Raw genomic sequence first — 142,490 nt, 5'->3', positions numbered from 1 at the left:
TTTCCAAGGTAAAAATACAATGCATAAGCTTATTTTTATGAGGTTGTTTCAATCTTAATCCTGGATAGATGTGTACTTTATCCATCTAATGATAAGATGTGTAGGGATGTATTTGATTGTTGATATGAAGATTCTATTAATTAGTCACCTTGTTTAAATTTTAGATCTCCTTAAAATTTGTCTACTTGGCTGTGGGGATTGGTTTTGCAGCATTCCTCGGTAAGTACATTCTATATTGTGGAAACCATTACAGATTTTTAATGCATAGAGAATATCATTTGCTCATACACCAGTGAAGATTAAAAATCCGGTCTTTTGTTTGTCAGAGGTGACATGTTGGATGGTCACAGGGGTGAGACAGGCAGCAAGAATAAGGGGTTTGTATTTGAAAACCATGTTGAGACAAGATGTTGCTTTCTTTGATAAGGAAACAAACACAGGAGAGGTTGTTGGTAGAATGTCTGGTGACACAATTCTCATAGAAGATGCCATGGGTGAGAAGGTACTACACAGCTTCAACCATTTCACTAAAACCATGAAAAGTCACACCAAATTTTGTTAATCTTGTGAATGTAAACATAATTGAAGAGTTAACTAAGTCTGCTTAGTTGTGCAGGTTGGGAATTTTCTACAGCTTATATCAACCTTCTTCGGGGGCTTTATAATAGCATTTGTCAGAGGATGGCTTCTTACTCTTGCCATGTGTAGTGCTATTCCTTTTATTGGGATAGCTGGTACTATTATGTCTCTGGTCATATCCAAGATGTCATCCCGTGGACAAGGTGCTTATGCGAAGGCAGCAAATGTAGTTGAACAAACAATTGGCGCAATGAAAACCGTATGACACTTTGTCAAAACCAAATACATTCCAGGAAAAAAAAAAAAAAAAAATCTCTCTCTTAGTAAACTATGTTTAATTTTGTTGTTCATTTTTTAGCAAAAGTATGATATCATCATCTGTCCCAATCCAGGTTGCATCATTTGCAGGGGAGAAGCAAGCTATAACAAATTACTGCAAATTTCTTGAATATGCTTACAAATCAGCTGTTTATGAAGGCTTAGCTGCTTGAGTAGGTATCGGTGTGGTTGTGTTAGTTGCGTTTGGTTCTTATGGTATGGCTGTCTATATTGGGGCAAAATTCATTCTGACAAAAGGATATACTGGGGGTAAAGTGATGAACATTCTTCTCGCAGTGTTAACATCCTCCAAGTAAGCTACATATTTCCCCAAAAAATGGAAAATCCATCTGCTTATGTGCCTGATTTTGCATATGCACACACACACTAACATGAATTTATATCTAGACTTTGTATATCTTGTTTGGCTTATTTATTTCCTTTTCTGCTTGTAAGGTTGAATTTAATCAACCATTTTATTGGCTTTATTTCGTGCCAAATTTGTTTGTATTTCAGCATTTGGTAACCTTGTATTTAGGTGGGTTTGTTGTAAGGGTAGTGAGTGAGATAGAGTGTTGATTGCTCAAGAGTGTACAAGAAAACAGAGACTCGCAACTTGTTCTCGCGGGTGGCTCGCGGCTTCAAGCCGCCAAACGCAGCACACGTGCCAAGCGTGCCAGAAGGTGAACAGTCATGCTAGCTGGAGCACTACAGGACAAAACAGGACAACTGGCCATACGGTTATCTCGCGACTGGATCTTGCAACTCAGTCAAGTCGCGAGTTCAAGCCGCGAGCCACCCCTGTTTTGTAAATCCTAACGTTTCACATTCCTCTCTCACTCCAGTATAAATACCCCTTTTACCCACAAATGAAAGAGAGCTTCCAGAGAGAATTTTGAGAGAGAAACCCTAAAGAAAAACAAGATTGATTCACCAACAATCTATACATTAGAGTCTCTTCAAATTTCTCAACTCTCTTCCTCTCCATTGTCAAATCCTTGAGAGGCATTTTACCAAAACCTTGTTCTCACCATATTCATCTCTGTGAGAGGGTTGTTTGGTTTGCTGGGAAGCAGTTAGGAAGGAACCAATCTACATTGGTTGATACTATGGTCTAGTAGCGGAATCCTGGAAGCTAGAAAAGAAAAAGATTCAGTGCAACCTCGTTAGAGTAAGAAGCTTGGAGGGCTTAGGTGCACTGGGTAGATTAGGCTTGGAGGGTCTATTGCTGTCCTTGTATCCCAACTACATTTTCTAGTAGATTGTTTACCGCTTGGAGGGCAGCGGAGAGGTTTTACGCCGAGGGCTTCGGTTTCCTCTTCAATAATACATCACATGTTATCTTTGTGTTTGCATCTTCCTTCCCTTTTATCTTTGGCTTTTATTATCTGTTGTGGGTTGTGATTTTAATTTGGCTTAGATAGTTTATCCAATTCCATATTATAGCTTATGTTCATTTTCCGCACACTAGTTGTTTGACATAAAGCTTGATAGTTTATCTGCTGTGGGTTGTGATTTTAATTTGGATTAGATAGTTTATCCAATTCCATATTATAGCTTATGTTCATTTTCCGCACACTAGTTGTTTGACATAAAGCTTGAATTGGTTAATTTGTAAATTGGGAGTCTAAACGTTCAAGGGTGTTTATACACATATTTGAACTTTTAATTGGTGTCAGAGCGGGTACATCTCTAGTGTTTTCATTACCATTGTGTGATCCTTGACCCCTTTTGAGATGGATCGGTCTCAATCCCTAAATGCACCTCCATATTTTGATGGTAGTAATTATGCTTTTTGGAAGGTTCGCATGAGAGCTTTTCTGTGTTCTATTGATGAATCTGTTTGGGATGCTGTTGAGATAGGTTGGACCAGGCCTGAGGAAGCCAAATCCACATGGGATAAGGCAGCACTTGCTGCATCTAATGCTAACAATAAAACACTCAATGTTATTTTCTGTGGTGTGTCCCCAGATGAATTTCACAGGATCTCTCACATTACCGTAGCTAAAGAAGCATGGGAGATATTGGAGACCACTTACGAAGGCACGAAGAAGGTAAAAGACACCAAGCTGCAGATGCTAACCACTTGGTTTGAGGAGTTAAAAATGAGTGAGGATTTAAAAATGAGTGAGGATGAGTCCTTTGACTCTTTCTATAGCAAGCTGAATGAGGTGATTATAAGCAAGTTCAATTTGGGAGAGAAAACGGAGAACTCTAAAATTGTAAGGAAGATCCTTCGATCATTGCCGGAAAGTTTTCGTGCTAAAGTGACAGCGATTGAAGAGAGCAAGGACCTTGATTACATCAAAGTTTAGGAGCTGGTTGGTTCTCTTCAGACCTATGAGATGTCACTGCCCAATCAACGGAAGAGTAAATCTCTTGCTCTTAAGACCATTAGTGAGAAGGTGGAGGATCATGACTCATCGGGAGAAGATGTGGTTGACAAAGATGTTGCTTACCTTATGAAAAATTTCAGAAAATTCTTAAAATTCAAAAATAATGGCAAATTTGGTGATAAAGGAAAATTCCAAAGTTCAGGAAGGGAGAAAAAGAAATTCAAAAGGAAAGATGGAAAAGAATCCCAACCTACACAAGGTGTCACTTGTTTCGAACGTAACGGGCATGGACACTTTAAGAAGGAATGTCCGAATTATTTGAAATCGAAAGGCAAAGTGTATGCCACGACATTGAGTGACTCGGATTCATCCGACTCAGAATCTGAAGAAAGCTGTGATGGAAAGGGGAACTACTCAACTTTTATGACTATTGCTCATGTTGAGTCTTCAGACGAGTTGAATCTGCTTGTACGAGACCTTGGAGAACATAGTGATGAAGAATCAATGGGAATTGTTGAAGAATCAGATGCTGAAGAAGATGAAAGCACAGCTAACCTTCAAGAGAATTATAACTCACTCCTGGAGAAGTCGGGTGAGTACACAAGGGTGACCAAGGCAGCTGTGAGAAAAATGAAGAAGACAAAGGAGAATTATAAAAGTCTCCTAATCCGATATAGGGAAGCCAAATGTGAGATAGAAACACTGAATGGTAAGCTGTCAAAAGCTTACACAAAAGTGAGATTTCTTGAGCAAGAGGTTGTGCAAGCAAATGCCAAAATTGAGAGGGTCACCACCAAGAAACTAGATGATGTTATTTCATCGCAAAAGTGCTTTTCAGACAAATCCGGATTGGGATATACCGGAGGAAGTAGCTCATCTAGAAATGTCACTAAAGAAGTGAAGTTTATAAAGGCCAAAGAATCAGCTGATGTTGGTCCTACTGCTGAGAAGCCCAAGATAGAGGAGAAGAGAAATGTGGGGAACGAACGGTTGTTGAATTCCCATAATCAATCTGTGGGCAGGTCTGAATCTCGTGCCAAGTCTCGCCCACGACCACAAAGAGGTCCTAGATCACCTTATGTGTGTCATCATTGCGGACTTCAAGGGCATACTCGACCAAATTGCCAAAAGCTGAGAGTAAAGAATAGTGCAACTCCTCAAAGGTCACGAGGACCTAGAAATGATAGAAGAAATTGGGCAGGTGAACAATCGAGAGATCAAAATGGTGATCCCGGAATGATGAACGTGATGAAGATGATTGGTGCATTCACCAACTGCTTGGAAAGCTTCTCACGAAGGTTTGAAAGCCCTAACTCCCATACCCAATCCTATAAAGAAATCAACCCAAACGCAAGTGACGTGTGGGTGAAAAAGGGTACACATGTATAAGCATTACAACATGTCCATGGATTAATACTTCCTATACTCTGTGACAATATTTGTTTGATTGATTGTTGTTTATGTTGATGGTTGTGTGTTTGTTTATTTGTGCATACTCTTGGTTTTCTTTTGTTTTTTATCAATCTTTTTCTTCTTGTGTCAAAAATCCAAAAATCATATAAAAATTAGAAAATCAAAAAGTTTGATTGACATTGTTGAGTTTTTGTCTTAAAACTTGTTTTGCCTTGTACCTTTGTGCTAATGGCTTTGTGCATTTTCGAGCATAGCTTGGTTCATTGCACTCATATCACTGTGGGAGAAATCTTGAAATCTATGTGATTATTGTAAATAGATCTTCAAACTTGTCATGAATGATTAGTGAATGGTTATGATAATCTTGAGACATGCATAGACTTGTGTCTATATATCTTCCCACTCTTTATTTTTTTTTGCTAAAAAGAGTTCACCAAATGTAAATCTTCAAATGAAAAGAGATATTGAGCTGCAAAAGCCTGTCGTACATTCTAGTATTTGACTAGGAAAAAGGGTAAGCGACCTAAAATTCAAGTGAATGTTTATTCAAAAAGCCAAAGGCTAGTTCATTAAAGTGAAATATCAAATATCACTCTCACAATGAAAGGTAATTGTCTCAAAGAATCAAGAAGATCAAATGTTATGATTGATAGTGGAGTCAAATGTAAAGCTCCAAGATACGTTATCAAGTTTTGTGAGAGGTCATATATACATATTTCTATAATTGAGATAGTTTACATGATCTAGTGCTAATTGTGTATGCCTTGGTTGAATTGATCATTGAAGTTTCACACTAGACTAAGGACTATCTCATTGTTGATATCCACACACAACACACAAGTTTATGTTTGATAAATGACATAATCATTTGTGTGATTGTACTTGATGAAATGTGTTTTCACATGCTCAATCTTTGTTAATTCAAGAACAAAAAGATTTTTCAGAGTTTTAGGTGTTTTTGGAAAGTATTTTGTTCTCAAACTTTGAAAATTTCAAAAATTCAGTTTTGCCCTATTTTGGCGACTTAGTCGCGGGTTGTTCAAGTCGCGATCCTCAGTCGCGTGCTCGCGGGTCATTTTTGGCGACATGTTCGCGAGTGGAAGGTCCAGTCGTGAGGGTTACTCAGAGATTTTCGCGGCTCAGCTCGCGACTCTCTCGCAGATAGACCTTCCAGTCGCGAAAAACACTTAGAAAAATTTTTCAAATTTTTATCTTTGAGTGTTTTGGCGACTTGAACTGGCGACTTTGTGGCGACTCTCTTCAGTCGCGAAAAATGCGTGTTTGGCAAAAATAGGGGCAGTTTTTAAATCTTTTTCAGTTTTCCCTCGAACTTTTGTGACTGTTCATCTTCTTTCTCAACTGTCTCCTTCCCAAACACTCCGTGTACCCATTTTCAAACTTCATTGGTGCTTCATTTCTTATCCAAATCATCAAGAAAAGGTATGGGTCTTGTTTTCCTCATCTCATTTTCCCTATTTCATGGATGTTTTTCTTACCATTTGGATTGATACTGTGTTCAAAGCATTCCTCTCTTTGAGTGATGGGTATGGCTTGTTATGTTTGTTGTTGATTTCATCCGTTTTCATGTTGAGTGGTCACAATGTGCTTTTTCATTGTTCTGATATTTGCCTATTGTTGATTCTGAAAATCTTTTGTTAAATGGGTTTGGTATTTATGTGACTTGCTCCTTTCACTTGTTTATGTGTTGATGTTGGCTTGCAGTTTTGGTTTACTGTGTTTTATGCTAACATATCGTGTGTGATGGCATCTTCAAAATATTCCTTTAAAACAACTTTGTTTTCTAAATGTTGTGTCTCACTGCGATGTGTTCTATTTTGAATGTTCTGATTCTTCATTTTGAAATTTTATCCATGTTCATATCTTATGTGGTATGTTTTATGATATCCGTTCTTAATGTTCGAATACTGTCTTTGTATGCATATCATGGTCATGGTAAATTGTCTCATTGACAGTTCTGTTTGAATTTGTGTCTCTCTATGCTCTTTTGCACTATCACCATTTTGCTGCACCTGTCATATTATGCACCTTAGTATTGATGGAAGTTTGTTTGGGTCTGAACTGTCTTAAGTTTGTATTTATGTATTAAAATCTCTGGTTTTCACTTCTATTTGCATCGAATCATGTTGATATTTATCTTGTATGGTACTGTTATTGGTTCTTTGCTGTGGGTCTATTCTCTTGCAAATGTCTCGTCGATCTTCTAAGGGTAAAGACATTGTTGCTGACGATCCAGCAACACCAGTTGCTAAAAGGACTCGACTCTCATCACAGGCATCTCAAGACTCCAATGAGGAGAGGTTTAGAACTCCGCTTACCTCACACATCTACTCAAACATCTTTGACAAGTCAACTCCTATAGTGGAACGGGTGGTGGAGTTTAACACCTTAGGGACCACTTTTATCCCTCGAATCTTTGAGCCACGAGATTGGGCAAACTTGTTTGGGAACTTTGTCGATCCAATGGATGAACTGGTTAAGGAATGCTTCTCCAATGCAAGTGATCTTGGAGTTGAACTTATTTTCTGGGTCAGAGGAAAGGAATTTGGCGTTTCCCCAAACTCCATCGCCGAGGTTCTTGGCATCACTAGACCTCAGAATGTGGATCTAACTCCGTATGATGATCGAACTCCAGAGATTCAAGACATTCTACAAATCCTAGGATCTGATCATGAAGTGTCCACAGTAGGCACATCCATCAGCACCATAAAGTTTGCACCAGAGCTGACCACACTGAAGTTGATCATGTTCTCTAATCTCTATCCACTGTCCAACACTACATTCATAAATCTTGGGAGAGCTCAATTCCTTTGTGATCTTATTACAGGAGCCCCCATTGATATCTGTGCTCACATCTTTTACACCATGAGAAAGACCACGGTTCGTACTGCAGCTCGAGGAATTATTCCATTTTGCAGTCTCATCATGAAGCTCATTCTTCGTGAAGGCATTGTTCCTCCTACAGATGGAAAAATGTTGACCCGTCAGCGTCCTATTTCCATGTACTCTCTTCAAGCTAGCAGAAGTCACTCCTCTAAAACTCCGAAGAGTGCACACATCTCTCCGGTTACTCCATCTGCCCCTGAGTCAGAGACACCTGCACATACCACATCTACTTCGCATGCTATTCCTGAAGTTCCACAAGCTAGTATTCCGCAAGCACAGACTGATCCTCATACTGATAGAGTGGGCAGTTTACTTGAACATATTCAGAAACGCATTGATGAGATTGTGACACTTCTCTACTCCACAAACAACCATGTTCAAATGCGTCTCAAAACTATGGAGAATCAGCTAGACGCTATTCAACGAAAGTTGGACGACAGCCTTTAAATATTCGTGTCAAAAAGGGGGAGAGCATTCAGTAAAGGGAAGAAAGTTCAAAGGGAAGTGTGCATAGTGATAGGGGGAGTACACACATACTTTTGACATACTTTTGTTTTAAGTCTTATCCTCTAAACTTATAGGTTTATGTTTTTGGACTTTTAGCGTTTATATGGGTTTGATACACTGTGGTTTTGGTGTGTTCTTGTTTCTAACTCATAACTTATAATCTTGGTTTAATCTTTTATATACATTGTTGATGTTATTCAGAATATATTGTGGTTTGTACCCATGTGCTTATGTAAGCTTTTAGGGTTAATGTTTTTATGCATATTCTGTAGGCTTTATGGTTTGTACCTTGCTTAATGCAGCATTTTATGCTATGTTGAAATCAGTACTTCTATCTAAATGTCTTGCATTTTGATTTATGTACTGTCACTCTTGTGCCCTTGTAGGATTATTCCTAGATGCATATACTTTGTGTATTATGCATTGGTTGAGTGTTGAGCATACAAGTATCTTGCCTTGTTCTTGTTAACTTGTATGTTCAAGTGTTCATTCCAAGTGTGAATGAGCACTGTGATCACTACCTTGTGGTGATTACTTGGTTGATCAAGCCTTGATTTGAATCTTCACTTCATCTTTGCTTGATCACCTTAAGCTTGTTTCATATGCATTTCATGTTTTTCTGCATACAATGATCATGGTGTATTGTTGTGTTTCAGGAGTTTCATGTTCTTATGATTCAAGTGCTTCACAGCTTCTAGAGTTAGGTGTGAGTGAGTTTTGTTCAGCTGTTCCCAACTCACATGTTAAGTCTAGAGTCTGTTTTAGGGTTTTGTCACGGAATAGCCAAAGGGGGAGATTGTAAGGTTGAATTTAATCAACCATTTTATTGGCTTTATTCCGTACCAAATTTGCTTGTATTTTAGCATTTAGCAACCCTGTATTTAGGTGGGTTTGTTGTAAGGGTAGTGAGTGAGATAGAGTGTTGATTGCTCAAGAGTGTGCAAGAAAACAGAGACTCGTGGCTTATTCTCGCGGGTGGCTCGCGGCTTCAAGCCGCTAGATGCAGCACACATGCCAAGCGTGCCAGAAGGTGAACAGTCATGCTAGCTAGAGCACTACAGGACAAAACAGGATAACTGACCATACAGTTATCTCGCGACTCAGTCAAGTCGCGAGGTCAAGCCGCGAGCCAACCCTATTTTGTAAATCCTGACGTTTCACATTCCTCTCTCACTCTAGTATAAATACCCCTTTTACCCACAAATGAAAGAGAGCTTCCGGAGAGAATTTTGAGAGAGAAACCCTAAAGAAAAACAAGATTGATTCACCAACAATCTATACATTAGAGTCTTTTCAAATTTCTCAACTCGCTTCCTCTCCATTGTCAAATCCTTGAGAGGCATTTTACCAAAACCTTGTTCTCACCATATTCATCTCTGTGAGAGGGTTGTTTGGTTTGCTGGGAAGCAGTTAGGAAGGAACCAATCTACATTAGTTAATGCTATGGTCTAGTAGCGAAATCCGGGAAGCTAGAAAAGAAAAAGATTCGGCGCAACCTCATTAGAGCAAGAAGCTTGGAGGGCTTAGGTGCACCGGGTAGATTAGGCTTGAAGGGTCTATTGCTATCCTTGTATCCCAACTACATTTTCTAGTGGATTGTTTACCGCTTGGAGGGCGGCGGAGAGGTTTTACGCCGAGAGCTTTGGTTTCCTCTTCGATAACACATCGCGTGTTATCTTTGTTTGCATCTTCTTTCCCTTTTATCTTTGCCTTTTATTATCTGCTGTGGGTTGTGATTTTAATTTGGCTTAAATAGTTTATCCAATTCCATATTATAGCTTATGTTCATTTTCCGCACACTAGTTGTTTGACATAAAACTTGAATTGGTTAATTTGTAAATTGGGGGTCTAAACGTTCAAGGGTGTTTATACACATATTTGAACTTTCACTGCTATTGTACCAATGCTTCAGATCTCTAGGCCTGGCATCTCCCTGCATGAGTGCATTTGCTGCTGGCCAAGCAGCAGCCTTTAAGATGTTTGAGACCATCAAGAGGAAGCCAGAGATGGATCCTTCCACAAACGGGAAAAAGTTAGATGACATTCACGGAGATATTGAGGGATGTTTATTTTAGCTATCCAGCCAGACCAGATGAGCAAATATTCAATGGATTTTCGCTTTATATCCCTGGTGGCACAACTGCAGCTTTAGTTGGACAGAGCGGAAGTGGGAAGTCAACAGTGATCAGTCTCATAGAGAGATTCTATGACCCACAAGTTGGCGAAGTTCTTATAGATGGCATTAACCTCAAAGAGTTTCAGCTTAAATGGATTAGGTGGAAAATCGTCCTTGTCAGCCAAGAACCTCTGTTGTTTGGCTCCAGCATTAAGGATAATATTGCATATGGAAAAGATGGTGCAGCTATTGAAGAGATAAGAGCAGCTGCTGAACTTGCAAATGCTGCTAAGTTCATTGATAAATTGCCACAGGTTCTAATTTTCAAACAACTTAATTAGTCTTTGAAAGTTAAGAAAGTAAATAAATAATAAAATAAATAAATAAAAATGTAAACTTTGAGATTTTGAATCTCACTTCCAGGGACTAGATACCATGGTTGGTGAACGTGGAACACAGCTGTCTGGTGGACAGAAGCAGAGGATTGCCATAGCTAGAGCAATTCTGAAAGACCCACGGATATTACTTCTGGATGAAGCTACAAGTGCACTTGACACAGAATCTGAGAGGGTAGTGCAAGAGGCATTGGACAGGATTATAGTCAACCGAACAACTGTTATTGTTGCCCATCGTTTATGCACGGTGAGGAATGCTGATATGATTGCAGTCATTCACAAAGGAAAATTGGTTGAAAAAGGTATCTTACAGCCATACCATACTCTTTTTACTTGTTAGCATGTAGAGCAGATATCATGTATGCATGGTGCATCCAACCTGGTAGTTAGATCTTTGGTAGCCTAGGTTGCTGTCTTGTTGAGTGCATTGTGTACAAATGATGTAACATGAACGTTTGGTTTGCATCCATTGTTTTGTGATCAAAGTTCAATTTTTCAAAATTCCTACTTTTTAGTTTTTTCCAAATAATCCGATAGTTCGAAAATTTATCTTTTGGTACAACAGAGCACTTTTTTTAATCAAGTTTGTTTTTCTGATCTCCCGTTTTAGTAGTGACCTTTCCAGATTAACTCTAGAACCTTGAATCAATCTTGCTCTTAAATAATTTGTGTTATTTTTTTACCAAACAATAGAATGACTTTAAACGTCACAAATCCCACACCCACAATAATTTGAAACGTAAACCGTCGCCTTCAAAAGGAGGAAAAATACCTCTAGAGGACAAGATCATTGGTTGCAGCTAATAAATATTACAATCCTGTTTTCTCTCTGTGGTATGATAGATATGGAGATGAACATTTCATAATGTATTTTGCAATTGATCAGGCTGGCACTCAGAACTACTCAAGGATCCTGATGGAGCATATTCTCAACTTATACGCTTGCAAGAAGCAAATAAGGTGTCAAAACAAGATGTAAATGACCAAAACAAATCTGAAATTACTGTGGAATCTTTTAGACAGTCAAGTAAAAGAAAGGCAATCCTAAAATCCATTAGTAGGGGATCATCTGAATTGGGAAATAGCAGCAGCCGCTCACTCTCTCTTGCATTTGGCTTACCCACAGGACTTAACATCACTGATGCTGCAACAGAAGAACCAGATAGCCCTTCAGTTGCACAGCAACAAGCTCCGGAAGTCTCACTACGTCGCCTTGCCTACCTCAACAAGCCAGAGATTCCAGTGGTTCTAATTGGAACAGTAGCATCAAGCATAAGTGGTGTGGTATTTCCAATTTATAGTATACTAGCCTCTAGTGTAATCAAAACGTTCTATGAAAAACCTCATGAACTAAGAAAGGATTCAAAATTTTGGGCTCTAATGTTCCTAGTCCTTGGGCTGGTATCACTTCTGACAAATCCAATGCAATCATACTTTTTTGCTCTGGCTGGGAGTAAGTTAATTGAACGCATCAGATCAATGTGTTTTGAAAAGGTGGTTCACATGGAGGTTGGTTGGTTCGATGAGCCTGAGAACTCAAGTGGCATTATTGGTGCAAAGCTCTCATCAGATGCAGCTAAAGTGCGTGCCCTAGTTGGCGATGCACTAGCTAAAATGGTTCAAGATATTGTGACCGTGATTACAGCTTTGGTCATCGCTTTTTTTGCTAGTTGGGAGTTGGCTTTTATTATCCTTTCACTGGTTCCTCTCCTTGGGGTCAATGATTATGTTCAACAAAGGTTCATGAAAGGATTTAGTGCAAATTCAGTGGTATGCTCTAAAACTATTAACCTGGTTTTTGTGACTGCTGCATAACACTCGCACTGAATTTGAAGGGAGAAAAATGAAGACATCTTTTTCAAGTTTCAGAAAATAAAATTTTCTAATTGATTTCCTAAATTTATTTATAGTTTTTGAGCTATTTATCAAGATATAAACTTAAATGGTTGCAGAAAATGTATGAGGAAGCAAGCCAAATAGCTAATGATGCTGTTGGGGGAATAAGAATTGTTGCTTCTTTCTGTGCTGAAGAGAAGGTGATGCAATTATATGAGGAGAAATGTCAAGGCCCTATGAAGGCAGGCATAATGCAAGCCTTGATTAGTGGATTTGGATTTGGGATATCTTTCTTCTTACTGTATAATGTCAATGCCATTAGTTTCTATGCTGGAGGTTGTCTCGTTCAGGATGGCAAAACAACATTCACATCTGTTTTCAAAGTAAATAATCATTCCATATCCATCATTCTTTTCCAGATTTTGCAACTTTCAGCAAAAATCTAACAAAATTATCTACCAAATTATTATTTAATTATACTTTTTTGACAAGTATATCTGGTTTGCAGGTTTTCTTTGCTTTGACCACAGCAGCTTCAGCTCTTAGTAAATCAAGTTCCTTTTTTAAAGATTTTCATAGAGCCAAGACTGCTGCTGCTTCCATATTTGCAATAATAGACCGCAAATCAAAGATAGACCCAAGTGATGAGTCTGGGATGACATTGGATAATATCAAGGGAGAGATTAAGCTTTGTCATGTAAGCTTTAGGTACCCATCTAGGCCAGATATTCAAATTTTCAAGGACCTCCACTTGACTATTCGTGCAGGCAAGGTAAACAGAGTTCTCAAAATTATGTATTAAAATCCATTGTTTTCTGCAACTGGTCCTTTGATCAAGTTTATAATATAATTGTATGAATCTCTTCTTTCAGACAATTGCCTTGATAGGAGAAAGTGGGAGTGGAAAATCCACAGTGATATCATTATTGGAAAGATTTTATGATCCTGATTCAGGTCATATTATACTTGATGGAATTGATATTCAAAAGTTACAATTAAAGTGGCTGAGGCAGCAAATGGGCCTTGTGAGCCAAGAACCAGCTTTATTCAATGAAACTATCCGTGCCAACATTGCATATGGAAAGGGAGAAAATGTAAATGAGGCAGAGATTTTAGCAGCATCAGAATTGGCCAATGCCCACAGGTTCATTAGTGGCTTACAACAGGTTGGAACCATGCAAAGCTTTTCTAAATTCATCTTATAAGCATTTTGTGTCGATATTTAGACGCTAAACCATGACATGTAATTGAGTAACTATACAATAAAATTGAACCACTCTTATGTGGAAATTTATGTTGGATAAAAAAAGTTTAAAATGTTTCTACATTGAAATATATTTATTCTTAACTTCCAAAATGTAGGGTTATGATACTACAGTTGGAGAATGAGGAGTCCAATTGTCAGGTGGGCAAAAGCAACGTATAGCCATTGCACGGGCTATAATTAAAAGCCCAAAGATATTACTACTAGATGAAGCCACCAGTGCACTAGATGCTGAGTCTGAGAGAGTGGTTCAAGATGCCTTGGACCGAGTCATGGTGAACCGAACTACAGTTATGGTAGCCCATCGACTATCCACAATCAAGAATGCAGATTTAATTGTAGTGGTTAGAAATGGAATCATTGTAGAGAAAGGAAAACATGAGGCTTTGATTAAAATCAAGGATGGCTTCTATTCCTCCTTGGTTGCACTTCACATGAGTGCTTCAACTGCTTAGGCTTCAGTAATCCATTAGATCAAGAAAGAACTTACCATGTACTAAAGAACATCAGTGTTCTAAATAAGGATGCAGCTTGATTGGCTTGTGGATAAACTATCATGCTCTATGAAGCATAGAAGTATGGCTGTATGGGGCTCAAAAGATGATTTTTTTTTTTTTTTTTCTAATCAAAAAGATGAATATTAGTATGAGACAAAGTCCAACTATCATCATAATTTTTTTTTAAAACAAGATCATGGAAATGTAAGAGCTTCATTTTGGCTGGTCCAAAGGAAAACCATAAAGCTCATTCTTGCAAAATTTTCTCATTCATCTTCTTGACGAGGAAAATCTTTTATCCATTTATGAATTTATTGCCCTGAAGAAAAGAAAAAAAAATGAAAAAATAAAATAAAATTTCCAAAAGCTTGAAGGGATATATATGCATAGGTGGAGCCAGTTACCAAACTCTGCCCTCTCCTGACGATTTTATATATATATATATATGTTCGTATTTTATTAATGTCTTATATAGGGCTAACATTAAGCAGATTTAAATTCTTATATATCTTATATCATTCATGTTGGTACTTCTACATATGAAAGGAATAAATAATTCAATCAAATTCTGTGATGGTTAGGTCCACTTACTCTTTCTTTCTTTTTTTCTTTCTTTTTTTTTTTTCTTGATTGAGAGAGCATTTGTAGTGATACTGAGGGGGTCAAAAATCAAGAGAAGCGAGTTATTTATAAGCCAAAAATTCGCTAGATCCAATCTCTTCGGTTAGAACATTTGAAATCCATTATTTTGAGATTTCCAAATCCTTCCAATCAATCTAGCACTGATTTTTGTATCAAAAGGTAGAAATTCACATATTTCTACAAATGAACTATAATGGTCTAACTAGAAGTCATTAAGCAGTGCCCCAGCTCATGATTGAGCTCAATTGATGAGACTTTAGTAGTATTTACTAGTTAGATAATTTCATCTTTGGGAAAATGAATGAGTTAAACCAAAAGAAATTGGATGAAATTTTTTTTGTCACAAAGTCAACAATTGAGTTGGTGACAAAGTGGCAAACCAATGTGAAGATTCCTTCTTGTTGGTTGATTATTCGGCTGAGACCAATTGGCTAAAAATACAAACTATGGTGTTAAAGTGTTAACGACAATCATTCCAGCCCAGTTGACTTGGTGACAAAGTGGCAAACCAATGTGAAGATTCCTTGTTGTTGGTTGATTATTCGGCTGAGACCAATTGGCTAAAAATACAAACTATGGTGTTAAAAGTGTCAACGACAATCATTCCAGCCCAGTTGACTTGGTGACAAAGTGGCAAATCAATGTGAAGATTCCTTGTTGTTGGTTGATTATTCGGCCGAGACCAATTGGCTAAAAATACAGACAAACAATAGTGTTAAAGTGTTAAAGACATCATTCCAGCCCAGCAGTAATCCATAAATCAACTCAATTGCATTCACGTCTGCCATTACGGCTGCAGCCAACAATAAAAAGCAAAAATCTTTCAAGAGATATAGTTCCAGATTTTACTACCATTATTCAAAGATTTTACTCTCTTTCACCGATTACTTTATTTTTTACTTAACTTTCAAATTGTTTTCTAAAATTTGGTGATTTATTAGGATTCAAAATTCTTTGTAAGTCTTTGTAAAAATTATATAAGGAATTTATCTACACATCAAATAAATATAGCACAGAATATCAAAGCCAAATCTTTAAGAAGGGAACCTCCTCCATCGCAATTTTCTATTGGCTTTGGATAATCCAACGGTTAAATACAAAACAACAATTGAGTATTAGCATTGGGTGTGCTAACAAAAAAAAAAAAAAAGCTATTTTAGCACACGGAAGAGCAAAAAAAAAAAAAAAAATGCACCCTCCATCTGATGTGTTACACGATAAAAATTATCTAAATTTTTGTAGCATTGCTATAGTGATCTACTAATGCTACTTAATTTTTCTCTCTTCTCTCTCTCTCCAACCCGAACCACTTTCCTCTCTCACTTTTTCACTGTCTCTCTCTTCTCTAAAATGGTTGCAATAGTTATTCCTTAATAGGTATAAAAATTTCTAAAATTAATATATTTCCAAATAAACAAACTTTCATTATGTACATAACAATTATGAAAATAAAATATATAAATATATATATATCAAAAAATAACAAATATCTCTCTCAAATTATTAAAAAAAAAATATTATTTTTTAGGAAATATAATTGTGTGAGTAAGATATTTCCTAAATTATATCTTAAGTTTGATTCTAATGTTACAACTCACAACCAAACTTATGAATAAATTTAGTTATTCCATTATAACACATTTTATTCTTAGTAATAAAGATTAAAATCTCTGTCGTGAACTCCATTCAATGTTTTTTTTTTTAGAGAGTTTCAACCTATGGCATCCGCTCCTGATGATAGCTCTTTATTATTAGACCAAGACACCAATCAATTTTTAGTGTAGGCGGGGATTGAATCTCAGATCTCTTATACAACCATCAAATACTTTATCAGTTGAGCGAACTGGAACCCACACATTCAATGTATTAAACATGCCGTTATGTATGAATCATTTTTAAAATATATATATATATATATATATATTTAGTTAAGAAAGTTAGGCATGTATTTATTTGTCGCATTTATGCAAATATCAAGGAAAGATTGACATTTATATAGGGATAATATTATTCTGTTAAATACTTAAATCTGAAGAGAGGTTGATGTAATTTATCCTAAAATTTTTGATTGAATGACTTTTATATTTTAATCCTAAAATGAAAATGCACAAACTCTATAGATAATGTTTTGCATTAGTTTTATTTTATTGTATTCAATTGTTTGAGACAAACATCTCTCAACATGTGAAAAGCATATTTATAAGATCTCTCCAAAAATAAAAATTTTAAAAATAGTTTTAGATTTCATACAACTTATATCATATTATATTATATACTATATAATAAAATTTGGTCTTAGAGGCTATGGTTGCACCAAGTAACTTTATCAAATTGCAAAAATGTCTTTAGATTTTAAAAAAAAATAGATATAATTTTGTTTGTTCTTATCTTTTTCTCCTATAATTTAATTTCTAAGTTGATAAAAATCTTAATTTGATTACAATCCAAATTTTTCATCTAATCCTTTTATTATCAATTTATCTATAATTTCTAAGTTGCTAAAAATCTTAATTTTATTATAATTCAAATTCTTCATCTAATCCTTTTTGGCTTAACCAAATTTATCAACTACTTTTAGGTGGCATTTGGTATGGAGGAATCCACACTACTCCTAACATCCAAATTCCTGGAAATGTGATATATTGCAATCTGGATGCCTAAGAATCTAACTATTTTTATGTTTAGTTTAATTAGGAATCTAATAAGATTCCTAGGAATGTGAGATTATAATGTTTGGTTTATTCCTAGGAATTTTAACTGAATTATTTATTTTTCTTATTCTATTTTTAGATTTGTAAATCCAATATAAGTCTTTTTTTTTCAAATAATAATCTTCCTCTAAATAAATAATGAAAAACAAAATATAAACTATAAATTATGAAAAATTCATTAAAACTATAGTCTAAAAGAAGAAAAGATGAATATATCAACAGAGTTGTCTATCCTGTTTATGTTGTTTTGACAGGAAGAGATAAAGACAAAGAAAAAGATATTGATGATTTGTTTTATAGTTTATCTCAATTGCTTAAATGATAAGGAAAAAACGTTAAAATTGTCAATTTATAAAAAATACAATTTTCTTTAAGCTTAAGAATCTGGATACCCACCTATTTTAAAGGGAATTCACATTCCTACTGAAAGGCAATTAAAGGGGTAATCCAAATTCTCCTGGCATCTGATTCCCTAGTGTGATTTGCAACCAAACACGGGAAACTTTAAACATTCCTAGGAATCCTAAAACATTACCTTGTATCAAACGCCACATTAGTATTTTAGTAAAACATGCATTACTATCACCTTTTTTTTTCCTTTGGATTTCCTCTCACACACTGTCAATTTTATTTTTTTTCTTTAGATTTCCTCTTCACATGCCACTTATTTTGTAGATCTAGATTTCAACTTACACCTCCACAAATACAACCTTACAGATACATATTTATTTACTCTAAAAAATTTTCCATCAAATTGAATAGGTTTTGTGTATTTTTGTCATTTATTTAACCTAACTTCCTTAAATTTTATCCAATTTATATGGTTATAGTTTGAGAATAAATCATTAAATATGGCTAGACATGATTTTACATATGTGTGTGTGTGTGTGTGTGTGTGTGTGTGTGTAGGTATGTAGGTATGCATAAAAATAAGTAATAATTTATTAAAAGAGTGCCACAATTATGTTTGTTTTTAGATGCATAAGATGATTTGGCTTTTTTTCTGTATATTATTGTAAAATTGAATTTTATTCCATGCCAAATTTGCTTGTAATTCAACATTTAGAAACCCTGTATTTAGGTGGGAATAATGTAAGGGTTGTGTTTGTGAGAGTGTGAAGATTTGTTCAAAAGTGTGCAACAAGAAGGTGTCTCGCAACTAGAATTCATGACTAACTCGCAAGTGGTGATTTGCCAAAAATGAAGCACACATGTGAAGCATGCAGGAAGTTGAAGAGTCAGGACAGTTGGATCACTACAGGACAAAAAGTACAGTCTGGCCTGGTCTGGTAACTAACGACTGAAACTCGCAACTCATCCCAGTCGCGAAGTGACTCGCCAATGCACCCTATTTTGCTAAAAAAATGACTTTTCACATTCCATCTCATACCCTACTATAAATACCCTTATACACACAAAATGTATGCAAGAGAGAGAGATCTTCTAAAGAGAATTTTGAGAGAGAAACCCTAAAGAAAAACAAGATTAATTCATCCACAATCTTATACACTTGATTCTCGAAAATCCTCTACTCTCACCTTTCCATTGTCATACCCATGAGAAGATTATAAACCAAATCCTTATCTCACCAAATCCAAAGTAGTGAGAAGGTTCTTGATGTTGGGAAGCAGTTCAAGAGAGAACCAATTCATATTGGTTGATGCAATGGGCTAATTGCGGGATCCGGAAAGCTAGAAAAGACATGGTTCGGCGTAACCTTGTTGGAGCAAGAAGTTTGGAAGGCTTAGGTGCATTGGGTAGATTAGGTTTGGAGGGTCTATTACTAGTCATGTATCCCAACTGATTTTCTAGTGGATCATTTACCACTTGGAGGGATGTGGAGAGATTCTTCGCTGAGTTCTTCGGTTTCCTCTTCATTAACACGTGCCGGTGTTATCTTGTGTTTTGCATCTCTCTTTCCCTTACTCTTAGCTTTTAATTTCTACTGGTTGTGATTAATTAATGGCTTAGAGTAGTTTGCTAATTTGGGGGGTATTGCTTATATTTCATGTTCTGCACATATATTGTTTGAATATAAGCTTGTATAGGAAAATTTGTATTTGAGAGTCTAAACATTCACAAGTGTTTTACACACTAAGTGAGTTTTCAATTATCTTTTGCCAATATTATGAAACAAATTTTGTAAGCTATGCTTCAAACTTACATGGATTTAAATTTGTCATTAATTGTTTTGCAAATTTAGTATATGTTAACTGTGAGGACACGATTTGTAACGACCCGTAACAGTGTTGGGTTCGTACGTAAAAAGATCCAAACAATATCATTTGTAGAGCGTGGGTTTGAAAGGCTAGGCCTTGATCACCAGACGGTGGTTTTTCGTGGTATTCATACATAGTTAAATCATGTTCGCTCTAAGAGTCTTTCTCCAAGAGGCGGGCTGGGAGGCTCTGGTTTTTGGCCATTTTTCCCAGCCCCTTCTCTAGATTGCTTACTTTTCCTTTTATACTAGCATGTGTTCCTTATCTTTCATCCACGTGTAGGGTCAACTTTTCCAAGACTGATATTTGTCCTATCAGCCCATATCCAGAGTGGTTGGGGGTGGTTGTAAAAGCTGGAAAGTATGGCTCTGTCAGGTGCAGAGTATTGAATGGCAGTAAGGGCAGCTTTCCCTGGTCGTTATTTTTTTTCCAACGTATCCTTCTTTATTGACCTAGATATTTTAGATTTTTTTCCCAGCTGCTCCTATATCGTTTTTGTCCTTCCCTCCAGTGAGACCTCGAACATGCCGAGGACTGAATCATCCTCGGCTGTATCCCAAAACTACTCTGTACTCGTATTACCGATCCTAGGCTATAACCTTCCTCAGCTCGGGCCTTTGGGCTCTAATGAACAAATGGGTTAGGGCCATAAATTATGGGGCCCCACATTAACCATGGTAACTATTTATTGATATTGTGGTCATGGATGCCTAAATGTGTTGTTTGTAACTTTACATTTTATTCTATATTTAAAATATTTTTTTATTAATTTACAATATATATTCAATACTTAATTAAGTTATATATGATTCTTGATTAAATCATGCATCGTACGGGCATAACACTAGTAAAAGACTAAAGTGATGAAATAAAATGAGTGAAGGACAAAATTTTCTAAATTTAGGTTTGAAAATAATTATCTACTAAAATTATAAGGTTTAGCTTACTTCCAATACTTTTTTAACTAGACATTTCCTATTATTTTAAATATACAATGGTAAGTAGTAGTGATTTTTAATCTCGATATTTTATTTGGTTAGTAGTTGATGTGGCAGTTTCTCATTAAAACAAAAGGAAATTCTAGTTTAAAAAAAACACTAAAAGTAAGTCAAACCCAAAATGATGTATTACACATCTCTTTATTTATGATAACTCACTGATTCTGCTTTTCAAAAAAATTCCAAAAACAATGTTCTAACCTTTGTCATATTTTCTCCCAATAAAAATAAATAAATAAGCCTCTATGTCATATCTCTATTTTCATACTATTGCCGAGGAAAATAAGAATAAAACTATTTGAGTCTTAGGGTCCGTTTGTTTTCACTGAAAAGGGTTTCAGAAAATCATTTTACACTCCTATATGTGTTTGGTAAGCACAGGAAAATAGGGTCAATGGAAATTAATTTCAGTTTTGACTGTAAAATACCCCTCTCAAGCCGAAAATCAATTTCAGTTTCTATTTTACCTTCAAATGGTTTCTAGCCCTCACAAACAAAGAGAGAGAGAGAGAGAGAGAGAGAGAGAGAGAGAGAGAGAGAGAGAGAGAGAGAGAGAGAGAGAGAGAGAGAGAGACAGAGAGAGGGAGAGAGCAAGAAGAGAGAGCACACCCCTCCGGCCAGCCAAGCTCTGGCCAGCCCAAATCGTGCCGCCCCCACCGCCTAGATCACGCGCCGGCCAAGTTTTTTTTTTTCTCTCTCTCTTCTTCCTCAACACTTCTTCTCCCGATCTGGCCGTCACTACTCAACGTCACCGATCTAGCCGTCACTGACCACTAGCCCACGTTTGAGATCGACGGCACCGCCGTCTGGGCCGGGCTTCTCCCTCATCACCGATTCACCCCTCCCTCATCACCGATCGCCAGCCATCACCAATCCTCCCCTCCCTCATCACCGATCATCCACCGGCGAGTCGCACCCACGAACCAATTTCTCTCTGTCCCTCTCTCATGATTGGTCTTGTGATTTCGATTTTTTTTTTTTTTTTTTTTTGGTTTCTTGTGTTGTTTATATATTTTGAATCTCTGTAATAATATTTGTTTAGATTCTAAGAAAATGTGAGAAACATGATAAAAATGGGTTTTCTAGAGCATTTTCAGCAACACAACCAAACACTAGAAAATATTTTCCAAAGTATTTTTTGGAATGCAACCAAACACTTGAAAATATTTTCCTTTTCCGAAAATATTTTACACTCGAAAAATATTTTACACTCAACCAAACATAGCCTTAAAGTCAATTAAATTACTAAAAGAGGGGGAGAGAGAGATAGAGATGAATTGCGTGATCGCTAGATTCCCTACTCTCTGGAGTCTGGAGCAAATAATAATACATATATTAATTTCGCCACTGACGTCATTGATTACGATTTCTAAACATGTTTCTGCCTCTATGGGATTTAATCTTTCTGAAACAGGGTTTTGTTGAAGAAGAATTGTTTGTGGCAGGCACAATCTATTAACTTGTGTTTCTTTGATGTGGCGTGTTAGTTTTTGGAAGGCATAAGCAGAAGGGTTTACACTATATCCTTATCGAATTTTAATTTTATATATATATATATATATAATGGTAGTAATTGATGAGAATAATATAACGGTAGTATAAACAGACACAGTAAATTGTCAATTAAGAAATTATTTTATGTCAAATTATTTTATTTTATACTCCTATCAAATTTTTTTACCGGAACTAATGCAGCTAACTTTTTGAATTCTACAAAAAGTAGAATTATTTTTTTTTCCCCACAATAAATTATCCAAACATTAATTTCCCATGGTATAAAATAGTCCCCACTTACCAGTTACTTTGGCAAGCAATCCCTGCCGTTGCCTATTGTCGATTCTGCATCAATAATAATAAATAAAGAGAGAACGAGTAGTTGGACCCCCAACCCACTACTAATAATAAATTAGTATATTACAATTTGTATGACTAATTTTTTTATTTTTTATTAGAATTCAATTTTCTTCTCAAAATAAAATTAGAATTCAATTTAGTACTAAAAAGCTGAGTTTGAATTGCACTGAAAACAACCCACATTTACATTTGGTATTATTTTTTGAATTTCATGTACTGTTTATACGACTAGTAAGTACTGAAAAATACAAATTTATACGTTTATAAAATTATTTTGTTATAATACTTTTAGTAATAAATTTTTAATTTTTAATAAACAGTATCTAAATCTAAATAAACAAACCTGAAGTCAGCCGCTGTAACACACGTGATATCAGGTTAGCAAAAAAAAAAAAAAACACACGAGATTTCCGTTTTTAGATGAAAACGCAGCATAAAATGTGACTGGACTTTTCAGTTTTGACCAGTCAATAGGCATACATATAAGACTTGACTACTACCCAATCAATTTTGCATGATAAAAAAATGTCAAATTATCTTTTTCTTTTTTTGGTAAAGAAAATGTCAAATTATCAAATATTTTAGAAGCACGCGACAGTGACAAACAATAAGCTCGGGAAATTGCTATTCAAATAGGTAGCCGGCAATTTTATACATTCTTGCACCACAAGAAAACAATAACTAAATTTTCTTTTAACTTTTTTTTTTGGGGGGGGGGGGGGGTCTTTTTCATTGTTTTTACGTGATGCACAGGACATCTAGAAGGAGACGAGACGAGCTCAAACATGGGGGACCCATATTCTTTTCTCTCTTTTTTTCTTGGTTATTCATATATGTATTTTTTGTTTTATTAAAAATCAAAGATTCAATCTTACTTAAAAGTCTTTAATAAATATTTTAAGCCTTTGCGTGATGTGTTGCCTGCATGGTACGTGGGCTCCAAACAAGCACGAAATCCATGACAAACGACTGAAAAGTAAAACAAATCCAAAATGATTTGATGCTTTATTGAACAACTCTATTACGTTGTTTCAACTAATTATATATTGAACTAGCCAACTAGGTTGTTTCATAGGGCTTTCCCAAAAAAAAAAAAAAAAAAAAAAGATTGTTTCAATGGGCCTCTTTTTTTTTTTTTTTTTTTTTTTTTTTAGAGTTTCAATTTATAGCATTCATTTTTAATGATACTTTTATAATATCAGATTAAGATATCAATTAGTTTTCAGTATAGATAAAAATTGAATTTCAGATCTCTTATTCAACCATTAGAAACTTTATCAATTGAAAATAGATCATATTTAATTTCACTTATTCTTGATCTTGAGCCCAACCAAAATATCCTCCTCCACTTCCATAAATAAAAATGTAAACATCTTAATTTTTCCTAATCAAAAATTACATCATATCATATCATATATTATACAATAAAAGTTGGATTTAGAAGTCGTGGTTGCGCCTATTGGCTTCATCAAATTATAGAAATTTTTTTTGATTTTTTTTTAAAAAAATAGATATAATTTTTTTGGTCTTATCTTCTTCTCCTATAATTTCCAAGTTGATAAAAAACTTAATTTGATTACAATCCAAATTCTTCATCTAATCCTTTTTTTTTTTTTACATAAATTATATTACTACACGTCCAAAACACAGCAACATTATTAGTGTTTTTTAGATTTTCAAAAAAAAAATAAAACATAAATTATATCGTGATCTAAAAAAAACATAAATTATATATGTTAAAATCAACTTAAGATTTTAGCATTATTAGTTCATATTTTTTAGATATTCAAAAAAAGTAGATATAATATTTTGTTCTTATCTTTTTTTCCTATAATTCATAATTAGATTGGCATTAGACTTTTTGTTCATATCAACTTCTTCAATTTGGAGTGTATATATATCAAATAATTCATAATAAATACCTATTATATGATTTTTTTTTTTTTTTTTTTTTTATTCTCTTCTTCTACCTACAACCTTACAGGTATGTATTTGCTTACTCTAATTTTTTTCATCAAATTGAATAGATTTTGTGTATTTTTCTGTCTTTTGTTTAACCTAATTTTATTATTTAATTTTAATTAAATTTCAAAATATTTTATTATTTTATTTAGTTTATACATAATTTTTTATTAAGCTGTACATTGCATGGGTATAATACTAGTATATGGTAATAACAACATACACCACATCCTGTGTGTCAACAATTGTATTTGCAATTTGCAAGTCCTTAGAATCTTAATGCAATTACATTCCATTACAAGAGGCTTAAAAAAAAATCATTATATAGAATGTCAGCATGTTCTAGAAGCCGAGTTTTGTGGGATATTTTATGTTTTTTATTTCTTGAGCAACAAGTTTGCTCTACTCTAGAGTAGAGCCCAAGTAATAGCCATTCAAAACAGGTTCAAAGTTGTTTCTCCAAAAAAAAAAAAAAAAAAAGTTCAAATTAACCAATTCATAACTCGTAGTTCAAGTTTAGTTTTTATACAAATGTGTTTTTTTATTATGTGACTAATTATGTATTGAACTAGGTTATTCTTGAGCCAAACAAAAATACAGTCCTCCACATAAAAATATAAACATATCCTTCTTAAACTATAACGAATACCTTAAAGGGTATTAAGTTAGGAACTATTTTTAAAAATATTTTATGAGAGAAGAAATAAGTAATTAACCTTTATTTACCACTTTTTATAGTTCTCATTAATGTATTATTAAAACATTCCTAAAATAACTCATAAACAAATGCCTTAAACACACAATAAGCCATATAGTGATAACAATAAACACAGCATATACAGCGCCATACATGTGTAAATTGTATATTTGTATTGCACGTTGTTAATGATTATACAAGAGGCTAAAAAATCATTATTATATGGAATGTCAATGTATTCTAGATGCCAAGTTTAGTGGGACATTTAATCTTTTGTTTAATCAGTGTTTATCTTTCTCTTTCTTCAACAATAAGTATGCTCTTATATTATATGTGATCACCATTGTAACTGTTTTAAACCTATTCTTTGGTTATCAAAAAACCAATACTTTCGTACAAGTTTAATTAGTTTCATTTTTTTTTAACGGTTGAGACCGTTAATTAAGTCATCCAAGGCTTCGTAGCTTAAACTTTTTTTCTTCTCTTATCTGGGGCTAGGATAACACTCAATTTTTAGTTACAGAAAGCCTTTTGACTTTTGGTATACTTACCAAATTTTCGTTGCTCTCTCTTTTTCTCCGTGATCATTTGGTAAAGGGTTCTGTTTTCATTGGTTATTGTGACTTCAGTTGGCAGAGGGTGTATCTCAGGTTTCTTGATTGTGATGGAAGCCACAGGGCTTCAGAGATTTTGTTTCTGACAAAGAACAGAACAGAAGTTGGAAAACATTCAGTTTCCTCGTTCTCTGTAGACAGGTAAAACTAACGTAGATAAAGTACATCTTTTACTGTTAACCTCATGCCTTAACCAGAATTTTTTTCATGAGGAATGAACAACCTGCTGTACTTGGTTACAACAAGCATGCAGCAAGAAACACATACTACTGCTGTCTAATCTTTACAGTCTCATTGACAAGGCTTGTCTTCCTCCACGGAGATTGCTCAAGATAGTTTAGTACTGATTTATAATGTTTTGAGTAAATAGAAACAGTAAAATATATTGTATCAACTTCTCTCTTACAAATCTCTCAATCCAAATACACAGCACAGGGCTCATGGTGTCACACAGATTTCAGTTCACATTCAGTGGCAGAAACACAAATAAATTCCACAAAGGCATCCCTGACTACATGAACCTTTAGATGTATACCTTAGAAATTTCTTGGTTGAATTCTTTAATTGCAAAGCTACCTAATTAGATGACGTGTTTGATCTTCTCTTTTTTTTTAAATGGACATCTAAGCCTTCGGTTGATTTACTTTTGTCATTATCAACTTCTCTCTTACAAATCTCTATATCCAAATACACAGCACAGGGCTCATGGTGCCACACAGATTTCAGTTCACATTCAGTGGCAGAGACACAAATAAATTTCACAAAGGCATCCCTGACTACATGAACCTTTAGATGTATACCTTAGAAATTTCTTGGTTGAATTCTTTAATTGTAAAGCTACCTAATTAGATGACGTGTTTGACCTTCTCTTTTTTTTAAATGGACATCTTAGCCTTCGGTTGATTAACTTTTGTCATCTAAGTCTGCTTATTGAGGCCTTCCTCGGAAAATTATCTATATAACATCCTAGTAGTTTCGCTTACATTAGTGTTTGCCATCTGCTTGAAGGTTTTAAATTAAGATATGATGAATGTTGATCTGTATAATTCCAACAAGGTCTTAACTTTCCGAGTGATTTAAATTAGTTTTACTGTTTCTTTCTTTCTTATTGCTAAGCTAATTGACCAATACAATCATTTCAAGGGGGAGATACTAGCTCATTCCAATATTGTTACTTGCTTACTGCTTGTAGCTTTAGAATTCCTCATTCCTGCTACACTTCGTGAATCACCATTTTAACAATTGGCCACTGGTCCAATTTATCTGGCTTTGACTTATAAGTTGCTAATTCCAGCAATTGATTGTGTTCAGCTGGTGCAATTTAAGTTCTATGTGTTCGGTTTGAAGTAGCTGTAAATTGGATTGAGATCTTGGACTTGGTAAAATGGCCACCACATCAAATGGAGACGCAGAAGCAGAGAAGAGCTCCAACATTGATGGGGAGGAGAAAACCCAGACAGTTCCACTTCTCAAGCTTTTCTCATTTGCAGATTCCACTGATGTTGCATTGATGATTGTTGGCACCGTTGGAGCAATTGCAAGTGGGTTAGGAATGCCCCTTATGACAATATTGTTTGGCCAATTGATCAATAGCTTTGGCAACAACCAGAGTAGCAACACAGATATTGTTAGTATAATTTCCAAGGTAAATAGACAATACACGGGCAAAGAAAATGAGGTTTACTTCAATCATTATGAATGGAAAGATGTGACTTAAACTTCTGATTTTATTTTTCATTACTTTCCTAAGAGTTTAAACTTCAATTTTCCCATTTTATAGCATGCATAGGAATGCATTTGAATCCTTGATCCTTCTTTTATATTTTTATTTGTTGAAATGGTGATGCTAGTAATTAACCACCTGTGAAATTTTAGGTCTCTCTAAAATTTGTCTACTTGGCAGTGGGGATTGGCTGTGCAGCATTACTCCGTAAGTGTATTCCATGCTCAAAATCTTTGCAGATTTTTTATGCATAGAGAAAATCTTTTATATACAACCCATTGAAGATTAAGAAAATCACGTATGTTGTTTGACAGAGGTGACATGCTGGATGGTCACGGGAGCAAGACAGGCTGCACGAATAAGGGGTTTGTATTTGAAGACTATATTGAGACAAGATGTTTCTTTCTTTGATAAGGAAACTAACACTGGTGAGGTTATTGGGAGAATGTCTGGTGACACTGTTCTCATACAAGATGCCATGGGTGAGAAGGTATAGTATATCTGCAAGAATTACATCAGAACGAAGTTTTGTTCATCTTGTGCACCTAAATATAATATAATCCTAGAGTCAACTAAAGTCTTCTTGTGCAGGTTGGGAAATTTATACAGCTGATATCAACCTTCTTCGGGGGCTTTATAATAGCATTTGTCAGAGGCTGGCTTCTTACCATTGTCTTGTGTTCTGCTATTCCTCTTCTTGTTATGGCTGGTGCTTTTGTGGCCATGATAATATCCAAAATGGCATCCCGTGGACAAAGTGCTTATGGAAAAGCAGCAAATGTAGTTGAACAAACAATTGGTTCAATCAAAACAGTAAGTCACTTTTTCAAAACCAAATACATTTGACAAAAAAATTTGGATAAATTTATTGATAAAGTTAATCCAATTTTGCTCCTTTTTCTATAGCAAAATTATGACATCTATCATTGCTTCCAATCTAGGTTGCATCCTTTACAGGAGAGAAGCAAGCTATAACAAATTACAAAAAGTTTCTTGTAGATGCTTATAAATCTGGTGTTCATGAAGGCTTAGCTGCTGGAATAGGTTTTGGCACGGTTATGTTAGTTGTGTTTTGCACCTATTCTTTGGCTGTGTATTTCGGTACAAAGTTGACACTAGAGGAAAAACACACATACTCTGGAGGTCAAGTGATGAACGTGATTATTGCTGTCTTAACTGCTTCCATGTGAGCTACATTTTGTTTTTTAATTATGTTGCTGAAATTATTGCTAGTAATTATAATTCCTATTTCCCCAATAAATAAAAAATTTATTCTAATTTTTTTGCTGAAATTACACAAGCGCACATGCACGAAAATATATGAATCTGTGTATGGATGTATGTATATCTTTTTTGCCTTATATGTTTATTTACTTCTTGCCTTCTACAATAATATGGATGCTTCAGGTCCCTAGGGCAGGCATCTCCCTGCCTCAGTGCATTTGCTGCTGGACGAGCTGCAGCCTTTAAGATGTTTGAGACTATTGAGAGGAAGCCAAAGATAGATGCTTTTGACAAAAGTGGAAAAGTATTGGATGACATTCATGGAGATATAGAATTGAGGGATGTTTATTTCAGCTATCCAACCAGACCGGATGAGCAAATATTTAATGGTTTTTCACTTAATATCGCTAGTGGCACAACTGCAGCATTAGTGGGAGAAAGTGGGAGTGGGAAATCAACAGTAATCAGTCTTATAGAGAGATTCTATGATCCACAAGTTGGGGAAGTTCTTATAGATAACATTAACATTAAAGAGTTTCAGCTTAAGTGGATAAGGGGAAAGATTGGTCTTGTCAGTCAGGAACCTGTGTTGTTTGCCTCTAGCATTAAGGCTAACATTGCATATGGAAAGGATGGTGCAACTATTGAAGAGATAAGAGCAGCAACTGAACTTGCAAATGCTGCCAAATTCATAGATAAATTGCCACAGGTTACAATTTTCACTCTCTAAGACCCTTCGTTCACCTTCAAGATTAGAAAATTGTTATTTTACTTTGAGATTTTGATTTTTACTTACAGGGACTAGATACCATGGTTGGTGAGCATGGAACGCAGATGTCTGGTGGACAAAAGCAGAGGATTGCAATAGCAAGAGCAATTCTGAAAGACCCACGAATTTTACTTCTGGACGAAGCTACAAGTGCACTTGATGCAGAATCAGAGAAAATAGTGCAAGAGGCATTGGACAGGATTATGGTTAACAGAACAACTGTCATTGTTGCCCATCGTTTGAGCACAGTGAGGAATGCTGATATGATTGCAGTTATTCACAGAGGAAAGATGGTTGAAAAAGGTACCATCTTATTAGTATAGTCTTACCATATTATTCATTCACATGTACAGCCAATATCATGTATACATAGAACATGGTAGTTAGATTTCTTGCAGCCTAGGTTTACTGTCTTGTTGAACAGACTGTGTTATACTCATCAGATTACTGAATTCTAAAATCTTTCGTGTACAGAAACCTAAGTTATTTTGTAAATGCTCAGTAATTTTCTGAACCTTCATGCTTATCTTTTATATTCTGGTCAAATTCCAATTTTTTTAAAATTGCTCAGTTGTTCACTTGTTCCATGTAGTTTGACAGTTGTTGAAAGAAAGAAGAAAAATTTCCTTGTGCTATTATTTGTGTTTCATTTCATCACACAAACTTGTTTTTTGAATTTCCAGTAGTACTTATGGATTCTCCTTCCCTCCCCCTCCCCCTTCCCCCCCCCCCCCCCCCCCCAACAAAAAGCGAAACTAAAGCTTAAGACCATTGGCTGGCTGTAAATATATCATAGAATTCAATTCTCTCGTGTGGTGTGAGAGAGGCAGTGAGATACTCATTTCATAGTGTATTTGGTTATTGATCAGGCTCACACTCAGAATTACTCAAGGATCCTGAGGGAGCATACTCTCAGCTTATACGCTTGCAAGATGTAAAAAAGGAGTCGAAGCAAACTACAGATGATCAAAACAAGTCTGAAATAACTATGGAATCTTTTAGACAGTCAAGTCTTAGGCAGTCAAGTCGAAAATCATCAATCCTTCGATCAATAAGCCGAGGATCATCTGGAAGGGGAAACAGTAGCCACCACTCATTCTCAGTTGCTTTTGGTATTCCCGCAAGACTTGATGTGACTGACACTGCATTGGAAGATCTAGATAACCCTCCAGAAGCCAAAAAAAAATCTCCAGAGGTCTCGATTCGCCGCCTTGCCTATCTCAATAAGCCAGAGATTCCAGTGCTTCTAGGTGGAACAATAGCTGCAATCATCAGTGGAGTAATACTTCCAATTTTCGGTTTGCTAGTTTCCAGTGTAATCAAAACGTTCTTTGAACCACCTCATGAACGAAAAAAGGATGCAAATTTTTGGTCACTAATGTTTTTAGTCCTTGGTGCAGTATCATTTTTGTCAGCTCCAGCACGATCATACCTATTTTCTGTGGCTGGATGTAAGTTAATAGAACGTATCAGATTAATGTGTTTTGAAAATGTGGTTCATAAGGAGATTGGTTGGTTTGATGAGCCTGAGAACTCAAGTGGTGCAATTGGTGCAAGGCTCTCAGCAGATGCAGCAACAGTGCGCGCCCTAGTTGGCGATGCACTAGGTCAAATTGTCCAAAGTATTGCATCAGTAGTTGCAGGTTTAGTCATTGCTTTTGATGCAAGTTGGCAGCTTGCATTTATTGTCCTTGCATTGGTTCCTCTGATTGGAGTCAATGGATATGTTCAACGACAGTCTATGAGAGGATTCAGTGCAGATGCAAAGGTATGCTATATAACTAATTACACAGTTTTTATGGCTGCAGCATGCCTAATATTATGAATTTCAAGTAAGAAAAAGTAAGAAAAAGTAAGAAAAGAAATCCACTTCAAGTTTCAATCAAATGAACATTTCAAATTAACTTTCTAAGTTAATTATAATTCATGAATTATTCATCAAGACTAAATTTACTTGCAGGCAATGTATGAGGATGCAAGCCAAATAGCTAATGATGCAGTTGGGAGTATAAGAACTGTTGCTTCTTTCTGTGCTGAAGAGAAGGTAATGCAACTATATGAAGAGAAATGTGAAGGGCCTAGGAAGGCAGGCATAAAGGAGGGCTTGATCAGTGGAATAGGATTTGGGGCATCTTCCTTCCTATTGTTTAGCGTCTATGCAACCAGCTTCTATGCAGGAGCTCAACTCATTAAACATGGCCAAACATCATTCTCAGCTGTTTTTCGAGTATATAAGCCTTTGATAACCATTTTCTTTTTCCAAATCTACTTTAGAACTTTTAGGGAAAAAAACCTAAATGAGATTCATTTCTCCAAATTATCTTCTAATTTATTTAACATGCATGTGTGGTTTGCAGGTTTTCTTTGCTTTGACCATGGCAGCTACTGCGGTTACTCAATCAAGCTCCTTTTCCACCGATACTCAAAAGGCCAAAACTGCTTCTGCTTCCATATTTGCAATATTAGACAGTAAGTCAAAGATAGACCCAAGTGATGAGTCTGGGACAACATTAGATAATGTCAAGGGAGAAATTGAGCTTCATCATGTGAGCTTTAAATATCCATCTAGGCCAGATATTCAGATTTTCAGAGACCTCAACTTGGTTATTCCTGCAGGCAAGGTAAAGTAATATTCTCTAATAGATCATGTTTTAAATTCCATTTTGGCTGTAACGGGAAAAGACAAAACATTTTCTGCATTTTATTTAGATCCTAGTCCAAAACTCAAAATTGTGTTTGTTTGAATCTATTTTTTCAGACTGTTGCCCTGGTTGGAGAAAGTGGGAGTGGTAAATCCACAGTGATAGCATTATTGGAAAGATTTTATGATCCTGATTCAGGTCATATTACACTTGATAAAACTGAAATTAATAAGCTCCAATTGAAGTGGCTGAGGCAGCAAATGGGGCTTGTGAGCCAAGAACCAGTTCTATTTAATGACACAATCCGTGCTAACATTGCATATGGAAAGGGAGGAGATGGAGGAGATGCAACTGAGGCAGAGATTATAGCTGCAGCAGAATTGGCCAATGCCCACAGGTTCATTAGTGGATTAAACCAGGTAAGAACAATGTGAACAACGATAATAATAAGCTAATGCTTAATTAAGTAACTAGTTAATTTTTTTTCTTTCTTTTTGATGCAAAATGCAGGGTTATGATACTGTAGTTGGGGAACGAGGAATCCAATTATCTGGCGGACAGAAGCAGCGCATAGCCATTGCACGTGCTATAATTAAAAATCCAAAAATATTGCTATTAGATGAGGCTACCAGTGCACTCGATGCTGAGTCTGAAAGAGTAGTGCAAGATGCATTAGACCGAGTCATAATAAGCAGGACTACAGTTGTGGTGGCTCATAGATTGTCCACAATAAAAAATGCAGATCTGATTGCAGTGGTTAAGAATGGAGTCATCGTGGAGAAAGGAAAGCATGGGACTTTGATTAATATACAGGATGGATTTTATGCCTCCTTAGTTGCGCTTCACACAAGTGCATCAACTGCTTGAGTTTCTTAAACCCTTTTCCATGTTCAAAATCTAGTTAAGGGTTTATTGTAATCTATTTTCTTGTGTATGCATAAGAAGAAAAAGTTCCCTTGTGAGAGACAACATAACCACTGTGTTGACTCTGTAGTTTTCATTATATCCCACCATCCTTGCAAGCATAAGTATAGCCCTCATCCATATGCGCAGTTGCGCAGACTCACCTACCTTAAGCTACATTATAGAATTATTGCATATAGTAAGAAAGTTGAATCCAACACTAAGTGTGACCGTGTGAGCAATCTGCATAAACCATCCAGCAGGGTTCAAATCACCTCACCCCAACTATTGATGTATCAAACAAAATATTTCAACAATTTTCCTCATAAAAAATTGTAATCTCTAGTATTCTATTTTATAATCAAAGATTCAAAATAGAAAGACAAAGTGGTGTATTGATTTTTTCATATTATATGCGTTTACAAACTTGAAATTGTATGATATAATGACTAATAAAGATACACATGTTCAAGGCAGCACTACAAGTACTTTAGGGGGTTCAAATGAACCCCAACTTAATATATATATATATATATATACACATATATCCTTTTACCGGTTTAATTTACCCTCAAAAATATTTTGCACACTCTGATCACAAATTAGTTCACCCCAAAACCAAGCAACATCACAAATTAGTCTTATCCCAAAACCACACAAATCACTCTCCCCTCGTAATCCCATCTCATCTCTTTTCTCTATTTAACTATCTTGGTATCACCAACTCTAAGAGTAAAGATTGAGTGTTTGTGAATTGTGAATGTCTTTCTCTTTATTATAAATTTTTATAATATATATGTATGTGTGAGTGCGTGGCTAATACTGATTGTGTACTTTATTACATCTTGTTATAATGTTATTTGTGTGAACTGTGATGTGTGAATGTGTGCGTGTATAATATAATATAACTTTATATAATTTAATGAAATACAAAGATTTTTTTTTTTTTTTTTTTTTTGAGAAACAAACACACATACACACACAAGGGAGAGAGAGAGGGAAAAGAAAAGGAGTTCTAACACAAAGTTATCTTTTCATATTCTTAAGTAAGTACATCAAAGTGGACTAAAATTGACCGAAATAGACTGAAATGAACAGAATGGGACTAAATTGGACCAAAGTGGTCCAAAATGGACCAAATGTCAAACCGTAATTAGTAAACATATCTCAAAAAATTAATAATAATTATAATAATAAAGTGCTGTAAAACCATAATCTTTTATAAGTAATGTATTCCAATTTGATGGAATTGATTTGTTATTAAAGTAACATCAATCATATTTATTATCACCACGTTAATATTTTTAACTAAATTATTATGCATGTGTATGTGATTTTATGTGTCTGTTAAAGGTTTTATTCAAGTTAAATTTGGTACCATGTAGAGAAAGTTGGTACACCACAAAAAAACATATCAAGAAAACTACTTGCATGTAATAGTTTATATGAAAAGAAAATTAAAGGGAAAAAAAACCATTTTTTAAGAGCTTTATTATCTCTATCTCTTGAAGCTTATAAAAATGACATATGGTTCTCTAAGTAGGAGTAAAACTGAACCCTTTAACCTAGCCTTGAATACTATATTAGCATACAAATATGAATTCAATGGTGGAATGAGATTTTTTTCAAGCAAGTATATACTAAGAATAAATAAATGGTGTCTCCGCTCAAAGTATTTGTATTACATATATTTTCTATTATAAGTTACATTTAGTACAAAGTATTATATTTTCTAAAAAATTCTTCTCAATAATAAAAGTTCAAAAATGTGTAAATTCATTTTAGTAAAAAGTAACAGTCATATCATAATTGATAAGTTATAACTAGTTTTGAAAAAAAATAAAGGCATAATGCATTATTTCATACATTAATATTTATATACATGTTTTTTAAAAACAAAGAACGAAAAGAAATTAATGACATGTCAGCTAATGTAGCTCAACAAAAACGTAAGAACAATAAATGTTACATTTTTAGCGTATAGATATTGATTGATTGGTTGGTTAGGACTTAAGATGCACTACTTCTCTCGATGCTTCTTTTTTTTCTTTTTTTCTTTTTCTTTTTTTCTTTTTTTTTTTGAATGGAAGATATAGAACTGTTCAACAAGTTACAAAGTTGTTAGCTCCAACCAGTTGATGCAGCACAGACATTATGTGCTTCTTTCTAAAAAATTTAATGTCATAATTTTACGCTTAATCATAGCCCTAGTTCTGTATCTATTAGAGCAACTGCATCAGTTGATGCAAAGTTGTGCAAAATAGAAAAATGTGCTCATTTTACACCTTTTGAGCCAAAAAAACCCACTTTAGTGAGTGTAAAATTGTGCATTTATGCACAATTGTTATAGTAATTGTGCATATATGCACAGTTACTGTAGCACTTGCATTTATTATTTTATTAGTTTTTTCTCTCTCTTATCTTTGGCGCTCTCCTTTTTCTCCCCAGACCAGCAATCATCTCCAATTCCTCCCCTCCTCCTCAACCACAGCCATCCGATCAACATCAAACTCACACCTCACTCCTCAACAACTTCCTCTCTTCAATCGAGGCCGACGACTATTTCTGCGCCCTATCCTCCGACGCCACCAAACTCGTCCCTCAACAACTCGCTGATGACAAGTCCTTCTCCGCCGACCGAGTCTACTCCAAGTTGCTCCACCGCGTCAAGTCCTTCCTTGTTTCAGAATCCGAAGACGACAAGGACAAGGCTTATAGAGCATTGCTCATGATCAATATCGCTGTCACTGCATTCCTCACCTTCACTCAGTGCAACATGACTGGGTGAGTCACTGAAAAAATTGCAACTTTTTGAAATTTGAATGACAAAAGATCGAACTTTGAGTCTAATTGTCTCATTATCAGTGAGAGAGAGGCGGTGAGGGAGAGATGGGTTTCGGATTGGGTCTGTGAGAAAGAGGCGGTGAGGGAGACAATAATAAAAAAATTGTAAAAGAATGAATATTTTATTGAATAAATGTGTAGAATAGATAAACTAATGTAGATGTTTTGTAAAAATAGGTGTGTAAATTAGAAAAAGTAGTTTTTTGTGCAAAATCGAAGGAAAATTTGCATCAACTGATGCAGTTGCTCTTAGTGTAGCTATCCTGATGGATGAATCTTTCTACTGACACGGGATCCTAGAAATACCACACAAATATCGCTCACCAAACTTGTCAACCCAAAATACCACCTTCCTGAAATAATGCGTTTATGCATCATTACTGTGTCTAGACAGGAAATTGAACAACATAACAAAAGAAAATAAATTGGATAAATATAAGTTTCTCCTCTAAAATACTAAAGTAATACCGCTAGTCATCTTCTTCACTTTCATCACTATATGCAACTAGACCACTTATACCAACATCTTGGGACTTATTAGTATTACTATTAGATTTTTTCAACGTCTCCAAAGATTTTTCTGCATCAACAGCATGGATTTTCACTACCTCTGAAGGCTGCTCGGAAGTTCCTGTTTCTAACTTTGGTTTCTTTGCTTGTGGCTTGACTTTAATAATCATACCTAATGGACGAGCAGGCAGATTTTTCCTCCCAATTGATTTCTGTTCCTGCAAACAGTGACAGGTTGTGTGCTTAGAAACCAATGCATACTAACAATTTCAACAGTTTTATTTCACTAGCAAAATGGTAAACTCTCATAAAAAGTTGTATTAGGTCAGTGGCAATCAGACCAAGTTGACTTGACTGGATCATAGGCACACCATATCACTATATCAGTAGTCATAGATAAGCCCAAAACAGACTAGTAAGAAAGATTTCAGCTTTAGGTTAAGCTGAAATCTGCAATGGCTCAAATTACTCCACACAATTATTGCCAAATCAAAATTGTCTACCATTGAAGCGCCTACCATCAACTTATGCATTATACCTTACCCATCAAATTTTACTAGATACTCAGAAGCATTAATTCACGCAGCGGACAGGATTCAAAGTCAAAAGGTTCCAACTAGCTTTATTGATAAAAGTCTATCGAGATCATGTCAGAGACCTGGAATTAAAACGCAATGCTCATATGAGAGAGAGAGAGAGAGAGGGGGTGGAAGAGGGCTGAATTTTTACTTTCAACAAAAAAAAAAAAAAAAAAATACAGAGACTCATTTCAAGAAAATTCCATCAGGTTAATAAGCTTTGATTGTGTGATTGCCTTCTCATTCCCAAGTTTGATTACTTAGGAAACCTAGGTCTAATTGCCTAGGGTTTATATTTCTTTAATTTCTTGCTCAGTTCACTTTTCAACAACAAAAAGCCATCAAATTCCATCAAGATTCATTCAAAATCCGATCTTTTTCTTGCCTAAACCTGTAAGTATCAAGCGCCATTTGAGAATCCATTGAGAATCCTACTTTAGTTTTAAATTTCTAAAGATCCTACATCAAAATTGGTATCAGAGCCAACTAAAGCTTTTGTCCTAAGTCAACATCCTTAAGTATCCATTTAGACCAACACCAAACAAATTGATTAAAATGTTGAAGAATCACTAGATTATAAATTAGACCAGTTCAAGACATTTTTTTTTTTGATGATGTAGAACCTCACCAAGGTAGGGCCCTTTGGACCACCCTTGGGGAGTAAACCACAGACACAACCCCACCCACCAAAACTGTGTATCAAGTAATTAAGGGGAACTCCTTGTGGGGATTTAAACCCAAGATGTCTGGTTACAGCTCATCCCAAGCCTCCCACCACTATGCTACACCCTGACAGGTAGTTTAAATTATGAATGTCCTAACATAAAATGCAGACCAACTTCTGCATCTTAGACACAATCTAGAACAATTAGCCTCAGAGAATCCTTTAGCTACTGCATCAAACAAGATGTCCCAGGAAAGAGATGGTTTCACAAAATCTTCAACAATAGTTTCATATGCAGAAGGAAAAGTTTAAAATCTTATAAGTTAGATCCAAAATGCAGGAGGTATTAACTTTGGAAATCTAAACAAAATATATTTATTATGAGCTTACTAAGACCTGGCAGAACCCAGAAATTCCATCAGCTCACTCAATGTACAGACAAGGACCCATTCAATAGCCCCCCAACCCCCCCCCCCCCCCCCCCCCCACAAAAAAAAAAAACCAACAAACAAAAAAGGCTAAATTATATATTACACTCTCTGACTTTGACGTGTTTCCATTTCATCCTATACTTTCAAATTTTTTTTTTTCTCATTTTAGACCTTTAATTTCCCTCCAAATCATACTGTTAAACCCGAAAAGATAATGTAGTTTTGCTATTAGAAACATATGGGTTTAAAGAAATCCATTTCAATCCTTTAACTTACATTTGTTTCCATCGTAGCCTTTCCATCCAAATCACATCATTAAACCCCCCACAAACGAAGTCGTTTTGCAATTAGAAACATATGGGGTTTAATGATGTAGATTGGATGGAGGTGGACATAAGGACTACATTGGAAATAGACATAACTTAAAGGACAAATTAAAGAATTAAAACTACAACAATAGAACAGGTCAAAGTTAGAGGGTGTAATTTGTAATTTAGCCAAGAAAAATAGTACAAAAGCAAAAGCAAAAGAAAAAGAGAAAATTGTAAGAGACGGAAACATGCTTATGTCATCAAAACTAACCTGGATTATAGGAGCAGGGGTTTTTTCCTTAAGCTCGTGTACAATATTAGACTGTGCTGCCACTGCTGCCTGGAGAAGAATTGAAGAAACCACAGCAATAAAAGACGAAAGATGAAGTTCAGGATCAAGTACTTCCTTGATTCTCAGCATAACCATGCAACTCATATGCCTAACAAATACCACTACTGAAAGAATTGTGTCGCTTAGTAACATTTTTATTTCAGAAAAACAATCTGTGCAATGTGCCAGTGCAAAACCAGTTTAAAATGTTCAGCAAAAGTTATATCATCCATAAAATCACTTTGCTTCAATTCCTTTTTTTTTTTAATAATTAAATCACTTCACTTCAATTCCTTACTGTTTGAACACTTAAACATCCCTTCCATGGACACATATGGTTAAACTGCATACCTAGACTTCTTAGTCATGGTCATATAATAGAACAATTCTCAACAAAAAGATAACATTCTCTATCAACAATTTTTGGGGGACACATACAACATTGAACTAACCTTAAGCATTCTAATTGCCAGGATTTATGTTGAGATGTACAATCTTTACCCTATTAAATCAGCCTAACTACATATATAAAGGGAAGCACAAATAAATTTAGGAAATGCCTAGTCTGACCATAAATTTTGATGCGCAGGAAAATTGGATCCTAACTAATAATTATAAACTTTGCCACATCCTTACATTAGAAAGTTATAGTAATGACCTCACGACAAACCCATGATTTTCAAGCCAACTAATTTTGTGTTTCCACATGGAAAAAAAAAAAAAAAAAAAAAAAAAAAAAAAAAAAAAAAAAAAAATCTTGATATAGAACAATAAGAAATTTACCTGGAAACTCTGCAGCTGCTGAGCTTCCTCATCTGCAATTTGTTGTTCATATTCCCTCCTTGACTGAGTGAAAAAATAAACTAAATTAAAACCATACAGCAGAAATGTTTTAATTAAATAAATTAATGAACTCTAATGAAAATAGAAAGGAAACCAGTGGTAATAGGGGTCTGTTTAGGATCAGCTTGTTTTGCTGAAACTAAAAACTTTTTGTTAAAAATACTATAGATAAAAGTAAAAGTTAGCTGAAATAGTACAGTGAAACCCATAAATAGTACCAAAAAGTATAATGAGGTCCATGAATAGTAACAAAAATAAGCTGAATAGTAAAATAAGCTAGCTCTTTAATTTTGTAGCCAAATGCACACTAGATCTGCAAACTGAGATTGCAAATCACTTATAGTTTTATAAAACAGTTCTATTCTTTCTAGTGATTATTCATATTCTGACAATTTCCAAGTATCTCAGCTTAGTAACTCCAAAGGTACATCCAATAGTACTTATCAGAAAATGATGTACTTCATGTAGCACTGAATAGATAAATTTCTTAGACCATAATCTCACCATTTCCACCTTTTCAAGAAACTCAGTCTCATCATCATCCAAAGCTTTGGGTGGTCCTGTTAAAAAAAAAAATTTTGGTTAGTCTCATTATTTAAAGTGCTAACTCGGAGATAGCAAAAAAATGCATAGATCATTTTTGCCCTGTCGTGATGCAGTCCTTTAGAGCTGCAGAAAAAGGAAAAACAAACAATTGGGTCTACAATTAGAGCTGATCACTCACTGTGCTTGAAACGTTCATTAAACTCTGCATCTTTCTTGTCTTTGTTCTCCTTTAGAATCTGCATTCAGAAAACATAAATTTCAAAATGCTTGAATAACTGAAAGCTTATATGAATATAAACATATGGGGTGCATATAAGTTATAACCAAAGGATTTATAACAGCCAGAAAATCTGGTTTCAATTTACTTACACACTAGACAAGGATCAAATGGGCAAAGGACCCATTTTTTAGCAAATTGACCCCTATAAAAAGCCCTAGGTAGGAACAAGAATTCCCAGTATCTAAAATGGGTTTTCAATAAACTGCTAGAGATGCAGGAAGCTATCACACTTTGCTTGTTGTGGAGTATTTAGTGAGAGCATAACACCGGGACATTTGAGCGAATTGAATTTACAACTGTTCATCTGAAAATTTAATTCCTGAGATCCTTTTGGAGTCGACTAGAACTTTTGGAAAATTCAATTCTTCATCCTTTTTTTGGATCTTTTTAAAATCTTAGTAACTTTACATCTTAGTTTCAGTTTTCAAGCACTTCTCTTGTATACTTCCCATGTACTTAGCTTCACCCTTTCGCTTTGTTATTCATGAAAAAGAAAAAACCTGAATTGCCCATTTACTCAATTTTTACACCATCTCTTTTGACCGAGTTTTCGGTCTAATTAATTGTGTATCATATATGATTAGCTACTGAACTCTCCTCATATTATTTAAAATACATATAATTCACTAAAAGCTTTTTTAAGTACCAGAAAAAAAAAATATATATATATATATATTCTCAATAGCAAAGCAATGTCAAATTATACAAAATCGTAAACTTTAAACATTGAAACAAAAAACAAAAATAAAGGGTGTTATAGTTTTACCTCAAAGAGAGCTCTATCTCTCTGGGCAGTGCCATCCTCAACACGCTCGCCTCTTGCCTTTTTAGCTTCATCCAACTGCCTCCACCAAAAAACAAAAGCTTAGTATTTTTGTTACAGAGAAGAAAGAGTAATGAGCTTCTGAATTCGGTAAAAATAGAAGAAGAAAGGGTATTGAGAAGTCGAAATAAACCTGTTCCTCCGAGACGAAACTCATGAGCCGAATCGGACGGCTTGGTTCTTCAGCCATTGTTACTACGAATCAGTACAACGCTAAACCCTAAAATCTATCTCTCTTTGCGCTTCCAAAACCCCTATTCTTCGGCGATTATGATTTAGATTATGAATCTCAGCGAACCGTACGATTTCGAGCTTTCCCTTACAGAGTGCAGAGTTTTTGTACTTAGGTAGTACCTTGCTCTCCTGACTTTTGAAGTATTTTAATAGAGAACTAGTATTAACATTAATCAATAAAGTTTCTATGTTAATAATTTAAAATAATAATAATAATTTTAAAAGAAAATCACATTTTAAACCATATATAATTTTAAAATCAACAAATTTAACATTGCAGTTGTGAAAAATAATAAATTAACAAATTAAATCTTCAACCTATATTAAACATGATACAATATGGTTCCATTTAAATGGGTTAAAGTTTAATATGGTTCATTTAAATGGGTTAAAGTTTAATTCATTATTTTCTAAAATCCTACAGTTTAATTTGTTACAGGTCATTCTATGGTTATTAAATAAAGTAAAATCATTTTGTGGGTGCCCAAGGACCAAGGATGGATCTGAAGAGTTGTAGTATGACTGTGAGAATGTCATAATCCATAGGCCCAAGGAGGAAAGACGTCCGAGGAAAGGAGGAGATGAGTTAAAGTACTCTAACGGATTCCAAGTGAGAGCGAAAGTCTGAAGAGAGAGAGAGAGTCAGTGGTTGTAGGGGAAGTTTATGGCTTAGAGTAGTCTGTCGCCTTCGCATTAAATGGTGGGTAGCAGCATTGATGAGAAAGTAACCTGAACAATGCAAGTCACAGTTAAGCAAGCTCCTTCCACCATCTTCTTTAGATGTGGAAACAGACAAGTGTCATGAAGGGAAACTAGTTAGATAGGGATGGTTGGTTGAAATATAAAGAAATGAGAAGTATAGAAGGAAAAGGGGGTTGACAAGAAAAAGGATCTAAAAATACAAGTATCTAAAAAAGAGAGAAGTACTAAACATAGACAAGAAGAACATAGAGAGAGGAGAGTGAATAGTGTAGCTTTTTGTATAATCTCAACCTCCTCGGCCAAGCTTGTGGAGGAATATATACTCCTCTATTCTATAAAATTAACATTTTCTTTTCTATCTTCGTCCTCAAGTAGAGCCCTCTCTTGTTATTAATTTCCCTCTCTTACAAATTTTATTGATTTGGGCCAATGTTGAACTGTACAACTCATTGTTCTAAGTGAGCTTGGACCGCAAGATCTTTTGGTCTTTACACCTTTATTAACCATTAAAATTAGGTAGATATGATACATGCAAAGAAATGTATGTATTATAAAATTCCCTATTTGTTACTTTTAAAATCATAGAGTTAATTTGTTAATTTTAAAAATATAAGGGATTAATTTATGGATCCAATTAACAGAGACCTTAAGTCATTTGTTAATAAGATATTTTTAAAAAGTTTTAATAACATTTTTATGAGAAATATAAATAAATAAATGTTTAAAAAAAAGTATGTCAAAAAAATAAATTGTTATTTCCTTTTATCATAAAAGTTTCTAAAAATATTTTCATAAAAAATTCCCTTAACAAAATCCTAAAATTATAGGGTCAAAATGTAATTTTGACTCATTTTAATTTACTGAGTGTCAAATTGTGAAAAGCATATCCCATTTTGACTCATTTTAATTTACTTATAGAGTGTCAAATTGTGAAAAGCATATCCTACCATATGTACCATTTACCTTGAGCCACTCTATAACTATAAATTGTGAAAAGCAATCCTCAAAAAAAAAAAAAAAAAAAAAAGTGAAAAGCGTATCATATAATATGTACCATTTACCTTGAACCACATAGTATAAATAGAACGGGAAAGACCCAACTTTTATAATTAAACCAAAATATTTATAGTAAATTATCAAAATAATTAAAAATAAAAAGTGAATCTTCATCAAAATTTCTAGAGACTTTTAGTTAACCGAAATAGTTTTGTATAACACTTGCATTGAGCAATTTAACATAATCATAATGTGTAGTTAGCTACAATTCATTTCTTATCTAGAAGTATGTTATTAGAGGTATAACATATCCAATAATCATCGATAAATTAAACAAGAGTTCAATTTTATAATTAAAATTGAATAATTAAATATATAGGGAAAAAAATCATTTTAAGTAATATTACAAAAACAAAACTTGTAAAACCAAGTTTTCATAACAAATCTAGATTTTTCACATCAATTGTAAATAAAATATAATGTATAAAAATAAAATAAATGCCAAAATGCATTGTTTTTCCTAAAGTTTAACTACCAAGCGTTTTAGCCTTTGAAGTTTCAAATGAGCGCAAAATAATATTAGTTTGTAGAGTTTAAAAAATGAGTGTTATTTATCCATTCGGCAATACTCATTAGTTCCCTTGCCTATTTGTCTAATGGAGCAATTTGGTAAGTGTTTTTTTTAGGTTTTTATTTTTTTATTTTTATTTATGATGAAACAACTCATTTTATATTAAAAAATCACACATAAGCTAACAAATCCGAACCCGTTTTATTTGGTATGCCCATCCAATTCAAACCCAAAGTTGAAGTTGATTCATTCCCAGATCCTTGAGAGAGAGAGAGAGAGAGAGTAATTATGGGGGAATTTTTTTATTTAAGAACCTCAAGCAACATTTTTACAACATGATTTTTACAACATCCAATTAACCACCTATGATTTGTTGTAAAAATGTTGTAGACGTAGCATCTCTCTAAATGATAATGAAACACAAAAAAGTAAAGAACTATCACCAACCATATTTGTTAAGAGTCTTATAGGTCAACTAACACTTCCTAGTATTTCTGATAAAAATATTTTCAAATTTCAAATCGCCTATCCCGCAACTATCAAATCATAAAACAACAAATAAAAAAGAAAAACAGAGCTCCCATGTCATTTGCAATTTGGAGATTTAAGTGTTTCATATTCATCTCCTTTTGCACAAGGAGGGCCTCTAGCTCTTCCACTAAACGCACAATCCCAAGCTCAAGGACGGCCTACAGCTCAAACTAGAGTGCTTTTTCTTATTTGTTTATCTATAGTTTTTTTCCATATCGCTTCTTTTTTTTTTTTTTTTTTTTTTTCTTTTCTAAATACAACTATACTGTAACTAACTTTCAGCAGTTGGCTTTCAACCGAAAAACTGCCTCCACCCGCACAGACAAGGTAGGCTTGTGGCGTGCATTTAACAGCTCTTATTTATTGTTTACAGCAACTTATTTGCTTAAAATAACTTTTTATCTCATCTTTAAGCAATAAGCTGCCTACAAAGCAAATTAACAACAGTAAATCCATTTGAAGCCGAAAAGAAGCTGACATTCATACACTTTTATTTTCACGATTACAACAAGGATAGCTATAAAAGGGCTCACAAACTAGAAAGTCAGCTTAAATTTTACTTAGATTCTTAAGAAAAACTCTTAAGAAACCTTTTTTCAGTTCCATTAAGCATTTGTCACAATCTCTACCTAGCTGTTGGTGTCTTCCAAAATTCTGTTGTTTTTAAACTTTGTCAATCTGCAGGTATCAGCAACAGGTGAAACACAGACATCACTCCATGGAAGGCTGCTCCGGTAACTGCCAACAACAAAAATATGAAAAGAGATTCAGGGGCAAGTACCTCTGTACTTTGAATCAAGGTTTTCTGGGCACGATGGTGGAAAAGTTAGACAGATAAGTCACCCTTACTACCACTCTGTTACCATATTTTCTGCAGATTATAAAAGCTAATTTAAGAATTTAAAGGCATCATTGCTAATGACCCTCCTCCCTTAGTAAAAACAGTGTTCAAGGATGAGTTTGTGGATCCAAAACTCATAGGGTGCATAACTTACCAATCAACCAAAACAATCTCCCTCCCAGATAAGCTAAGATGTAATTGCATGCAGAGAAAAAACACATGTAACATCTTGAAAGCACAGGGGAATCCAAAGACACATACAAATTAAAAAACAGCTCACTAAGGGGTTCAAAAACTTAAAAGACACGTTCTGGCTAAAAGCTGAAAGTGACTTATCCATCATGTCAGCATATGTCTTTGCTCTAGGAAGAGTAGTAATTGCATTTTTTTTTTCTTAACCATTTAGATTGCTTGATCTGAAGGCAAAAATCAAAATAACTCTGGCTTGTTCTTAACCATCCAAAGCTTGTTCTTCATCCCAACAGAGGCCTCATCCACTATATAATATCATGCTCAATTGAGCATTTGCTCTGCATATGGTATTTTTTGAGTGAAGTAACTCTTATCTACACTCCTGCCTAAGGTCGGTTTCACTTTGTTGCCAGGTATTTGCTTGATCACTACACATAACAACTCTTTCTTGTCTGATATCCCCCAGTCAGAGCTCATCTTCCACAGATGAGCATATAATGTCACAGACTAAGTAATTAAATTATTTTGAGACTTAACTTCTCACTATACCTCAACTTTCTATCTTTCAGATGGCTCACTGTCCCTCACCCCTCCCCCCCCCCCCCCCCCCCCCCAACACCCCCCCAAACAAAAAAAAAAAAAGAAAAAGAAAAAAAGAAAGAGTTTCTAATCCCTCTGATGCTTCTTTTTTTTCCTGTCTTTACATTAAAAAGATGTGAATCTAGGGTCCTAAAAGTAAATCAATGCATGAGCATAAAAAAGAAACTCTAAAGAGATTTTCTTGCTTCCAAATTCTTTGGTAACCTAACATGCACACTACTAAACCACCAAAATATCTACAGCTCTTCTGAGAGACTGAGAACCTATCATACTTCTGTAACTTTTTGGAATACTTCTGGGATACTTGCTGTACAATTGAGGTAGATCCTCTTCATCAACATAACTACCTACTTATCAATAAATAAATAAAGAGCAAAGAGCAATCTTTTTCTTCTCCTTTGATTGGTATGTTTACATCCACACCTTGTGGGTCATAAACCCACAACCACATCCTCCACCCCATTCTTACAGGAAACCCAAAAATCATTTTAGAGGTCTAGTTTAGAGTTTTCTGTCAAATTCAACCCTCAAGATGCATTAATATTATAGAAATGATAAGTCTGAAGGAGTTGTTTAGGGTTAGAGAAAGAAACCAACATAGTGACCTCAACTGATAAGGGCGGCCATGACGCCATGTAATACTAAGGATGATCATTAAGAGAAATGAGGACTTCAATCTCAAATTAGAACCACTAGAACGCATGCATGACCGCATTCCCATAAAAAAAACCATGATCCGTGAGATTGGACAATAAAGTACTGCAAACATGAAAAATGGCTATGCAAACCACATTTCAATTTTCAAACACAACAACCTGAACAAAGTGACAATTACAACTTCACCTATTACCAGTTTGATACATAATGTCCCATTCAATCATGCAAAAATTCCAGGAAAAGAATAAAATAGTCTTCTAATTCTAATTCATATTTTCATCTCAGGTATGTCAATATAATATCCAAAAAAAGAATTAACTGCACATTCAACTCAAATTAAAGCCATTAAAAGCTACTATCATAAGTTCTCAACAAAACAATGATCATAACAAAATCATTTTGAAATACAGTTCCACGAGTAGGCGAAAAGCAAACCAACCTTTCTCATTTAGTCGAAAGCATCTTGCAAACTTGTTGATTCTCCACAATCTGATTAATTGCATCTCTAAACTTATAATAGTCCTCAACTTTATTATAAATCTGATGCGAAATTCGAGTATATCCTGTGATCAATCCATCCTTATCCCTCGGCTCATTCTCGCCGTCATCCTCATTCGGAGGCCGGTAATATATCGGTACTTCAACCTTATACTTCTCCCTCAAATGTGACCGCAACGAAAATGCATCGTCATCGCTCGTAACGCAGAGTTTCGAGGGCAATGCCACCATGATCATGCTTGCACACATCTCCGGCGGCGAGCCTAAGCTCGTCCCCCAAGATTCCGCGAGCATTTTCCCCATCTTCACCACTTGTTCGTGGTTTCTAGCCATGATTCCCTCAATGCCGCCTTCGAATCGGTTCACAAATTCGATTATCGTCGGGATAACGAGCTGTGGGCTATAGTCTCGGGTTCCGATCCACGAGCTCTCGATCGGGAGTCCGTTACCGTACTCGTGAGAAACCACGGGGTGGTGCATTGTGGAGGAGGACGAGTTCGATTTCCGGCAATAGAGAAACGCCACCGAAGGCGGAGCGAAGAACCATTTGTAGAGGTTGCTGACGTAGAAATCGGCGCCGATTTCTTGAACATCGATGGGAACACTTCCGATTGCGTGGGCGGCGTCGACGAATACTTGATCCACGCCTTGCGCTCTGCAGATTTCGACGAGTTCGCGTACCGGAACAAGAACCGATGGCATTGACGTGATGTGATCGATGATCGCCAATCGAACTTTCCCGCCGTTGGATTTCGCTTTGGACAATCCTTTTCGGAACTCGGCGATGATTTCGGAGTCGGAGTTGACAGGAAACGGAAGGCGGACCTCGATGACGGAAGCGCCGGCGCGCGTGACGTAAGCTTGGATTGATTTCTTGATAGCCGGAAAAGCGCAGTGAAACATGACAACGGTGTCGTTTACTTGAGAAAACCGGCGCCCGACTTGCTGAAGAACGATGGCGGCGGCGGTGGTGGCGTTATCGACGAGGGAGATCTCGTCGAGGTCGGAGGCGTTGATTAGGGTTTTGACAACGGCGCGTGACTTAGACAAATTGGGGCGGAGCGTGGAGAAGTAGAAGTGGTCGGGTTGTTTGAGGAAACGGAGCTGCCAGGTGCGTTGAGCGGCGATAATGGATTCGGGGCAGCACCCGAAACTGCCGTTGTTGATTCGGGCCGTGCCCGGTTCGTGGTGAGAGAATTCAGAAGCGAGGAGGTATTCCGGGTCGGAAATGGACAATTTGAGGAGTTTGGGCTTTTTGGCGACGTGGTCGCCATTTCGAAGGTCTTCTTTTTCGCCCATGGATTCCGAATGAAATGAAATGAATTCCTATGGATTATGAGAAATTTTTACACGAAAACTTTCATACACTACACACACCCTCTCTCACTAGTCCTTGCCTTGGTGTTGGTGATAAGCATCGTAGGAGAGAGAGAGAGAGAGAGAGAGAGAGATGAGTGCAAGTGTGACCGTGTTTGCGTGTGGGCGCGCACGTGCGGTACTACGACGTCGTCTGCCCGGCCCGCCGCGTCTCCTGGGTCCTGTCACCTGTGGACCAATATATATATATTCTTATTTTCGATTAGAGAAATGCTATGTTTACAATATTTCTACAACATTTCTACAACAAATCCTAAGTGGCAAGTTGTTACTAGTTGTTATTGTTGGGGTAAAAAAGTAATCTTAGTGTTAGTTTTAAATTTGAACCAATAACAACTAACCACCCATGATTTGTTGTAAAAATGTTGTAAAAATGTTGTAGACGTAGCATATCTCTTTGGATTAAGATATAATTATAAGATGCACAACTTACATTACTTAATTTAACAATTGATTAATTGAATGACCAAAAATGTGATTATTCCTTTAAATATGGAACGATAGTTAATGATTCATCCAAAAAAGATAGCTAATGTAATGAACATTTATTTAGGTCATAATTTGTGAAATGGAATATTCTTTTATAAGAAATATGGAAATTTCTATTATTAAAATAGCTTCTTTTGTGTGTGTGTGGATCAAAGGACCTTATGAGAAAAAGGAAAGTTTTTGTCTCTTAAGAAATGCAAGGGGTGCATATATTTATATTAATTAATAATCTGATTTTGCTCAATTTGTTTTTTATACAAGATAGAATTTCTACTTTTACCTAATTTAATCTAAGTGTATATATGTGTGAAGCTCCCTCTTAGAAACTTGAACCCCGGCTCTTACTCCCCACACCCCATAAGCATTTATACTTGTAGAGTGACCATCGCACCAAAAGTTTGCTCAATTTGTTGACTCTTCTTGTAAAGGTTGATATTATATATAAACTGAAATGACATTAATAGAATGGACATAGATTTGAATCACTCCCTCTGGCTGAAATGGAGGGAACAAAAGAACCTATTCTTATAGTATAATTTAATACTGTGTTGAATACTTGAATGGTTTAAGAAAAGGAATAAAAAAAAAGATAGTGTGTTGAGTATTTCACTTTCTTTTGTACCACTACTGGTGGCTCTTTGCCATTTCGTGCTTCACATTATTATTATTTTTTTAGAGGGTTCAAATGATAGTTTAGTATTAGTGGTATTATTTGTAGTATTCTATATATGTGCTTAAGATGCTTGTTAAGAATTTTGAACATCCTGCCAAAAACAAAAAGAGAGAGAAAAAAAAAAACATTTTTAACGCAAAATCTTAAGAATTTCATGAAACATTAAGAATTGCTAAACTAAAAGCTAGCCTAAGGTTTGTACTTCATATTCATATGCTTCATTTTTTATTTTTTTATTTTTTTGTGTATATTTGATTAACAAAAGGTAAAAAAGTTTTTATCTAAAATTAAGATTGAACTTCAATCGAGTAGTGTGCAATGAACTGAGAATGTTAGGTGAAGATGATAAAATATAGAGCCTGATGGGCCTACCTTAATGGGCCTGATGGACTGGAACTGTTGGGCCTGTGTAAAGATGATCCCATGCGCTGTGAAGGCCCATCGCTGACAGACATAGTAAGGGCCCATGATCCGAAATCTCTATCGCCTAGAAAAGCCCTAAGATCTGAAAATGGAAATCCTTGCTCACCACGCTCAGGAGAATTTGTATTAGAGTCCCACATGGAAAAGATTTGGAGATCAAGAACAAAAGCCAACTCTCTACCACTATAAAAGGACTAACACCTTCGCAAATCAAGGTACGTTTTTAATTGACCCTCTCTAGCGCTCTAGAGTAAAGAGAAGAATTCTAACTTGACCTTCGGAGAGTGTTTGGCCGGCACCACACCGGTGCTCTCTAAAGGTTTTCTTTCGATCGCTCTTGTTGTGCAGGTTCGCTTTGAGTCGCGAGTACAGTGTGACCTATTGGTGATAATTTTCAACGTCATCAGTTGGCGCCGTCTGTGGGAATCGCGTAGCACTTCATCGCTTCCTAGACAAAAGAGTCACATGGTAGCTCAATGGCAACCACGAATGACGTTCAAGAAGAAGAAGCCCCTACGACTGCCCTTGAGAAACAGGTCAGGACGCTCGCCACAGCCGTGGAGCGCCTCACCAAACAAAACCGCGACCTAGAAGAGCAGCTGAACCAAAAGAATGCGGCGGTCAATGACCAAGGCGCGGATCAAGAAGGGACCAGCGCTGAAAGGAGAAATCAGGACGGACCACAGGAGAGTAACGCCCCGAGCAGACCAGTGCGACGGGACACTAGCATCCCTTCCCTGACGGATACGGCTCCACAACCCATCATCGTGGAGATGCAGGCGATGAAGGAACAGATGGAAGTAATGATGAACGCTCTTAAGGGGCGAGTGTCAAGTGATCTTGATGACCTTGTCAACCGGACTGACTCGCCATTCACGACAACCGTCAACTTCTTCCCCCTGCCGAGTAAGTTCCGCATGCCAAATATGGATAGTTATGACGGAGTCAAGGACCCTCTAGATCACCTAGAGACCTTCAAGACCCTGATGCACCTTCAGGGGGTGGCAGACGCGATTATGTGCAGGGCCTTTCCTACAACCCTAAAAGGCGCAGCAAGGATTTGGTTCAGCCGGCTAGCACCCAACTCCATCAGCATCTTCAAGGAACTGAGTGCTCAATTTACTACGCACTTCATCGGAGGACATCGGTATAGAAAATCCACGAGTTGTTTAATGAATATCAAGCAGCGAGAGGAGGAGACGTTACGGGCCTACATATCACGCTTCAATAAAGAAGCGCTCTCGATCGACGAAACCGACGACAAGATACTGGTAGCAGTATTCACGAATGGGCTGAAAGGGGGTAAGTTTTTGTTCTCCCTATACAAAAACGACCCAAAGACCATGTCGGAGGTGCTTTACAGGGCCACCAAATATATGAACGCTGAAGACGCGCTATTAGCCCGAGAAGATAGACCCAAGAAAAGAGACAGACAAGAGGATCCCTGACAGGACCAGGGGCGGAAGAGAGGAAGGATGGGAGACCGAAGGGAGGACAAACGTCCAAAACCCACGGGCGGAAGGTTCACAAATTTCACCCCGTTAACCGCTCCGATAGACCAAGTTCTAATGTAGATTAAGGACGAAGGGTCCTTGACGTTTCCAGGAAAGTTGAAGAGTGATCCCAACAAAAGGTCCAGAGACAAATATTGCCGCTTCCACCATGACCATGGTCACGACACGGTCGATTGCTTCGACTTGAAGCAACAAATCGAAGCCCTTATCCGACAAGGGAAGCTGAAGAAGTTCGTTAGTAAGGAGAGAACGGATCAACCCCCGCAAGAACAACACCCCTGCCGAGAAAACGAGCGACCAAGACCCCCATTAGGGGACATAAGGATGATAATCGGAGGAACGGCTGTGGCCGGATCGTCAAAAAAGGCTCGCAAAATATACCTTCGAATGGTACAAAATGTCCAGTTGGCGGGTACAGTGCCAAAGATAGCAAGAAGGGAAGGACCCATTATCGAGTTCTCGGAAGAGGATGCACGGCGCCTACACCATCCACACAACGATGCCCTCGTCGTCAGCATGCGGGCAGGCGACTACAACATGCACCGAGTGTTGGTCGACAACGGCAGCTGAGCCGATATCTTGTACTATCCGGCGTTCCAGCAAATGAGGATTGACAGGGAACAGCTAATACCGACAAACGCCCCGCTCGTTGGTTTCGGAGGGAGTAGGGTATTCTCTTTGGGCGCGGTCACGTTATCGGTGACAGTAGGAGATTACCCCCAACAAATCACCAGGGACGTGACATTCTTGGTGGTCGACTGCTCGTCCGCCTACAATGCTATTCTTGGACGATCTACGCTCAACTCGTGGAAGGCGGTAACATCAACTTACCACCTAATGATCAAGTTCCCAACGGAGTATGGGGTAGGAGAGCTACGCGGAAGTCAAGTTGCCGCACGAGAATGCTATGTAGCTATGATGGAAATGGAAGACCAAATCCAGGCCTTGAACATAGAAGAGCACCGAACGATGGCAGAACCCACAGAGAAGCTAGAGGAGATAACTCTCGACAGTTCCAATCCAGACAGAACAACCAAGATCGGAACGCTCGCCAAACCCGCAATCCGTCAAGAGCTCGTAGCTTTCTTGAGGAGCAATAAGGATGTGTTCGCCTGGAGCCATGACGATATGCCAGGAATCGATCCCTTGGTCATGGTACATAAATTGAATGTATAGCCCTCATTTCCACCCTTCCGACAAAAGAAGAGAGTGTTCGCACCGGAACGAGACCAAGCAATAGCGGAAGAGGTCCACAAACTCCAAGAGGCAAGCTTCATCAGGGAAGTCTACTATCCCGATTGGCTGGCGAATGTGGTAATGGTGAAGAAAGCGAGCGGCAAGTGGCGGATGTGCGTGGATTTCACCGATCTTAACAAAGCGTGCCCCAAAGATAGCTATCCCCTTCCATGGGTCGACGTCCTAGTAGACTCGACGGCTCAACACCAATTACTAAGCTTCATGGATGCTTTCTCGGGTTATAACCAGATCCGCATGCACGAGGCCGATCAGGAAAAGACTTCGTTCGTAACCAGTCAAGGACTCTTCTGTTACAAAGTAATGCCATTCGGCCTGAAGAATGCGGGGGCAACATACCAAAGGCTAATGAACAAGATGTTCACGCAGCAAATCGGGAGGAATGTCCAAGTCTATGTCGACGACATGCTGGTGAAGAGCCGGAAAGAGGAAGACCACCTGGAAGATCTTAGGGAAACATTCGGTACGCTTCGATCCTACAACATGAAACTCAATCCGGGAAAGTGCGCATTCGGCGTAACGGCAGGCAAATTCCTAGGATTCATGGTATCCCAGAGGGGGATTGAGGCTAACCCGGACAAAATCCGAGCCATAGTAGAGATGCCCCCCCCCCCCCCCGCGAAATGTGAAGGAGATACAAAACCTTAACGGCAATATAGCAGCATTAAATAGATTCGTGTCGAGAGCCACGGACAAGTGCTTGCCCTTCTTTCGCACACTAAAGAAGTCTTTCGAGTGGACGGACGAGTGTCAACGAGCATTCGAGGAATTAAAAGCATACCTATCTTCACCACCCCTATTGAGTCCCTCGCAACCTGGTGAAGAACTTTTCCTCTACTTGGTTGTCTCCTCTGTCGCAGTCAGCGCGACCTTAATTAGAGAAGAGGATAATGCACAGAAGCCTGTATACTACGCCAGCCGGGCGCTCCGCGGAGCCGAAGAAAGATACCAACCTATGGAGAAACTCGCTTTTGCATTGGTCACGGCGGCTCGCAAGCTCAAACCCTACTTTCAAGCCCATACTGTGAACGTAAAGACCGACAAGCCCTTGCGAAGGGCACTGAGTAATCCTGAAGCCGCAGGTCGACTGACGCTGTGGGCAATAGAAATGAGTGAGTTTGATATCAAGTACCGTCCACGTGTGGCCATTAAAGGACAAGCTGTAGCCGACTTCATAGCAGAGTTTACGCGCGACGAGGACAAGGGGGCAGAAGAATCCCCCCAGTGGAGCATCTACACCGACGGATCATCCAATCGGCGAGCTGGAGGGGCCGGCATAGTATTGCTGTCACTTGAAGGAGACAAGATTGAATGTATGGTCCGTCTCGACTTCGCCATTACCAACAATGAAAAAAAATACGAAGCAATGGCGGCAGGACTCGACCTAGCCAAAGCCGCCGGAGCTGAAAGTGTGGTCGTTTACTGCGACTCTCAAGTCGTGACCAATTAAGTAAACGGAGATTATGAATGCAAGGGGGAAAGGTTGAAGAGATATCTTGATCAAGTAAGGGCGAAAGTCGACGGGCTAAAAGCGATGGTCGTCCAAATCCCCAGGGGAGAAAATGAGCTCGCCGATCGGCTAGCCAAAGCCGCTTCAGCAGAACATATGATGACACCGGGTAATGTACTTTCCTTTGTTCAACTTTTTCCACTAATAGACCCCGACAACATGCAGGAGATACGCTCCGAAAGAAACTGGACTACACAGATAACTTTATACTTAAAGGACGGGTTACTGCCAGAAGAGAAGGAGGCAGCGAGAAAGCTAAAAGTCCGAGCGGCAAGGTTCGTCTTGATAAAAGACATTCTTTACAAGAGAGGTTTCTCCCGTCCTTATCTAAGATGCCTCGGGGTTGAAGAGGCAGACTACGTAATGAGGGAAGTACACGAAGGGATATGCGGGAACCATTCTGGATCGCGGTCGTTGGTGCACAAACTGGTACGAGTTGGGTATTACTGGCCAACCATGCAGAAGGATGCTGAGTCTTACGTTAAAAGCTGCGACAAATGCCAGAGATTCAGCAATTTTATCGGACAGCCTGCTGAGGAGCTAACCCCTATAACGGCTCCATGGCCGTTCGCTCAGTGGGGACTAGATATCATGGGACCTTTCCCAACGGTGGTAAGGCAGCTAAAGTTCTTGGTAGTGGGTATTGACTACTTCACAAAATGGGTAGAAGCGGAAGCCTTGGCCACCATTACAGAAAAGAACATTAGAAGTTTTGTCTGGCGGTGCATCGTATGCAGGTTTGGTATTCCTAGAGTTCTTGTCTCCGATAACGGGAGGCAGTTCGACAACGGCCACTTCCGGGATTTCTGCACACAGCTAGGAATAAAAAACCACTACTCATCACCCGCCCATCCTCAGGCTAATGGCCAGGTTGAAGTCACGAACCGATCCCTGTTAAAGATTATCAAGACTCGGCTCGAGGGGGCAAAGGGCATATGGCCCGAAGAATTGCCGAGCATACTGTGGGCATACAGGACAACGGCGAGGACCCCAACAGGAGAAACGCCATTCCGACTGACATACGGGAGCGAGGCCGTCATCCCAGCAGAAGTTGGGCTCACAAGTTACAGGGTTCACAACCATGACGAGAGCAGGAATGACGAATCTATGAGGCTACAGCTGGACCTGATAGATGAGGTTAGGTCGGCGGCGGAGCAAAGGATCGCTAGATACCAGGATCGCATGGCCAGACATTACAACTCCCGGGTCCGACACAGAAACTTCCAAGTAGGAGACCTCGTACTCAGGAGGGTCATGGGTGCAACTAGAGACCCTACACAGGGAAAACTCGGCCCCAACTGGGAAGGACCTTATAGAGTTACGTCATGGAAAAGGAGAGGAACATACCACCTGGAGACAACAGATGGAGAGAAGCTACCGCATCCATGGAATGCCGAGCATTTGAGAAAATACTACCAGTGATAGTAACACGGTGAACAACAACCAATTTTCTTTTTGGCTTTTTAAGCTTTTTATAAGTTTTTCTTTTAACTGTTTTTCTTTTGCTACAATCTTGTCGTGCCTTTTTTAAGCCCAAGGGGGCAGGCACTTTTCCTTTACGCATTTCTATAATCAGATACAATTTTGATCTTCTACTTGGATGTCATTACAATTGTCCACAAAGTTAACGAAAACTAAATAAAGTCCACAAGGTGGACGGATCACCCTACAAGGACGATCACTTTAAGTCCACAAGATGGACGGAGACAAAATAAAGTCCACAAGATGGACGAATGATCCTAAAGGGGTGATAACATCTTACAGGGATGATAACTTAAAGTCCGCAAGATGGACGGATACAAAATAAAGTCCACAAGATGGACGGATCATCCTAAAGGGATGATAACATCCTACAGGGATGATAAAAGTCCACAAGACGGACGGATACAAAATGAAGTCTACAAGATGGACGGAGCATCCTACAGGGATGATAACATCCTACAAGGATGATAACTTAAAGTCCGCAAGATGGACGGATATAAAATGAAGTCCACAAGATGGACGGATCATCCTAAAGGGATGATAACATCCTACAGGGATGATAAAAGTCCACAAGACGGACAGATACAAAATGAAGTCCACAAGATGGACGGAGCATCCTACAGGGATGATAACTTAAAGTCCGCAAGATGGATGGATATAAAATGAAGTCCACAAGATGGACGGATCATCCTAAAGGGATGATAACATCCTACAGGGATGATAACTTAAAGTCCACAAGATGGACGGACACAAAATAAAGTCCACAAAATGGACGGACCATCCTACAGGGATGATATCATCCTACAGGGATGCTTACTTGAAATCCACAAGATGGATGGATACAAAATGAAGTCCGACGGATCGTCCCAGAAGGATAATCACATAGTCCACAAGATGGACGGATCGCCATAACGGTAAAAGAACGTGTCCGCGAAGTGGACGGACCACCGACTACGTTAAAATTTTTTACAAGTCCATTAAAAGGACGGTACATTTAAAAGTCATAAACAATTCCACAAAGTGGACGGATAACCACGACAATGAAAGGGCTGTCCACAAAGCGGACGGATCATCAAAACGGTTAGAAAAGCCAACCATGAAATAAACGGTCATGCTAAATGTAAAACACCACAAAGCAGACAGATAGTATATCCATAAGTCCATCTAATAGACGGATCCAATTAGAAGTAAGACCACTACCAGAAAGTGGACGGATCCTCATAATAAACTTCTTTAAAAGTAGACGGAAAAGGAAAATCCTCACGGATGCAAATGCTCAATCAACAACGAAAATATGCATAAACGTAATCAAAGGAAAAAACATTGTTCGATATGAAGGCTAACATAAAACAGAAATAAATGTTTAAATTACACATTTTAGCCTACCACTCCAAACAGGAACAAACTATCCTCAAAATATAAGAATTACAGAATTTCAATCAACTTTCTTCGGGTGGGCATCCGGAACATCCTTCGGCAAGGTTGACGCTCCGTCGTCCTGAGCTGTACCGTCTCCAAAGAGGTCCTTCATATTTTCGGAAGCTACGGGAAGAGCAGAAGTCTGGCCTTGGTCGTCAACTTTGATCATTGACACATCCAGTTCGGGGTAGGCCTTCTTGACCTGACGGAGCGAGTTGTCAAAGCCTTGCAGGAAAGAGTCTGCCAGCTCGCTCAACAAGGAGTCTGAGTCGCGGTACTCCTTGACGGCTACCTCTTTAGCATGACGGATCTCCTCCTTCATTTCCTTGATCTCCTTCTCCTTCTTCTCTATAACCGTCAACGCCTCGTCCGACTTCTGCTCCAGCTCTTTCCTTGCCTTCTCAGAAAGCTCCAGCTTCTTCTCCATATTGGATCTCCATTTATGGAGTTGACCAAGCTCTTCCTTCGTCTGTTCCACCTTTGCTCGCACCCGGTCCAAAGTAGACTCACGATTGAGACACCGGTCCAGTAATCCCTTCATCATGACCAAGGACTACAAACAAAAAGAGAGCCCGTCACATAATGTACTAAACAACGAAAAAGAGAAACAAACATATTTGACGGACACAACTCACCTGAGCAACAGCAAAGAGGCCCGTCTCTCCCATAGCCTCCGTCGAGTGGTTTCCCAGATCCTCATAATCTTCCGCCGTAATAATGGACGACAGCTTCTCCAACGCATACTTGGAGTCGTCACGGAGGAGGGGAGGAGGTCTCTCCTGTTTAGAGTCTGGGGCCGTCATGAAACCTTTTCCCGTCCCATGCTTAGCTGGGGTGACGGTCTTGGCACCCTCAGCCATCAAGCCAACCACAGGTTCAAGAGAGATCTTGGGTTGCTTAAACGGACTGTCAGATTTTGATGTCGGTTTCCTCTTCGGGGCTGAAGCCGACCCCTTAGGTACCACCTCGCCAGATTCCTTCTTCTTGACGGCTTGAGATTTAATTAAAGCTCTTCTTTTTGCGTCTTCCATCTCTGCAAATAATGACGGATGAAATTAAACTAAGTAAAGTTAAATGAATGTCAAAGTAAAGTCGACGGGCTTACGTCTATGAACTCGCTCGTCGTATCTAATAGCCTCTTGGGTGGGCTCAGGACCGTCACAGTACCAATGTATGGTCTTCGGATTCACCAACTTAGCCCAGGTCCTTTCCTCCGGCTTAGTTTTTCTGCAAATCTTTTCAAGGAAACTAAATTCCTCAAGGCTAACTTGCGGGCGCCGTCTACCTGCAGAGAAAGACGATCAAGATATATACATAAAAATGGACAGATATGAAAAGCATTACAAGATTAAGACGGGTGCATACACGATTGATTTATTACTGCCCAGGTTGTGTCAACGGGCATGTACTCCGTCTCCCCTGGACGGTTCATCCATCTGTCACCCTCCAGGAAGAAGTAACGACTCTTCCAGTCTCTATTTGAGTCTGGGGTCTCAAAGATCACCTTCAACAAGGGGCTTCGACTAGCAAAACTATACATCCCCCTTGATCCAGAAATCTCGTCTGGACGGTAACAGTGAAGAAATTCACGGACCGTCAGTCTCCTTTCTCCATTCGACATTGCACTATAAAGAATCTCCATGGCTATGAAGACCCTCCAGGCGTTAGGAGATATCTGGGTGACGGACAACCCCAGATAGTGCAAAAGTTCCCTATGAAGTGTAGAGAGGGGGAACCGAAGTCCTGCCTTCAACGCCTGCTCGTATACTCCGACACCCTCTACCCCGTCATAATAACGCTTCTCCGACACATAGGGTAGACGGATGGAAATGTAGTCCGGGATTTGGAAGTTGGTTCTAAAAGTACTGAAATGTCTCTCCCTGATGACGGATGTGAACCTATGTACTGTCCACTCTGGTAACATGATGAACTGCCTTAGTCCATCAGCACCTACAACAGACTCTAGTGCTTGATTCCCGTTGTCATCAGAACCTTCTATTTCAACTATCTCCATATCCTCATTTGTTGAGGATGAAGAGGAGGCAGACGGACTCCTATCTTCGCCGGGACTCTCTTGGTCTTTATGACCAGACGGGTATACATCCTCGTATTCCGTCCCGTCACGAACCACCGACTGGTTACTTGACGCACTAGACATTTCCTACAATTGACGATGAAACCTAAGACTGACAGGTTTGAAAGTATTGACGGGTATAGTAAGCCTAACAACAATGCAAGGATGGAAATGTAACTTGACTATGGTATTAAAGTAAGTACTTACCACACTTAGCAGAGGATAGGTGACGGTTGGTGTAATCGGTAGATACTCGCCCTCGACGGAGTTCTCTGACAAGGTTGACGGCTTCACTCTGACAAACGATTTATGGTTGAAAATAGTAAAAATGGGAGAGTGAGGCGCCTTATATATATAGGAGATGCACGGAAAACGAAGCGACGCTTCGATCCTATACAATGGCCATTCAGAGATTGACACATGGCATGCTCAATAAATGTTGACAACCTGTCAGCACGCATCAACAGATTGTACCCTTCATGGAACCGTCAACTTTACGAATCTTCTTCTGACGGGTTGATCCATCTAGAACCGTCATCCTTTCTTGCATTAATTCGTCAACCAGTTGTGACTATAAACTTAAAACCTTTTTTTTGTCTCATGGGTTTCGTTCCGTCATAAAAAATACCCGTCATACCCTTACGTTAGGATCGTCACCCCATTGATCCTTTGTCCTAAAAGCTGACGGACCATTGGGGTGAAGGGGGCAACTGAAGATGATAAAATATAAAGCCTGATGGGCCTACCTTAATGGGCCTGACGGACTGGAACTGTTGGGCTTGTGTAAAGATGATCCCATGCGCTGTGAAGGCCCATCGCTGACAGACATAGTAAGGGCCCATGATCCGAAATCTCTATCGCCTAGAAAAGCCCTAAGATCCGAAAATGGAAATCCTTGCTCACCACGCTCAGGAGAATTTGTATTAGAGTCCCACATGGAAAAGATTTGGAGATCAAGAAGAAAAGCCAACTCTCTACCACTATAAAAGGACTAACACCTTTGCAAATCAAGGTACGTTTTTAATTGACCCTCTCTAGCACTCTAGAGTAAAGAGAAGAATTCTAACTTGACCTTCGGAGAGTGTTTGGCCGGCACCACACCGGTGCTCTCTAAAGGTTTTCTTTCGATCGCTCTTGTTGTGCAGGTTCGCTTTGAGTCGCGAGTACGGTGTGACCTATTGGTGATAATTTTCAACGTCATCATTAGGTATCAAAATAGCTATGTGCGATGAGCATGGGAACTCAATTAACATTAAACTCCAAGGACAACCTTGTAAGAGAACTCTTGTCAACCTTGTTAAAACACAATTTCCATAAATATTTAACAAAACTCAATTTAAGATCATGTTGCATCAATCTCAATAATTTATCCCGAAATTTAATCTATGAACAGCTATTTAATAAATTTACTAATGTATTGTTCATCAAAACACCAAATAAAAATATTTTTATCTCTCTCTCTCTATCTCTCTCTCTCTCTCTCTCTGGAAAGGAAGGAGGAGATCAAAATGGAGTGAAGCAGAGCTTGACGTATCACGACAAAGCTATCAACGATGGCTAAATCATAAGATCCGAGCTCCAAGTTCTAATTCATTTGGTATTATACCAATCTCGCTTGGTTTGGTATCGATACGAGTTTCGATCTATTGTGAAGAGGGAAAATTACAACTGGTAAATTTGTGAATGTGAAAGGAGAAGGCGTTGTTGTGAAATGGAAGGGGGGGGGGAAGTGAAAAAAAATATTTATTTATTTATTTTATTAGAGAGAAAAAACATCTATATATATTAATAGGTAAAACTCTAAGAAAATTCAATTAGATTCTAAAATTGAGCTCTAATTTTGTGTCATGTGTTCTAAAATTTATCTTAATTTTGATGCACAAATACTTACTACACGCTAAAATTGAAGGGACTAAGCAAAATTGAGCTCTAATTTTGTTGCCATTTGTCCCAAAATTTTTCTTAATTTTGATGCACAGATACTTACTACACGCTAAAACCGAAAGGACCAGGCATTAGAAACGAGAGAAAGATAAAAAATGAAATTATTTAGAGGGGCACATGAGATATACGTCCGTTGGCAAAATGTGGTGAAAAGGATAGCTACCTCTCTCTCTCTTCACTCTAAAACCTTTTTAGAGATCTCAATCCATTGCGTGCAGGATCTTTCGTGAGACAAAAACCATGACCAACTTCTCCATGAAATCAGATCCAAAAGGTTTGTCTGCTAAGGCCCTGCCTCTTCTTCTTTTGATTAGATCCAAATTATACAAAATTTTAAGTTATGGTTTCAATTATTGTTAAAACAATCAAATAGCTTATGATGTTCAATTTGTAAAAATTGAATTGTTGTTGAATTTTTATATTAAATTTAATTAATGGTTTGCTATATTTGGTTCTGATTTTGATTTTTGAGTTGTTTAGTTAAGTGCAAAGGCTCTTAGCAAGAGTAAAAGAGGGAAATTGACAAACTATCTTTTCTTCTTCTTCATTTTTTTTTTTTTTTTTTTTTTTTGCTAGGTTACCTGCCTTTGTACCTTTATTTTCAATTTTTAATTTTTCAATACGTTCTCACTCTTTAATTTTTTACATCATTCACTCTGGAACAATTATTGAAACTAATGCGTTTGTTCTTGGACCAATGCAAAAGATATTGGTTCATCAAGATTGGCAATGTTTATATCTTTGTTGATATCCAACCTATTTATTTTGTTCAATATATGTTGACCGTTTCAAGTCATATATATCAATTACGTGGCAAAAAGATTTAAACTTTGTTAGGGATTGATTTCCATTCTGCATTCAATATATTTGAAAGAATGTTTATGAAAACGAGTGAGATATATAATTGGCAGTAGTGGGTATTATAAAAGGATATATTTGTTCTGTCGCTAATAAACATGGTTCCCCAAAAATGATTCTCTGGATGCTAAATTAATCTATTATAAGAAAAATATAGACTATAGATTTAGAATGACTTAGACGATGGTGATGAAGATGATCGCAAGAGGTACCCACTCAATTCCCTTCAAAACAACATTCAATTCCACAGCTCTTAATTCTTTTCTGTATTTCAGTCTTATGCTGTCTCTATTCATTCCTTGAGAGTTTTCAGAATGGAGTCTCTAAACATGAATGCCAGACTGTGGTCAAATCTTTTTTCTTAGCATTGACCTTTAATTTTACCTCTTAAAAAATTGCCTGCAAGATGTTTGTCAAATGCTTGACTATAAGATTTTTGTGACGTAAGGACTTTAAAAGTGTTTGTTTGTTTGTTATTTTTTATTTTTTATTTTTTATAAGTTTCTTTCAAGAATTTTTTGCTATTTTGTTATACGAGTTTGACTTACTTTCAGTACTTTTTTAACTGAAATCTCATTTTGTTATATGGGTTTGGCTTACTTTCAGTACTTTTTTAACTGGAATCTCATTTTGTTTTAATAAAAAACTGTTACATCATCCATTAACTAAATAAAATGTAGAAACTAAAACTCACTACCACATGCCATTATGTATTTAAAATAAAAGGATATATCCAATTAAAAAAATATTAGAGGCAAACCAAACCCACTAAAGATGGAGTTGACAATTTAAATTAAATGGAGCTCTAACATATTGAAGTTTTTTAGGTTTTCTTTATCTCTTAAAGTATCAATTCAAACCTCAAAGCTTAGTATAACAAGGATGAGACTTAGGTCCAGTGCATATCAGAGCTTAGTATAACAAGGATGAGGCTTAGGTCCAATGCATCCAATGCACTGGACCTGTTGAGATGGAGACTTGTGTTCAAAAATAATCACGTGTCATAATCTCAACGAGTCCAGTGGGCACTGGACTCAAACCTCACCCTTTATTTTACTTATGTATGCATAATATCCATTGCATTATGTGGACAATTGATTTGATTCAAAAATCTACATTTGCCTAATTCTAAAATAGAATGTCCTTTTTTGGCTTATTGTATCCATTTCAATGAATCTTAGCACCTTATTTATTTTTTCTTGCATTAGTTTTAACATAGCCAATAATATTGATTCGGACAATTGCAAAATCATTCTGAATCATCCCTCCTCAAATAATAGGACCCCAATGGAAGAAATCAATAACCGATTATTAGTAGGATTATCACTATAGTTCATGTTGTTTGAACCCAAAACATACAACAACTCAAACATTTCCAGGTCATGCAGCAACCTGGTTCAAATGCTATTGCAAATGAGTAAAACAAACCATTGATATGGAATTGCTAGCACAAAACAAAGGTCATGCCTGAAAGAGTTTCAAGTTTCACAAATACAATGCCTACGACCCAATAACTACAGCATGTAATTGTAAAAGGTTTTCGTGCTTTAGAGACAATTACTAAAGCTCCATGATTTAGTTACAACTGATACTAATTTGTTGTTTATGTTCTTATTTTGTTGGTAGGTTGATTGAAGTGACACGTATAAAAAATTTTCCAATGCACCACTTGAATTAGCAACTATCCCTAAAAAATTGAGATCAAAGCACAATATATGAGAAAATCGGTGATATATGAAAGTCAAGGCATAATCAAAATTAAAATTAGCCTCTAATTGTAGTTTAATTTTGTATTAAGTGACCCATTTATAATAATACTCAACAAGAAAGTTGGGATGACCTTCATTAATTATTACTATTATTCAATATTTCCATGCGTAAGCACAGATTACAAGTTAGTTTAAATAAAATAAATAAACAAATGTGTATGTGAATTTAAGTTTGTCAAAAAATCAAAAGTGAAATTTTTAGACCAAATTGGTTAAAATTGCATTAAGGCTTATTTGAGTGCTCTTATAGGGAGGAGGTAGAGATTTATGCCGCTAGAAGAGTTGTGGAGTTTGCATTAGAAATTGGTATACTGGATGCTATTATGGAAGGGATACATTTTTCAAACTGTTGTATATGGCTTATTACATAAATGTTGCATATGGCTTATTACATAAATGAAATACAATATATTTCTCCCTCTTTATATATGTGTAATGTCGCTGCCCCAAAGTCAATCACAATAATCTTGTATTCTTAACTCATGCATCATTATTACTTTATTAGCTGTGAATAGTAGATGCAAAATTTTCATCTATTTTGCGCAAAAAAGCTACTTTTTCTATTTTATACTTATTTTTACAAAACATCTACATCAGATTATCTATTCTACACATTTATTCAATAAAATATTCATTCATTTACAATTTTTTATTTTTCTCTCCCTTACTGCTCCTCTCTCTCATAGATCCAACACTCTTTCACAGACCCAACACGCAAAGGAAAGTAGCAGTTGTTTTCACCAGCGTGCAAGCTCCATTGTTTTCATCAACATCCAATTCCGACGGTCCGGTGATCGAAATGGCTTCGCTTCTTGGATCGGTCTTCTTATGCTCCTCTTAGCACTGAAGATCCAAGTCCTTCAAGCCTTTTTTGTTGCTAATTTTCTTTATTTCTTGTTTGGTTGGTGAGAAAGTGATGGAAAAGAGTAGAAATAGAAGGAAAGATGATTGGCAACCAAAGATCTGTTGATTTTCTTTGTGTTTGGTTAATTTTCTTTATTTCTTGTTTTCTCTGTGTTTTTCTCGGCAACCAAACAAATCCTGTGTAATACTAATTTCTTGTTTTACTTGATTTTGGAAGAAATTTTTTGATGTGGTGTTCTCTGTTGATGCATGGTGTGGCGTTCTCTGATGATCGGCGACAATGAGAGTGAGGTGAGAATGAGAGCAACTAGAGAGATAGAGAGAGAAAAAATCATTAAAATATTAAATGCAAGTGGTACAGTAATCGTGCATATATGCATGGTTACTGTAGCAATTATGCATAAATGCCCAATTTTACACCCACTGATGTGGGTGTTTTTTTGGCCAAAATGTGTATAAGGAATAACTTTTTTCTACTTTGCAAAACTTTACACAAGCTGATGGGGTTGCTCTAAAGAGCTTGGATCGAAATATCAAGTATGTTTAATTGGGGGAAACTCCAAGAACTTATGCTATGTTTGATTGGGGGAGAGAATGGAAAAGGAGAGAAGGAAAAAAAGAGAGGAAGATGAGATTTTCCATTATTTGGTTGGGGTGAAAAGGGAAATGAAAGAAAATAGAGTGGGTGGAATTGGGAAGAAAATGAGAAGAGAAATGGTATTGATAATATATATTGTAGGGTTAAGGGTCCAAATTGTATATTGGGCCTTAGGCCTTGGCTGAGAGCATAGTAATCCGAGATCAAATGAATGGTGTTGGATGGGTCAAGCTTATAATCTAATAAGTGAGATACGAATGGGAGGGCGGTCCGAGGAGAAACAATTCCTTGGATATGCTAGGTACAGCTCAAATGTATGTCCTGATAGTCAGGAGGACCTTCCAGGAAGCTCTAATGATAGGGACATGTATCATGAATATACACAAGAAGGATGAGAACTCAAAAATATCTAAGGGAAAGCTACTACCACCGCATTGAATGCCCTGCAGCTAACCTTCTAGCCGCATTTATGTGGAAAAGACCCCTAAACAGTGCTGTTTTGGTTACCGCAACTCACAGAAAGCCAGAAAGGGTGTCTGATGGGACAAGCACTCAAGTAGTGGCTCAAATGATTGACAAGTGTAGGATCAAAATCTTCCAAAGAGAACTATATAATATAAGAGGTCCTCCATGGATAGGGATCCGAAAAATTCATAGAGAAAAACACTGTAGCAATCAAAGTTGTATTTGTAACCTGTTCAATTGATTTATATTGGAACTAACCTCCTCGAATAGTGAATTCATTCAGCTCTATGTTCCTTGTTCTTACTTGATCATCTTCTAAATTCATACTAGCCGTTGTTAAATTCATTAGGGACTAGTTTTTTGACTCACTCTCTACAAATTTATTGTACTAGACTCACTGGGCTAATATCTCTTACACTTTGGGCTTGGGCTGCAAAACGTGTCTCTACATATATATATATATATATATATATATATATATGAGTTGTGTGCTAATAAACTTTGCTTGCAACTACTTTATTTTTTTAGCAACTGAATGTGGTTCATTACCCAAAAAAAAATCTTTGTTATCTTTTTCCAAAAGCATTTTTTTTTTAAATTTTTTTTTACTAAAGAGCATTCTTATCATTATTTAAAGTCTGGAGAACAACTTTAAGCTAAAACAAAAAATATCAAGCTGTATTAATGCTCTTTAGTGCATTACTCTACCTTTTTATATAAATAATGAATGGACAAAAATACTCATACTTATTTTTCAAAATAAAACTTAATGTCACCTAATAATAATAATAATAACAACAATCCAATTGAATTGATTTAATTTAATTGAATCTTCCAATTTGACACCACCCAAATTTGAATTGACTCAATCTGAGCAAAGAGGTAGTTGGCAGGGAGTTACCAACATTAGCAACTGATGTGAATGAGTCGAGTGGTGGGTTAGAGGTTTGAAACTAGATGGAAACCGGACCAACTAACAAAATATTGTTGAAAACTGCCATTCTCGTCCTCTCTCTCTCTCTCTCTCTCTCTCTCTCTCTCTCTCTCTCTCTCTCTCTCTCTCTCTCTCTCTCATCACATCGAGATATGGGATATATCTTGCGAGATCTCTTTGAGATATAGACTGAATCCATTTGGATCCGATGAGATTTTGTTCGCCGCCGCCTCTCTCGATTTTGACCAAAATCGACTCAATCAAATGAAGAACTAACTTGATGGTGCTCACGATCAATGTCGACTGTTGAGTCCTCTGTTCTACCACTTGTCAGAATTAAATCAATTTTTGGTGAAGCCCAAATCCCCCTACCTTAGATTTAATTTTGATAATAGGGATACAAAACACTTTTTCTTATTCCTCACACTTGAATTTTTTTTTTCCTTCCATCAATTTGATTAATTCTTACACCATATAACAATATCAAAACATGTTATCAATGTAATTTATCAAACACTCCAAAAAAAAAAAAAAAAAAAAAAGCTTTTCTATTAAAAACTCTCTATCAGAAAATCAATCGCTAACCTTTGGATCCATAAAATGGTAGATATATAACTTTCGTTGATTAGGAAAAGAAAAGTTTCGAAAATCTAGTTTGGTTTCGCCTATTACAAGCTCAAAAAAAATAAAAATAAAAAATAAAAAGGAATGAAATAATAGATATAAACGTCATCGTTTCACTTGTTTTCCTTAAACACGTCACAAAATTCCCACCTCATCATAATCATCCAATCAAAACTAGCAGCCATGCCAACAGTGCATTTGTATTCAGGTAATAAATCAGTAAATCACAAAAAGTAAAACCGTAAAAAAAAAAAACCCAACAATTTCAAGGTATTGTTGTCTATCTACAACGAGAGAAAATAGCAGGCACAGCCCAAAAAAAAAAAAAAAAAAGTAAAAAACCAAACAAGTCAAGAACTGAGCGTAAAAAAGAGTCAAAATATATAAAGATCGTTTGGTCTCTTTGAGTTCTTGTTTTTCTTTTTTTTCAAACCAGTTCTCTCCTACACAATTATCTGTCTCTCTCAGGTACGCTATTTTATTTTTTCAGCTTAATTCATTCAATAATGTGATATCCCATATTGATTAACCCTAGATCCTTTTTGTTCTGACATTAGTTTAATTCAAAGTTGTGATTTTTTTTTTTTTGTTGGTCAGTTTAATTTCTATTGGATGGGATTGTGTAGGAAGCTTCAATTGTGAAGGGATTGAGGGCCAAATGAGTGGGTGTTATTCAATACCCAGAATTTTTTTGGCCTGAATTTGATCTGGGGAGGTGAAATTTTGGTGATTTTGATCGTTTTCTTGACTCTGATGTGGATTTCTTCAGCTGGGTATGAATCAAAATTCGTTCTTGTTGCTTGTAATTCCTGGGGGTTTAGGTTGTTTTTGAGGTTTTAGTTGATCAAAGAATTTAATTTTGTTAATTCTTTATCGGGGCTAGAATAAGATCCATGTGAATCAGTGCTTTGTACTTGTTTCTTTATCATCTTTAGATTGAGATTGGTGCAATTCACTGAATTTTCCTGCATGCTCAAAGTACTGCCTTTGTATCTTCTTTCTAGGACTCTGTTTGGGATTGAATTGTTTGTGGTTTGCCATAAAGTCTGGTTCTTGATTCTGTGTCCTTTTTATTGCTCAGTTTTCAATAAAGATAGCTTTGAATTTCAATGGCAAATCCACCACCACCTTCACTTGGATACTCTGTTTCTATCACTCCCTCAAACCCGGACATATCGAATCCTCACAGTGAGAGAAATCCAATTCTTCCTCCTCCTCCTCCTCCACCATCGAATTCCCCTACACCGCCCAGATTTCCTCCACCAAAGTTACAACAAGATCAGATTCCTTCGTCTTCAATAAAAAGCCCAAATGTACCATCTCCGTCCAATGGTGTCAAAATGGGAAGTCCCATTCCTCACTTAAGCACTCCCCCTGGACCCCCTGTCTTCACTTCGCCTGTCCGTCCTGCTGCTGTGCCTTTCCGCTCTTCACCTGCATCTCCTCAGCCAGTTGCATTCTCTTCAGCCTCGTCATTGCCAACATCTTCACCTCCCCAATTTTCAAATGGATCAGTTGAGTTGCAGCAACAAGTTTCTGATGATACACTGGACTTGACGCCAGCTGGGGCTTCAGCATATGTTCTATTTTCAGCTCATAAGGTATCATCTATCTTGTTCTCTCTGCTTCAAAAACCAAGGCATCAATTTTCATGAGGAACTGTTTCTTTCTGCTTAGTATCTATTTTTGGTGTCTATAATGGAACCTTATTTGTGAATTTAATTTCTTTCACCTGGTAACTACTTCTATGGTTTCATTCACACCACACACCACCCCCCCCCCCCCCCCCCCCCCCACCCCCAACAATAAAAAATAAAAATGAAGCATGGACACAAACACAACATGAGAGACATCGACATGGCAATTCTTGAAAAATTTAGGCAAGACACAGTGGAAATACTATAGTAAATTAGTGAATTAATATGCATATATATATATATAGTCAATTTTATTAATTTATAGGCATGTATCATGTTTATTTATTAGTTTTCAAAATATATAACAACTATCAAAATCTTTAAAAACATATCTATACTTAAAGCAATTTTTCATTTCAATAAATTTTTTTTTTTTTTTTTTTTCTCTCAACATATTGAGGACACACATGCAAAAGTGTCCCTGCCGTGCAGGACATGAACACACCAGGGGATTTGAAGTGTACTTGCTTCTTAATTTATTGTCTTTTTAACTCAAGTAGATATCTTTCGGTGCTTTTAACATTATGTATGTTTGGAATAATTTTCTTTTTCTGCCACATTTGTTTATAATTTATTTGAATTGCCTCTCCCAAAAATTTTGTCAAATAGGTATTGAAGCAAAAGAAGCTAGCAAACGTACCTAGTTTAGGTTTTGGGGCACTTGTTTCTCCTGGCAGGGAGATTTCATCAGGTCCTCAAGTAATACAACATGATCCCCATCGCTGCCAAAGTTGTGGAGCCTATGTAAATTTCTACTGCAAAATATTAATTGGCTCAGGCCAGTGGCAGTGTGTAATATGCCATGAACTGAATGGAAGCCAGGGTGAATATATAGCTCCCAACAAGGAACTTCTTCGTACCTTTCCAGAACTGTCATCACCTATGGTTGACTATATTCAAACTAGTAACAATAGACCTGGTTTTATTCCAGTTTCCGATTCAAGAATGTCTGCACCTATTGTTCTTGTCATAGATGAGTGCTTAGATGAACCGCACCTTCAGCACTTACAGAGCTCCCTACATGCATTTGTCGATTCACTTCACCCGTCAACAAAATTAGGAATTGTTTCCTATGGCCGTACAGTATCAGTGTATGATTTTTCGGAGGAGTCGGTTGCATCTGCTGATGTTCTTCCTGGTGACAAATCACCAACTCAGGAGCAACTGAAAGCATTGATTTATGGAAGTGGCATATACTTGTCACAAATGCATGCTTCACTACCTGTAGCACACGCCGTATTCTCATCAATGAGACCATACAAATTGAACTTTCCAGAAGCTTCTAGAGACCGGTGCTTGGGTACAGCAGTTGAGGTTGCTCTTGCAATAATTCAAGGGCCATCAGCAGAATTGTCTCGAGGGGTAGTTAAGAGGTCAGGTGGAAATAGCAGGATTATTGTGTGCGCTGGTGGACCTAATACTTATGGCCCTGGATCTGTTCCTCATTCATTTAGTCACCCAAATTATCCTCATATGGAAAAGATGGCATTGAAATGGATGGAGCAACTAGGTCAGGAGGCTCATCGACACAATACAGTGGTTGACATTCTGTGTGCTGGAACATGCCCTGTTAGAGTTCCTGTGTTGCAGCCTCTTGCAAAAGCTTCTGGGGGAGTTTTGGTTCTTCATGATGACTTTGGAGAAGCCTTTGGCGTAAACTTACAAAGGGCATCTAGCAGGGCAGTAGGTTCCCATGGTTTGTTGGAAATACGGTGTTCTGATGATATTCTTATAACTCAAGTTGTGGGTCCTGGTGAAGAGGCTCATTTAGATACTCATGAAACTTATACGAATGACTCTTCTCTATATATTCAGATGCTTAGTGTTGAAGAAACGCAGAGCTTCTCAGTCTCCATGGAAACTAAAAGAGATATTAAGAGGGATTATGTATTTTTTCAGTTTGCAGTTCAGTTTTCAAATATGTTTCAAGCTGATATATCCAGAGTAATTACTGTTAGATTGCCTACTGTGGATAGTGTTTCAGCATATCTTGAGAGTGTTCAAGATGAAGTGGCAGCAGTTCTTATTGCCAAGAGGACCCTCTTGCGAGCCAAAAACTCTTCTGATGCAGTTGATATGCGAACAACAATAGATGAAAGAGTTAAAGACATTGCTTTAAAATTTGGGTCCCAAATACCAAAGTCAAAGCTTTATCGGTTCCCCAAAGAGCTCTCTTTATTACCAGAGCTCTTATTCCATCTCAGAAGGGGCCCACTTTTGGGAAGTATTATTGGTCATGAAGATGAGAGGTCTGTATTGCGGTATTTGTTTTTGAATGCATCATTTGACCTTTCACTTCGTATGGTAGCGCCTCGTTGTCTAATGCACCGGGAAAAGGGAACTTTTGAAGAGCTGCCCGCTCATGACCTTGCTATGCAGTCAGATGCAGCAGTTGTTCTTGACCATGGCACAGACGTCTTCATTTGGTTGGTATGTCACTTAACTCATCTTCCTGCTATTTTACTGTGGCATCTTTAATTTGGATCATGATGCTTCAGATCTTTTTTTTTATATGTCCTATGTTGTTGAAGTCCCCCCACCCCCGTTTTCTGTCTGTCTGTGTCTCTCTCTCTTTGCCTCCGTAAATGTTCATCTCTGAATTGTTACTTTTGAATTTTCTTATTGGATTGGGGCCTGGAGGTAGACTGCTTTGTAGTTTACTGTTTTTATTTGACTTGGAAAGGAAAATGAAATCGATCCTGCGCAATTTAGGCTATGTAGTAGTAGTATCACATGTAAAAGTGTGCTTGCTCCTTGATCCATCTATTATGTTTATGATGACATTCATGGAGGAAACTGTGTTATTCAGGCTGTATATATATCTGTTTCATTTTCATTAACACCACTACAGCCTCGAGAAATTTCTTTGTTTGTATTGGTTGAGCCTTTCCCCATTTACTATTTTCATTGTGAAATTTCATCTTTTCTTCAGTATTTTTTGGTTGAACAGTTCCACTTGTTGGTTGATTCAGGGTGCTGAACTTGCTGCTGACGAAGGAAGAAGTGCATCTGCTCTGGCAGCTTGCAGAACATTGGCTGAAGAGATAACTGAATTGCGATTTCCTGCTCCTCGTATCCTTGCTTTCAAGGTTTGTTCCCTTATAGTTCATGCTATATTTTTTGGTCTGCCTTGTATTCCTTTTCTATTCCATCTGGTGCCCAAAATTTAAAATGAATCTAATAGTTTGGAAATTTTTTCCCCTGAAACAGGAGGGGAGCTCTCAGGCTCGGTATTTTGTTTCTCGACTCATACCTGCCCATAAGGATCCTCCATACGAGCAGGTGAGGGCTGTGCGAGAGAGATAGAATGTTTCTTATATCATGATTCCAACTAGTTAATTGTGCAGCATATTGAGTTGTCAGTTCAGGGTTTTACATCAACTGTCATACTTGATCCAACTTTTGGGTAATGCCTTTTTTTTTTTTTTGATAATCAACTTTTGGGTGATGCATACTGTTGCAGGAAGCGAGATTTCCCCAGCTTCGTAGTCTGACAACAGAACAGCGAATGAAGCTGAAAAGCAATTTTCTTCACTTTGACGATCCTAGCTTCTGTGAGTGGATGCGAAGTTTGAAATCAGTGCCACCAGAACCAAGCTAAGAAGAATGGGAGTCTGAATCGTTTCATCACCAATGGGAAACTTTGTCATGTCCCTTTTTTTAAAATTTTTTTTCTCACTGTTAAAATTAATGTAGTTGGTAATGGTGATCAGATTGATTACATCTCATATTCTTCGTGTCCACCCCTGGAATTTTTGATTTAAAAAAAAAAACATTTATAGTTAGAAGAGTTCAAGATCATTCTCATTCAGTTTCTCAATTGTAATGCTAAGACAGAGTAATAAAGATTTATTTCTTGATCCAACCGTGTTGTTAAATTAATAACAGTTAATGTCATATTGTCTTATTTAAAATAAAATAAAAGTCATATCGTCTTATTTTAAAAAAAAGTCATCTTGTAACCATGTAGGTTTTTCAAGCTCAGGATGGATATGAGGCAATGAAAGCTGATTTAGCTGTGCCTGTGATCAATCAAAGTACTTCCTCTCTGAACTTGGGAAAGGGACATGACTTGTGTCTAGTGCATTAATGCATTGGACATGTTGGGATAGGGATACAGAAGGGAAATATATGTGTTGTGTAATCCACTTAATTTGGAACATAAGTTATATATATATGGTAAATAGATTATATCCTATTTCAAAACCCACCTATCAGTATCATTCATAATTAACGAAATCTTATGTGATGGATATTTGTAACATCCTCTCATACCACATAAGTGGATACCAACCAAGTACATTTTACAAGGGTATCTCTTTTTTTTTTTTGGCATTCTTTTCTGTAAACGACGTAGCACCTTCCACCGTTTCTTTCTCAGTTGTCCTTTAACATCGCACACTTCACGTTGTTGAAATTAAACGGCATGATATATGTCATCCTTTTTGTCGTCGTAAACTACAACCAACCGTATAAAAGGACCTTTCTTACCTTATCCGCATCTTCTCAAATTCTATTCAGACTTCTCACAAACTGAAAACAGAACTCCTCTCCTCTGTACTTAAACAGAACAGAGCATGAAACAGAGTACCGGCAAATTTGGAGCTTCCCATAACGTTCCGCTGCAACTTCTTATACTCTCTGTAGACACAAATCCTTGTTTTTAGATTAAACCCAATCAAACCCATATCTTAGTTTTTGCTAAAAATGGCTTCACCTATATGTCAGTCACCTTTAGTGAAACACTACAACACCACCTCAGTTTCACCTTTCTCTTCCAAGTTTCTTCACTTCCACAAAGATTACCACCAAATCTCCCATGTGGGGTCCTCAAAGTACCTTCAAATTTTCGATGTGGGAGCCAAAACAATTAAACTGGGAGGTAGTAGGGGCAAGAGGACCCTTGCAATGGCTTCTTTGGGAGGACTTTTAGGTGGGATTTTCAAAGGGAATGATACTGGGGAATCCACTAGGCAAAAGTACGCTTCAACTGTAGATGTAATCAACGGATTGGAAGCTGAGATGTTGGCATTGTCGGATTCGGAGTTGAGGGACAAGACTTTGGTGTTGAAAGAACGAGCACAGAAGGGTGAACCTTTAGATTCCCTTTTACCTGTAAGTTTTGAATATTCAGTCAGGTATATATTTGTTTTTGAATACTGATAATTATGTAAGTTTGTGGAAACTGAAAAGGGTTGGCTTCGAATTTTATTTATTTAGTCTGTTGGAATGCCAATTTTTAAGTGTTTTGTGATTGTATGTGGAGCCCCTCACTCTTAATTGGTCACAAGGTCAATTATTTACAGTTTCTTTTGCTTGCAGTGTTTCTAAGATTATATGTAATGTAATCCTAGTTGTTGTTTTCCCAGTTATAGTTAAAATAGTTGTTGCTTTTGGTTATGACCGAAAAAATTTATACTGCAGGAAGCATTTGCTGTTGTTAGAGAAGCTTCAAAGCGGGTTCTAGGCCTTCGTCCTTTTGATGTCCAACTGATAGGTACGCTGTTTGTGTATGATTTCTATTCTCTCTCTCCTTTTTGGGATCATTTTGGTCAGTGCCAAGCAATTTGGAGCTTTGTTTGCATCACTAGTGCGCTTAACACTCATGTAAAAGAAGTCATTATATGTTGACTTGTTTGTTGTACACTATTCCTTATGGTTCGTCAAACTTCAGTACACATGAAAAACAGATTTCTCATTATTGATGCATAGCATTTCACATACATAAAGTGATCTCTTATCTAGATTTGAGGGGTGGTTGTGTTGGTCTCCTAGTGTCCACGTTAGAGCTCAACACTTGTGAGTAGTGTACGACTCTCTGTGTCCTTCTGTTAAGCTTGTGTGCATGTATTCATAACTAGCCAATTTATGTTTCCTAAACTTTGGTTATGTAGGTGGCATGGTTCTTCATAAGGGAGAAATAGCTGAAATGAGGACTGGAGAAGGAAAGACCCTTGTTGCTATTTTACCAGCTTATCTAAATGCATTAACTGGAAAAGGAGTGCATGTTGTTACTGTTAATGATTATCTTGCTCGACGAGATTGCGAGTGGGTTGGTCAAGTTCCTCGTTTTCTTGGATTGAAGGTTGGCCTAATACAGCGTATGTCTCATTCTTTTATATTTATTATATTCCATATTCCATGTCATTTAATATCTATTAACTTGCTTTCTATATAGATGGATGGAAACTCACATGTATATTTCTGGACAAATGATCATTTTAAAGCTTGTGTGTTTAATTGTTTGAGTGCTAAGTGCTTGACTCTTCTGGAATTTTAAAGTATAATTTTCTTCTTTTGACCGTTAATTGATGGTTTAGGAATCAGATCACAAAATCTTTTGCAAACCAACCTGATCTACTGAAGCTCTCTCTCTATCCCCCTGCCCTCTTTCTCTCTCTCCTCCACAAAAACATCATTGCTAGAGTCACCCTTGATTTTTGGCTTCAGCGGCATGTTCCAATAACTATTCAAACTAGCTATTGACATACGTTCTCAAATCAGATGATGTACTAGCGAGTAATTTATTTACTAAATTCTGGAAATTTGTTTCACTCTGTTGAAAAATTTGCACAGTTGTGTAGTTGGGTACTATGTGATTTTCATAAGTGGTTTATAGTTAGTGAAATAAAATAAGGAAGCTGTACATGTCTTGACACAAATCCCTAAGTGGACTGATAACATAAATACATTGTGCCATAGTGGTTTGATGGATAGATGTCAAAGCATGATTCTGACCTTTATTGATATTCTTGTACTTGGACTGCTTCGGAAGTGATCCCTTTGACTCAGTTAAGGGGAGGAGGTGGATAGGTGCTTAAGAAGACACACTTGAAGGAAGCTATTGACTTCATTATCTTATGAATACTTATTTTTGAAGAAATTCAAGACAACCAGCTACTCTTGTTAGTCTTCATTAGTCTATGACTTAACCTCATTTTACTCCACCAAAAGTTATGTTATTCCGTTTATATCAAGTCCTCTACAAAGCACTTTGAATGGAAAGATTTGCTAAATGAGAAATTGAAAGCTTCTTATATCATTTCCTTTTTTTCCCTTTCTGTGTTTTCTTCTGAGATGATCTTACCCCAACTTAGGGATAAACTCTTTCCTAGCCCATTCAAAGCTTTTGTATTCTTCAATTCCCTCTTGATCTTGTTTGTATCTAACATTGTTAACCAAAACAAACCCAGAATTTGGATTGCTTTGAGAATTTCAACTAGATGTTTTTTTTTAATCTGATTTTTATTTTGTACTCTTAAAGGCCTGGAAGTAGAATTATTCTCTCTCTCTCTCTCTCTCTCTCTTGAATGGAAATTGGAAAGTGTGAAATTCTGCTTGTCCTTCCAACGTGGATTCACATAGAACATCGTGCCACTACATGAACATGGTAGATAGGATAAATATGAGGCCCAAACTGAGAAGTGTTGCACCCCCTTGAAATGGGTGCATGTACATCACACCTCCTATGGTGGTTGCCAAAGCTCTGAGTGAACCTGAAATAGGCTGTGGTCTTGGATCTAACAAATGATCAGAATGCCTCTAAGATTCAATCATAAATCACTTTGCCTCGGTTGTATGTAAACCCCTCTCACCCTCACCCCCTAAAGTGGTAAAGAATGGCTGTTTGGGGTCTAAATTTCTTTCTATCTGACAGGACAAACATATAGGAAGGGATGGTTCTTTCATTGCATTGATAGGAGCGTCTAACTAGAAAAAAAGTGTTTAGTTTCAAGATCACTTTTCTTTTGATTCTATTATCTGCTTTTCTTCTCTTCTCCATTTAATAGACATTAATGATTGTTCCTATTCTTAGCTATAGATTTTTTATTTATTCAGTTAACTTGTATGGTTTAATACGCTTTTTGATTGTTCAAATATTTGTTTCTTTCAAAATTGTATTGTTTTTTCTTGTTGGCTGCTTCTTGTTGATTTGTTGAACTGTATCAATATGCATTTTCGCAATTGTCTTCTTATTTGGGGCTTAGTATTCTCTTTTACTAGTCAAGGGGTGTTGCTAGTTGGTTTGTCAATTTAGCTTTTCAATGTATCCTAACAAGTGGATGTATGTGTGGCAGAGAACATGACAAGTGAACAAAGAAGGGAAAATTACTTATGTGACATCACATATGTGACCAATAGTGAGCTTGGTTTTGATTATTTGAGAGACAACCTTGCCACGGAAAGTAATTCTTGTTTATGTGCTGTTTTATACAATTATCAATTTATTGTATAAACTTCAATTCATCCAAAATCTTGTTGGATCCACTTCTACCCTAGCTGAAGGTATTTTCTGGCAACTTACAGAGTGTTGAGGAGCTTGTTTTGAGGCGTTTCAACTACTGTGTAATAGATGAGGTTGATTCCATCCTTATTGATGAAGCTAGAACTCCTCTCATCATATCTGGACCTGCGGAAAAACCTAGTGATCGGTATTATAAAGCTGCAAAAATAGCTGCAGCCTTTGAACGAGATATACATTACACTGTAAGACTGCTAAGCATATGTTCTATTTAACAAAAAGCTTCTTTTTAACAACTTATGAATTTCTTTGTTCCTAGAAATGATACGTTGGAGTCATCTCTTTAATCCCTAGACATAATTTGATTGTACACTCATGCTGAATGGATGGATTTTATATTATTAATTCAATCCTTTTTTTAGTTTGTTTAATGGACTGCAAATGTTAATATAATAGCCCCTTTCCTTTATCTAGATTGATTTTGGCATAATTATAAAATTATAATGAGCAAAATGAAGTTTTCTTGGGCTTAAATTTGTATTTTGTGAATTGTCTTTGCATTGTTCACGTCTACATCAACAGCATACAGTACTGGGTTCTTGGGTTGTTCAGTGGAATGATGACTTCTTAAGGGGAGTTGTGCCCTGTGTCAGGCATAGATAGCTCCATAACACTTGTCCATGTACCAAACATGCTGTTGATGTATCCATAATTGATGTTTAATTTTAATTTAGAACATGGACACATGCAACTAATATCGGTCTAAAACACAATGGGTCATGGGGATTTGTTTTATTGTTTATATTTTTTTTATAACATTTTACTATAAAATAGAATTGTAACAAAAAGATTGGTTCTTTTATCAGCTGTTCTTAATAGTAGCATATTTAAATGAGGATTTTGATTACAGGAGGATATGAGAATTGGCAGTATGAGGAAGATGATATGATTATATTTTGGAGAACTATCTAGTTCTGTTTTATGTGTTAAGATGTAATCTATAATGATTTGTCCTCACTATATGTATGTGCTGTATTTATAAGAATATGCCACATCATCATTTCCATTTACTTTCAAATCTTTCTGATGTATATGTTCATGCATGGAGCTCATTCTCAATAACTTAGTTATATCACCCATTTGTTGTTGCTCCTTTGACAATTCTTATTATGAAATACCTTGAAAAAAGATAATTGGGCTTGCTGTTTAAAAATGTAACTCAAACATGCGCACTAAGAGTGATGCCTCTGGATCATGGTTCAGTTATCAGGGCAAACAGTATTGTTGTAAAGGCTTACATTTTTATTGTTATTAGTTGAGACAAACCTAGAGGTAGCATTGCTTCTGGATCACAAGGCGTGGAGTTTGGTTTCGTTTATGTGCAAAAATTACTTGTCTGGTTTCTAGTGATCAGAAGTAGATGCATTGTAGATTAGAGTAGGAGAAAATTATGTTCTTGAAACTTTTATTTTTTCTCACTGAGGTTGTTATAGGTCGATGAGAAGCAGAAGACAGTTCTACTAACAGAACAGGGTTATGAGGATGCTGAAGAAATTCTGGGTGTTAAGGATTTGTATGATCCTCGAGAACAGTGGGCATCATATGTTCTAAACGCAATTAAAGCAAAGGAGTTATTTCTTAGAGATGTAACCTATATTATCCGTGGCAAGGAGGTTTTAATTGTGGATGAGTTTACCGGTCGCGTTATGCAGGTGACTTCATCTAGATTCTGTACATTGCAAAGAAAAATTTTATGCAACTATCCCACTTTGCATGTAATTGAGTACATTAGTTCCTTCATTTATCCATTTACCAGAGAAAAGGAAATAACTTTCTCATGGAAGTTATGTTGCCCTTTCTGTGAAGGTTTTTGGAAAAATATTAAATTTTGACATCAAGTTTGATTTCTTAACTAATTGTCAATGAGCTCTAGTTCAAATGACACTTCCTCTTCTCATAAAAATGGGGTAGGGGTGAGGTTGTGGGGTCCAAGATCAACATGCATGTATGTAACTTACCCATAAAAAAGGTTTGCTTACTTCACTTATTCAGACACATACTTATAGACAACTTCTCAAGAAAAAAGGGTATTACTATACAGAATTATTTAGGTTGTGCATTTTCCTGCTGCTTTGCTCTTTCATGGTCGGAATCTTTCTGTTTAACCTGCAGTATATTATATGAATATAAAGCTACAAAGCCCTCAATAGATACAACATAGAGTGATTTATTTTCTCATATCATAATAACAATTTTTTTCCCCTCAAATTCCTGAGACTTTCCATATCTACATTTTTAACCACCAGTTTCTCTAAATCTTAGCAATGTTTATTGATGCAGTGCAGCTATTCCCACAAAGGGAAGTCATTATGACTTGGTCCTTCGTCTAGAGGCTCCCTTATATCATTGGCAATAACGCTAATCTTCAAATATTTTGTTTCATTGATTTATTCACCAGATTTGGGTTAGAGGATTAGTAAATCTGTGTGTACTGAATCTGTGCATTTAAGTTTACATGAAGTATACAGGTTATTTGAGAGTGTAGGTTCAGTAGAAGACAATTCTTCTTGATTGCACTGCCTGTGTCAGCTGTTTATAGCAACCTATATTCAGGATTATAAGATTATGGAATGATCAACTTTTGCTGTGCCAATGCCAACCTATAAGTCAAGGATCTATATTTTTATGTGTGGATGTTAGTTTGTCGGTGAAATTATTGGTCTTGTAGGCATTCTACTGTTATTATATTACTCATGACCAGAAATACATGAACAAAAATCTGAAGGGTATGAATAAACATGGGTAAAAAGGGAGCTGTTGGTCTCTCAAGGCACAAAATCATAGCGGTATCTTACTTGTCTTTTTTGTTAGGGGAGGCGATGGAGTGATGGGCTTCACCAGGCGGTTGAAGCAAAAGAAGGTTTGCCCATACAAAATGAGACTATAACTCTGGCTTCAATTAGCTACCAAAACTTCTTTCTACAGGTTGGAGCTTTTTATGTTTCAATACATTAGATGAAGCATCTGTGGAAATTTATTCTCTCGGACTTCCTAATGTATATTTCCTTGCATTGTTGTAGTTCCCTAAACTTTGTGGAATGACTGGTACTGCAGCAACTGAAAGTACAGAATTTGAGAGTATATACAAGCTTAAAGTTACAATTGTGCCTACAAACAAGCCTATGATAAGAAAGGTAACTTCTAGATCCTACCATGCCATCCATATGTAGCATATTTATAGTGCTGATGGTTTTCATTGCGATGTAGATTGTAAAACCTGATTGCCAAAATATGGAGGGTAAAATAAAGAAGACTTATTTTACAAGACCTTTTTTCTTTTCAATTTAAACAATTAAGTAATTGGAGTGGTGATTTTTTATAAAATTTTTATTTTAAAGTCTCAAAACTAGCCCATATGTGAGTTCTATGCATCATACACAACTTATTTAAACATTCAAAGTCAGTCAATTTCCTTATTTTCTCTTTAATTTCTTTCAGGATGAGTCTGATGTCGTTTTCAGGGCAACTACGGGAAAGTGGCGGTCAGTTGTGGTAGAGATTTCTAGAATGCACAAGACAGGTCGCCCAGTGCTTGTTGGAACAACTAGTGTTGAGCAGAGTGATTCATTATCAGAACAGTTGCAAGAAGCTGGAATCCCCCATGAGGTGAGATAGCTTTTGTCTTTAGGGATAAGAGATATATAACTTAAGAGAATTTGAACATGCAAAAAACTTTACAATGAAAACCAAGTGTGATGTCAAGTGTTTCACTTGTGACCATTTTCATGGTCATGCAGTCTCTGTTGCTGATAAATTAACCAACGTTCATGTATAGAGAATAAGGCTTAATGGCTTAATCTAATTTTTGTATTATGTATTCTTTATGTTGAGAATTTTAATTGACATTTACATCTTAAAGGTTCTCAACGCAAAGCCAGAGAATGTGGAGAGAGAAGCAGAAATTGTAGCGCAGAGTGGTCGTCTAGGGGCTGTGACAATTGCTACTAATATGGCAGGTCGTGGGACTGATATAATCCTTGGTGGTAATGCAGAATTTATGGCAAGGTTGAAGCTACGTGAGATGCTTATGCCAAGGTATCATCTGAGCTTCTTCATAATTGGTTTTGTTCCTAAAGGTTTTTACCTGGCATGCATTTGCTGCATAGGCTCCTGGCAGTTATATTGTTGAATACCAGTTTTACTCAGATGTTTGTTATAGAAGCATTCTGTGCCTTTAAGTGTCACCTACTAAACATGAATTCAATGTGGAAAATATATTTCCAAGCATCTGGAGTCAACTGGTATTATATATCTTAGTTTATATCATTTATATGAAATTGTTTTTGCAATAGTTGTTGTTTGGTCCCCCCACCCCTGGAATTTTCATTTGTAATTCTTAGTTGTACTTTTTGTACTCTTGCTGTATTTATAAATGTTTAATTAAATCACTTATTCAAAAACTTATTCATTAACACTGCATGTGCCATATGCATAGTGTGTACATAATGTTTGCCATTATTGAGGAGCATTTAACCCATGTATCACACTATATGGGAAAGAGCACTTTTGGACCCCAAGTCAGTGCTAGTTTTCTTTGCATATAGGAGGTTTTAATTTGAAACAATCTACATCTGTGTTTGATTTATAATGTCTTAAAACATGCGTTACATTCTCTTCAGTATAATATAATTGCAGAGTTGTGACGCCAGCCGAAGGAGTTTTTGTATCAGTTAAGAAACCTTCTCCAAAGAAGACATGGAAGGTGTGATTTTGGTTTTGTTCTTGGTATATTTAATTGTTTCTCACAGTAGCATGTAAATTTGATTAAAAAGGGTTGCAAATCTCAACATTGTCCTAGAAGGCTAGAACTCAGTGTTGTATAATTTTCCAGGTGAATGAAAATTTATTCCCGTGCAAATTATCAAATGAGAATACCAAGTTGGCTGAGGAGGCTGTAGACCTAGCTGTCAATAGTTGGGGTCAGAGATCTTTAAGTGAGCTTGAAGCAGAGGAGCGGCTGTCTTATTCTTGTGAAAAGGTGAACTTGTTGTAGGTTCTTTTTTATTTTTTATTTTTAGCATATTAACAATAACAGAAATTGAAAATTGATTGCAAATATGAGATTTCTTCATGTATGTCTTGAAATTGTCTTATTCTTTGTTATCAGCTAAGAATCATCACATCACTATAATACTGAAAATTTAATATTATATGTCTGCATTCATAGGGGCCTGCTCAAGATGAAGTCATAGCCAAGCTGCGGTATGCCTTTCTACAAGTAGTTAAGGAATATAAGGTTTATACCGAGGAAGAGAGGAAGCAGGTAAGTTTTGATTTACTAAAGTAAAAATTACATTGCTTCTGTTTTCTTGTGTAGATTGCATTATCATATATCTCCATATCCCTAGGTTGTATCAGCCGGTGGACTTCATGTGGTGGGAACAGAGCGCCATGAATCTCGTCGAATTGACAATCAGGTTAAAGTTTTAGTCAAATTCGTTTAAGTATCTATCATCCATCTACCTCAGGGTTCTTTCCGTACTTTAGTTGAATAAAAATTTTCCTCTTTCTCTTAACATACTCTTGACATGAGACTACTTTTCTAGAACTTGTATAAAAATTGAACTTGCAATACGTATCTGTACAGCTGCGTGGTCGAAGCGGCCGGCAAGGGGACCCTGGAAGTTCGCGCTTCTTCTTAAGTCTTGAAGATAACATCTTCCGGATTTTTGGTGGAGATCGAATTCAGGTTTGAACTTTGGTTGCAGTAGGATAGTTGCGAATGCTACTTTGAGATATAGTTTTTAAACATTCTGGATTTTGCCATTTGTAGGGGTTAATGAGGGCTTTTAGAGTTGAAGACCTACCAATCGAGTCTAAGATGCTGACCAAAGCTCTAGATGAAGCTCAGCGGAAAGTGGAGAATTATTTTTTTGATATTCGGAAGCAATTATTTGAGTATGATGAAGTTCTAAATAGTCAAAGAGATCGTGTATATACAGAGAGAAGACGAGCCCTTGAATCTGATAATCTCCAATCTCTTATAATTGAATATGCTGAATTGACAATGGATGATATCGTAGAGGTATGTTTCAAAGATGTAAAATTTTAGGGTTTTGCTTAAAAAAGGTCCAGCGCAATCAACATGTATGTGATCCTGAAGTATTTTTGTTATTGAATTTTATAATAAACAGGCAAATATTGGCTCAGATGCTCCAAAGGAAAGCTGGGATTTCGAAAAGTTGATTGCCAAACTTAAACAGTAAGAGGCATCCTTAATTTTGTTTGCTTGAATGAAAAAACATACTGCATTTTCAATTAATACTCAGTAATGTTGTCTTGTGTTGCAGCTTTTGGTTTCTAATAGAAGTATCTGGTCGATATATTTAAGTTAGAAAATAATCTCAGACAACTTTTGGTTTCTGACATATGAATGAGTTTTAAAATTGAGTACTACTTTCTACCTAAGTGATAGTTGCTTGAATGATTTTCATTTTACACTACAAAGTCTGTTGGATATCCTTGTTCTACTTGGCAATATAAAAGAATTTTTCTAACAAAAATATCACTGTGGTTCCAGGTATTGCTATCTATTGGATGATCTGACCCCAGATTTACTTAGGAGTGAGTGTTCTAGCTACGAGGAATTGCAGGACTACCTTCATCGTCGTGGTTGTGAAGCATATTTGAAGAAGAGAGTCAGTATTTTAGTCTACTTAAAATGAATTTAGTTTATTTAAAGAGGTCCAAATCCTAGTTTTTTAAAACATCATCAGATTACAGAATACATCTGCTTATAATCACAGTATTGCTAACACGTGAAGCCACACCAGAATACTGTTAGATCTATTTATAGGCTGCATTTTGGGGCCTTTTCCAGTGTGGTGAGAGAGGGGGGGGGGGGGGGTGAATTGTTCTTTGTCCACAAGGTTTCAATGTCCTGGCTTATCATGTATATCTGGGTTGTAAATATCAAGCATGTGTTTAATTTTCCTTCTTTTACCTTTTTTCTCCCTCTCTCAAATTGTTTCCTTCAACACTGTTTTAGGATATTGTGGAGAAACAAGCTCCAGGCTTAATGAAAGAAGCTGAGAGATTTTTAGTTTTGAGCAACATTGATCGTTTGTGGAAAGAACACTTGCAATCAATTAAGTTTGTTCAGCAGGCTGTGGGCTTACGTGGTTATGCACAGCGGGATCCGCTTATTGAGTATAAACTTGAAGGCTATAATCTCTTCCTTGAGATGATGGCACAGATAAGAAGAAATGTAATATATTCAATATATCAGGTTTGTGCTAGATCTATAATTAATATGTTCAATTTTTTACCCTTGCATGTTGCTTAAATATACCTACTGATCTTCTTGTCTTTGTTTTTGACTCGTTTTGGTTACTATTTTTTATTTTTTTGGCAGTTTCAACCAGTGCTGGTAAACAAGAATCAGGAACAAACACAAAATGAAAAATCAAGCAAACTTGGTAGAAATAAAAATAAGCCTGAACCAGTTGTTGCTGCCAAGTCTTCCTCATCAGCTGCTGACCACCAAGCTACTGCATAAGGCCTACATCACTAGTTCCTAAAGTAAAAAGCTTTATTTTATCCCTTGAATTTGTTGTAAATGAGTCATTAATTGTTACTCATCCTTTTGTGAACAGTTCCCCCCCATCTCCTTTCCCTTGTGAAAATGATGCAGACCAAGAAAAAGAACTGTAAGGGCACAGGAGCTGAAAGCAACTCAAAATTCATAATTATTGAAACCCCTAAACCCCTAGTCAACATTGTGCTGGAGTGCTCCTAAACCAGATGGTGTTACTAGGTTGGCTCAAATTCCATTTGTCATGACCTGAGAAAGCGTTATTCACAATATACACTTATCTAATCTAATCTATATAATCCAAGGTATTACAATTTGGGCTCGGTTCATTGGTCAATCTTAAACTCAAGGAAAAAGAACAAACTTTTTAAAAGGAATAATCTAAATTTTATTATCAATTAGGAGCACATTTCGTTATTTCCAATTACGAGCATATTCATTATGCTCATTATCTACAGTCTTAAGAGGATGGATGGCACTTTTCCAAAAAAAACTTTAAAATTTATTTCAATCCAATTTTTTCTCATTTAGAAATTTTATTTCTAATAGGATTGAGATATGTGGGAAAACTAGTATATCTAAAATTGGCCATCATCTATATCAATATGCAGTATTTTGGTCCACTTCGGTCCAGTTTGGTTCATTTCGTTCTAGTTTGGTCTATTTCAGTCCATTTTGATTCAGTAGATCCATTTCTGTCCACTTTGGCCCAATTCGGTCCATTTTGGTATATATGGTCCATTTATGCCCATTCCGCCCACTTTGGTCTATTAGGTCTAGTTTGGTCCATTCTGGTCTAGTTCAGTTCACACTGGTCCGTTTAGTTCATTCAGTCCACTAAAAAATTAGTTAAAAATAAGAATTTTCGGAATGTGATTTTTATTTCATTAACTTATTTAATAATATTTATACTTTTTTTTTTAAATAAAAAAATGGGTGATAAGTGCTCTATATGTACTTAAAACTCATAGTTACTATCTAACTTTTTTTTTTTTTTAGTTCTTATTTTATAATCAAGTTTTTCTAATATAGTTATTAATAATATTTGTTTATTTAAAAAATCATGAACGAAAATTGCACAACATGAATCCAACAGTTAAAGAAAACTATTAGAATATATATATTGGTGCCAATGTTTTTAATATCTAGCTGACCAAAAATGCTTATTCATGAGCTTATAAAAAAATAACAATAACAAGTGAAATCAAACAACACTCCAAAAAAAATGATGAGATTATTCATGGAAGTTTCACCTTTGTATAGAACTGAGCAGACAGACGTTCCACTTCGTAGCAACTGCATCATATATCAACCCTCACAAATTAAGTGTTAATGTTTCAGTTTGAGAACCAAAAAACACAACAAAGAGAAAGAACAGAGTAACAGGGAAACACCCATGAGAGAAAAAAATAGTCACGTACTCTTGCTCCTGTGAAGGAACCAAAGCTTGCTTCTGAGATGTCTGTGGTTTTTTTGAAGATTTCTTCCTACTTGCCATAGTTGGTTGCCTTGAGAATCCTAGATAGAGGGTCCAAGTTTTTAAGGGTCTGGTGTGAAACCCAATTGGGTTTTTTATTCGGGCCTTTGAATTGTTAAACTTCGTGGTCCATATTCTAAGCACTTATCAAAAAAAAAAAAAAAAAAAACATACATGCATGTTGCACAAATAATTTGAGACATCTGGCCCACAGTGAGACTTCCTAATTGATTACTCAAAAGGTGTTGTTCTCCATCAATTGAGGTTATTCAGAACCCAAAAAAAAAAAAAGAAAAAAAAAAAAAAAAAGAAAGAAAGAAGAAGAGCTAGTAGCCTAAATAAATGCATAATAGGAATTCTTTTCCCTGTTGAAAAATAAGGGAGTAATTTTTTTGCAGGAACGAGAGTAAAAGGAGCATGTAGCTCTTATGGTGGAATTTTTGATGCGTTTTATTAATGGATAGTTACTAATAAAAACAATACGATAGCTCTGTTGATTAGGGTAGGTTTTACTTAACTTAACTGGTAAAATTTATTATTGTTGAATAAAAAATCTAGGGATCAGATAAAATTGGTTATGACCCCTAAATTTTTTTCCTATATTTAAGAAGCTAATAGGAATTTACAAATTGGTGGACAAGTTTCCCATAGACCATAATTTAGAAAGAGAAATGCGACCCCCAATGTGTATGGAAATGGGTTCCAATTGTAATTTTTAGCTTTTTGACCTCCATTTTTATATAAGACTGGGGTGATTATCCAAGGGTTTTTGTCCCCGCATTTTGGCCTTGTTAGAGCCTTCTCATCAATGATGCTCAATGCTATGATATGCTATTTTTATAGCTCTAAGCACAAAAAACGTGCTCCATCAAAGAAGGCAAATGCTAAATTTTTTGACACCTAGCTATAGTGCACTACTATCTCTAGCAGCACATTGTAGTTGAGTGTCAAACCCAAATATTATATATTAATCTCCACATGTACCCTCTCTCTTTCTCACACGCGATTTCCATCTTTCTCTCTTCTGGTTCTCCCTCAACCCAAGCTCTTCTTTTCTCTCTATGGCCAAACCCAAAAACCCAAGCTTGAGTCAGCGTTCTTGAGGCGTCATTCTTGAGTTGGCTTGGTTGGTGTTCTTGGCTGGGGTTGAGACCAGAGAGGCTAGGCTGCTGGGGTAGTGGTCATTAGAGAGGCTGGGGTAGGTTTTGGTTGCAGTTTTGTGGTGGGTTCAGATCGGGGTGAGTTTGATTTGATTTTGGGTCTTGATTTGGTTTTGGAATTGTGTTTTGGTTTTACAGTGCGAAGGAGGGAGGGGAAAGGAAAGTGAAGCCGCCGCCATGGAAGAAGATGACGATGGGGAGGGAAGTGGTGTCCGTGTCTATGGGAATGAAGAGGAGGAACCAGAGGTTGAGTTGTAGAAGAAAAACGTGTGGTTTGTTTTCGTGTGTGTGGGTGCATACTACAAATTTTAAGAAGGGATGAACTTTTTTTTATTTTTTGTTTTGATTTTGGTGGTTGGTGGTGGTGGTTGTGGCTGTGATTGTGGGCGGTGGCGGCAGTGGGTTTGTTGGTAGTGAAAGAGATGAGAATGAGAATAATATATATATATATATATTAATGAAGTGGTAAAAAATATAAAATCTTTGATATTGTGTGCATTGTAAAGTGAGTTGTTAAAATTAATAAAGTAGGTTTTTGAGATGTTAAATGCTAATTTTTTTGAAATCTTTGATGAGAATGCTCTTAGAGCATTCTCATCAACAATTGTAAAAATTTTAGCATTTACAATTTCAAAACACTACTTTTAAAATTTTAACACCTCATTTTACAATATACCAAACATCAAAACTTCTATTTTTTTTTACTACTTCATTTAAATATTATTTCTTTATAATTTTTTTATTCCTTTTTTTTTTTCATCCTCTCTCTGGTCTCACTGTCTCTCTCTCTCCCTCTCTCCCTCTCAGTCTCACTGTCTCAACCCAGCAATTGTACCCACCGCCGACCACTAGCCACCATAATTCCAACGACCACCACAACGATTAGAGATCCACGCCAATGAGACCCACGCTGATCAAGTCGATGACCCACGCCGATGAGACCGATCAAGTTGATTATCCATGCTGGTTAACTTGACGACCCACGCTGGTCAAGTCGATGATCCACGAATGCAGACCCATGAACCTAGACCCACAAACCCAGACCTATGAACTCAGACCCATAAACCTAGACCCACAAAATCGCTGGAGCACATCGCTGAAGCACATCAGACCACGACCCAAAATGCCAAATCCATAACCCACACAACCACTGCCGAATCTAGCATCAAATCACAAACTAAAAAAAAGGGATAATTATAGATTACTCATCTGTGGTTTAGCCCAAATTTAACTTACCCACCCTTAGTTTCATTTTTGACACTTTATCCACCTGAGATTACTTCCGTTTAGTCTCTGTTACCCACCTTTGTTAAAAAAGAAGGGTAAATAAGTCTTTTTATACCCATTTTATGTCTCTCTCCTCCCAAAACAAGAAAAAGAAAAGCAAGATTAAAATATGGTATTAGTTTCTCACAATTCATAAACATGAAGAACCGATAACGCCTTAAAATGTATACTTGTTATATATTTATGAGGGCGTTATCTCCTTATTACTATGCTTAATTTGTATAAATAAGCCATGATTTGCATTAGTCCCTATTATTTATCTTTAAATAATTTCTTGAATAAGATACTATTCATTGTGTGTAATTTTCTACTTTTAGGAAATCATGTGAGAAAGATAAGTTTACAGGAATTTGTGAGAGAATGGAGGCCAAACTAGAATTAAAGTGGAGCTAAAGGACCATGCTTAAATGTCTAAGGAGGTGCAGCTGGAGTGCTTGGATCGTCTACCATGATTGGAAGTTTCAAATAAGGAAAGAAATCAAAGAGGCAAAATCTGATTTAAGCACTGATTAGTATTTTGGGCGTATCTCTCTCCTCAAAAATCCAATTGACACAAGGCTGAATGGGTTGGAACTGTGACTTAAATATCTACAACTTTCCAGTTTTGAGTTTTACGAAATTATCAATTTTTGAAGGCCAAAATTAACTCACAAATTACTGCTGTAAACCTGAACGGAAATTAAAATAGTAAAAGTTTTATTTTCTTTGGACACTTTTTACGTGAGGGTTTGGAAGGGAGGCTGGTAGAACGAATTTTGGCAGAGAAAACCTTGTATTTTTCTTTCTCTAATGGCAGCCTAAACTCTTTACTAGGGCTAGGGGTTAACATTTCTTTTATACGGTATGAATATTCAATATGATTCTTTCTAGGATTTTATCAACGACATATTTGATTGTTCAATTAGATTTCTTTTGATGTATTAGTTCTTCAATGCTTTCAATAAGTTCAATCATGTTTTTCTTATTGCTTAGATGAATTTCTAATAGTTTCAAATAGAAATCAGGTTTTAAAGTGAATAGGTTTTTCTGAAAACTTTTATAACCGCATTATCAATCTAGGTTATCATGCGTTCTTGAATTGTCTCACTTCAACCGAATTATAAGTATTTAATTGTATAAGAACGATCAATTATGAAATATATATTTTCTTAGATCACAAAGAATTTCATATTGATATAGGGAAACACCCCCAATGCCCTAGTATTTACATTATTGATTTAAATAAGTTTTTATTATTATTCTTGTTAACAATCACCAAGCAAAATTATTTTTCTTCTTTACCCAAATTTTTGTTTAATTATATTGTCTTTGAATCTATCTTGCTCCTTGTGGTTCGACCTTGGTACTCCGAGAATTATATTGCTACGATCTCTTGCACTTGGGAGTGAGCAAGCAAGAACATACACAAACATGAAGAACATACACTCAGAAAACTAATACAAATCAAATCAAGCAATACTATCAAAGTATAAACCATAGATCTATCAAAATACAACCCTAAAACTCAAGTCAAAATACAAACATCAACACACTCACACACATCCAAACCCATGGATCCATCAGTAACCATGCCTCAAATCCCATTTTTCAAACCCCAACAACCAAAAGAAACCCAATCCCTAAATCAAATAAACAAAGAAGAAGAAATTGTATATACTGTATTGCCCCACTAGTTTTTTTACACATAGCTTTTTCTTTTTCTTGTACAAATATACTGATTTGAACACCAGCATTGCACGAAATTGCACTTACTATCCCTAATCATAGTATAAACTTTAATAGAACAGAATATAACCAAATTTATAAACCCTTTTTTTTTTTGATAAGTAAAATTTATAAACTACCATGGCAATAGCTCATAGGTTTCCTCCACACATGAATATGGGTTTGTAACATCAGTATTACCACTAAGTAAAAAGAAATGAAGTAATTCAATTCCATGAGAATGAAAACACATATTAGAATTATATTAATTGCAGTATTTACAAACAAACTTATTACATTACAATATTTAACATCCTGGTCTCATGTTCCAGAACTGAGTAAATAGTTTCTTCAAGTTCCCAAACACATATTACCCAAGATTCAAAATCGCTAATTTATTCAAGTCACATTATCTTTTTTCTCAACAGAACAATGCTAAAAATTCATCTTTTACATACTATAGCACAAGAAAAAAGAGCACAAATTATCTTAAAATAGTATCTCCACGAAACAACAAGCTAAAACACTGGGTAATAGCCATTGCATTAAAACAGCCCCTCTCTATATCTCAATTTAAAACAAACCCAACTAAGAAATATCCACATTAACACCTCCAAATCAATAATCAATAATGATGGCCGAACTTATTAATGAGCATGTCGTAGTCAATCTTGCCTTTGTCTTTGTCCAACACTATGCTCCCATCTTCGTTGCTTTTCTATCCATCAATCCCAAGACCCATGGCGAGCTGCTACCCACGGCCCCATGAACCCAGGTCCACCCACAGCACCACGACCCCACACTAATCTGAAGCCCACCCAATAGAGAGAAACACAAACGGATTAAGACCAAAAGAGTTCCCAAACATGAACAGGTTGGTAACGCTCAAAACCCAGAATCTGTAGGTCTCATTCTTCCTTGGTTTCCTTGCACGATGAAAACCCAGATGATTCTTGGACTAATAAATCAAGTGGGTGCCATTGTAGCATCTAAGATCTCAGGTGGGTGAACAAGCGTGAGAGAGTGAGTGGGAGAGGAGTGTTTGATCTGATTTTTTGTTTGATTTTTTTATAAAATTTGTTAGAGTAACGAAAAAATTAGAGGTGGGTTACGGAGCATAAACAAAATGAAACACGGGTGGGTAAAGTGTCAAAAATGAAACCACAGGTGGGTAATTTAAATTTGAGGCAAACCACATGTGGGTAATCTATAATTATCCCCCCCAAAAAAAAGAAAAAAGAAACCACTGCGATAGAGATCGGCTTGGCTTGATGCTTCGGTGTGGGTTTCGTAGGAGAAGGAGGCAAAGATGTTGAGTAGAGGGAGAGAGAGAAAGAGCAGGGAAATGGTTGGCTCAGAGCAAGAATGAGAGACAGGGAAGAAATATAAAAGAGAAAGACAAAAATAATAAGAAGAAAATAAAGTGGACCCCACTGAATAAAAAAATAATATAAGTTTTACGAGCATTCTCATTAGGTGTGCCAAATGCCAAATATTTGGCATTTGGCACACCAAACACCAAAAACAGCCTCTCATGAGGTATGCTAAATGTTTCAAAATTATGAGACATGCTACAGTACGCTCTCAAATATGAGAGTATACGGACAGGAATGCTATAATTCTTTTGATTATTTTATTTACTTTTCTATCTCCTCCCAACACACATCTCTCTCCGTCTGCAACACAACTCTCTCTCTCTCTCCTCTCTGGTCTCCATCTCTTCGTTGCTCCCTATTTCTTTCTCACTTTCAATTTTTTTTATCTCTCACTCTCTTCCTCTCTTTCTGCATTTTGGTATTATCGCAGCAGATTCGACCCGTCTCTGCGCCTTTTTTTATTTTATTATTTTTTTTATCTCTCCCGCTTTCTTTTCCTGTCACGAAGAACAAGGCGATTTCGATCTGAAGCAGAGCTCGCCGATTGAAGCTCGCCAATTTGAACCTTTGCTCGTCGATCTGAAGCTCTTCTCGCCTAGGGGCAGTCGTCGATCTTTGCTTGTCATCCTCCACAATCGCCGGTCTTTGCTTCTTGTCACGAAGAAGAAGGCGATTTCGATCTGACGCAGAGCTTGCCGATTGACGCTCGCTAATCTGAACCTTTGCTCGCCGATCTGAAGCTTTGCTCGCCCAGGGGCAATTGCCGATCTTTGCTCGTCGTCCTCCACAGCTCTTGCCGCCAGTGGTTGGTTGAGTTTGGTCATTGATTGATCTGTTGGGTTGGGGTTTTGTTGAAGATTTTGAGTTTTTTATTTTTTATTTTGTTGAGGTTTTTGGATTTGGAATTTGTTGGAGGATCCGGTGATTGTGGTTGTAGTTTGTGGCGGTGGTTGTAGCGGTGGTTGTTGTTGTGGCAGTGGTTGTGGCAGTGGTTGTAGCAATGGCTGTTGGTTCTTGGGTGGTGGCGACTGCCACTGGCTGTGCATTTGTATATTTGCTGGGTTTTGGGTAAATATATTATTTTAATGTGTAGTAAATATTATTTTAATTTATAGAATTGAAGAATAAAATATCTAATAAATGAGATATTGTAAAATGATGTGCTAAAATGATAAAATAGGTTTTTGGTGTGTCAAAATGACATTTTTTATAAGAGAGCTGATGAGAATGCTATAATGCGATCTCAAATATGAGATTACACTATTCATCAATGCCAAATATTATGACATTTAAAACATTTGATGAAGATGGTTTTTTAGAGTTTGATGTGTCAAATGTCAAATATACTATTTGACATTTGATAGACTTGATGAGGATGCTCTAGCTAGTCTTTTAGGAAGTACGATCCAAACCACATATCAAGGAGGCTAAAATTAAGATTTGTAGATCACAGAAAAGTTTGAAAACTACGAAAATGTGTCACATTCTACATTAATAGTTCAACAAGAAAGTGGTCCTCATGGGGGACTTTCTTGAATCCAGCCAAAAAGAATAAATATACAAGGCAGTAGGTAGATCCAAAAACAAATAATGTCGGACACATGATATGGTTAATATATATGGACCTGGTTGCCCTATATAAAGGTCTAATAGTGAAAACAAGTGGCCAATGGCCACTACATCAATCAAATTTTGCACCAAGGATGGAAATTAATATTTATGGTCGTACACTCGTACCACCATTTAATCTATTGGCTCAATTATTAGCGTACATACAAATTTGGCAGAGATGAATACCGATTATTTATTGTAAGCGATGTCTTATTTCGATGGAAGACTGAGAGTGTGGAGCAAGAATTGACAAATTGAAGCCAATTTATATCCATAATTTCACTTCTCCATTGCATCAGCCATTTGCTACATTCTTCTCACATATATATGGTCATATGTATGGGAAACCTGAGAATATTATAAACCAGAAATGGACAATACGTCTTAAAGAAGTGCTTGTTCAAGAAAATAATGACTCTCTTCAATCTAAACCAACAAAAAAAATCATTAATGTCAAAAACATATTTTGCTAGTAAATGAGTAAATCTTTTTCTTTATTTACAAACATGTGAGAAATTTACATGGCAGAAACCATGATGAGCCGCTTTCATGCGGTAAATGATAGAAACCACAGTGGATGATCTTGTATATTGGAACCAAACACATAGGAATATATTAGACTATTAGTGGTTGTGCCTATTTGTACTGCAAACAATTAACACTACTAATGTTTGTCAATTATCCGCTACATTAACTTCAAGGAAAATACTAAAATTATTATAAATTTTACTTTAAAAAAACTTATAAATTGACGTGATAAGAATGTGATTGATGTCCTAATTTCATAGTTGATCCTTCTTACTTAATACTTACAGTGGGAAAAACAAAAAACAAAAATTTTGGTTTGAGAGATTCCTCACGGAATAAAAGTATAGAACAATCCAAGCCCTAGGGGCTTAAAGAAGTGTTTTGCTCAAAAGTCCAAAGAACGTAGTTGTACTTGAATGTTGATTCGAATCCTTGCAAACAAAAGGTCTCCAAAATTTGGATCCATTGGGAATAGGAGATAAAAGATGCTTGGGAGGGATTTTTCTTTTAAAAATTTAGACATAAAGAATATAGGTACAAAGTAACAACTCAACAACCCATGTGTTATACGTATATAAATATGCTTCCACAGTCCATAGTCGAGAAGCATTTATTATGGATGGGTGTTATTTTCTAAAAGGTTTAAGTTATTTGGGTTCTCACATGACATGGAAGTAGTGATGCTTCTACTTCAATTATTGAGTTTTATTTATATGCTAAAGACAAGTTGGTTGGTACATTTGGTACATTTGGTGCACGCATTATGGTCCATGTTGCCCATGTCTTCTTTCAAATACACGGCTGTTTGTTTGATTGTATTATACATCAACCTTTTTCTTTCTTTCTTTCTCAAAAAATAAAAATAAATTAAATTAACTTTAAAAAAAAAAAATTACAAACACATTTATTAGTGCATATAAAAAAAAAATAGCCATTTGAGATGATTACTATAAAATAAATGGTATATAAAAATATCATAAATTGTTCAAGAGTTATTTACATAGAACAAAAGGCAATTATACTTATTTAGTATTTTGTGGGTATAACGGCACTCTCTCTTTTTACATGAATGACATGTTTTATTAATTAAATTTATAATAAACCTACAATTCATGTGAAAGAATGAGATTCTCACATGAATGACAAGTTTTATTAGTTAAGTTTATAATAAAACCTACCATTCATGTGAAAAAATAAGATATCACGTGATATAATGAATAACATGTTATTGTATTTTGAGAATATTGAATAGTTTTTCTTGATGAGAAATTCCGGAAATTTTATACTCTTGGTGACTGTATTGTTGACTATGATGCTGCAACTTAGATTGCTATTACTGGGGACTCCGGATGACTTTGATTAACAGGAATATGATTTTAATTACCTTTGAAGGAATAATTACTCAATGTGATTATGCTTGTATGGGTTGCATATACACTATGTTCTTACTTCAAATAAGGTTTAGTACTATGACAGGGAAAGATTATGTGTGTTAGACGTAAAATTCATTACTCATTATTAAAGCAAGAATTCAATTTTTAGTAAATCCTCACAATTATTTTGAAGGGCCAGTGAAACTTTGCATACAAATGATCTTCTGTCAATATATAAGTTAGTGTATGTATCACTTTCACTTGTATTGCCATATTGGCATATCAAAGCTTGCCAGTAAAATGCTAATCATTATTTCATACTTAACCAAACACAAATCAAAGGTGAGAAATTTGAGTTCGTTACGATTTGGAGCATCTAGATGACCATATATTAATTTTGTCAATCTTTTTGCAAAACATGGCATATTAAGATTGATGACTATCCTCTGCCTACCACGCTACCACTTCCACTTGTGCTTTTTATTTTTTATTTTTTTTATTTTTTTTATGTGACCTCCTTGTTCATTCAGGCCCCAATAGAAATACAAGGAAATCTCATAGGAAAACCCTTATATTAACTGTTCTTTATTTATTTATTTATAAATTAATTAAATATAATTAAAATTTATATTAAAATGCATTCCTAGAATCTTTTGACTTGTGCATGATAAAGTTATTAAAGGTGAGTTCCATTAACTCAAATAGTAAAGTCTTTCTCTTGAATAAATTGATCTAGTTTTAAATTTTGGTTAAAAAGACAAATTTATTAATACCTTAACCTAATGATAAGGAACAATCACGATGTTATGAATTTCAAATCTCCTAGTATATATAAAAAACAAATACCCAAAGCAGATCTACATCGCATGTTTGATGTTTGCTAGTCTCTCCCCTGAATGAGACAAATGTAATAATTCAAAACAAAATCTAGTGAAGATTTAGGTAAGAAAAAAAAAAGAAAAAGGTTAATGATACAAGAAATTGGTAAATAACTAAATATCACTAATAAATTGCACCCAATTTAGGCAAAGCAAACACAGTTAGTTGTCTTAGAAAGCATGCTGATCTCATGCATGCGGATCAAACATAATGTTGGGACAGTGATATTTCTGCTTTACAGTTTTACCCACCACTGTTTGTGTTTGATTAAACTGGGCATTGGATACCTGACTTTGGAAACCTTACCTTTTCTTTAACAATGTCCACAGACGATTACGACCTCACTGACATCCCTTTGTATCTCTCTCCCTTGGCCCTTGTCCCCTTCTTTTTAGACAATTTTTCTTAATTGCTTCAATTTGCAATTAGCATTTAGCACTGCTACTTCCATAAATTAATGCACAAGCAAAACTAGTACACAATGCTTTTGTATTTATGTGAAGCAATGACCACTTTTCTTATTATATAGTATTAGATTGCGTTTTATAAGTGCTATTTTAGTTAAGCATTCTCTTCATGTCTGGTATGTATGTGGGTAGGCCTTGTTGTCTTCCTTCTTTTTCTCTTTTTCTTTATCTTTTATTATTCCTTGGCCCTTTCTACAGATTAAGTTATGCCCTCTTTTTAAAACCAGATTACATACTAACAATCATAGTGTTACATACTAATAAGAGACAAAAAAATTATCTCATGGAGTTTTTGGGGTTAAAAAATTATCTGTGTTTTTTTATTTATTTATGATATGAACAGTAATAGAAGTCATTGTTGCCTCCAATAATCCCATCATACCCCAAAAGTTCATTAAATTGACACCTTATTGAATTTAAGCAATTATATTGTTCACTAGCACCATCACAACATTGCATTACAACTAGAGCTCGCTAATAAGAAAAATTCCAAGGGGACATTCACCAATGAATAACAGCCACAGGTTAATTGCATGTTTAGCTGCAAAGACTTTTTCAAACTAAGGAAATAATGAACTCAGGAGCTGTTAGGGTATGTAAGGATATTCGATATGAAATATCATGGATGGAAGATGTATTTGCTAAAAGGCCATTGAACAATTCTAATTCTACCTCCAGAAAATATTATTAAAAAAAGGTAAAAGTATTTTTTACGCCTTATAAATTTTGTGAATTATCATTTTAATCCACTAAGTTTATAAGTTTGTATTTTGTCTTTCTAGTCTCTAACTTTGACAATGCTTTGTCATTTTAACCATTCTATTTATTATCATTTGAAAAATGTTGTTTACTCTCTTATTTTATAGTGTGAAACAACACCGTATTAGAGAGTTAACATTGTTTTTAAATCGTAAAGGATGGAATGACGAAATTGATAATGATGTCAACATTAATAAACTAAAATGACAAAATTTAAACTAAAATAATAATTTAATAGCAAAGTGCTCCCTCTCCATTCCATTATTTTACTCTTTTTTTAAAAAAAAAAAAAAAAATTTAACAGGACCAAATGCATAAAACAATGAAATAAGCCAAAGAAGATAAAGTCACCTAGTAATATGCACAAAGAGTCAAAGACACAATTGCAAAAACACACGAATGACCAACAGTTCCAACTCCCTTGCCGTAAGAATTATCCAATCCTATGCTCCCCAAACCAAAACCAGCAGAGCTTTGTATTGGTTATTTATTTATTTATTTTGTCCATGACCGATTACCACCGCTTTTAGGCCAGCTAAGAGGATTGAGTGTGTTTAGATAACAACACAACTAAAAACAAAAACAGAAGCAGAAACAGAGAAAGATAAACACTTTACAAAACAACTTTTTTACGAAAGAGAGAGAGAACGGAACAGAGCAAATGATGAGTGAAGAAGAAGTGAAATTGTGTTATATTTCAGTTTATTTGACTTTTTGGCGGAATTTACGAACTTAAAACTTGGACAAAAGATTAGTCACATGGGATGAGAGAGAGGGAGAGACTCAAATGTCCCTTGAAAATCATAAAACCTTAATCTCTCTCTCTCTCTCTCTCTCTCTCTCTCTATATAATTCTCTAAAACCTTAAAACTCTCAAAGACTCTCAAAAACTCACTCACAGTCAAAATGTATAGAAAAAAGGCAAAGTGACTGTGAGTTTTGAGGGTGTCTCAAATTAGTAGTATCAAAAGAAAGAAACACATACATACAGACAGATAATCACACTCACGCTCAAAACCACTTCTTTGCTGCACAGCATAGTTGATTGTCACCCCCACCTTGGATTTCATTGAGTTTTGGCTTATCCATCCTCATTGGCTTTCTGGGTATCCTTCGTTATCATCAGAGAGAGAGAGAGAGAGAGAGAGAGAGAGAGTCATTGAAGGAGGTTGAAGGAACAAGGGAGGGCCTACTGCGTAAGTTTTGGCGGGCAGCAACGGTCACTATCAATGATTTTCATTTGGGTGCTGATGTTGGTAGCTCTCTGAGTGACCCATCTAATCACAATTGCTACTTGATCAACAAAAACCAATACATCAGCCTCCTGCTCTTCAAGCTTTCTTTTGTTTGCTGCTTTTGGGGAATTTGGAGGTGGCTGAGTAGTTTTGCCTATATAACTTTTCCTTTTTGTGCTTGGGCTAAAGAGGAAACAGATCTCAGTCACATGACGAGATCTTTTACTGTGAGTACTTATTTTGATCACTGCTTACTTTGTTTCCTGCTTTCTTTTGGTGCTTGTTCTGATTCTGATTTTCTATTTTCTTTGCTGAAAATTCATGAAATGTCTACTGAAATCATCTTGTTTCAGCCACAAATTAAGCACATATCAATTTTATATTTGAAACTTTTCTAGAATCTGATTGAGTAAAGTTTTTGTTTTTGTTTTTTTGTTTTTTGTTTTTCACTTTTTTGTTTCATTCTTTATTTAAAGAGTGGTGGTGGATAACTGGTATTTTAATAATTAGTTAGTTTTCTTTTCTTTTTTTCTTTTTTTGTAATTCTTGAAGCTCTTCTTGGTCTTTTATCTTTTTCGCAAAAAATGTAGGTAATTTTCCCAGCTATTCTATCATCATTGAGTGATTTGGGTAGGATTCAAATGCTTCAATTTAAGAACTCTTTGTGTTTTTTGCTTCCCTTTAACCATTTGTTGCTATTTCAGCTTATACTTCATTTGCCTAGCTCTTTCTTTCCATTCTCTTGTTAGGACAGTAAGTCAGATCAAAAGGAAGCTGCTTAAACAGTCACCCAAACACACTACTAATGGTTTTTTTTTTTTTTTTTTTTAAGTAATCAATGTTAAACTTTTCTCTTTCAGCTGGTGGATGTGCTTCTGGTACTTGCTTTACTCAATGATGCTTCATGGGCTGCCAAGGCCAACTCATGTTGCAAACAGACAAATTCAGGGGAAATCCGACCTCACAGTGTCTCAATTACTGAATTTGGCGCGGTTGGAGACGGGTCCACTCTCAATACAAAAGCCTTTCAGAATGCCATCTTCTATCTCAATTCATTTGCAGACAAGGGTGGGGCCAAGCTTTTTGTCCCGGCAGGCCAGTGGTTGACAGGAAGCTTCGATCTCATCAGTCATCTTACTCTTTGGTTAGATAAGGATGCAGTAATTCTTGGATCAACAGTAAGCATTCACCTTCCCTCATTAGCAGAAAAGCTTGTAAACATGAATATTAAATATGAAAATTTGCAGATGATTTGCCTCTGCTTTAAATGACATCTTTGCAATTAATCTAAGATAGGAAATTTAGTATGAGGGACAGTATGGAGCTATTCACAATATGGTTAGAAAAACTAATGCTCATTCCAGTGAAGTTGGTTTTGAGTTTTGACTGAATTACAAGCAAAATCAATGTATTTTTTGGGATAGATATGCTACTGTAATAATTCATTTACTTATCCATAATCATTAATGCTCCACTGCTAGTCCATATTTAGGAACAATTTTAGGAGTGATGTGAAAGGTATTATAATTTTATTGTATAAAGTCTTACAAATTGATATGTCACGAAATAACAAAAAAGTAATTTAGACAGTTATTTATTATGTTGTTGAAGTGGCACCAATCATATTCATTGCCATGTCAGTTTGTAAGTTTTTGTAATAGCTTTAGCAATTTCCTATTTTTTGACCTTCATCAACAGGGTAGTGCAAGCTATCTGTTTTGCCTTTGAAACAACAGGCATGACATTAAAGCACATGATACTAAATAGGTTATGCTGCATTGTTTCAGAACTCTAATGATTGGCCAGTCGTTGATCCTTTGCCATCATATGGCCGAGGTAGGGAGTTACCAGGGGGAAGGCATCGAAGCCTCATTTATGGACGCAATTTAACAGATGTTATCATAACAGGTTCGTGATATTAATGAAGAATCATCCTCCATATGCATTTTTTATGGGTTTTTATTTTATTTTATTTTATTAATTTATTTTTTTCAATGCCTTTAATTTCTTCATACAGGTAACAATGGAAGTATTGATGGTCAAGGTGACATCTGGTGGAACTGGTTTTGGAATGGAAGCCTGAACTATACACGGCCCCATTTGGTTGAGTTGATGAACTCAACTGGGGTTGTCATCTCAAACCTCACCTTCTTGAATTCACCATTTTGGACCATTCACCCTGTATATTGCAGGTTTGTCCTCTTCAGAAGGATTGAATTCATGTGTTTTTATTGCCATTATAAAACTGTGCAAAAGTGAAGCTTTTATGAAGTAGGGGGAGAGTTGAGACTGTTTTTCTGGATGAACAGCCAAGTTACTGTCCAGAATGTGAGAATCCTTGCTCCTCATGATTCCCCTAACACAGATGGAATAGATCCAGGTGAGTTTTACCTTCCAGGCCAAAGAGACTTTCTTTCTATTTGAATGGTAAATGACTGGTTTTTGAATTGCAAATTCCAAACATGTATTTTTGTCTTATCAATCCACCTTTTCCTTAAACCATGAAAGGCTTGATGATTCTAGTCTTTGACATGAAATTTAGATGAAGCAAAGAATGGGGAACTTTCTTTGTACATAAGCCTATAAGCAGTCTTCAGTTTTAACTTTTGCAACATATACCAAAAAGTTAGTTAAAAGATATCAGTATTTCAAGGGTGGACTATACCAAGGTGATAATTCTCTTTGAATTTAACTGTCACTGGTTTCCTGCCCATTATTTTTATGAATTCTTTATTTCCATTTTCCAAATGCCAGATACATAGTTACTTGAATATATTTCTTAATTGCTGAAACTTAGTGTCATTCCAATTTCTTTATTCAAGTTCAGTAACTTGTTATGAACAATGGATAGCGTTCTCACCCATACTTATAATTGCATTCAGATTCCTCTGATAATGTTTGCATTGAAGACTGTTATATTAGCACTGGAGATGACCTTATTGCCATCAAAAGTGGATGGGATGAGTATGGCACTACATATGGTCGTCCGAGTACAAACATTACTATCCGCAGGCTTATTGGAGAGACTCAAAGTGCAGGGATTGCAATTGGGAGTGAGATGTCTGGAGGTGTATCACAGGTTTATGCAGAAAGCCTTCAGTTTTTCAATTCGAGGACAGGTATCTCAATAAAGACATCACCTGGAAGGGGTGGTTATGTAAGAGATATCTACATATCAAATGTGACTTTGGCTAATGTGGATATAGCTATAAGGTTCATTGGTCACTACGGGGAGCACCCAGATAAATTTTATGACCCGAATGATCTTCCTTCAATAGGAAGGATAACGATCAAAGATGTCATAGGAGAGAATATAAAATTTGCAGGCCTCCTTGAGGGTATAAAAGGGGACGATTTTCTCAACATTTGCCTGTCCAACATTACCCTTCATGTAACTTCAGACTCTCCATGGAACTGCTCTTATATTCAAGGGTATTCTGATTTAGTTTACCCAAAAACTTGTGAGCCTCTCAAGGAGATTGTCTCTCCTGAGCAGTACTCAGAGTGTTACAATCTGTCAAGTCACTTATGGAGTTCAAGCAATCAGAATAGAGGTGCTTGGTTGCGGTCTTGGTAAATCAAGAGAAAGTATAGCATTTCCTCTTTTTGTGAAATCACATTTTGTTAGTGTCGAGTTTAAGTTGAAAATTTGATTCTTGCCGATTCTAAACACGAGTGCCCACTACCGCCTTCTGATGAAATGACCACCAGAGATAAGAAGCTGAGTGGAGTTGCTGATCTGTTGCTATTGGCTTTTAAGATGGGTACTGAGATGATTGTTTCTTGTAACTTTGTGTGCAGTAACAAATAAGTGAGTGATTTATTAGAAAGTGGAAATAGAATGAGCTTGTCTTCAAAACAGTTTTCTTTTACTTTTGGAGTTATATATGATTTTCAGATTTTCAATCTTTCAAACTTTATGTAGAGAAACAAATTTCACGAAGATTTTGTGTATTTAGAAACTTTTTTTGTCACTATTTGTCCTTGTGAGTGTAACTTACTATGCATTGAATCAAAGGCGAAATTGTAGCACATGGGGAGAATTTGGCTGGTTCTACAAGTGATTTCCTCAGTACCCACCCTTGACTGAGAAATGAAGGCATATTTTAATTTCATTACTGCACCAAACAGATCCAAGTCTTTCGGTTTCAAAAAAAACCATTAACACAGATCTCTTAAAAAATAAAGCCCCAAAAAGGAAAAAAGAAAAAATGAGCTACTGGCACAATTTTTTTTTTGAAAAGAGCTACTGGCACAATGGAGCATGTTCTACGGCCTACCTAATGTATGATTATGGGAGCTAGACAATGATGAAGTCAATTGAGAAAGTAACCGCATAGAAGTTAAAGCAACATCATTAATGCAGGGCAATTGTCATACCATCAACATGTCCATCTGTGGAAAGGGTATTATTTGATTTGAGTAGACTTAGTTTGAAAAGTACATGTATTTCTCAGCCTGGAAAAAAATCAGATATAATTTGTAAGAGTAACATGTAACATAATGTACTAATATGAATTTCACAAGTAAGATGCCCATCAAGAATACACAATCAACAAACATTTTTTTTCTCAAAGGCTGAGAATCCAGTTTTTTTAAATACAATGCCTATCTTGGGGATGCCTCACTCCCATCCTTCTTAATTACGGAACATAAAACCTGCCTTGAAATGTAAGTTTCAAGTTCTTTGGACACCTCTGTTAACTTCAAGTCAAAACTGTTTCTGTACTTGTGCTTTGGTGACGCCACAATTCCAGAGAACATGGTTGGAGATCCAGAAAAACGCCTTCGTGGACTTGAAAACGTTCCGGGTGAGCCGGGATGCCTTACTTTTGATATGAGAGGTGTTGAGCTTGTTCCTGGATTAGACATACTTCTATCCATGTTCACCAGTGGTCCGCGTTTAGTCTCCAGTGGTAGTGGCTTTAACGAATCAATATCCACCTCTGACTTCTGTTTCATGAGCTTTTCTCTGGCCTTCTCAACTGCTATTAAAGCTTTCTCTCTGCTCAAATTTATTAGTTTCCATGGGTCAATCTTTACATGGAAGCCTTGTCTCTTGGGCAAGTTAGACAGCTCAGGATCTCTATCAATCCTTATAGACAACCTTGGCGGATTCTAGAAATCAACATGAACAAGTATCCAGTAAGGTGGATGGGCTTTTAGCTTGAAAAGGTGCAAAATAAAGGAAGGCTGTATAAATCTTAAACCTTACCTGATTTCTCCTGTATCCTCTGCATATAAACCGTGACACAAATGATGGTTTTTCAGGTGAATCATCAAAATCAGTGCTTTCATCAGAAGAAAAATCAGATTCATTAATTGGATCCAGTTCCATAGATTGGTTCTCCTCTCTCATTGCCAAGATGTAGTCATAAGTTCTCATTCCCTGCAGAAATGCATACTAGTGAGACTATAGATAAGCAAGTCAAGAGCAAAGTTTTCAGTACGAAAGATTTTAAGTGGAGAATAATACAAGGCAAAGAATTAAATCATTGAATTGACTGGTCACTTTGTATGTGTGTGTTAAAAAAATGCTAATTAGAAGCAATTAATTATGTAATTTGATTCTCTTCAATAAAGCAGTTTGTTCCCATAACTTCCTGTTAGACTTGAGGATCATATAAACGAAGACTTCTGTTAACTAGGAAAGGAGGCTGAAACCTGGGCACTACAATGACTAGACAAGTGAGCCTTTGGTAACAGTTATGGTGTCTGCTTTTTTCCTTATAATAAAAGGTTTGATATGTACAAGCATGTGCATGTGGTTGTAATGTTGAAGTCAGGACTGAGCAATTTAGAAGTGGAAACAACCAGATAGCAACCATGACAATTACCTTCCGAATGAGAACCACATGAAAGAAGAAAAGTTGTCCTAGTGCTGCTGTACCATAAGCTGTCATTAGAAACAGGAGTACCTGTGGCATTTCAAATTTCAACGAATATAAATCAATGAAGAACTGAATTTGCATCTGAAGCAATTGCAATGTGACATTGATGAAGTAACTTGATATTACCGATATTGTGGCAAGAACCCCTCTTGGGAACTGAATATAGAGCCTGCTCACCAGCTCCCTCTCAACTCCTCCTTTGTCTGCAAAGCACCTGATGAATATAGCAATGGCAGTACCTCCTTCTATGATTAGCTGTAGCAGCAACAATATCGTTTGCATGGGAATCAACTAAACAGAAGATTATTCAAGGTTCTTTTAGGCAGTTTCAAAGAACTGAAAGATACGAAGTAACTGACCATTAACAAGACGAAAGTCATCAGCATAATGAATGTTGTGTAATTTCTTTTCCCAACACAGTTGTTTAACCACTGAAAAAAAAATAAAAGATAGAAAAGCCCAATTGTATTCAATTGATAACGTAGATTTTCTTAAAGATCCTAACCTGAAGTCAACAGAACTAAAGAGGGATAAAAGTTAGCAAGAATATATACAACACGGTTTTACCCTGCAATGGTGATCAAACCCTTCAACACACCGGTTGCAGGTCCTACAATGCTTACTGTGCTTTTTTACCTGCAAAATGAAAGTCCAATAATGGATTCTGACACTCGTAAAAAAATCCATTGTGAGGTTGCCAGTACTAGTCTTATATAACAATAAATGTGCTTAGTATAACTACAATTCTGTCCAATGACTCTGCATGGCTAAATCTGTTTCTACTTTAGAAAAAAAGCTATGACCGGCCTTATTAATTCACAGCTTACCTCAAAATCACATAGCGAGCAAAATGAGATGTCATCCTCTCTTGTATCAGGTGCAACAGCATCATCCTTCATGACAAGGGGAAATGGAAGCAAGGGCTCCATTTGAGCACTTGTTTTCCATGGATCCAGATACTTCCTCCTGATAAAAGTCTTAAGGATCTTCCTTTCTACCCTCCTTAAAAACCTCACAACTATCTGACCAATTATAAACCCATAATTCAGCTTTGCAATTCCACTCTTAGATTTGGCTCTTTTCTTCTTCCTAAAGCTGGTTTTGTCAGTTGGGTCAATGGCGGTGCACCTTACAAATAGAAACATTACAGAAAGTGCCTGAAAATGAGATAAGTAAGGTCATTCTCAATGAGAAAGTAACAATTTGATTAGGGAGAAAGCGGATTGAAAGTCTTATTCGATACATTACCACAAAGGAAAACAGCGTGGTGATTGTGATTTCCGCAATTCTGTTTCCAAGGAAAAGCCCCAGGAAAGTATAGAAAAAAACAACCAGAAAACTGTAAATTGCCATTCCCACCATCTGCAATTGTTTGCCCGTCAATACAAATAATAGATTGATTCATAGAAAACAAAAGTTAAAAGCATTTGGGTGTTAAGGCATACACTCCATTCATCTACAAATTCCAGATTTTGTATCTCATTCAGCTTCAAATTACTGAGAACTCAAGGGGGCCTAATTCTGTGAGGTGGGTCAGGTTGCTTACAAGAGTAGCAATTTTGTGACAATTAGGACCCTTGTCCTTGATCACATATTCCAAAATGAGAATATATATATATATATATATATATTTGCAACTAGCTTCAGGAAAAACATCAATTGCATTCACTTTTATTAATCTACAAAGACCAGATTTTGCTTTTAATTAAGCTTCAAATTATTAAAACTCAAGAGGGCCTAGTTCCATGAGGTTGCTTATGAAGTAGAGTAGCAATTTTGTTCACAATTAGGTCTGTACACTTGTACTTGATCACCCATTCCACAAAGAGATCATTTTTAGTCACAAAAATACAACTAGTTTCAGGAACTAAAAAATAAAATCAATTGTATCCACTTCCATTCATCTACAAAGACCATATTTTGCATCTAATTCAGCTGCAATTTGCTGAAAACCTAAGAGGGCTTCATTCTATGAGGTGGGGTCAGGTTGCTTACAAAGTAGAGTGGCAATTTTATACACAATTATGTTCCTTGCCCTTGATCACACATTCCATAACCATGAACAGAACATATTTTTGCCACAAATATACAACTAGCTTCAGGAAAGAACATCAATCGTTTTCTATTTCATTCACTCTACAAAGGCCAGATTTTGCATCTAATTCAGCATTAAATTACTCAAAACCCAAGATGGTCTAATTCTATGAGGCGGGTTCAGGTTGCTTACGAAATAGAGTAGTAAATTCAATCAAGTAGGTGCGTTTTACTAGATCACACTTTCCATAAATAGAAACCTTCAGTAAAGAACATCAATCGCATTCTGTTTCTTTCATCTACAAAGACCAGATTTTGCATCTAATTCAGCTTCAAATTACTGAAAACTCAAGAGTGCCTAATCCTATGAGGTGGGTAAGGTAGCATACAAAATAGAGTAGCAAATTTAATTCAAAATTAGGTGCCTTGTACTAGATCACACTTTCCATAAATAGAAAGTTTTCACCACAAACATTCAACTAGCTTCAGGGGAAGGAAAAAAAAGATCAATCAATCGCATTTGCTTTCATTCGTTTACAAAGACCAGATTTTGCATCTAATTCAGCTTCAAATCACTAAAAAGTCAAGAGGGTCTAATTCTATGAGATGGGTCAAATTGCCTACAAGGTAGATTATCCTTTTTATGCATAATTAGGTGCCTTGTACTAAATCACACATTACATAAAGATCAATTTTTTAGTGAAAAAATAAACAAACAAACAAAAAAACTATATTCCAGAGCTGGTAAAGTAGTGAAGCTTTACCTGTAGAGGGTGCAGAGGACGTTGCCAGCCATGGCGTCTCATCATCTAGTCCTTGTTTTGTGAAGTAATCTGTCGAAATGAATACAGAGCGTTTGTGGGTTTGCTTTGGTTTTCAATTAGCTTCTATTTTTGTTGTTTTCTTTAAGGTTCATACAGATACAGTACACCCAGCAAAGATGACCTCCAACGGTCGACTCTTCTCTTCTGTGTTGGGGTTGGGACAGTCTATTTTTGAAATTTGAACGGTGCTTTATTGAGGTCTTGATGCAGATCTAGCTGATCTAACGGTTGTGATGACTGTGGGACCCATGATGTGTAAATTAAATAATTTTTCACACGGAGCCGCCACAGTTTTCAATTATTAAGTGAAGTTCTACTGGTAAAGTAGTAATTAGCTAAGAGGCCTTGGGCCTTTTATGACCCATTTAGGCCTTGTTGGACTAAACCATCACTTTTTTTTTTTTTTTTTGATAAGAGACTAAACCATCACTTGATGCCGTAGAGACAATAGATACCAGGGTTATGCTAACGAGTGTCCTTTCCTTAATAATTAATTTTAGAAAAATTTTGATATCACTTTTATGGGAAATGAAAAAAGCTGTCAAAATATTAATTACTTTTTTTTCATTTCCCATTAAAACTTTCTTTAAATGGATTATTAACTAGTGCCCTAAGGGCACTAGTTAGCATTTCCCTAAATACAAAGCTAATTTTAGATCAATCTATATCCATACAAGAAAATTAATAATAATAATAATATATAAATAAAATAAAGACTTTTGATTTTATGTTGTTCGTTTTAATGATGTGGAGTATTTTTTTTTTTTAAGCCACATATTTCCATGTTATCATTCTAATATGTATCTTTTAATTTGATTTATAGAGCCATATATAGTGCTAAATTATATTACTTTAAATTAAGATTAATTATTGTTTCACATTGCTAGTTTAAACTAAGGATTATTAGGCGCTGTTTGGTTTTTATGTTTCTATCGCTCATAACTTTGTTTCCATCACCCATAACTCAAAAATAGTGGGACTCATAACTGAGAAGTGTGTTTGTTTTTTGTTTCCATCACTCAATTCTCTGATTTTTGAGTGATGAGTTGTAGAAACTGAAAACACATTTTAGGCATTTTCAATTTCCAAAACTCAGTTTCCAATGGCATTTTGGTAATTAAACACATACTGAGCGACCCACTAGTCAAAGGTCGGCCGCAACTTTTGACATTTTTTTTTCACTGGGTTCGGTGAGTTTAGGTCTTCTTCTTCTTTGTTTTTTCTTTTTCCTTTCACACTGGTTTTCTTCTTTTTCTTCTTTTCTTTTCCCTTTCACGTTGGGTTTGGTTTGGTCTTCTTCATCTTCCCTTTTTTTCTTTTTTTTTTCTTCTTCTTTTCTTTCCTTTTCACATGGCTTCATATCCAAAACCAACATCATACCTTCAACCAAAAATGCAACATCAACCTTCAATTTAACATCAAAATCCATAATCCATAATCAAAAATAAAAAAACCGAGCCTTCACTAAAGCATTGATCTAAACCCAAAACCCACACAAGCAAAACCCATAAAGGACTAGTCTTCAACTAATGCCGCCGTTGTCGTGTTCAGACTTCATGGATTTGTCGCCGCCTTCACCGTTGCCATCGCTGTTGAGAGATGAAAGAAATGTTGGGCAAGAGCCAGAGAGAAGAGAGATGAGAGGCAGAGAAAGATGAGAGTCAGGGGAAAAAGGAAAAGAAGAAAAAAAGGAGAGAGAAAAGGAAATGACATTGGGTCAGTGTGTGGGTCCCTTTTTTTTTTTTTTTTAGTTTTTTGGTTGAAAACATAATTGAGTGATGGTGCCAGAGAGAAGAGAGATGAGAGGCAGAGAAAGATGAGAGTTAGGGGAAAAAGGAAAAAAAAAAGGAGAGAGAAAAGGAAATGACATTGGGTCAGTGTGTGGGTCCCTTTTTTTTTAGTTTTTTGGTTGAAAACATAACCGAGTGATGGTGCCAAACGGGTGGGGAGTAGGGAGTTGGGGTATTTTAAGTGATGAGTGACGAAAATAGAGTGAAGAGTGATGAGTGATGGAAAAAAAAAAAAAAAAACCAAACAGCCCCTTATTGTTTTACACTTCTGAATGTGAAATGTTTTACAAAATGTTTACATTTTACACATGATATAAAAGAGTGTGAACGATGTTGAATGTGAACAATCAAAATTCTTAAGCCAATTAGAACTCATGATCTTTTTTGAATAAAGCAAACTAATATTAAATAAATCATATATTATATAATAAAACTTGAATCCTAGATATTTGATAGCGCCTTAAAATGTATACTTGTTATATATTTATATGGGCGTTATCTCCTTATTGCTATGCTTAATTTGTTAATTAAGTTATGATTTGCATTAGTTCCTATTATTTATCTTTATATAATTTCTTAAATAAGATGTCATTCATTGCATGTAATTTTTACTTTTAGGAAATCATGTGAAAAAGATGAGTTTACAGGAGATTGTGAAAAAATGGAGGCCAAACTAAAATTAAAGAAGAGCTAAAAAACCATGCTTAAATGTCTAAGGAGGTGCAGCTGGAGTGCTTGGGTCGTCTACCATGTTTGGAAGCTTCAAATAAGAAAAGAAATCAAAGAGGTAGAATCTGAAAGGGAAAAATCACATTTAAGCACTGATCAGTATTTTGGGCGTATCTCTCTCCTTAAAAATCTAATTAACACAGGGCCAAATGGGTTGGAACTAGGATTTAGATCCTCTAAATTTCCTAGGGTACTCTACCAATAAATTTCCTTAAATCCTAACCACTCTTTAATGATTTAATGGTCTAGATTCTGCCATGTCAATATTCTAATAACAATATTCTTAAAATAATAAAATAATGTTGCAAACAAAACAATTAAGAATATTGTTAGTGAAATGCTGACATGATAGAATCTAGACCATTAAATCATTAAAGAGTGGTTACGATTTAAGAAAATCTATTTGGTAGAGTACCATAAGAAATCTAGAGGATCTGAATTCGTTGGAACCATGACTTCAATATCTACAACTTTCTAGTTTTGAGTTTTTCGAAATTCACAATTTTTTAAGGCTGAAATTAACTCACAAATTACTGCTGTAAATCTGAACGAAAATTAAAATAGTAAAAGTTTTATTTTTCTTTGGGGACACTTTGATTTTAGGGTTTTGAAGAGAGGCTGTGTAGAACGAATTTTGGAGAGAAAACCTTGTACTCCCTCCGTCTCAATTTGTTTGTCCTGTTTGAAAAGTCAAACATTTTAAAGGAACATCATTTATTATCTTGTCTGCCTTATAAAAATGTATAAGTTTACAAAATTACCCTTAAATAAATTTATCAGTTTTTCTTTTTTTAAAAGAGTTATTCTTAATGAGGCAACTAAAAAAGTGCTCTAATTAAATTGATTTTTTAAAATATTAGTTAGTTTTCTTTTCAAATAGTTTTGAAAATAAAGTAAGGGTATAATGAGAATATTAGTAAATTAATAATTTTTATTTTTAGAAACAGAACAATATTTTAGGACATCCCAAAATTGAATAGAGGACAAACAAATTGAGACGGAGGTAGTATTTTTCTTTCTCTAATGGAAGCCTAAACTTTTTGCTAGGGCTAGGGGTGATGTTTCTTCTATATGGTATGAATATTCAATGTGATTCTTTTTAGGATTTTATCAACAACATATTTGATTGTTCAATTAGATTTCTTTTGATGTATTAGTTCTTTCATACTTTCAATAAGTTCAATCATGTTTTTCTTATTGTTTAGATGAATATCTAATAGTTTTAAATAGAAATCAGGTTTTAAAGTGAATGAGTTATTCTGAAAACTTTTCTAACCACATTATTAATCTAGGTTACCATGCGTTCTTGAATTGTCTCAGTTCAACTGAATCATAAGTATTTAATTATACAAGAACAATCAATTATGAAATATATAATTTCTTAGATCACAAAGAATTTCATATCAATATAGGGAAACACCCCGATGCTCTGGTATTTACATTATTGATTTAAATAAGTTTTTATTATTATTTTTGTTAACAATCACCAAGCAAAAGTACTTTTCTTTTTCACCCAAATTATTGTTTAATTATATTATCTTTGAATTTATCCTGCTCCTTGTGGTTCGACCTCGGTGCTCTGAGAATTATATTGCTATGATCTCTTGCACTTAGGAGTGAGCAAGAAATATTCAAGTTATGACAAGTGGGTCAAAGTATATGTTACATATCATACAATAGGCTTTTGCCATATGACTCATTGATTGTTAAGACGATTTACTTTAAATGAAACTTTATTATTGGAATATCAGGTTAGTTAAAGACCTTCTCCCTTCTTCCCTCTCCCCGTGTGTGTTTGTTAAAATACTTAGTATTCTAAAGAAAAAAAGAGTTAGTAATGGTTTGGGTAATTTAATTTGGTAGCTTTATAACCTTTTCAAGAATTTAAAATGCTACTCCAATTAAAATTTTATTACCAAACTTTTCAAGAAATTTAAAATAAAATCAAACTTATTTTAATTATTTTCATCATCTATTATAAATTTTTGTTTAACATATTAAAATTTCTATGTACCGTGTCTCAACATATCTCCCAAAAAAAAAAAAAGGTGTCTCAACATATGCACTACATGTCTAATTAATGTGTTTTAATTATTAAGTTTGTTAAATTTATTTTAGAAGAATCTTTGGTAACGTTTCAAGTGCTTCATTATTAAGATAGTTTAGATGATATTCTTTAAGTTACATATGGTTTTAGTTTGGATAATTCATGCCTCACATTGGCATACTACTGGTTATAATTAAATTAATTAAGTTCTCTTTTTACAAATTTTCTAAATTGTGCATTGTTGAGGGCCATTTGTGAGAAAGAAAGCCCAATAACAAGGATAACAAGGGCAACAAAGAATTGACAAAGTAGGCAGCAAAACCATTAGGCCCAAGCGGTAGGAATAATGGATCATAGGCCCAAGAAATAAACAAGTGGGGCTTGAAGAGGCAAATGAGCTCAAAGAAGCCTGGAAAGAAAGAAATAGCATCCCATGGGCAGTGTATGAGGTAGAAAAGCGAGAAAGGGCCACCGCAGGCCCAGTGTAATGTAAACTAAGAAAGTAAGGGGTTTATGGCAGACCCATAAACCCCCAAGGATGAGAATAAGGTTATTGGGTCAGGAAAGCCCAATGAAGTTAGTAAAAAGCCCATGGGAGTGTGGAATTAGCAAATGGGCCGAGGAAACCCAAAGAAAGCAAACGGGCCGAGGATGCCCAAAAGAAAGCCCAAAGGGACATAGGAGCCCATAAGTAAAGGCAAAACAGTGGCCATGCCAAGCCACTGAGAGAAGGAATAAACGGCTGGCACAAAAGAGGCCCAGCAAGATTAAGTTATTACGGCAGGAATAACAGTACAACATTGCAAGAAATAAAGAAAACCAAGGAGTGGGCCAAAGAAATGTAAGGCCCATCATCAGACAAAGTCCAGCTCTTGAATGGAGCGGGAAAACAAAGAAAAGCCCACATAAGAGGTCAAAAAATATGGACGACGAGCCTCCAGATCACGGCAAACACATGAGCAGCAGGCAGATTTTTGGACATATCTGAAAGGAAAGCACGCGCAAGGCCCAGGCATCACCAGCCTGTACCCAGCCAATATGGGACGTGGTGGGATCATGGGCCAGAGGTAAAAGGTAAAGGGGGTATGGTTTGGTGGTGGGGAGAGGGGAAAAGACCTATTTTATGGCTCCTTCCCAAGCCCTTTTGGGAGGTACGTCTTGCTGGGATGACAAACCACCCAAAAGAAGTAAGGTTGAGGGGGGAATCGTTAAGTGTATGCCTTGAGGGAAAGAGAGAGAAAGCATTTATGCCATGGCAAGTAAGAGTGCTATGGTGGACTGACGAATGAAACAAACCTGCCTTTGTTTGGCAAGGGTGAGTGGCACACAGACGAACCCTTTGGTGGTTGGCAAGTACGCCCAGACCAGACAAAGGTGGTTAAGGGGCAAAGTGGTAAAAAACTGGTCACGACAGGCACTATAAAAGGACCCTTGCCGTGCCCTGAAAAATGATCGAAAAAACAGAGGGTGTTGCGGAGTAAAAAGAAAACAGAATAAAAGAAAACAAGAGAAAAAAAAAGAAAAAGATAAGAGAGAAAACAGAGGAAAAAGGAAAGATAATACAATGGGCATGCACCAGTAGGTCGATTTCCCTCTCTCCCCCTTCAAATCCTGCTCTCTTCCAAAACATAATAAGGATTCCTTTTGGGCATTAACCACTAAGGTCCGACTCCCTCAAAACCATTAATCCCCATAGCAGGATCTTTTCCTGGGAGATTATTTGCATTGAGAGGAGGCGTTCTCCTCTCTTTGGTTTTGCTTCTGCGGACCAAACTTAAACTTGACTTTATGCCCATTCTTGATTAGTTCATATTACTTTCTTTCTCCTTTACTTTTTTTGTAAATGACATTGTTACGACTGTAATTATGTTTTATAAGTAGGGATTACTTGGCCATTTTTCATTAAATAGTCAGAGTACTCTGTTTTGTTATTATTATTATATCTACATGTCGTAACTCATCTGAAACAGTTCTGCTTGCCGTAAGCATACTCCTGGCAGACGAGGCATAGTTTGTGCACAAGCCGGCCCAAGTTGAGTTACAGTTGGACTGGTCTCAACTCCCTTACTCAGAAACATTCGGGCTCATTACCACAAGAGGCAGCCTAGCCCAACACACAATACGCAAAAAAGGCCCCTACATTAAATTGGCGACTCCGCTGGGGAGTTGGGAAGCAGATAGGGGCAAAAAGAAAAGAAAACAGAGCCCTTTGCAAACAATGCCACCAAAGTCCAGGACGACACGGAATATGAGTGTCGTACCCTCACAAGCAGAATCCAGGCCAACGACGCCTCACCAACAGCAACTTAACCAAACAGAAGGTGCCAACAGAACGGGGGCTGATCCTCAGCCTCAGACAAGAGTCCCTGCGGACAATGTCAACACCTTCATCGAAGTATTGCAATCATTACAGCACTTGCAGCAACAAATGATGGAAGAGATCCGTCAACTGAAGGCAGACAAAACGAAAGAGAAAGGCAGCCAGCATGACCCAGATCATGCGGCAGACAGAGAGGAGACACTGGCAGGAGGTGTCCCATGGAACGCAGAACAGCGTTTCATTACCATGGCTGAAGTAGCGGCTCTCTTGGAGCAAGAGAGAGCCAGAACACCAAATAAGAGGTTTTACGCACGAAGACCTCCTTATCCTCTAAAAGTACTCAGCAAACCTTACCCCAAGAGGTATGAACCAAGGGCCTTTGCACAGTACGATGGCAGGAAGGGAAGTGCAGTAGAGCACGTGAGCAAATTTATTGATACCCTTGGCCTTTACGCAACAAACGAAGACTTATGTCTGCGGGAGTTTTCAAAGTCACTGTGCGACCGGGCATACACCTGGTACATTGGCTTAAAACCAGGATCGATCCCAACTTGGGATGACATGGTGGACGTATTTTGCACTAAGTACTTCCACGGAAAAGAAACGGTAACGCTCGCAACTCTACAAGCGACCAAGCAAAGGAATGGCGAGGATTTGATGGAACACATCAAACGGTTCAGGGACATAGCACTTGATTGCTACGACCACTGTGAAGAAAGGACGTTAGTGGAAATGTGCATGACCAACATGATTCGGGAATTCAGAACTGTCTTGAAAAATCTAGAGATTTCCCAGTTCGCACAACTATTGCAGAAAGCGAGAAAGACGGCTCAGTCTGTAAAGCCCAGTTCAGACAAAAGAAACGCCCCGTAAGTTATGGCAGTGTCCACTAGAGAGCAGAGAAGGAAAACAGAGGGAAGGGAGTATGATACGCCCTCACCCTTACCATGTACTTCTAAGGAGCTGGATCTGCTACTTGACAAATGGATATCGGATGAGATCTTTAAACCCAACCAGGTTTCTAGAGAGCTCACGGAGGAAGAAAGGAGGGATCCTCACTTCTGCCGCTTACACAGCTATGTACAACATCCCACCACAGAATGCTAGGCGCTTCGTAGGTTGGTGCACCGCAGGATTAAAGAAGGCACATTGGAGCTAACCCAGCAAGAAGTCCAAAGAAACCCACTCCCAACCACAAGGGAAAGGGTGTAGCAGCAGTAGTAATATGTGCAGACCCGGGAGAAGACGAGGAAGAAAACTTGGCCCTGCCTACCGCGGCGATTACCACTCTTCAGTAGAGTGCCAAGTTCAAAAATCTATTTGACTAGTTGGGACTTACAGCAAAAGAAAGAAAAATAGCCACAGAGGCTTTGGTAAGCATCGCCTCCGGGGCAGGGGTGGAGTGCTTGTCAGCAGAAATGCCAGAAGACAGAGCCCTCCTACAGGAATCAACAGAAATCATGTTCAGCAGTGAGGATATGGAGGTGGGACACCCAGATCATAGGAGGCTTCTCTATTTAGCAGCATCTATAAATCAAATCCCCATCAAGAGGGCCCTGGTGGATACGGGTGCTTCCGTAAACCTCATTCCGTTGAGCACCTTGCAAGCCGCAGGAATTTCAGAAAGAAAGATCCAAGGATGCCCGATGGAAGTAACGAGGTTCGGTGGAAGAGGTGAGTACACCGCAGGCCACATTCAGTTGTGGTTGAAAGTAGCCTCTATAGCCTTTTTAGCTCGTTTCCATGTGGTCAGAATGGAAGTATCCTATCATGTGCTTTTGGGAAGGCCCTGGTTACACAAACACCGACTGGTCCCATCCACCTACCACCAATGTGTGAAAAGAAGATTGAATGACAGGATGATATGCATAGCTGCAAACCCCTCACCATTCGAGCAAACAGAAACCCACTTGGTGGAAACCATGTTTTATGACCAATGGGCTCCATCTAGGGAAAACTCGGTTTCAAAGCCACGAGGCACCTTCGTTCCTAGATGGGAAAATGTTCAAGACGACCCAGAACCCGATTTAAGAGAACTACTGGCGTGAAAAAAGAAAAGAAAAGAAGCGCCTACCGTAGAGCTAGACGAAACACCTCAGTGCATCAGGGTCCGAGACCTTGATGGTAGGATTGTGTATAAATTATGAAGGTGCGTGAGGCCCATGGGTGAGATGCAAGTGGGTCCCACCCAAAAAGGGCAACACAAGAGTTTGGCGTGTTGCATCGTTGAAGAAAGTTTGGGAAAAGAAGAAGAGAAAGATGAGGCAGTTGCGGCAGAAAAGGACACCCAAGTTGTGGCAGAGGGAGAGTTGGAAGAAGTTGACTTGGGGTCTGATTCACGGGAACCAAGGCCTATCTCAATTAGTGCAAGCCTGACAGAAAAGGAGAAGTCAGAACTCATACTGTTGTTAAAAGAATTCAAAGACGTTTTTGCTTGGGACTACAGTGAAATGCCAGGATTGGATCCCGGGCTAGTTGCGTATACATTAAATGTAGACCCAGAGGCCAAGCCGGTGGCCTAGTCTGCCAGGATATTCCACACGGAAATAGAAGGGCAGATAGTCAAAGAAGTGCAGAAGTTGCTGGCCGCTGGATTCATCAAGCTTATTCAGCATCCTCGCTGGCTATCCAATATAGTACCAGTGAAGAAGAAGAACGGCTAGATAAGATGTTGTGTGGATTTCAGAAATCTCAACAAAGCCTGTCCAGAGGATGAATTCCCTTTGCCGAACATGGATTTACTAATAGATTCCGCAGCAGGAAGCGCCATGTTTTCATTCATGGATGGTTTCAGCGGGTACAATCAGATCAGAATGGCACCAAAGGATGCAGAGAAAACTGCTTTCAGAACACCCATAGGTAATTTCTACTACACTATGATGCCCTTCAGGTTAAAAAATGCAGGTGCAACTTATCAACGAGCAATGACGGCCATATTTCACGATATGATGCACCAGGAGCTAGAAGACTATGTGGATGACATAGTGGTTAAATCAGAGAGGAGAGAAGAGCACTTTTGTGTGTTAAAAAGGGTATTCGAAAGATGCAGAGCTTTTAAGTTAAGAATAAATCCCCTCAAGTGCGCATTCGGAGTATCCTCTGGGAAATTATTGGGTTTCCTAGTTCACAGCAGAGGCATAGATGTGGACCCGGCCAAAGTCACGGCTATAGCAACTATGAGACCTCCGGCCACAGTAAAAGAGTTGAAGAGCTTCTTAGGAAAAGTCTCATATATCCGAAGATTCATCCCTGGATTGGCATCAATCACCTCCGCCTTTACCAAGTTGCTCAAGATGGGGCAAAGTTTTGAGTGGGGGGAAGCGCAGCAGACGGCATTCAAAAGGCTACAACAGATAATGATGAACTTCCCACGGTGTAGGCTCCTATCCATAAAAAACCATTACTACTTTATTTGGCCACCAACTCATACACCATTGGTGCACTAATCGCTTAGGAAGATAGAGGTGGTGTCGAGCAGCCAATATACTATATCAGTCGTGCCTTAAAAGATGCAGAAACTTGTTACCCAAGGGCGGAGAGAGCATGCTTGGCCATCATATACGCTTCGCAAAGGTTGCGTCACTATTTCTTGGCCTACGAGGTATGGCTGATGACTAAGTCCCATGCCATTAAGGCTCTATTACAATAGCCGATCCTCTCCGACAGGATATCCCAGTGGTTGCTACAGTTATCACGATACGACTTGAGAATGGAGACACCTAGGACAGTAAAAGGTCAAGCTATAGCAGATTTATTGGCACAGTTTTCAAGAGAGGAAGAATTCCCACTAGATGATGAAGTTCCAGGGGAAGTAGCCATGGCAAAAGAAGCCAGGGAACAATGGGTAATGAAATTTGATGGGTCTTCTACCACCCATTCTGGAGGGGTGGGAGTAGTTCTGTATCATGAAGAAGACAAGGCAGTGGTGTTGTCATTTAAGTTGGAATTCCCCTGTTCAAACAACACGGCGGAGTACGAGGCCTATCTAACCGGGCTTGCCACGGCGCTCGAAATAAGAGTCAAACATTTGAGAGTACTGGGAGATTCGAACTTGGTTGTCTGCCAGGCCAAAGGAAACTTTTCCTTAAAGGAGCCTAGCCTAGCCCCGTACAGAGCGATGGCCTAGAGAATGGAAGAAAAATTCTCAACCTTTGAAATAGAGCATGCTCCGAGAAACGAAAATCAGTTTGCGGACGCATTAGCTGCACTGGGTTCCCAAATAATCTTCGAAGGAAGTAGCACCAGGATAGAAGTCAGCAAGAGGGAAGAATCTATCATTGAGGTGTTGAAGGAAAAGTTCCGGGAGGAACAGGGCGAAGGGGATTGGCGGATCCCTATAAAGGGAATCTTGGTAAAGGGAGACGATGCAGCAGAATTAAAGACACTAAAAGACTATGCCTTAGTAAAAGAAGAGTTGTACCACAGAATGCCAGGCAGGGTCTTATCTGGATGCGTGGGGCAGGAGGAAGCCCAGAGAAAATTGAAAGAAATACATGACAAGACTTGCGGGTTTTGCGGAGAAGTCAGTCTTTACCGCAGACTTCAGAGTGCAGGCTTCTATTGGCCAAGTATGGGTAAAGATGCAGATCAAGTCCAAACCCAGTGTGGGACTTGCCAGCTTGCTGCAGACAGGAAGGAAAGTTACGCTGTATTCGTCAGCGAGGATTGGAGAAGCCCTTTCATGCAGTACCTAACAGAAGGCGTCCTGCCACAAAGGCACAGTGAAAGATACAAGCTTAAGAGGTTGGCAACACGTTACTTCTTACATAACATGGTCCTTTTTAAAAAAAGATATGATGGAGACCCTTTGAGGTGTTTGGGCCTTGAAGACAAAAGAAATGATAAAAGAAGTACATTCAGGGGAATGTGGTGAACACCAGGGGAAGAAAAAACTTTACAGATGCCTGCTGCAGATGGGCTACTACTGGCCAACCATGAAGAGAGATGCGACAGAATTTGTAAAAAAGTGTCACAGTTGTCAAGTACAAGCCAACTTGATTCATACTCATCCACAGGGCTTGCACAGCATGGTCACCCCATGACCCTTTCACACTTGGGGGCTAGATTTGGTAGGGCCAGTCAACCCACCATCACGTGGATACATATGGATATTAGTGGCTACAGAGTATTTTACTAAGTGAGCAGAAGCAGTGCCACTCCGTAAGGCCACAGGGGGAGCAGTGGCAAACTTCGTCAAAGAAAATATAATTGTGAGGTTTGGGGTGCCCCACAGGATCATCAGTGATAACGGCACACCATTTGTCAACAGTGATGTAAGGAGAATGCTAGAGTTCTACCAAGTCAAGTACCACAGGTCATCACCTTATTACCCTCAAGGGAATGGGTAGGCAGAGGCAACAAACAAAACTCTCATAAAGATCATCAGCAAAATGAGCCAAGAGTATATGGGAGGATGGGCGATGCACCTGCCGGATGTTTTCTGGGCTTACAGAAAATCACCAAAGTCAGCCACAGGCTTTTCACCATTTTCCTTAGTCTACGGAACCGAAATAGTGAGTCCGGCAGAAATAATGACACTGTCCCTGAGGGTCATGCAGATGTGAGAAATAGAAAAAGAGGGAGAAGTCTTCGAGGCAGAAAGGTTCGAGGACCTAGAAGAGCCTGATGAAAAGAGAGAAGAAGCACAGGAACGCAGCCGAAGATACAGGCAAAAGATGATTGAAGCCTACAGTAGGATGACCAAGGAAAGAGTGTTTGCGGAAGGACAACTAGTGTTAAAGGTGGCAGACTATGTCAGGCGAGGCCTGGCAGGACCATCTAAGTTTGCACCAAAGTGGGAGGAACCCTTTGTGATAAGGGAAGCGCACCAAAGCGGGTATTATCGCCTAACTCAAATGGATGGCAGAGACTTGATGGATCCCATCAATGGGAAATGACTGAAACGATATTTTGCTTTGGGGAGAGAGTTATGTGGTTGTCCATTTCTTTTGTTAAAAAAGAAAACTTTTATGTTTCCATCACTTTTTTATTCCTCCAAGTGACTATGTCACAGAAGAAAAAGTTGTAACGTGCTTTTATGAGAATGTAATGAAAAAGTACGAAATATTAGCATCATGTCATAGCAATAGTAAAAGAAATAGCAAAGTGTAGCATCATTACAAACCCAAACTGTGGCAAACACACGCCAAATAACTACTGTAGGAAACATATAAGTGTTCTGTACGACATAACAAAAACAGGAAAGCAGAGAAAAGGAAAGGGAACCGCGCCATCATCAATGGAGTTCGGAAATGAGACTCTGATCTCCAAAACGACTAGGCCCACTAACGCTGGAAAGAAGGTGCTCACGACAACCCTCCAAATCTGTCACCTCTTTCTTCAAAAGCTCGATACGGGCATCTATGGCATCAACGGCTGGCTGAACTCTCCTCATAAAAAGGGCTCGGGCAACTTCACGAAAATGATCAAGAACAAACTCCATAGCAAAACCCATGCTGATAAGTTCTTGAATCACGGCCCTCCACTGCAGGATTCTCTCAGCAGAAACAGAGTCAATGAAATTATACTCAATATCGTTCAGCACGCACCCTAACATCTTCAAGAAATGCTCCCTAGCAAAACGGCTAAGACGAAATTCCTGCATAAAGTTGCCACGACTGCTGTAGATCATCACCAAGTGAGAAACGCAATCCTCAGGGACTCGGAAGCCATAAAAATCTACGTAAAGAGGACCGAAAGCCCAGAAATCTGCCGGACCAAGGTCGTTAACCTTCGGCTGGTCAAAGCAGGCAAAGAAGGTCGCAGCATCATCTAGGACGGTAGCAAAACTACTACCCGCCTGAAACTGAGAAGGGATAGTAGGAAGTGGACCTATATATATATATATATATATAATAAAATAAAAACGCAAGGCAAAATGAGAAGCCATGGCATGGGAAGAGAAGACTTACAGAAAAAGAGGATGAAATAAAAGGAAAAGGAAACTTGCCAAAGCTACCAGGAATAGGGGCTACGGGTGTAGTAGAAACAAGTACTGTAGGCACAGCAGAAGCAGGAGTAGTAGGTACGGCTGAAAAGGGTGCTGAAGGTGCGGCAGGAATAGGCGTTACGGGTGTGGCAGGAGCAGTCATTCCCACGCCTATTGCAATTCCTGGCCCCTCAAAAGTCTCCGTAAACGGGGAGATAGGTGTGCAAATGAAACGCAAGTTAAAAAAAAAAAAAAAAAAAAAAAAAAAAAAAAAAAAAAAAAAAAAAAAAAGGGAGGAAAGATACATACCCATGAAGTTAGGCTCGGGCGAAGCACTCTCCTCTTCATCGGAATCGGAAATCCTCTTCTTCAGGACGGGCGCATCATCGGGATCCTCAAGAATGTCATCGGATCTCTCTGAGGATAAGTCCGTATCAGGACCATGGGTAGTGGAGCCGGGAATGGAGGAAGGAGTAACAACAAGAGAGGCACCGCCCTTTGCAGCCTGGGAGATAGCTGCAAAAGGGTCACTGGTCGAAATAACAAGTGGCAAAACGGAAGAAGCGATCTTGGTTTGAACAACGGTAGGAGGAATGGCTCCCTCTGAAGGAGTGGGTCTCTCGACAGACAAAATTGTAGTCTCACCAACCCCTTCGACATGAGTACCCTCTCTAGGTACCGGCTCGGCGGAAGGGGTAAGTGTTTTGGCAGGAGCCTTATGTGCAGCAGTAGAGGGAGCGGGCGTTGCAAATACTACATCGGCCCCATCAAAAAAGCCTTCCATGGGTACACCCGTGGAGGTGGAAATCTCCTCGGCAGTAGGGCGATATATGGATAGAGGTTCAGGCTCCTCCTAAGAAAAAAGAAAGAAAAGGGAAAGAGGGTGAATACAAATACCAACGTGAAGACCGAAGGAATTATTAAGCAAAAAACAAAAGACACGTGGCAGAGGGAGCACGTACGAAAAAGAAAAAAAAGAAAAGTGAAGAAAAGGAACTTACCTCAGATTCAGGCTCATCAAGCAAAATAGGGCGGGTAACTGACGAGTCTTCCTTATGCTTAGACTAAAAGAAAAGAGGCAGAGGAAATTAGCAAGGTTAGCCACAAGAAAGTTAAGAAGTTTTGTCCAAAAAAAAAAGGGGAGAGATAACTTACCCTCCGTTCAGCAGCAGATACGGGGTGAGGGGTAGTCTTCCTTTTGCTACCGCGAGCTCTGCTAGCCAAAGGAGCACCTGTAGGAGGTAGTGAGGTGGTAGGCTTGGTTTTGCCGACAGACTTAAGCTTGGCAGGAGCTTTCTTGCTCGGTACAGAGATATTTGTTACTTTGACTTTTTTCTTCCAATCGGGAGGATAATCACCAGCATGTCAGTACCATCCTTTCTTCTCTGCGTCCCATTCAAAGATGGCTGACCAGTTTTGTTTTCTAGCATACGCCAAAATAGACTTAGAAGGAAGAAGCAAGCGAGGGTTAACCGAGACAACCATACCTAGCCCATCAGGGGGAATAAGGGAGAAGCTACGGCTACCTACTAGCTCATCCACAAATGTAGTCATCATCGAGTGCCAATAACCGTGCATGGGAGAAGTACAGAGACCCTCCCTTAGTGAACCGGGAACTGTAACGGCGTTGAAACGCTGCCTCCAAAACTCAAAGGCAGTGTGCCGCAGGAAAGGACGGACTGAAGTAGGAGATTCCATGAGGAAAGAAATGTCATCGGGGATATCTTGATCCAACCCAAACTGCCTTCTCACCCGGTTGGCAGGATAGTAAACAAACCTAATGCCTTCATCGACTAGGTAAGGCAGCCATCCGGCATTAGTAGTAGCAAGATAGGTGATCCCTGTTTCATCAAAATTAACCAAGGGGGTAGTGGTCCCAATGGTGTCAACAAACGAACCCATGGCAGAATCCATACAAGTGTAATTTGCACCCAAGTTTCTATAGGCTCTCCAAGAAAAACCGACGCCCTCATCAAAAGATTCAACCACAGAATAGCCAATCGACTTCAAACCAGACCAATGAAAAGCATGCGGAAAATCGGACTCAAACCTACCGCAAAAGTCAATAATCACTCTCGGACATGTCTGGTACTTCTCTTTGGCAAACCAAGCAGATCTACACTTTGCCAAGTACTGAGCACAACGCTTAAACAACAACTGCTGAAGTATGGTACAGTGAACAGAAGAGGTAACAATGTGGCAGGACCCAGCCTGACTCTCATCACTACGAAGAATGTCTAATTGAACATACAGATGTCCTAGGAACATAGGGGCCAACGGCAAGCTCACCCTAGCAAATATTTTAATAACCAAACGAAAGTACAAAGGCTTTATGGCGTAGTGGGGGTGGGACCCAAAAACAAATTTGCAAAGCCAAAATGCAATAAAAGCCGCACGGCGAGCAGCAACAGAAAAATTAGAGGAAGAACTAACCCAGTATGACAACTTGGTGTTTCCGGCCATCTTTTTCCTCAATTCAGCCTCAATGGCCTCTTCCTCCGGAGAAAACTCTAGGGTGGCAGGATCGGCATCACCAAGAATGGGCAAGAGTAACTGATTAGCCACATCTTCAAGGGTCACAGTGAGTTTGCCGCACGAGAAAAAGAAGGTGTGGGTGGTGGTACACCACCGTCGGACCAAATGACGGAGGTTATAGAGGTCCCCTAAGTTCAACAGGCAGCGAGATGAGACTATAGCTTTCAAGAAGCCGGCTCATTGCAACAACCCCATAAAGCCCGTATCGGAAAGCTCACTGTCAACCCATTCCCTCCAACCCAAGGCAGTGCCGGACCCAAATTCGAAATGAAGGGGTATGGGAAGCGAGGTACCTTGGCGAATGGCCAGATCGGGGATTGAAGAGGCTAAAGGAGCCCAAGAGACGTCGGGGTTTCGCCGGACAAGGGCAAGCCATACACGACCCGGCGGTGGCGGCGCATAGTCACCAGGAACTTTTGGAAAGTGAGGATGGACTTCATACCACGGGTCGATTAAAGGAGCGCATTCACTGTTGGGGTCGCGCTGCGTCTCTTCCTCGACGGACTGCTCCGAATCGGAATGTTCCATCTCCTCGCCTACATCAGGAACGGCGGGAGAATCAGAAGCAATTGCATTCCCTTTGCGGCGGGAAAAGCCTTGGCTTTTCACCAGCGACATGGTGAGAAGACTCAGTCAGAGAAGATGGGTATGGGTGTTTGAAAAGAAAAAAGAAGAGTAAGAGATGGAGAGTGTATGTTCTTGGAAAAGAAGGAGTTTGTGTTTAAAGTGCAGAAGGATTCCTCCTTAAATACCCAGGTCATTAATAACAGCACGAAAGAAGGCGACGGGTCAGCCATCAGAATAGGATGAAATTAATGAAGCGGCGGCTCTGTTTAGAAAATAACTGCCAAACTGCGAAATTCGAAGAGACAACCCTGTTCGCGGCAAGAAGGAAAAAAAAAAAAAAAAAATATATATATATATATAAGAAGGGGTCCACAGCTTAAAAAAAAAGACTCGCGAAAAAGAGAAGAAGAAAAAAAATGAGAAGAGAGAATGGCAGAAACGCCTTTTCATTCACATATGAACCGCAGGAACGTTTCATATATTCAAGGGGCTAAATGTTAAGGGCCATTTGTGAGAAAGAAAGCCCAATAACAAGGGCAACAAAGAATTGACAAAGTAGGCAGCAAAACCATTAGGCCTAAGCGGCAGGAATAATGGATCACAGACCCAAGAAATAAACAAGTGGGTCTTGAAGAGGCAAATGGGCTCAAAGAAGCCCAGAAAGAAAGAAATAGCATCCAATGGGCAGTGTGTAGGGGCCTTTTCTGTGTGATATGGTATGTTGGGCTGCCTCCTGCGGTAATGGGCTGGGCTGCCTCCTGCAGTGATGGGCCCTATTATTTCTGAGTAAGGGAGCTGGGGCCGGTCCAATTGTAACTCAACTTAGGCCGGTTTGTGCACAAACTTATACCCTGTCTGCTAGGAGCAAGTTTACGGCAAGCAGAACTGTTGCAGACGGGTTACGGCAGGCAGATATAATAATAACTAAAACAGAGTACTTTGACCTATTTATATAAACAGTTATGTATTTCCTACTAATAAAGCATGATTACAGTCATAATGGTATCGATCACAGAGAAGAACGAAGAAAATAATACTGTTTAATTTAAATGGGCATAAATTAAGTTTTAAGCTTAGTCTGCCGCAGCGAAGCCAAAGAGGGGAGAACGCCTCTTCTCAATGCAAATAACCCCCTTAAGAAAAGGATCCTGCCGTGGGGATTAATGGTTTTAAGGGAGTCGGACCTGAATGGTTGTTGCCCAAAAGAAAAAGTCATTGTTTGCGTTTTGGAAGAAGATAAGATTTGAAGGGGGAGAGGGAGAAAACGATCTATGGGTGCATGCCTTCTTTGAAATAACTCTCGTTTTTCTTAGTTTTTCTTATCTTTTTCCTTTCTTCTTGCTTTGTTTTCTCCTTTTTACCCAAGAAAATATACTCTGTTTTTCGATCCCTCTTACAGGGCACGACAAGAGCCTTTTTATAGTGCCTGCCGCGATCATGGTTTTACCATTTTGCCCTTTAACTGCCTCTGTCTGGTCTGGGTATACTTGCCGACCACTAGAGGTGTGTGCCACTCACCCCTGCCAGACAGAGGCAGGTTTCAGTTCTGCCTTGCCGTAGTGCTTCTTTCCTGCCACGGTATAAATGCTTTCTCTCTCTACTCTCAGAGCATGCACCAACAGTTCCCCCTCAAACTTGCCTTTTTTGGGTGGTCTATCATCCCAGCAGGACATACCTCTCAAAAGAGGTTTAGGCAGGAGCCGTAAATAGATCTTTTCTCCCCTCCCCACCACCAAACCACACCCCCTTTACCTCTTACCTCTGGCCTATGGCCCCACCATGTCCTATATTGGCTGGGTACAGGCTGGTGGTGCCTGGGCCTTGCGCATGCTTCCCTTTCAAATTTGTCCAAGAGTCTGCCTGCTGCTCATGCGTCTGCCGTGACCTGGAGACTCTCCGTCTGCATTTTCTTGACCTTTCATGTGGGCTTTCCTTTGGTTTTTCGCTCCATTCAGGAGCTGGGCCTCGTATGATAATGGGTTTTACATTTCCTTGGCCCACTTTTGATTTTCTTTACTGCCTGCCACGTTGAACTGTTATTCCTGCCGTAATAACTTAATCCTGCTGGACCTCCTTTTGGGCCAGCCGTTTATCCCTTTTCTCAGTGGCCTATTGTGGGCACTGTTTTGCTTTTACTCATGGGCTCCTATGTCCCTTTGGGCTTTTCCTTTGGACATCTGTGGTCCGATTGCTTTCTTCGAGCTTCCTCAGTCCGTTTGCTAATTCCACACTCCCATGGGCTTCTTACTAACTTCATTGGGCTTCCCCGGCCCAATAACCTTATTCTTATCTTTGGAGTTCATGGGCCTGCCATAAACTCCTTACTCCCTTAGTTTACTATTGCATCAGGCCTGCGGCGGCCCTTTCTCACTTTTCTACCTCATACTCTGCCCATGGGATGCTACTTCTTTCTTTCCTGGCTTCCTTGAACCCGCTTGCCTCTTCAAGACCCATTTATTTATTTGTTGGGCCTGTGATCCATTATTCCTGCCGCTTGGGCCTAATGGATTTTTTGCTATTTATCTTGTCAATTATTTGTGGTCCTTATTATTGGGCTTTTCTGTCTGCTAGGCTTCCACAAATGGCCCTCAACATAGTGTATGAGGTAGAAAAGCAAGAAAGGGCCACCGTAGGCCCAGTGTAATGTAAACTAAGAAAGTAAAGGGTTTATGGCAGACCCATAAACCCCCAAGGATGAGAATAAAGTTATTGGGTCAGGGAAGCCCAATGAAGTTAGTAAAAAGCCTATGAGAGTGTGGAATTAGCAAATGGGCCGAGGAAGCCCAAAGAAAGCAAACGGGCCGTAGATGCCCAAAGGAAAGCTCAAAGGGACATAGTAGCCCATAAATAAAAGTAAAACAGTGGCTATGTCAAGCCACTGAGAGAAGGAATAAACGGCTGGCCCAAAAGAGGCCCAGCAGGATTAAATTATTACGGCAGGAATAACAGTACAACATTGCAAGAAATAAAGAAAACCAAGGAGTGGGCCAAAGAAATGTAAGACCCATCATCAGAAAAAGTCCAGCTCTTGAATGGGGTGAGAAAACAAAGAAAAGCCCCCATAAGAGGTCAAAAAATACGGACGGCGAGCCTCCAGATCAGGGCAAATGCATGAGCAGCAGGCAGATTTTTGGACATATCTGAAAGGAAAGCTCGCGCAAGGCCAGGCATTACCAGCCTGTACCTAGCCAATATGGGATGTGGTGTGGTCATGGGCCAAAGGTAAGAGGTAAAGGGGTATGGTTTGGTGGTGGGGAGAGGGAAAAAGACCTATTTTGTGGCTCATGTCCAACCCTTTTTGGAAGGTACGTCCTGCTGGGATGACAGACCATCCAAAAGAAGCAAGGTTGAGGGGGGAACCATTAGGTGCATGCCTTGAGAGAAAGAGAGAGAAAGCATTTATGCCGTGACAGGTAAGAGTGCTACGGTGGACTGACGAATGAAACAAACCTGCCTTTGTCTGGCAAGGGTGAGTGGCACACAGAATAACCCTTTGGTGGTCAGCAAGTACGCCCAGACCAGACAAAAACGGTTAAGGGGCAAAGTGGTAAAAAACTGGTCATGACAGGCACTATAAAAGGACCCTTGCCATGCCCTGAAAAATGATCGAAAAAACAGAGGGTGTTGCGGAGTAAAAAGAAAACAGAATAAAAGAAAACAAGAGAAAAAAAAGAAAAAGATAAGAGAGAAAACAGAGGAAAAAAGAAAGATAATACAATGGGCATGCACCAGTAGGTCGATTTCCCTCTCTCCCCCTTCAAATCCTGCTCTCTTCCAAAACATAACAAGGATTCCTTTTGGGCATTAACCACTAAGGTCCGACTCCCTCAAAGCTATTAATCCCCACAGCAAGATCTTTTCCTGAGAGATTATTTGCATTGTGAGGAGGCGTTCTCCCATCTTTGGTTTTGCTTCTGCGGACCAAACTTAAACTTGACTTTATGCCCATTCTTGATTAGTTCATATTACTTTCTTTCTCCTTTACTTTCTTTGTAAATGACATTGTTACGACTGTAATTATGTTTTATAAGTAGGGATTACTTGGCCATTTTTCATTAAATAGTCAGAGTACTCTGTTTTGTTATTATTATTATATCTGTTTGCCGTAACTCATCTGAAACAGTTCTGCTTGCCGTAAGCATACTCCTGATAGACAAAGCATAGTTTGTGCACAAGCCGGCCCAAATTGAGTTACAGTTGGACCGGTCTCAACTCCCTTACTCAGAAACATTTGGGCCCATTACCGCAGGAGGCAGCCCAGCCCAACGCACAATACACAAAAAAGGCCCCTACATGCATTATATGAGTTAGTAACTAGTAATAATATAAAAAGAAAACTTTTAAAATTTTACTAATTTCTTTTATCGTTAACATATAAATTATGGTGTGATCATCCTCGTATGCTTACACATACAACATCAAATCTTCACTCAGTTTTTTTTTTTAAAGTGAATATTTTAATGGAAAAGTATACAACAAAGAGGATTCATGTGCCTGGATAGTTATCCGTGCAAGCATCATTATTTCAAATAGAGAAAATTTATGGACACGTATCTTGTGCCACAATTTTTTCGTAACTTTAATATAATCATTTGTGAATAGTGAAGAAAAAATAATCAGTTCATATAAAAGTATTTGTTAACTACTTAGCAAGTTGTGACAACAATTGTAATTATAAAAGATCTGTTTCAAATATAGCATGCAAGGTGTCGTAAGAATCAAGAGTAAAACTCAAAGAAACAAAGGGCAAGTTGAAAAACATCACTCTTCATTATAATTTATATTAATTTATGTTTCTCTTATCAAATTTAATTTATTTACAAGGTATTTTTCTCGTCTCAAGCATATGACAAACTCATCTCGTACACCCCACTCTAAGCTTTCCCAAATCTAACCACATTAAGTAACAGATGACAACTTTCTCAACAAAAAAAAAAAAAAAAAAAAAGTAACAGATGACAAGATCGTAATATTTACTACTGCACTGATAACAAAGTAGTATCAACAATATAATAAATTGAGGATTCTATATAAAAAAGTATAGTAGATGGGTTTTCTTTTCTTGTATTTCCATTTCTAATATTGGCTTAGATATGTTTAAGATTATCTCAAAGCCAAGTACCCAAACCGTCCATCGAAGACGTAGTGATCCGAATCAGTGGTGTTTCTGTGTATGCCTTGAAGCCAAAAAGCTGGAAACAAATCAAAGCGCACCCCAAATGATCTCATCTTCGTGTACAGCAATAACTAGTGGCTTGCTATAAACATCTCTTAATTCTCAAAGCCCAGGTTAATCAGTTGGTGGAAAATGTAGTGCAAGATTGAGGAAGCTGTGGGGAACCAGGAAATCCAGCTGGTACTCCATTAGTGGGGTTTGTGCTTCCATCATTGCTCCTAGGTGCTCTCATAATCGTTGAGATGGCTGCAGCTAGTGCTGCAGTGAAGTTTGGGTCAGAAGCAATGGCTGCAGTAACAGTCTCAACCATAGAAGTTTGACTGTGACGTTGGCCTAACGCTTGTGGTGATGGGAGCTTAGGAGGGAAGTACATAGGGTGCCCTAGTAGCTGTGGTGGAACCCCATGCAATGGCAAAGGGAATGTAGCTGAGGGAGATGGGATACGATGCAATAATTGCATGGGGTTGCAGCTGGGGCTTTGTGTCAAATCTAGTGTGATAGTGGGAAATGGTGCCGAGGCTGATAGGGTTGCCATGGTTGACACATAGGGCATAGATGATGGGAAAAAGCCAGAACTTGTAAGAGTCTCCTTGCTTGTGGTTGAGCCTGAAAGCAACATTGCTGCTGCTGCTGATGTTGTATTAGCCATTGCTGTAGCTGCTGGAGGAAGAGGATGGTTGTGATTACCTTCATATGTTGTAGTTAAAATGGTCTTGTCCTCCGCACATCTTTGCACCTGTTCAAGAACATGCCCTTTAATTAATTAAAAGGGCCAACAAGTAGTACAAAATTGCACTACAGTATTTGCAACTACACGATTTTCACATTGCTATATATATTTCATTTTTGGTGGTTTGTGAACTTGTTAATCACTACTTGATAAGAATTGAATTTCATTGACTGAGTCGTTACAATCGCCATCAATATCTATGATAAACGACAATGAATCATAACAAACATTGCAAATTAACATCATTTTCATGTTTAATTATGGTACCTGTTTACGAACTGGGCATCCAGCGGCCATAGTGCAGCGATAGTAGGCACGTGGACAAGGATTACCCTTGGCCATCTTTTGACCATATTTCCTCCACTGACATCCATCACTAATCTGAACGCACAACCAAAGTCCAATTATTCCATAGGATAAGAGTTTTTAGTTGTTACACACACGTTAGTATACACACAATTTTAAAGTGAAATAAAGTGTGTGTAAGGATGTGTGTACCCTGTACAAATATATGTGCAATAAATACTATCCTACTTATAGTTAAAAAAAAATAGGACTAGAAAAATAGATAATCAATTTTATGTATAAAATTTACAAAATAACATGATAGATAATGTATTAATATTACATCAATAAGGTAATAGACAGCTTATTAGTTTACTTTGTGTTGTATTTAAAAATCGATATATCAATTTGTAAAATCTATAATAAAATTTATAAGGTAAAAGTTAACGAATATTTTAAGGCTATTAATTTAACAAATGTCTTTAGAAAATTTTTATGAAAAATAAGAGACTAATTGATTTTTTTTTTTTTTTTTTTTTTTTTTTTTTTACAGTTCCTTAAAAGTGGGATAAATTTTTTTAAAAAATAGTTCATTAAAAAATATTTTAAAAGCATTAGTTAATCGTACTCGATTTATAATATTTTTAACATTGCTTGTAAAAACTATAATCGAGCTTCAGATTCTTACCAGAGGAGCATCTGATCTGGCCCGTACAGACACCCTGGCTTTCCTAAATGGAACTTCAGGAGCTTGTTCTTCACCTTTGGCTTCATCCAACTTGGGACTTTTAGGAGATCCCCAACTCTGAGAAGACTGATCAAGACCATCCTCAGTACAAGTCTGCTTCCTAGGGAATTTTGTCATATGCCGATCACGTTCCTTAGACATCACTTCCATTGTGTTTGATAAAGAAACTGATAGCTCTTGTGTCTTATTATCATCAGAAACCGAAGGATCATTGACATCTAATGCAGTTAAGGGTCGTGGGTCCATAATTTGTTGGGCAGAAATCGTTTGACTTGACATACCATTCGGCTCAACCTTCTGTTCAAATTAAAGCAACAGTATTTGATCATTAACCTCATTCTATAAAGTAAAAGCACAAGGTATATACAATCCTAATATAGTACCTGAAAATGTGTAAGTGTTTTATACATAACTCTACTGGTAAGAGATGCATAAATTTCATGCACGAAATGATACATCACTGGCCGCAAAGCAAATTACTAGATGTTGATAATATAAACCGTTCACCAAAGCCAAAAATTAATTGGATGTTCTCTCTAGGGATTAATGATTGGTCTCTTTTTTTTTTTTTTTTTTTGGTGAGTTGTAAGTTGTGCACGTGCGCAATTAAAGTTGAACATAATTAAGCATACTCATAAAAATAACCATGCATCTGATATAACATGGTTGATCGAAATTGAAATTGATACGAGTTGTATGAAAAGTATATTCCAACCCTTTTGTTTACTTTCTTTTATAGATGAACGTGTCTAGTCCAGGTATCTTTGACAAAAACAGTAGTAAAAATGAAGTTTGAACATTATTACTTTAAAGCAAGCAAGTAAGATATTGATGAAAAGGTCATATAACGGATCAAGGAAGCACACTTTCCAATTTAAGGGAAGCACGTTACCCCATTTCTTTAACTAAGGTTTTCTTTAAAAAAAAAAAAAAAAAACTACCTAACCGAGCATTAATCCCAAAGTTAAAGAAACTGGTAAGAGTGTAATGGATAATGGAAACCTTTCATGAATAAGAAGTTAATTTCTATATAATTAATCTGTGTGATCTTGGAATGATGAGGATTATTGTCACCTGTCCTTGATGATATTCTTGAACCTGTTTTTGCATTGCCATGAGCAGCTGACCTTGCAATTCGCTGTAATTTTTGGTGATCTGATCCAACATGCCTCTTAATTTCCCATTTTCATCGTGTAGTTTATCCAACTCCCCTCGAAGCCTAATCAGCTGGACAGCCATATTAATTTTAACAAGTTTATAAAACCAACCCCAAAATATAAATATATATATATATCAATCCTTAAACCTAATTATCATCATATACATCCAATACCCAGCTTCCAAAAAAGTTTTTTTTTTTTTTTTTTAATTTAAAAAAAAAAATTTACCTCAATATTGGATTTTTCTTGATCATATGCTGATTTTAACATCCCAGAACTTGGAGTATGCAGATTTAATCCCGTCTGAAAAAACCATATAATAGTCAATCTCATCGGTAAAAACTACATGATATAAATTCTGTTACATATATTATTATGAATCCTATATATATGGCTACAAAACATGAAACCTTTTTATACGACACTCACAAGGTTGAACAAAAACGCAACGAACATATACAAGGAATCAGTACTGTTTTTTGATAAAAATATATTCAAAACCTTACGTTGACACCTGCAGGATCGGATACTTGATGAGTCGATGATCCAATATCCTTGACTGCAGTCTCATCATGATCATGTGGCTTGTTGTTATTGTTTCTAGCACTCTCACTAGTACTATTGGAAAAGAAATCCACTTCTTTGATCATCATCGGCTTGGTATGGGGGCCACCGCGGAGAAAGTCGTTGTTGTTGCCGCCACCGCCACCACCACCAGAGCCTAAGAATGTGAATTCACGGCGGTTTTGATTTTCCATGACTAGGAAGAGAAGAGAAGAGAAGAGAAGAGACTTATTATAGAGAGAGAGAAAGAAAGAGAAAGAAAAAGAAAGAGTAGTTGTGTAGCGTTTTCAACGAAAGTATGGTATTATATATGTATATTTTGATGTGAAAAAAAAAAAAAAAATACTGTATATACAATAAGTTTTTAATTAGTATTATTATTATTATTATTTTGTGGGGGTCTAAAAATAATAGGATCTTGTAGCAGCCGTTTTTTTCGCGGGAAGGGGGAGACGTAAGATTTAAGGTAATAGGGTACACGTGGCGGGCAGTGAAAGAAGCGAATGAGAAACAGCGCGTGAAGTTAGGCGGTGCGAGAGAAACAACGTTAGAGGATAACGGAGAGCAGTTATAATAATACAAATTATTCTACAATTTTTTTTTGCTACAACGCTGACGTGACCGACTTTGAGTGATTAACCATCATTTACATATGAATTTATATTTTTCCTTTACCAATCAAACTCTTTACCAATCAAACTCTATAACGTTATAATTGTAATAAAAAGTTGTGAAAAATTTTATAGCATGAGCACGACTCTGCGTAGGAATGAGAGGATATGAGGGAGTCCACGTGGGGGTGGAGCGTCGTGAGAGGTCAACGCAGTTGACGGCACGGCTCTTAATCTCAAATCTGTGTTGTTTGTGTGATTTGAAATCGGACGGTGGAAAGGTGGGGTAAAGTGGGACCCAGAGTTTAGAAGAAGAAGAAGAATACTGAATACCCTATTACCTAATCCGTTTCTCACTTGACTTCCGAGGCCAGCTTCTAACGTCACTTTTGGATCTGTCCATGTCAACCAAAGATAATACGAGACCGCCGTGCGACTTGCTTTTCTCCTCTACTAGCTAGGCGTGTGGCTTGGCTTGGCTTAGCTGCTTTACAATTTTGGTTTTGTTTAGTTTCAATTGCATCAATCTCATTCAATTTCGTTTTCTAATTAATACAATTTTTTTTGATTCCATCTGGTAATGTTGGTTTCACATGTTAAGAGGACCTGCTAGTTGGTACCCTCTTGTGTTGTTATTGTTCTAACATATATAATTTGTTTGTGGTGGTAGTGAAAGGTGGTGTTGAGTAAAGATCTGATAATGAATTGAAAAGCCTTTGTTTAAGTTTATTTAAAATATTTTTACCATTTTCTTTATAAAAAAAAAATATGGCAATTTAAATTTTTAGTAAATATTTATTATAAAAAAAAAATCCCTTCATGTGAATCAAAGATGGTATTTTAGTACTTAAAAAAGTTATCTATAAAATTTGTTTGAACTGAGGATCTTTGTCTATAAAAAGAATATTATCAAAAGATGGATATGTTAATATATATTTGATTTAGAGGAGTAGCTTTGCTCCACTCATGTACGTGAGTCATATATATGGTATTTTGGTATTGGAAAAGCTTATTGAACATCTTACAAAAGGTTAACAGATAAACACATATTTAATGAAGATTTAATCGTTTCATGAATTAAAATATTGTTTGGTGTTCAACTGACAAATCTTTTTTACATCCACACAAGTTTTGAGTACAATTTATTTGAATTTATTTTATTTTTATTTTTTCATAATGACTCATTGAAGGAGCAATTGAAATAATTTTGTTTGGAGTCTTAATTGAAAACTAATTTTGGTCTAGACTCTAGACCAAAACTGAGAGAATTGTGTAATATAACTAATTTTTTAATATTTCCTTTATATGAAATATAAGATACACTACAAAATTTATTTCTTTTATTGGATGGTCAGACTCGTCAAATATTAATTACAATGTTAATTCTAATACTTATTTCGTTGTCTAGATACGTGCTTATATAGTTGAGTAAAAGATTGAGAATTGAAATGACTTTCGGGTGTTAAAAATACAATTAATGGTAGGTTTTTTTTCATTTATTAAAATGGTAGAATTAGAGAGACCCCTAAGAAAATTTAAGTGACAATAATTGACCTCTTGATTGGTTTGAATGCACAATTTATGGATGATTTAAGAGATAAGTACCCTTTAAGATGTAGGATGAGCTATAGCATAGCTTTGTTAATAACTATCAACTTCATGCAAGGTTGTGAATAGTGTAATGGCCACCACATTCTATTATTATTTTTACGAAACTTGCACGAGGCAAGGGTCACCCCTATATATAGGACTTCTTGTTGGGTGGTATAAGTAAGGTATAACGGCTAAGATTTTAGCTTAACAAATTTAATGGTAATGCCTTAATGCATCTTTCGGGGTTTACATAATCATAAATATTGAGCAATAAACATTGACTTCCATGATCCAACGCTTGATATTTTTTAATGGATGATAGATTGGTCCTCTTGCTTACTTTTCGTATTTTGCTGGCTAATGTAGCTTAACAAGGGAACTCATTGATTACCTATTCTAATTAGTAGCCTAGTTGTTAGAGGTTCTAGAAATCCTCTTCACTTAGCCAAAGATTTCTCGGCTTAGTTGGTTGAGATTTACGTACTGATTTGAAACAATTATAAGGGTAAGAATAGAATCCATTATCCCATTCTTCCTTTTGAACAATTTATAACTGTGATACTAGTAAATGGCTCTATTAGAGTCATTTGTATCTTTCTTAGTCTTAAGGAGTTGGCTGAGTGGCTTTCATATTTGAGTTCATGATGATGTTTAAGAAAATGTTGGCTTGAGTTTCAAATTCTACTAAACCACTAAACAATACTGGGGGAGTTGGGGAATTATTTGGGGACACATCTCTCGATTAAAAAAAGAATTCTTAGACTTGTAGTTGTATCACATTTTAATGATTTCATGAATAAAGAGAATCATAAATATATTTTATCCAACTTTTCCAAATAAATAAATATATATTTGATCCAAGTTTGTCAGATTGCAATGCATTCAACGTGATTTGGTATCCCATTGCAGCTCAAGTAGTTTCGTACATTCTCACGCCATTTAGCAAAAACCAATTATATGACTGACTCAAATTAGTGTGTTATTATACCTGGTTCAACATATTCTAGTGAACCCATTTGTAAAGTTTGAAAATGATATTTATATTCTATCATACATATAAAACCATATAATTTAGATACAATACTTGGATTATTTCTTCACGCTGCAACAGTATTTTTTTTTCTTTTTTTTCCTTTTTTGGGGTCCACTAAACAGTCTATTTGTTAATGAACTGCTTATAGAGATGCTCTTGTATTTTGATACGACAAATAACATGTATTTGTTCCAATTTTAAAATCACCCAATTGACCAAGCCAAGTTAAAAGCATATCTAGTTGACTTGGCTAGGATAAAACTATTGAACAAGGGAATGAGAGATCTCCATAGATAGACAGATATGTTGAAAATGGTTAGCTGAAATGTTTATTATATCTACATTCACTTCATTTTCTGATTTTTACCTAAGAAGTTGCGTGAAAAGCTTGAAGATTTTTGCTAAGGATGCGCAATATCAAAATAATTTAAATGGAGAAGGACTATATCTTTTGGAGAAGATCTTCTTTTTAAGTTTTTACACATCTTCACATCATGAGGTCTTAATCATGTGGAAGATCAAATGATGTTTCTATTTTATTTTTTAATAGATTATCATGTCAAGCACAATATAGTGGACTTCTAAAATAATTGGATACATGGTCTATGACACATCCGGGTACGGTGCCGGCAAGGGTCGATTGGCACCAAACCTACCGAGTATGTTTATTTTCATTTAAAATGGATCTATTGTATGATTTATAATAAATATTATAAGTCCAAAGGCATATAAAGTATTATATCATTTAAAATTTATAATAACGTAATACTTTTTGTATTGTTAAATCCAAAAAGTAAACATTAACTGAGAAATTGACTCTCTCTCTATCCCTAGTGAAATAAAGGAGAAGTCTGAGAGGATATGTTCCATAATATAAGGTCATATTTATATTAAAAATCCATATAAAGTTGGACCATTTTTAATTTTAAAGAACACAAAAAATTAACCCTAATTTAGTTTATTTCTTTTAATTCTAGATCGGAAACATAGCAGCAATTTTTGTGTTATACCTATTTGTGGGGGCCTACCAATCAACAGGCCCATTAAGGTCAGGACCGTTGGGCCTGTGGCCCATCCAAGGATGCATATCCGTCCGAGGAGGTCAAGTCAGGTCATAAGGCAAGTACCGAAGGGGGGTGGTAGTCAACATCACGAAAGTAGAGTTCCGTATTCGACCGAGGACACTATACTCCTCGGCAGTATGCGTCCGAGGATGATCAGGACGCAGTCTTGTTACAACCGGACCTCGGAGTTATGTCACCACTGAAGATGAGATAACAAACCAAGGGTAAGAAAGAAAAGACAAACAAATATCTATAATTACAGCTACCTCCGCATTAATTACCTCTCAACCAACTCCCTGACCGCATTAATGTGGAGGTGATACCTGAACAGTAAGGAGATAGCCTTACAGCTGCCCATAGGAAGTTCCAGGAGGTGCTAGATGGGACAAAAAGAAATCCCTCGAACCCAACCTACACGTGTGTGGTGAGGATGGAACATAGAAGGTGGTATATAAACTGAAAGAAGAACATGCAAGAAAGAGATCGGAACCAAAAAAAAAAGAAAAAAAAAAGCATAGACTAAAGAAGAAGAACGTAAAAAAGTAAAAGAACTGTATCGATTACCAAAACAAAACGATCGTTGTATCAGCTCTGAGCCTCCAATATACGTGAGAGTGAATCTTTTCATTACACAAAAGTTAACCTAGTTCTCAACACCCACGCTCTACAAATTATATTGTTTGGGCCTATTTACGTGCGAACCCAGTATCGTTTTGGGTCGTTACAAATCGAGTCCTTACAATTGGCGTCGTCTGTGGGAAGAGCTTGTGTTAACTTAAAGGACTTCCGATGCAACGTTTCTGATGGAGGAAGTGGGTCCACATCACCACGCGGCAGGACCGCATCAGGAGGATGCCAACCTGCACCAGGCAGAGTCAAGGGGTTCCTAGCATGGTGATCCTCGAAGGAGTCCCGAACAGAGAGAAGGCCATGAGGGGAGTGTACGTACAACTCATACCACTATGAGCCACTCTCGTGGGAAGAGTCACGTCTCCCACGCGAAGCATGATGGGAATCTACAACGTGAAATTGCAGATTTGAAGAGGGAGTTGCGCCATGCACGGCGGGAGCGCTCCCCACCTTGCTCCGAATCATCATCTGAGGAGTCGAATGGAGCTAGTTATAGGCGGAGATCGAGAACTCCGCCAAGCGAAACTTTCTCCAATGAAGAGGAGCACCACCGTCGACGTAAGCGTAGGAGTACTCCTAGCAGGGGCTTGGGAAACGATTCCATGAACAAAACCTTGAGTCAAATTTCCAAGTCGCCCTTTACGAGAAACATAGACGATGCGATTCATCCTCGGCGATTCCATCAGCCTACGTTCTCTCTGTATGATGGCCATTCAGATCCGGTGGAACATGTAAGCTATTTCAGCCAGAAGATGGCTATCTACTCCAGGGACGAGGCTTTGATGTGCAAAGTTTTTCCATCAAGTTTGGGTCCGACGGCGATGAGGTGGTTCAACGGCCTAAGGGCCAATTCTGTTGGATCTTTCAAAACACTGACTCGGGTTTTTGGTGCTCGCTTTATTATGTGCAGCAGGACTCCCCGGCCTTTGGGATCTCTGCTGACTTTGTCTATGCGAGAGGGCGAGACTTTCAAGAATTATTCGGATAGGTACTGGGAAATGTTTAATGAGATAAAGGGAAAGAACGATGCTGTGGCTATAACCACTTTCAAAACTGGTCTCCCAACTGATCACGATTTGAGGAAATCCCTGACGGGTAAACCTGTCACCAGTATGCGCCAACTGATGGACAAAATAGATAAGTACAGAAGGGTAGAGGAAGATCAACTTCAGGGAAAAGGAAAGGCCAAGATAATCCCCCAGGAGATGAGGGATTTCAGGTCGGACTGTTATAATAACAGCCGACCACGGAGGGATTTTGTTGGGCAGTCAGGTTCGGCGGACGCCCAGGTTGTTAATGCAATATTTCGAGAGCCAGTGCAGCAGGTTTTGGAGAAGATAAAGAACAAGCCATTCTTCAAATGGCCAAACAAAATGGCGGGAGAGCCTAGGAAACACAACCCGAGCTTGTACTGCCATTATCATCAGGATCATGGGCACACGACGGATAACTGCAGGAATTTATGGGACCACTTGGAATAGTTGGTCCGTGAAAGGAAATTAAAACAACTCTTGCATCACTCCAGTGGAAGGGCGAGCCAAGCAGGTTCAGAGGTGCGCAGGGACGCTTCATCAAGACTCCCCCTGGGTACGATTAACGTTATCTTTGCGGCCCTGGGAAGGACTGGATCATGCCCCTCCAGAGTATTGTCGGTGTCCCGATCCCCGGCCGAGGATTATTCCCAAGCATTGAAGAGGGCCAAGGTGCGTGTCCCCCTGATTCTAGGCTTTTCGGATGAGGATATGGTTGGGATCATACAACCCCATGAGGATACTTTGGTGGTAACGTTGAGGATTGGCGAGTACGATGTCAGAAGAGTGATGGTTGATCAGGGTAGCGCTGTGGATGTAATGTATCCAGACTTGTACAAGGGGCTAGGTTTGAAGCCAGAGGACTTAACAACCTACAACTCTCCTTTAGTAAGTTTTGAGGGAATGATGGTCACTCCCAAAGGACTGATCAGGCTGCCTGTGCAAGCAGGTACGGATGTGGTGGAGGTGGACTTTATTGTCGTAGATGTTTTTTCTCCGTACACGGCTATTATGGGCAGGCCTTGGCTTCACACTCTTAAAGCGGTCTCGTCTACTCTGCATCAAAAGGTGAAGTACCCATCCGGAGACCAAGTGTTGGAAATAGTAGGGAGTCAGGCGGCTGCTCGGCAGTGCCTAGTAGCGGCTATACAGCATCGGCTAGAGGCAGAAACCTCGGCTACGGCCGACAACGAGTTATAGCAATTAAAGTCCTTAGTATCAGGCTTGGACGTACCAGCCGATGGGGTAGAGTGCGAAGATCTGGAGAAAGTAGTTGTTGCTGGCGATCCGGAAAAATTCTTCCAAGTTGGGGCTAAATTGCCTTTGCAAGAGAAGGCGAGGTTGCTGGAATTCCTCCGAGCCAATGTGGACGTTTTCTCATGGAACCTGTATGAAGCCCCTGGGGTGGACCCGAATTTCATTTGTCATCGACTCAATGTGAACCCCGCTGTTGTGCCCAGGAGGCAACCTCCTTGGCGACCATCGAAGGAACACGCCAAGGCGGTTAGAAGCGAAGTTGCCAAGCTCAAACAGGCTGGGGCTATCAAGGAAGTTTTTTATACTCAATGGTTGGCCAATACGGTGGTAGTAAAAAAGAAGACTGGAAAATGGCGGGTGTGCGTGGACTTCACGGATCTCAAAAAAGGCTTGCCCCAAAGATCCATTTTCCATGCCGAAGATCGACCAGTTGGTGGATGTGACCGTGGGTCACCCTAGGATGAGTTTCTTGGATGCCTTCCAAGGGTATCACCAAATACCGCTGGCCGCCGACGATCAGGAAAAGACTGCCTTTGTAACCCCGATTGGGAACTACCATTACAAGGTGATGCCCTTCGGCTTGAAAAACGCTAGATCTACCTACCAACGCATGATGACGAAAATGTTTGAACCGCAACTGGGTAGAAGTATTGAAGTTTATATCGATGATATGGTTGTGAAAAGTAAAGTGGCGTCCGAACAAGTGGAGGACCTCACGAGTATCTTCGAGATACTGAGAAAACATAAGTTGCGTTTGAATGCTTCAAAGTGCTCCTTCGGTGTAGGTTTTGGGAAGTTCTTGGGGTACATGGTGACCCATAAAGGAATTGAGGTGAACCCAGACCAGATTAGGGCCATTAACGATTTGCAAGCACCTCGGAATCCAAAAGAAGTGCAGAAACTGACTGGGATGACTGCTGCGTTGAATCGGTTCATCTCCAGGTCGGCTGAGAGGGGTCGTCCTTTTTTCTGCCTATTACATAAGTGGCAAGGATTTGAATGGACCGCGGAGTATGCTGAAGCGTTCTAGCAGTTGAAAGAATACCTGTCCAGGCCACCTATCATGTCTAGCCCTGAGGTGGATGATGTGTTGTTTGCTTATTTGGCGGTAGCCCCTCATGCAGTTAGTTTTGTCTTGATACGAGAAGACAATGGCGTCCAAAGGCTAGTTTATTATATAAGTAAATCCCTCCATGAGGCCGAGGTGAGATATTTGTCATTAGAAAAGGCCATATCGGCGGTGGTTCATGCAACACGCAAACTTCCGCACTACTTTCAGGCCCATACCGTGGTTATCTTGACCTGACTGCCTCTTAAGTCCATACTTAGAAGTGCTGACTACACCGGGAGAATTGCTAAGTGGGGTACGATTCTGGGTGCTTTCGATATCAAATACATGCCTCGCACCTCTGTGAAAGGTCAAGTCCTTGCCGACCTGGTGGCTAAGTTCGCCGAATGCCCAGAAGAAGTTAATGTGAATCAAGGTCACATGGATGAAAAATCGGTTGGCCTAATATCCGCACAAGGTGGGTCCTTTTGGAGGGTGTACGTGGATGGGGCTGCAAACCAACGGGGAGTAGGATTGGGATTGGTATTGATATCCCCCGAAGAGGTCATCATCGAGAAATCGTTAAGATTAGGGTTCTCGGCTACTAACAACGAATCAGAATACGAAGCTTTGATAATGGGAATGAGTATGGTCCAAAAAATAGGTGGAAAGGCAGTGAAATTATTCTCAGACTCGAGGTTGGTAGTTGGCCAGGTGAGAGGAGAGTTGGAGGCCCGAGACCCAAGGATGCAAGGGTATCTGGACCGGGTTAGGCGTATGCAAGCGAAGTTTGAGTCTTTCGACGTATTAGATATTCCTCGAGGTGAAAATACCCATGCTGATTCCTTGGCAACCCTTACCACCTCCTCAGTACAAAATTTTCCTTGGGTGATTATCGCCGAAGACCTGTGTACCCCCACCTCACCAGAAAAGGAGGTTTGCCAAATCAATCAAACCAGTCTGTTGCCAAACTGGATGGATCCCATATTAAAATTTCTTGAAAGTAACATATTGCCCAAAGATAAGGTGGAAGTTGAGAAAATACGAAGGAAAGCTCCTCGGTATTGGTTATCTGAGGATAAAAAGTTATACAAACGGTCCTTCTCTGGGCCATACCTGCTTTGTGTCC

At 37.5% G+C, this 142,490-nt stretch overlaps 9 protein-coding genes, 1 long non-coding RNA gene and 1 pseudogene across 16 annotated transcripts; 7 read left to right on the top strand and 4 right to left on the bottom strand.

Moving 5' to 3' along the window:
* Positions 1-14,254, top strand: part of LOC126710097 (ABC transporter B family member 4-like) — a 14,534-nt pseudogene extending 280 nt beyond the window's left edge.
* An 11,348-nt stretch (positions 14,255-25,602) lies between these two features.
* On the top strand, positions 25,603-33,510 carry LOC126710334 (ABC transporter B family member 4-like). Of its 2 annotated transcripts, XM_050410747.1 has the most exons (13): positions 25,603-26,003; positions 27,174-27,507; positions 27,738-27,792; positions 27,900-28,075; positions 28,177-28,398; positions 28,527-28,771; positions 28,993-29,518; positions 29,608-29,881; positions 30,448-31,346; positions 31,539-31,805; positions 31,936-32,199; positions 32,337-32,639; positions 32,731-33,510. In XM_050410747.1, the coding sequence occupies exons 2-13, from the start codon at positions 27,247-27,249 to the stop codon at positions 33,085-33,087; spliced, it is 3,849 nt and encodes a 1,282-aa protein (XP_050266704.1). In that variant the 5' UTR covers positions 25,603-26,003; positions 27,174-27,246; the 3' UTR covers positions 33,088-33,510. The 2 variants fall into 2 exon arrangements, with proteins under 2 accessions (XP_050266704.1, XP_050266705.1); XM_050410748.1 differs by lacking the exon at positions 25,603-26,003 and having other exon boundaries at positions 27,376-27,507; positions 27,766-27,792.
* Positions 33,501-41,668, bottom strand: LOC126710335 (uncharacterized). 2 transcript variants are annotated; one of them, XM_050410750.1, is made up of 8 exons: positions 41,418-41,668; positions 41,228-41,302; positions 40,360-40,417; positions 40,140-40,195; positions 39,576-39,638; positions 38,733-38,801; positions 36,576-36,695; positions 33,501-35,883 (listed from the first exon to the last, which is right to left on the bottom strand). In XM_050410750.1, the coding sequence occupies exons 1-8, from the start codon at positions 41,472-41,474 to the stop codon at positions 35,836-35,838; spliced, it is 546 nt and encodes a 181-aa protein (XP_050266707.1). In that variant the 5' UTR covers positions 41,475-41,668; the 3' UTR covers positions 33,501-35,835. The 2 variants fall into 2 exon arrangements, with proteins under 2 accessions (XP_050266707.1, XP_050266706.1); XM_050410749.1 differs by lacking the exon at positions 33,501-35,883 and having other exon boundaries at positions 36,297-36,695.
* A 3,087-nt stretch (positions 41,669-44,755) lies between these two features.
* Positions 44,756-48,540, bottom strand: LOC126708884 (L-cysteine desulfhydrase). Its single transcript, XM_050408877.1, has 2 exons — positions 47,048-48,540; positions 44,756-45,056 (listed from the first exon to the last, which is right to left on the bottom strand). The coding sequence occupies exon 1, from the start codon at positions 48,403-48,405 to the stop codon at positions 47,053-47,055; it is 1,353 nt and encodes a 450-aa protein (XP_050264834.1). The 5' UTR covers positions 48,406-48,540; the 3' UTR covers positions 44,756-45,056; positions 47,048-47,052.
* Positions 48,541-61,356: 12,816 nt separating this feature from the next.
* Positions 61,357-64,984, top strand: LOC126710350 (uncharacterized). Its single transcript, XR_007649641.1, has 2 exons — positions 61,357-61,539; positions 64,579-64,984. It is a non-coding gene; the product is annotated as an uncharacterized LOC126710350 (long non-coding RNA).
* A 2,697-nt stretch (positions 64,985-67,681) lies between these two features.
* Positions 67,682-72,939, top strand: LOC126708894 (protein transport protein SEC23). 3 transcript variants are annotated; one of them, XM_050408893.1, is made up of 7 exons: positions 67,684-67,845; positions 67,975-68,150; positions 68,459-68,978; positions 69,684-71,504; positions 72,047-72,163; positions 72,285-72,356; positions 72,538-72,939. In XM_050408893.1, exons 3-7 carry the CDS (start codon positions 68,487-68,489, stop codon positions 72,673-72,675), a joined length of 2,640 nt encoding a protein of 879 aa, XP_050264850.1. In that variant the 5' UTR covers positions 67,684-67,845; positions 67,975-68,150; positions 68,459-68,486; the 3' UTR covers positions 72,676-72,939. The 3 variants fall into 3 exon arrangements, with proteins under 3 accessions (XP_050264849.1, XP_050264850.1, XP_050264851.1); XM_050408892.1 differs by having other exon boundaries at positions 67,682-67,845; positions 68,004-68,978; XM_050408894.1 differs by lacking the exon at positions 67,975-68,150 and having other exon boundaries at positions 67,714-67,845.
* Positions 72,940-73,576: 637 nt separating this feature from the next.
* Positions 73,577-85,143, top strand: LOC126708893 (protein translocase subunit SecA, chloroplastic). Of its 2 annotated transcripts, XM_050408891.1 has the most exons (21): positions 73,577-74,189; positions 74,499-74,571; positions 74,969-75,175; positions 77,153-77,256; positions 77,382-77,561; positions 78,810-79,028; positions 80,188-80,301; positions 80,397-80,510; positions 80,815-80,982; positions 81,236-81,411; positions 82,012-82,078; positions 82,208-82,354; positions 82,544-82,639; positions 82,725-82,793; positions 82,964-83,065; positions 83,150-83,401; positions 83,511-83,578; positions 83,897-84,014; positions 84,365-84,604; positions 84,731-84,897; positions 84,972-85,143. In XM_050408891.1, exons 1-20 carry the CDS (start codon positions 73,782-73,784, stop codon positions 84,872-84,874), a joined length of 3,066 nt encoding a protein of 1,021 aa, XP_050264848.1. In that variant the 5' UTR covers positions 73,577-73,781; the 3' UTR covers positions 84,875-84,897; positions 84,972-85,143. The 2 variants fall into 2 exon arrangements, with proteins under 2 accessions (XP_050264848.1, XP_050264846.1); XM_050408889.1 differs by having other exon boundaries at positions 84,731-85,143.
* A 12,987-nt stretch (positions 85,144-98,130) lies between these two features.
* LOC126707984 (probable polygalacturonase) lies at positions 98,131-102,798 on the top strand. The gene is made up of 6 exons (XM_050407763.1): positions 98,131-98,993; positions 99,627-99,944; positions 100,554-100,674; positions 100,784-100,958; positions 101,076-101,146; positions 101,649-102,798. Exons 1-6 carry the CDS (start codon positions 98,976-98,978, stop codon positions 102,341-102,343), a joined length of 1,398 nt encoding a protein of 465 aa, XP_050263720.1. The 5' UTR covers positions 98,131-98,975; the 3' UTR covers positions 102,344-102,798.
* Positions 102,799-103,242: 444 nt separating this feature from the next.
* Positions 103,243-107,683, bottom strand: LOC126707983 (protein S-acyltransferase 18). Of its 2 annotated transcripts, XM_050407761.1 has the most exons (9): positions 107,456-107,682; positions 105,906-106,019; positions 105,485-105,814; positions 105,225-105,293; positions 105,017-105,088; positions 104,784-104,912; positions 104,604-104,684; positions 103,982-104,155; positions 103,243-103,884 (listed from the first exon to the last, which is right to left on the bottom strand). In XM_050407761.1, the coding sequence occupies exons 1-9, from the start codon at positions 107,498-107,500 to the stop codon at positions 103,375-103,377; spliced, it is 1,524 nt and encodes a 507-aa protein (XP_050263718.1). In that variant the 5' UTR covers positions 107,501-107,682; the 3' UTR covers positions 103,243-103,374. The 2 variants fall into 2 exon arrangements, with proteins under 2 accessions (XP_050263718.1, XP_050263719.1); XM_050407762.1 differs by lacking the exon at positions 105,906-106,019 and having other exon boundaries at positions 107,456-107,683.
* Positions 107,684-129,180: 21,497 nt separating this feature from the next.
* On the bottom strand, positions 129,181-133,375 carry LOC126709034 (probable WRKY transcription factor 47). The gene is made up of 6 exons (XM_050409101.1): positions 133,037-133,375; positions 132,759-132,833; positions 132,445-132,597; positions 131,311-131,667; positions 130,605-130,718; positions 129,181-130,343 (listed from the first exon to the last, which is right to left on the bottom strand). Exons 1-6 carry the CDS (start codon positions 133,286-133,288, stop codon positions 129,726-129,728), a joined length of 1,569 nt encoding a protein of 522 aa, XP_050265058.1. The 5' UTR covers positions 133,289-133,375; the 3' UTR covers positions 129,181-129,725.
* Positions 133,376-138,357: 4,982 nt separating this feature from the next.
* Positions 138,358-140,256, top strand: LOC126708098 (uncharacterized). The gene is made up of 2 exons (XM_050407919.1): positions 138,358-139,350; positions 139,507-140,256. Exons 1-2 carry the CDS (start codon positions 138,358-138,360, stop codon positions 140,254-140,256), a joined length of 1,743 nt encoding a protein of 580 aa, XP_050263876.1.
* Positions 140,257-142,490: the final 2,234 nt, after the last annotated feature.

The sequence above is a fragment of the Quercus robur genome, chromosome 12 (genome assembly GCF_932294415.1).
Source record: "Quercus robur chromosome 12, dhQueRobu3.1, whole genome shotgun sequence".
Classification (NCBI taxonomy): domain Eukaryota; kingdom Viridiplantae; phylum Streptophyta; class Magnoliopsida; order Fagales; family Fagaceae; genus Quercus; species Quercus robur.
This window is presented reverse-complemented; position numbering and strand designations above follow the sequence as displayed.

Bases quoted from the DNA above. Each gene is read 5' to 3' on its own strand.
- LOC126710334 (XM_050410747.1), top strand. From the start codon at position 27,247: ATGGCCACCACATCAAATGGAGACGCAGAAGCAGAGAAGAGCTCCAAC. The intron at 28,772-28,992 runs GTGAGCTACATT...TGGATGCTTCAG, and splicing joins GCTGTCTTAACTGCTTCCAT to GTCCCTAGGGCAGGCATCTC. The intron at 31,806-31,935 runs GTATATAAGCCT...TGTGGTTTGCAG, and splicing joins CATTCTCAGCTGTTTTTCGA to GTTTTCTTTGCTTTGACCAT.
- LOC126710335 (XM_050410749.1), bottom strand. From the start codon at position 41,474: ATGGCTGAAGAACCAAGCCGTCCGATTCGGCTCATGAGTTTCGTCTCG. The intron at 38,802-39,575 runs GTAAATTTCTTA...ATTCTTCTCCAG, and splicing joins AGCAGCTGCAGAGTTTCCAG to GCAGCAGTGGCAGCACAGTC. The intron at 36,696-38,732 runs GTTAGTTTTGAT...CACTGTTTGCAG, and splicing joins CCCCTGCTCCTATAATCCAG to GAACAGAAATCAATTGGGAG.
- LOC126708884 (XM_050408877.1), bottom strand. From the start codon at position 48,405: ATGGGCGAAAAAGAAGACCTTCGAAATGGCGACCACGTCGCCAAAAAG.
- LOC126708894 (XM_050408892.1), top strand. From the start codon at position 68,487: ATGGCAAATCCACCACCACCTTCACTTGGATACTCTGTTTCTATCACT. The intron at 72,164-72,284 runs GTTTGTTCCCTT...CCCCTGAAACAG, and splicing joins CTCGTATCCTTGCTTTCAAG to GAGGGGAGCTCTCAGGCTCG. The intron at 72,357-72,537 runs GTGAGGGCTGTG...ATACTGTTGCAG, and splicing joins AGGATCCTCCATACGAGCAG to GAAGCGAGATTTCCCCAGCT.
- LOC126708893 (XM_050408891.1), top strand. From the start codon at position 73,782: ATGGCTTCACCTATATGTCAGTCACCTTTAGTGAAACACTACAACACC. The intron at 82,794-82,963 runs GTTAAAGTTTTA...GTATCTGTACAG, and splicing joins CTCGTCGAATTGACAATCAG to CTGCGTGGTCGAAGCGGCCG. The intron at 83,066-83,149 runs GTTTGAACTTTG...TGCCATTTGTAG, and splicing joins TTGGTGGAGATCGAATTCAG to GGGTTAATGAGGGCTTTTAG.
- LOC126707984 (XM_050407763.1), top strand. The intron at 100,675-100,783 runs GTTCGTGATATT...TTCTTCATACAG, and splicing joins AACAGATGTTATCATAACAG to GTAACAATGGAAGTATTGAT. The intron at 100,959-101,075 runs GTTTGTCCTCTT...CTGGATGAACAG, and splicing joins ATTCACCCTGTATATTGCAG to CCAAGTTACTGTCCAGAATG.
- LOC126707983 (XM_050407761.1), bottom strand. From the start codon at position 107,500: ATGATGAGACGCCATGGCTGGCAACGTCCTCTGCACCCTCTACAG. The intron at 105,815-105,905 runs GTAATGTATCGA...TCTCATTTTCAG, and splicing joins CCACGCTGTTTTCCTTTGTG to GCACTTTCTGTAATGTTTCT. The intron at 104,156-104,603 runs GTAATTGTCATG...GCATTTCTGCAG, and splicing joins ATGTGGTTCTCATTCGGAAG to GGAATGAGAACTTATGACTA.
- LOC126709034 (XM_050409101.1), bottom strand. From the start codon at position 133,288: ATGGAAAATCAAAACCGCCGTGAATTCACATTCTTAGGCTCTGGTGGT. The intron at 132,834-133,036 runs GTAAGGTTTTGA...TGGTTTTTTCAG, and splicing joins CCGATCCTGCAGGTGTCAAC to ACGGGATTAAATCTGCATAC. The intron at 130,719-131,310 runs GTAAGAATCTGA...TTGTGCGTTCAG, and splicing joins CCAGATCAGATGCTCCTCTG to ATTAGTGATGGATGTCAGTG.
- LOC126708098 (XM_050407919.1), top strand. From the start codon at position 138,358: ATGAGCCACTCTCGTGGGAAGAGTCACGTCTCCCACGCGAAGCATGAT. The intron at 139,351-139,506 runs GTTTTGGAGAAG...CACTTGGAATAG, and splicing joins TTCGAGAGCCAGTGCAGCAG to TTGGTCCGTGAAAGGAAATT.